The following is a 144,179-nucleotide window of genomic DNA, read 5'->3' as shown; positions in this document are numbered from 1 at the left end:
AGAGGACCCCTACCACGACTGAACCTCCCGGTGAAGCCCTGCTGCAGGTCTTAATCTTCATACTCCAAAGACAGGGAAGATCTGCAAGGAATCTTCTCCCCTTGAGCTGGTGGGAACAGCCAGTTTACCAAACTGCTCGCCAGGCCTCCCTTCTCTGGTTGAATTTACTGTACAGAGCTACAGTGAACCGGATAGCCAGGTTGAAAGGACCCTGCTTGTGTTTTAAGGAGTGCACCTTTTATTAGTTGCTTTGCTCTGCTGCTGGTTTCTTCCCTGGGCAGTGCAGGACCCTCCAGTCTTCCTACTTCGTGTCAGTCCGACAGCCACTTCAGGAACCGTGAGCCTGCAGGACCTGGCAGGAGCGTCCACCTCAAATCCGAGGGCTTGTCCTTCTCCATTCTTTAAGTTAAATTCTTTGCCGACCAACTTCGTCCTGAACTCTTGGCAATGACATAACCGCAAATTACCCTGGACTGTGTGATCTTGAGCAACATACTTTGACCCATTAACATTGGCCCAGTCCTATTGAATTGATTTCCTCACTGTAGTTCCTTTTTCTAGATTTCCCTGCCTATTACTTGTTGGTACTGCTACAGTTTTTGATAACTTTGTCTTTTCATCCCTTTTTGAATTACTGGAGTGCCATTTTGCTCACACTTCATTTTGAGCCTAACTTGTCCAGAATCTATTGGGTGTGGTGTAGCGTATTAAGAGTGTGATTTTTCAACTGCTTTACTTTAGTGAAATGCTTTACAAGTGATGTGTAAATTAATGTATATTCTTTTACTTTGAACCTTGAGTCAGTGTTTGTTTGAATCATAGTAATTGCTGTCCTTTGTGTAACTATTGATACTGCTCACTTACTGTTGAGATATGTCTGGCTGCTCAGCCATCGCTACCACTTTACTGTGTAGTACAGGCTTGTACCAAAGGTGAATTTGTACTGTCACTTGTAGTCCTAATGGTGTGTGGTGTTCCCAAAGGGTACTGCATATAATTCTGCCTAACACCTTCAAAACAAAATTGCAAATAAGAGGCTTAACCTTACTAAACTAGATACTTCTACAACCATCAAGAACATCTATATAAATCTATACATGAATTCAAACTCTCCCAAACTACCCAGGAACTCTCCCAAACTACCCGGGAAGTGAAAAATATTATCCTCTCACTTAAAGCCTCAAGATGACAGGGTGATATTTGCCCAGCACAAATTATCAAAGACGCTGCAAGAGAAATTGCACCATTTATCACTAAACTAATACATACCTTATTCCGCGCCTGCAATGTCCCCACAAACCTCAAGGATGTGTGGGTATTACCACTTCTGAAGAAAGCTTCAATGGAACCTTCCATGTCAACTAACTATAGGCCTATCACAACGCTCCTGTTTTACTCAAAATTATTGACAAACCGGCATATCTTTAAATCCAGCGATACCTCGAAATCAATAACCTCTTAGGATTGAGACAACCAGGCTTCAGACCACTTCATGGGACTGAAACAGCTCTAATAGTCTTGAAAATGCAAATTGACCTATTGAAAGATAACAGACAATGGGCCTCATTACAAGTCCAGTGGTAACCGAGGTGGTAAAACCGCCTGGTTACCCCCGGACTTGTATTACCATTCCGCCTCCATGATTCCCGGAATTACCGGGGCATTACAACCTCAGTTTTCCAGGAATCACGGTGGCGGAATGGTGTTAATCCCCATTCCCGTTGAGTCTTTGACTCAACGGGAATGGGGATCATGGAAACACCGGCAGCATCTCGTAATGCTGCTGGTGTTTCCTCGTCTGCCTGCAGGTGGGCGGTGTTAAACCCGCCAGGTCAGACCTCCCGCCTGCAGGAGTTGTGATCAGGCTGTCCGGAAACAACGGTGGCAAGGGTTTTACCGCCACCGTTATTTCCGGACCGCCTGATTTGTAATGAGGCCCAATGTGCCTTACTACTACTTCTAGACCTATAGGCTGCTTTCGATTTGGTAGACCATAGAGTGCTCTGCAAACATCTTTCCACTGCTGCTAACTTCTCCCAAGAAGCCACTAACTGGATACAATACTTTCTTAATAATAGGTCAATGAGGGTCTTCTTCCGGTCAGCTGCGGCTGACCCCTCTCTTATTAATTATTAACAGCGGCATACCAGAAGGTTTGTGTGTCTCAACGACCATGTATAACATATTCACTAAGCTTCTGTTCGATGACTTGGACCATCTGGGTGTCACATCCACAAACTATGCAGGCGACACCCAGATACTCCTACCCCTTTCGAGTGATGACGAGTCAGACCTGGCCTAGTCCATAAAATATGCTCAATCATTGAGGCCTGCTTGGCAGCCCATGGCCTATGCCTGAATGATGACAAAACCGAGATCTTGATTTTAGGAGCTTAAGCCAACCTTAACAAACTTGGCAGCCCATATACTACTTTCAATATTGATGGTATCAATATCAAAGTTTCAAAGGAAACCAAAACCTTAGGATTGTACTTCGACTCAGCACTACACTCGGGTAAACACGGTAATGCCATGGCCTCAGCAACTGCCTACACATGTAAGCTGATACATGCATCCAAACCTTTTCTATCTAACAGTAGTTGCACCACATTAGCAAGAGCTTTCATTCTATCCAAACTGAATTATTGTAACGCCCTCTATGCAGGAGACAATAAAAAGATTTTGAAAACACTCCAGACATTACAAAATAATGCCTTGAGAGCTACACTAAACATCCCAAGGAGACAACATATCTCTGAGATCAGAAGAATATTACGTGTATATTAATACATGCATTGTATAATGTCTGGAAAATTACACATATTAAGAGATGCATTCTATACTGTCTGTACATTTTCTGCTGAAATGTCCTCTCTTTTGCATATGTAACCTTCTGTAAGTAACTAAAAATCCTGCAAATGCCAACTTAATATTCTTGAAACCAAAATGTACTCACTGATCTACAAAGTAGCATAGCCTACTGCCCAATACCCACCAACAAATATGTTTTTATTTTCATTTAAAAAAAATATTTATTGAATTGGCTGAAACATTCAACCTTTCAACAATATACACAATTATTCACATCATAACTTATCACTCAAATTTTACACAGTCTTCATTAAAATATCCAAAAGAGTACAAAAAACAGATAATATTAAAAGAGAGAATGATAATTAACATTTGGTATGACAGTTCTTATGTTTAAAATTTACCTTTAAAAAACAACAAAATTCAAAACTTGTTTCCAGTTTTTGAATGATTATTTAATGCAAGAAATCAGTATAATCTTACATCTTGATCATTATTTCAGTCAATTTTGTTCTATTATTCACTTTCTCTTAAACATTTTCTAATTCATCAAGTGGTTCTTCACTTGCCAAATTTAGTTCCTGTATAAAGTTTGTCGTTGCATAACGCATCGATTTAGATCTAATGTGAAAGATGCTCTCCCATAGCATCTGTTGATTAGGGGTCGCGTATGCTTCAAAGTGTTTCCTGAAGTGGTTTATTCTAAGTGACATTAAACTCTGACACTCCACCATTAAGTGTCTCACTGTTTCTTCCATATTTTGCCAAAACCGACACATTTTATTTAATTGTTTTAACGGATACCACCTTGCCATAAAATCTCTGGTGTGACACTTATTGAGTCAAAGGTGCAATAATCCCACACAATGAAGAGGGCTGGGTGATTCTTTAAGATAAAGCTTTACTTCCACATATTGTTTAATAAGAAAAGGGTTATTTTTTAATTCTTTATATTTGTGGCATTGTTCTGTAGTCATAATCCAATCATTTTGCCACATTATAACCTTGGCCTTTGCTGGATTGTCAAGCAACAGTACCTCTGTTATATCTGCAAAGTGCATGGATTTCTGTATCTTCAATTTCCAGATATTGATATATAAGTCTTTGGAATTTTTAACATAGTTAGATAGAATGGACAGGGGTCCATTTTCTGCATTTTCTGCTATGCAGTTCCAGTTTAACATACACATTTTCCATTTATAATTTGTGTGGAGGGATATCAGACCCAACTCGTGTCTTAGTATAGCAACTGGAGTGCAGGAGGGAACCTTCAACATTCTCTTCCAATATTGACCTTCCATTCTGTCCCAAAAGCCATCTGACTTCCATTGTTTAGTTTCTGCACCATACAACAATGTTGGTATTGCTTTCTGTTTGTAGTAAAATAATAATAGGAATCACTGAGAATTTGCAATATCTGGCGTTGATGAAGCAAGCTTGTGACAATATTGTCTTCCATTTTAACACTAGACTTCTTCCATATGGTAAGTCTTTAGAGTGATTATTTACATTGACACCTGGATAAATATATGATGGAACAGTTTGTCTTATCTAGCTGCCATCTATTTGGTGAATTTCGTTGTTTTAGATTGCCAAATTGAATTATTTGTGTTTTCTTGGTGTTTATGATTAACATATTGGCACAACATATTTTTCCAGTGCTTCAAGCATATTGTGCAAACTCTTCAGAGGTTTTGAGATGAGAAAAAGATCATTAGCATTTAATAGCCATTTGACCGGAAATTAAAGAGGGCTGAAACAAGTATGCATACTTGCTTTAGACCCCGTGATGTCCATATACAATCGGACAACATACCATCTTGCCTCAATCTTATCTGAATGTCACGCTCACCTGATTCCCACGGAGGCGCAGGTCTGGCTTCGAGTGCTGATGCTTCTTCAATGGTGAAGCGAAGGACTCTGAAGATGGACAGGAAGGGCCCCTCTACTCTGGCTTTTCTGGCTCGCAGGATTATTCCCCTGTGCGTGAAAAGGGAGTTACCTACTGACGGAATAATGCTCAAGCCTCCCACTCCCTTCCAACCCTCCACGATACCCTTCCATGATTCCCCGTGAAGTCTCACCTTAGGGTCTGGAAGGATGAGTTCTCCATCCTGCTTCTGATGCAGGGGTGCGTTGAAACCCAGTTACTTCACTGGATTGAGGTTTGATGGGAGTTCAAAATAAGCTTGACTATTCAGGTGAGGCGCTGTAAGAGTTCTGTTGCAAGTTCAAAAGTTCAAGCTTAATAATAATGTTCATCGTCTTATTGCAGCAAGCGCTAATGCTTATGTCTTTTTCCCCTTAGGGGCCGGGGTTCGGAATGCCGAAGATATGGCGCCGACCCGAAGTGAAACGTGCAGTTCCAGTAAATGACAGGTAAGTTCTGGATGAGCGTTCAGATAATGTCTTTGCATTCGCTCATTCAATGTCTTTGTCTTTTTTCCCCATAGGGGCCGGGGTCCGGAATGCCAGGAAGCGGCAGGACCCGAAATGAAATGGGAATGACCCAACAGGTAAGTCTAGAAGGAAACTGAGCTTTTCCTATTTCCCTTCCTTCTCTCACCTTGTTTTCTTGTCTTTTCTCTCTAGGCTCTGGGAAGTGGGTGCGGATCCGGATGATCGCTGCTGAAGATGGAGGCGTCCAGGAAAGGTGAGTGAAATGCAGCGCTGCAGCGATCGAAGCGAAATGCTTTTAAAATGATGTCTTCCCTTTCAGGATCGTCGGTGTGATGTCTCTGTGATGCAGCTTTAGCAGGTAAGGTCTTCTTTCTCTCACCAATTCTCTCTCATCTCCCTTTGCAGGCGACCCAGGATGCTGACAGGCGTGGCTGAAATCCAGATGCAGGAGCTGACACGGTGAGCGTCCAGCTGCGAGGAGCAGAACAACGCCAAGCGTGAGTTGCTGATCGGGCGTAGTTTAAATAGCTTTGGAAGAAGTTCCAGGTATGTATCCTTCCACCGATCAGGTATGTATCCTTCCCCGACCACACCCAGGTGGAAAGTAGTCCCACAGGTAAAGTAGTTCCATTCAGGCCTCAAGAGGGCCTGGATGTAGCAGCATGGTCTGCCTCAGGTAAGTGCACATTAAAACACTTGAACACATGTCTAGCTTTATGAGCCTGGCGCCTAAGGCGCCAGGACAGGGGTCCAACATGAGCCTGGCGCCTAAGGCGCCAGGACTGTGTCCAAAGGGCCCCAGCTTGGGCCCGCTGGCACTTCCCTGGGGGGAATGATGCCTGCCTCTGGGGTTGCTGGGTTGGACCTGGCTCCTTGGAGGTAGGCATCATGACAGTACCCCCCCTCAAGGCCCCTCCCAAGGTTGTTCCCTCCAGGGGTTTTGGTTTGTTCGGAAATCTCCGGTGGAACCTTTGTATTAATCGAGGTGCGTGAACATGGTTACTAGGCTCCCACGATCTCTCCTGAGGTCCATATCCCTTCCACTCAACAAGATAGAAGAGTTTCGACCTTAACACCTTGGAGTCTAAAATGTCTTTAACTTCGAATTCCAATTCCCCTTCAATTTGAACTGGGTCTGGAGGCTTGGACAGTCGTGTCCCTGGTTGTACTGGCTTCAAAAGCGATGCATGAAAAACTGGATGAATACGCATGTTGGACGGTAAGTCCAGTTTAAAGGCCACGGGATTGATTATAGCCTTGATGGGATAAGGTCCTATGAATCTGGGATTGAAGGTTCGCGGGCCCTTGAGGGGTAAATGTTTCGTTGCTAGCCATGCCTGGTCTCCTACTTGGTAAGGAGGAGTTTTACTTCGGTGCAAATCAGCGTTTTCTTTATACTTTTTCTTGGCTTGCTGTAAATGAGTTGCAGCTTCTTTGAAGGCTCGGGTTATTGTGGAATGCAGATGATTTCCTGCGGGCATTTCCAGGGTCAGAGGTGGATCTAGGTCAGAGGTCCGAGGATGGTGACCATACAAAGTATAAAAAGGAGTTTGTCCGGTTCCAGAATGCACCGAATTGTTGTATGCATATTCTGCGATCCAAAGGATGTTTTTCCAATTTAACTCGGATTGGTGTAACAGGCACCGAAGATATTGCTTGAGAGTCTGATTGGTTCTCTCGGTTTGTCCGTCGGTCTGGGGGTGGTGGCTGGTGGATAACCGCACATCTATTTGTGCTAGTTGGCAACACATCTTCCAAAAATGGGAGATAAATTGACTTCCACGATCCGAGACTAATATGGATGGGAAACCATGTATGCAAACTATATTCTCCAGAAATTCCTTGGCCAAGGTGTAAGCTGAAGGCAAACCTTTTAAAGGGATAAAGTGGGCCATTTTGGAGAATAAATCCACAATTACAAGGATAGTGTTGTAACCAGCACAAGGAGGCAGATCAGTTATAAAGTCCATTGACAAGGTGTGCCATGGTGCCGGTGGAATATCCAAGGGTTGAAGTAGGCCGGCTGGCCTTTTCTTTTGACCCTTGTTTTGAGCACAAATTCCGCAAGACAAAACAAAAGACTTTATGTTTTTTCTCCAAGAAGGCCACCAGAAGTGGTGTTTGATTTTTTCCTCCGTTTTAGCGATACCAGGGTGTCCTTCCATTAATGATTCATGATGATGGGCAATAACAAGTTCTTGCAATTCTTTACTTGGCAGAAACAACCGCTCCTGGAAGTAGGGTAAATCATCCTTAACGGTGTAATGAGGACCCTTTTGACTCCATTCCAGTTAGGCTGAAGAGTCTAGAAGTTGTTTTACTTGCGTTTGGATGTCCTCAATAGTTTGCAATGAAGTTAGGCCTAAGATTCTTTGTTCAGGTCTGATTGGCACAGGTTATAAACTCGAATTGGGTTCTTCCATGCCAATCCGGGATAAGGCGTCCGCTTTACCATTCTTGCAGCCAGGGCGATAGGTAATTACAAAATCAAATTCCACAAAGAATAGAGCCCATCGGAGTTGTCGTGAAGATTGAGCTTTAGCCGTCTTTAAATACTGTAAATTTCTGTGGTCCGTAATTACGGTGATGGTGTGTCTTGCCCCGAGAAGGTAGTGACGCCAAGCCTTGAAAGCAGATTTAATAGCCAGTAACTCTTTGTCGGTAATTGCGTAGTTGATTTCAGGAGGAGAAAATTTCCTGGACCAATAGGCCACAGGGTGTAGTTGGTTAGTTTCTGGGTCTCTTTGCGACAGGATAGCTCCCATGGCCGAACTGGATGCGTCGGTTTCCACAATGTAAGGGAGATCTGGGTGTGGGTGCTTCAATACAGGTGCAGAGGTGAATTTGGTTTTCAGGTCCTGAAAGGCTTGTTCGGCCTCAAGAGTCCATTCAAAGCGTTTGTTTTTCTTTAGGAGAGCTGTGATGGGTTGGACTGTTCGGGAAAATTCTGGGATGAATCTTCGATAGAAATTGGCAAAGCCGAGCATGCTCTGAACTCCCTTCACCGAGCAAGGAGATGGCCATTTGAGGATGGCATCCACCTTTCGCGAGTCCATTCGGACTCCTTGAGGTGTCAGGATGAATCCGAGAAACTCAACTTCTGTGGTATGCAAAACGCATTTTTTGAGCTTTGCAAATAGTCTGTGCTGGCGCAATTTCTCAAGAACTGCCCTAACATGTTTTCTGTGATCGGATTCTGAAGAAGAGTACACCAGGATGTCGTCAATATAAACAATGACACAGACATTAATAAGTTCCCGAAGAACATCATTCATAAAGTACTGAAAGGCGGCAGGTGCATTGCACAACCCGAAGGGCATCACCTGATATTCGAAGAGCCCAAATTTGGTGCGGAATGCAGTCTTCCATTCGTTGCCTTCTGTTATACGCACCAGGTGATAAGCTCCTCGGAGATCTAACTTGGTGTACACACAAGCGTCTTTCACCTGGTCGATAAGCTCAGGGATCAGGGGCAGAGGATAACGATTCTTAATCGTTATTTGATTTAGGGCGCGATAGTCTATACATGTTCTAAGGTCGCCCTCTTTTTTCGGCACGAAGAACAGAGATGAGGAGACAGGAGACTTGGACGGGCGAATAAAACCATTGGCTAGGTACTGATCTAAATACTGACGCAAATGCAGGTTCTCAGGTTCCGTAAGAGCATAAATCCTACTACAAGGTAGTTGAGCATTGGGTACCAGATCGATTTGGCAATCATAAGACCGATGGGGAGGTAACGTGTTAGCCTGTTCCTTCTGAAAAACGTCTTGGAATTCTTGGTATTCTGACGGTAGCTGTACAGGGGTGGAAGTTGCTGAGGCTAGACCCATAGCTGGATTTCTTGGATAACAAGTTGGTTCACAATCAGGAAAACTTATCTTCTTTGCTCGCCAGTCAATTCTGGGATTATATGTTTCTAACCAAGGAATTCCAAGAATTACTTGAAATTGTGGGGTCTTGATCACATCAAACACGATTGCTTCCCGATGTCCATCCTGACCCACCAGTGTCACTTCAATAGTGGAATGCGTTACAGGCCCTGAGGCTATTTCGGTTCCATCTACTGTAGTAATGACATCTTGGGTTACTTTCGGGCAGAGAGGGAGCTTAATCCAGGAAGCCAATTCACGGTCTATGTAATTTCCAATAGCTCCACTGTCGATGTATGCTTTTATAGCATGCAACTGCTGAGGCTGTTTTGGGTCCACGAGCACCATTGGCATGACAAAATGCGAGGTCAAAGAGTTTGTTTTCAAGCTCGGCAAGCAGACCCCTAGGCTTCTCGGGCTAAGTCGTTTCCCGAATCAGGTGTCAATGAATCGTTATCAGTGGCTCCTACCACCTTCTTAGGTGGTTTAACTGGACAATTTCGAAGAAAGTGACCGGAAGTCCCGCAATACAGACAAAGTTGCATTTGCCGCCTTCTCTCTCGTTCCTTCTGCGTTAATGGTCCTTTAACACCGCCGATTTGCATAGGTTCGGATACGTCGGTACTCTTGGAGTTAGCGTGGGTTTTGATCGGTACTCGGGTTTCGTATTTGAACCGATCTGCTTTTCTATTTTGAAGTCTGTGATCAAGTTGAACCACCAAGTCTATGTAGTCTGCGCAGACCTGGGGTAGATTTACTATTTGAGCTAGAACATCCTTAAGCTCTCCGCGCAGGCCTCGATGAAACAATGTGATCCTTTTGTTTTCTGGCCATCCAGTTTCCACAACCACTATTAAAGGTGGCAACGTAGGACAGGAGATCCTGATTACCTTGTCGTAAGGATAGTAGTTCGTTATCAAGGGCCTGTCCTTGAGAGTGTCGAGCAAACAATCTTTCCATGCTGGCCCGGAAGCCCTGAAAATCCTGGAGAATGGGATCATCCTGATTTACCAATGGAATAGACCAATTGGCAGCACTGCCACTGAGGTAAGATAGTATAAAGGCTACCTTGGTCTGGTCGTTAGGGAAGGCCCCAGGTCTGCATAGAAAGTGTAAACGACATTGGTTCATAAAGACGGCATATTTCTTGGGATCCCCCGCAAAACGTTCAGGCCGGGCCAAAGGCATGTGTCCAGGTAGATTGATTTGTACCGGGTTATTCAAACCCATTGATGTGGAAGAACCTCCGGAATTAGGTAAAGGAGTGTGCCCTGCCTGGCCCTGCAATAACCTTTTGGCCAGGTCATCTGTTCTTTCCTTGGATAGGATCAGTTCTCTTTTGAGAGCGTTAGTCTCCTGGTGGGCTGAGTGCACTTCTGCCCGTAATTCCCCCAAAAGCTGGGCCAGCTGATCTGTCTCGGAAGTCTCCATAGCGCCCGGGTGGGAAATTGTGGGTAGGCTTCGCGTTCTGTCACGCTCACCTGATTCCCACGGAGGCGCAGGTCTGGCTTCGAGTGCTGATGCTTCTTCAATGGTGAAGCGCAGGACTCTGAAGATGGACAGGAAGGGCCCCAGGACTCTGAAGATGGACAGGAAGGGCCCCTCTACTCTGGCTTTTCTGGCTCGCAGGATTATTCCCCTGTGCGTGAAAAGGGAGTTACCTATTGACGGAATAATGCTCAAGCCTCCCACTCCCTTCCAACCCTTCACGATACCCTTCCACGATTCCCCGTGAAGTCTCACCTTAGGGTCTGGAAGGATGAGTTCTCCATCCTGCTTCTGATGCAGGGGCGCGTTGAAACCCAGTTACTTCACTGGATTGAGGTTTGATGGGAGTTCAAAATAAGCTTGACTATTCAGGTGAGGCCCTGTAAGAGTTCTGTTGCAAGTTCAAAAGTTCAAGCTTAATAATAATGTTCATTGTCTTATTGCAGCAAGCGCTAATGCTTATGTCTTTTTCCCCTTAGGGGCCGGGGTTCGGAATGCCGGAGATATGGCGCCGACCCGAAGTGAAACGTGCAGTTCCAGTAAATGACAGGTAAGTTCTGGATGAGCGTTCAGATAATGTCTTTGCATTCGCTCATTCAATGTCTTTGTCTTTTTTCCCCATAGGGGCCAGGGTCCGGAATGCCAGGAAGCGGCAGGACCCGAAATTAAATGGGAATGACCCAACAGGTAAGTCTAGAAGGAAACTGAGCTTTTCCTATTTCCCTTCCTTCTCTCACCTTGTTTTCTTGTCTTTTCTCTCTAGGCTCTGGGAAGTGGGTGCGGATCCGGATGATCGCTGCTGAAGATGGAGGCGCCCAGGAAAGGTGAGTGAAATGCAGCGCTGCAGCGATCGAAGCGAAATGCTTTTAAAATGATGTCTTCCCTTTCAGGATCGTCGGTGTGATGTCTCCGTGATGCAGCTTTAGCAGGTAAGGTCTTCTTTCTCTGACCAATTCTCTCTTATCTCCCTTTGCAGGCGACCCAGGATGCTGACAGGCGTGGCTGAAATCCAGATGCAGGAGCTGACACGGTGAGCGTCCAGCTGCGAGGAGCAGAACAACGCCAAGCGTGAGTTGCTGATCGGGCGTAGTTTAAATAGCTTTGGAAGAAGTTCCAGGTATGTATCCTTCCACCGATCAGGTATGTATCCTTCCCCGACCACACCCAGGTGGAAAGTAGTCCCACAGGTAAAGTAGTTCCATTCAGGCCTCAAGAGGGCCTGGATGTAGCAGCATGGTCTGCCTCAGGTAAGTGCACATTAAAACACTTGAACACATGTCTAGCTTTATGAGCCTGGCGCCTAAGGCGCCAGGACAGGGGTCCAACATGAGCCTGGCGCCTAAGGCGCCAGGACTGTGTCCAAAGGGCCCCAGCTTGGGCCCGCTGGCACTTCCCTGGGGGGAATGATGCCTGCCTCTGGGGTTGCTGGGTTGGACCTGGCTCCTTGGAGGTAGGCATCATGACAGTACCCCCCCTCAAGGCCCCTCCCAAGGTTGTTCCCTCCAGGGGTTTTGGTTTGTTCGGAAATCTCCGGTGGAACCTTTGTATTAATCGAGGTGCGTGAACATGGTTACTAGGCTCCCACGATCTCTCCTGAGGTCCATATCCCTTCCACTCAACAAGATAGAAGAGTTTCGACCTTAACACCTTGGAGTCTAAAATGTCTTTAACTTCGAATTCCAATTCCCCTTCAATTTGAACTGGGTCTGGAGGCTTGGACAGTCGTGTCCCTGGTTGTACTGGCTTCAAAAGCGATGCATGAAAAACTGGATGAATATGCATGTTGTACGGTAAATCCAGTTTAAAGGCCACGGGATTGATTATAGCCTTGATGGGATAAGGTCCTATGAATCTGGGATTGAAGGTTCGCGGGCCCTTGAGGGGTAAATGTTTCGTTGCTAGCCATGCCTGGTCTCCTACTTGGTAAGGAGGAGTTTTACTTCGGTGCAAATCAGCGTTTTCTTTATACTTTTTCTTGGCTTGCTGTAAATGAGTTACAGCTTCTTTGAAGGCTCGGGTTATTGTGGAATGCAGATGATTTACTGCGGGCATTTCCAGGGTCAGAGGTGGATCTAGGTCAGAGGTCCGAGGATGGTGACCATACAAAGTATAAAAAGGAGTTTGTCCGGTTCCAGAATGCACTGAATTGTTGTATGCATATTCTGCGATCCAAAGGATGTTTTTCCAATTTAACTCGGATTGGTGTAACAGGCACCGAAGATATTGCTCGAGAGTCTGATTGGTTCTCTCGGTTTGTCCGTCGGTCTGGGGGTGGTGGCTGGTGGATAACCGCACATCTATTTGTGCTAGTTGGCAACAGTTCTTCCAAAAATGGGAGATAAATTGACTTCCACGATCCAAGACTAATATGGATGGGAAACCATGTATGCGAACTATATTCTCCAGAAATTCCTTGGCCAAGGTGGAAGCTGAAGGCAAACCTTTTAAAGGGATAAAGTGGGCCATTTTGGAGAATAAATCCACAATTACAAGGATAGTGTTGTAACCAGCACAAGGAGGCAGATCAGTTATAAAGTCCATTGACAAGGTGTGCCATGGTGCCGGTGGAATATCCAAGGGTTGAAGTAGGCCGGCTGGCCTTTTCTTTTGACCCTTGTTTTGAGCACAAATTCCGCAAGACAAAACAAAATACTTTATGTCTTTTCTCCAAGAAGGCCACCAGAAGTGGTGTTTGATTTTTTCCTCCGTTTTAGCGATACCAGGGTGTCCTTCCATTAATGATTCATGATGATGGGCAATAACAAGTTCTTGCAATTCTTTACTTGGCAGAAACAACCGCTCCTGGAAGTAGGGTAAATCATCCTTAACGGTGTAATGAGGACCCTTTTGACTCCATTCCAGTTAGGCTGAAGAGTCTAGAAGTTGTTTTACTTGCGTTTGGATGTCCTCAATAGTTTGCAATGATGTTAGGCCTAAGATTCTTTGTTCAGGTCTGATTGGCACAGGTTATAAACTCGAATTGGGTTCTTCCATGCCAATCCGGGATAAGGCGTCCGCTTTACCATTCTTGCAGCCAGGGCGATAGGTAATTACAAAATCAAATTCCACAAAGAATAGAGCCCATCGGAGTTGTCGTGAAGATTGAGCTTTTGCCGTCTTTAAATACTGTAAATTTCTGTGGTCCGTAATTACGGTGATGGTGTGTCTTGCCCCGAGAAGGTAGTGACGCCAAGCCTTGAAAGCAGATTTAATAGCCAGTAACTCTTTGTCGGTAATTGCGTAGTTGATTTCAGGAGGAGAAAATTTCCTGGACCAATAGGCCACAGGGTGTAGTTGGTTAGTTTCTGGGTCTCTTTGCGACAGGACAGCTCCCATGGCCGAACTGGATGCGTCGGTTTCCACAATGTAAGGGAGATCTGGGTGTGGGTGCTTCAATACAGGTGCAGAGGTGAATTTGGTTTTCAGGTCCTGAAAGGCTTGTTCGGCCTCAAGAGTCCATTCAAAGCGTTTGTTTTTCTTTAGGAGAGCTGTGATGGGTTGGACTGTTCGGGAAAATTCCGGGATGAATCTTCGATAGAAATTGGCAAAGCCGAGCATGCTCTGAACTCCCTTCACCGAGCAAGGAGATGGCCATTTGAGGATGGCATCCACCTTTCGTGAGTCCATTCGGACTCCTTGAGGTGTCAGGATGAATCCGAGAAACTCAACTTCTGTGGTATGAAAAACGCATTTTTTGAGCTTTGCAAATAGTCTGTGCTGGCGCAATTTCTCAAGAACTGCCCTAACATGTTTTCTGTGATCGGATTCTGAAGAAGAGTACACCAGGATGTCGTCAATATAAACAATGACACAGACATTAATAAGTTCCCGAAGAACATCATTCATAAAGTACTGAAAGGCGGCAGGTGCATTGCACAACCCGAAGGACATCACCTGATATTCGAAGAGCCCAAATTTGGTGCGGAATGCAGTCTTCCATTCGTTGCCTTCTTTTATACGCACCAGGTGATAAGCTCCTCGGAGATCTAACTTGGTGTACACACAAGCGTCTTTCACCTGGTCGATAAGCTCAGGGATCAGGGGCAGAGGATAACGATTCTTAATCGTTATTTGATTTAGGGCGCGATAGTCTATACATGTTCTAAGGTCGCCCTCTTTTTTCGGCACAAAGAACAGAGCTGAGGAGACAGGAGACTTGGACGGGCGAATAAAACCATTGGCTAGGTACTGATCTAAATACTGACGCAAATGCAGGTTCTCAGGTTCCGTAAGAGCATAAATCCTACTACAAGGTAGTTGAGCATTGGGTACCAGATCGATTTGGCAATCATAAGACCGATGGGGAGGTAACGTGTTAGCCTGTTCCTTCTGAAAAACGTCTTGGAATTCTTGGTATTCTGACGGTAGCTGTACAGGGGTGGAAGTTGCTGAGGCTAGACCCATAGCTGGATTTCTTGGATAACAAGTTGGTTCACAATCAGGAAAACTTATCTTCTTTGCTCGCCAGTCAATTCTGGGATTATGTGTTTCTAACCAAGGAATTCCAAGAATTACTTGAAATTGTGGGGCCTTGATCACATCAAACACGTTTGCTTCCCGATGTCCATCCTGACCCACCAGTGTCACTTCAATAGTGGAATGCGTTACAGGCCCTGAGGCTATTTCGGTTCCATCTACTGTAGTAATGACATCTTGGGTTACTTTCGGGCGGAGAGGGAGCTTAATCCTGGAAGCCAATTCACGGTCTATGTAATTTCTAATAGCTCCACTGTCGATGTATGCTTTTATAGCATGCAACTGCTGAGGCTTTTTTGGGTCCACGAGCACCATTGGCATGACAAAATGCGAGGTCAAAGAGTTTGTTTTCAAGCTCGGCAAGCAGACCCCTACGCTTCTCGGGCTAAGTCGTTTCCCGAATCAGGTGTCAATGAATCGTTATCAGTGGCTCCTTACACCTTCTTAGGTGGTTTAACTGGACAATTTCGAAGAAAGTGACCGGAAGTCCCGCAATACAGACAAAGTTGCATTTGCCGCCTTCTCTCTCGTTCCTTCTGCGTTAATGGTCCTTTAACACCGCCGATTTGCATAGGTTCGGATACGTCGGTACTCTTGGAGTTAGCGTGGGTTTTGATCGGTACTCGGGTTTCGTACTTGAACCGATCTGCTTTTCTATTTTGAAGTCTGTGATCAAGTTGAACCACCAAGTCTATGTAGTCTGCGCAGACCTGGGGTAGATTTACTATTTGAGCTAGAACATCCTTAAGCTCTCCGCGCAGGCCTCGATGAAACAATGTGATCCTTTTGTTTTCTGGCCATCCAGTTTCCACAACCACTATTAAAGGTGGCAACGTAGGACAGGAGATCCTGATTACCTTGTCGTAAGGATAGTAGTTCGTTATCAAGGGCCTGTCCTTGAGAGTGTCGAGCAAACAATCTTTCCATGCTGGCCCGGAAGCCCTGAAAATCCTGGAGAATGGGATCATCCTGATTTACCAATGATATAGACCAATTGGCAGCACTGCCACTGAGGTAAGATAGTATAAAGGCTACCTTGGTCTGGTCGTTAGGGAAGGCCCCAGGTCTGCATAGAAAGTGTAAACGACATTGGTTCATAAAGACGGCATATTTCTTGGGATCCCCCGCAAAACGTTCAGGCCGGGCCAAAGGCATGTGTCCAGGTAGATTGATTTGTACCGGGTTAGTCAAACCCATTGATGTGGAAGAACCTCCGGAATTAGGTAAAGGAGTGTGCCCTGCCTGGGCCTGCAATAACCTTTTGGCCAGGTCATCTGTTCTTTCCTTGGATATGATCAGTTCTCTTTTGAGAGCGTTAGTCTCCTGGTGGGCTGAGTGCACTTCTGCCCGTAATTCCCCCAAAAGCTGGGCCAGCTGATCTGTCTCGGAAGTCTCTATAGCGCCCGGGTGGGAAATTGTGGGTAGGCTTCGCGTTCTGTCACGCTCACCTGATTCCCACGGAGGCGCAGGTCTGGCTTTGAGTGCTGATGCTTCTTCAATGGTGAAGCGCAGGACTCTGAAGATGGACAGGAAGGGCCCCAGGACTCTGAAGATGGACAGGAAGGGCCCCTCTACTCTGGCTTTTCTGGCTCGCAGGATTATTCCCCTGTGCGTGAAAAGGGAGTTACCTACTGACGGAATAATGCTCAAGCCTCCCACTCCCTTCCAACCCTTCACGATACCCTTCCACGATTCCCCGTGAAGTCTCATCTTAGGGTCTGGAAGGATGAGTTCTCCATCCTGCTTCTGATGCAGGGGCGCGTTGAAACCCAGTTACTTCACTGGATTGAGGTTTGATGGGAGTTCAAAATAAGCTTGACTATTCAGGTGAGGCGCTGTAAGAGTTCTGTTGCAAGTTCAAAAGTTCAAGCTTAATAATAATGTTCATTGTCTTATTGCAGCAAGCGCTAATGCTTATGTCTTTTTCCCCTTAGGGGCCGGGGTTCGGAATGCCGGAGATATGGCGCCGACCCGAAGTGAAACGTGCAGTTCCAGTAAATGACAGGTAAGTTCTGGATGAGCGTTCAGATAATGTCTTTGCATTCGCTCATTCAATGTCTTTGTCTTTTTTCCCCATAGGGGCCAGGGTCCGGAATGCCAGGAAGCGGCAGGACCCGAAATTAAATGGGAATGACCCAACAGGTAAGTCTAGAAGGAAACTGAGCTTTTCCTATTTCCCTTCCTTCTCTCACCTTGTTTTCTTGTCTTTTCTCTCTAGGCTCTGGGAAGTGGGTGCGGATCCGGATGATCGCTGCTGAAGATGGAGGCGCCCAGGAAAGGTGAGTGAAATGCAGCGCTGCAGCGATCGAAGCGAAATGCTTTTAAAATGATGTCTTCCCTTTCAGGATCGTCGGTGTGATGTCTCTGTGATGCAGCTTTAGCAGGTAAGGTCTTCTTTCTCTGACCAATTCTCTCTTATCTCCCTTTGCAGGCGACCCAGGATGCTGACAGGCGTGGCTGAAGTCCAGATGCAGGAGCTGACACGGTGAGCGCCCAGCTGCGAGGAGCAGAACAACGTGAAGCGTGAGTTGCTGATCGGGCGTGGTTTAAATAGCTTTGGAAGAAGTTCCAGGTATGTATCCTTCCACCGATCAGGTATGTATCCTTCCCCGACCACACCCAGGTGGAACGTAGTCCCACAGGTAAAGTAGTTCCATTCAGGCCTCAAGAGGGCCTGGATGTAGCAGCATGGTCTGCCTCAGGTAAGTGCACATTAAAACACTTGAACACATGTCTAGCTTTATGAGCCTGGCGCCTAAGGCGCCAGGACAGGGGTCCAACATGAGCCTGGCGCCTAAGGCGCCAGGACTTTGTCCAAAGGGCCCCAGCTTGGGCCCGCTGGCACTTCCCTGCGGGGAATGATGCCTGCCTCTGGGGTTGCTGGGTTGGACCTGGCTCCTTGGAGGTAGGCATCATGACACTGAATTTGTGTGTTCTGATGAAATTCGATCAACCATTTCAAAATATTTCAGGGACAGTTGTGTTCCACCAGTTTCCTGAACAAAAGTTCCCTTCGCACAGAATCAAACACGGTCCTAAAGTCTACAAACACTATGTAGAGTGGCTGCTTTTTTTGTTCTTCTGGTCTATAATGGAATTTAAGGTTAGACGATTAATACTAGTTCCTAGGCCAGCAATAAACCCAGTTTGGTATGGGTCTCGGAGATTTCTTGTCATTAACCACTGATTGAATTCTTTCAGGACCATCCCCACAAATTTTTTCCCTGGACAGTCTAGTAAGGCAATGGGCCTATATGAACACAGATCTTGTCTGTCCCCTTTTTTGAAGAGTGGGATAATTATTGATTGTTTCCATGATGTAGGGAGTTGGTCCATATGCATGATTTTGTTAAATATTTTTCTAAGATTGATGCCCATATATCTGGATGCATCTTGAACATGCTATTATTAAGGCCATCTGGCCCCGTAAACTTGCAAATGGCTTAACTTAGAAATGTAATGAATAAGATTGGCTCGATCAAAGTCTATTGTATGATTCCACTTTTCATTATTTATATTCAAGTTAAATACAGGAAAGGGCTCCTGATAAATTTTTTCATAGTATTCACTCCATGCTCTGAAATAGGATTCAATTGTGTCGAAGGTTGAGATTGAAAAGTGGCTTCATTCAACAATACCCATATGTCGGCCGTTGATTTTGTTGTCATGTGCCTTAGCATTTGCTCACTATCTTGTTGAAACTGGTGAGCTTTCCATTCATGTAACCAGTTCTTATATTTTGATTGTATGTGTTTAGTGTGAATTACTCTGCCCATTAGGGGCAGATGTTTTAAGTCACAGATGCTTTTTCTTAGAGCTCATTTTCTATCTTTTAATACCAGATCAAATACATGGATATTTTTATGACCACATTGTTGCATTTTAGATCTTATCTGCACAAACTTTTGCATAGGTGATATATAACAATTCCCTTGATTAGTAGCCAATGAGTCATCAAATTCACCCAGAATTACTTCTGACCATCTGAAACAATTTCTCCCGTTATTTGGTATGATTTGACCACTTTTCTTCACTTTTATGTTATTTCGGAGTTCCATGTCCATGTTAAATAAATCTGACTATGGTCACTACAAGCATTTGGTAGTATAATGAAGGAGTTCACCAGGTTTAAGAATTCATGATTTGTATGAATGTAATCAATTGTTGCCTTCAAGGGACCTCTACGCCATGTGGGCTGGAATGTCCCCTGCAACAGCTCCATTAAGCATTATAAATTGCCTTTCTTGCATTAGCTTGCTCCATCTTATTTCTTCTCATTTCCATTTCCACTTGTGGTGGAGGACAAGTGTATAATAAGGTCTCCTCTCCGCTATCTTTTTCTCTACCTATAGTGTCCCCCAGGGATCTACTTCTCTCCCTGGCTGTTCAACCAATACCTGGCACTCCTTGCCCATCGCATCACCGCTCTCTGCCCCATCTTTCAGTGCTATGCGGATGACATCCAGCTCATTTTCAGGCTACCCTCTGCCTCCTCCTCTCCTTCACTCATCTCTGACTGTCTGTCTGCTATCAAGGAGTGGTGTGCCACCAATGACCTCTGCTTTAATGCCAGTAAAACTGAGATTCTCCTCATCGGGACACCCACTCTCTCCTTCCCTGTAGCTCTCTGGCTGGCCTCTCTTGGCCCTCTTCCTGCTCCCACCTGTGAGGCTAAAAACCTCCGGGTCATCTTTGACTCCACACTCTTCTTCTCTCCTCACATGTCTGACGTTTCTAAGAAGTCACACTACCAGCTGCAGCTCCTCTGTGGTATTCTTCCTTTTCTCTCATTCCCCCGGAAGCTCACTGTCTTAAGAGCTCTGGTTCTCTCTAGGCTGGACTACTGCTACAGCCTCTTTCTAAATCTGCCTGCCTCTAATCTCTGCCCTCTGTAACTCATCCAAAACAGGACTGCGAGACTTGTTCTTGGCCTCAAGCCCAGGGATTGTATCTCTCCAGGACTGAAATCTCTGCATTGGGTCCCAGTGGCTGCTAGGATTAAGTTTAAAACCCTCTGCATTGTCTGCAAGGCCTTCTGGGGCTTGGGGCCTCAATACCTTCAACTCTCTCTTCCTAAGTATCTTACTTCTAGAGTTCTTTGCTCATCCGCCTCCAAATCCCTCAGGGTCAGTAACTTCTCCAAGCAACTAGTTGGTGGCAGATCTCTTTCATCTGCTGGGGCCTCCCTCTGGAACAGCCTACCCGCCTCTCTGAAACTTAAGGAGAACCATCTCTGGTGTTCCAGAAGCACTTCAAGACTGTCTTTTTTGCTTCTGCTTTCTCTCCTCCTCTCCCCTGCTGAAATCCTGGCTGACACTGTAACTGTACTGGTCACCTGGCTTCCCTCTGGTTGCTGGCCCAGGTCCCCTCCCCACCAGTTGCACACCTGCACTGCCCCCCTGGCAAACCTTGCACTTGGGGGGCTGTTTCTGTATCCCTACAGCCCCCTACCAGCACTTGACACCTGATGTCTGCACTTACCCTAGCCCTTGCCATCAGCTGGCTGCACTTCTTATTTATTGTTTATTGTTTTTATTTATTTTACTGTTTATATCTACTGCACTGCCCCTACCCTTCCCCTTGCATTCTTCCCCTTCTCCCCCGCACGTGCACGATCTCAATGTCACCTGGCGTAGTAAGATCGTTGTCTCTGTCTTCCCTCTGTTCCCCCTTCCTTGACTCGTTGCGCCTTGAAACACTTGTGTATAGGCGCGTTATAAATTCCATATCGTATCATATCATATCATATCTAGATATAAATGTTTTTGCAAAGTGTGGTGGGTTTTTGTCAAGCTGGGGCAACATTAGAGCGGGGTCCCAAATTATTATAAAGGCTTATAAATGTGGTGCCATTTGACGAATCTACACATAAGTTTGCAAAATGATTTTAGATCTAGATATAAATGTCTTTTCAAAGTTTGGTTGGATTTTGTCAAGAAGGGCCTAAATTAGAGGGGGGTCTCAACATTTTTAAATGGCTTATAACATTGTTGCCGTTTGACGAATGTGGATAAATGTGTTCAGAAAGATTATAGACCCAACCTTGAATGTTTGTGCAAAGTCTGAATGGATTTTGTCAAGTGCGGGCTAAGTTATATGACTATTGTATGCCTACATTTTGACACTTTTGAAAAAATAAAACATGGGCGGATTTCCAGCAAACTCGTGTAAGGAGCATTGGCAAGGACGTGAACGTATGTTTTTCAAATGTGTCCGTGTTTTTGGCAAGTGTCATAATAAAGGTACAAAAAATAGTGATATACCTTTGGTGATTGAGGTACTTCCTGTGGTCATGGGCAGTGGCTAGATTGTTCCGGGTCATGGCATAAAGTCTTGACCCAGACAATCTGGTGACTGGCCATGACCATGAGGGACGACGAATGGGGTTAAAGCGGCCATGTCCACAAGCAACATAGCTTGCGCCACCACTGTGCACTGCTAAGACTAACACTCAGAGAAACCTGAGATTCACACTAAACAACTTGTCAGCACATTGTTACTAAAGCTCGACACGTGTAGAAAGGTATATGGCAATATGAGGAACTAAGCAATGGAAGGATCTTCTATCCAACGTTGAACATTGAACCCAGCTGAAGAGGTCCAAAAGACTCTTGAGACCATCTCCCAATAACACAGTTTCTCATCCATTTCCTCTCACTCCCTCTGGACCCATTAACCCACCCCACACTTCGTCATCATTGTCTAGCACTTGACCCTCGCTGATTTGCACTGCCAGCCAAACACTACCCATATGTAAAGGTGTTAATCACAAACAATCTGAATCCCTCAACCCTGCAAATGGTTACCTGATCTTTCCATTCTCGCTTCTTGATTAATACATTTAAATGCATGACTTCCTATCTGCATGTGTTCTGCCAATCTGTTCATGTAATCCACCATGTAACTTTAAGCACTCTACCCAGTACATGGAATGATTATTTTCCCCCAGATGTTAACTAAAATGTATGCAAAAACATCTCAAGCAAGTTAGTTCATCCACTGCATTGTCGCCTACTTCTGCTTTCAATTTGTAATGTTTCTGTTGAACATGTTAAAGGCCATTCCCTTATTTTGGAGCCCTGTAAAACTACCAAAGATAATGCGATTGCCTGCATTCATTAGTACTAATCAAACCTTGCTTCCATTTCATGCGCTGGTGCACTGATATGGTGCTCACGGTTCAACATTCTTTGCTGAACACTACTAAAGATGGTCCAGTAATTATGTGCAGACAAGATGAGGGTCTGGCTGTTCCTCATTTCATTTCCTCCTGCCCCAGTTCCACCATCCGTACACGGCAGTGTAATCTTATCTGTGTGTTTGCTCTGACCAGTTACAAGAGAAAACTGTTGACGCACATAACTTTCTGGAGACAGCAACAGCAACAGCCACCCCCCTCTTATGGGGGCACTGCACCACAATGGTGCTCAAGTCAAACAGCCACTGTGCAGGGACACCACTTTCCAATGACCTGTTGGCATTGACTCTGCCATGATTAAATCGGAGTAAGGCAACACTTTCACTGCCCAGAATCTTCCCTTGTGGACTTTGCTGACCACCCAGGGACTACTCGTTGGCACTATTATGAGGGTGGCTGCTGACAAAAGAAAGGCATGCGTATATATTCATTTGTGGTAGGTGGTTTTAATAAACAGTTTATGTCTCTTACAACGTTCTTAGGGAAGAGTGTTGCACCAGTCCTGGTGCAACTGTATCCATTATATCCATTTGGTTCCTTTAACAGGAATGCCTCAAAGACCATGGATGCTTCCTGGTAGGATTGCCAGCTATTTCTGATGTTATGGAGTGGACCCAACACATGATGACCTTGCCTCAACACATGTATGACCGGCACCACTAGCAGAATTGAGCAGGGACTGTGTTGTAATGGTTGTCCAATCTTGTCCTATCCTGGTGGCCATTGGTGTATGCTGTTAAAATGTTTGTGAGTGTTATGATTGGCAGCTCAGGAAAATGTTGGGTGAGTGTTGTATCTGAATATTCCATGTGTGTCAGTTGGGGGCCTGAGCTGGTGATGTGAGAATGGCCGGTTGGTGTACTGCATGTCTACTTACCTGTATTATAGTCAAGAGTAACTGAAACTGTATACTTGTAAATATGTACAATAAAGACTCCTGGAATTAGATCAGAGGCTCCACAGCTGGTCTGTGTGTGAACCATTGAGCTCCCTACTTCCAACCACGACATTGATGACAAGGAAAAACAGAAATACACACTACCAGAGAGAAATGTGTTTTGCTTGTGTTTTGGGTGGCGTGTATGGTGAACGTGCAATGGTGTGTATGTTGTTGTATGCCTAGGGATGGTTGTAACGCAGTCTAGATTAGGTGCAGTGATGTGATGATCGATGTGAATCTGTTTCATGCGTTTTATATCTGGATGGGATATGCTGACAGGGTGATGAGTGGGAGAGATTGTGCAGTTTGAGTCTTGCGTGTGAAGGTGGAAGTTGGCAGATTGCCCACCCCTTCTTGTGTTGCTGCTCTACGATATGGATAGCACCAACCTCCCTGTGTGTTAGTGTGTGGACATTGGTGGTTTGGTTAGTCTGCCCAGGTGCTGCATCTGCAAGTAGAGATGTATCCTGGTCCAGTGATTTGACAATCCATGGTTGCCTCCCCTGTCATGTCTTCCCCACCTCTTGGTGTGTTGTTTGTTTTCCTGGGTGTTTCCCTTTGTGGATGGTTTGTGCCATGGCGTAGCGGGCCCTGCATATGGCCGTGGCAGTCCTGGATGCAAGGTGTTTGGTTGTGTTGGAGCAAGACTCTGACTGTGCATCTGAGAGTGTGGTGCAGAGTGTCTAAGATGTGCATGTTGCTCTTTGTGGTGTTTGACTTTGTGTACGGGGGTGGTATTGTAATGTATGTCCAGTCTTGTCCTGTCCTACTGGCCATTGATGTATGGTGGTACAACGTTTGTGAGTGTTATGATTGGTAGCTCAGGAAAATGTTGGGTGAGTGTTGTATCTGAATGTTCCACGTGTGTCAGATGGGGGCCTGAGCTGGTGATGTGAGGCTGGCCGGTGGGTGTACTTCATGTCTACTTACCTGTATTATAGCCAAGAGTAACTGAAACTGTATACTTGTAAAAATGTATAATAAAGACTCCTGGAAATACATCAAAGGCTCCACAGCTGGTCTGAGTTATGAACCATTGAGCTTCCTACTTCCAACCACAACATTGGTGACGAGGAAAAACAAAAAAACACACTACGAGAGAGAAATGTGTTATGCTTGTGTTTTGTATGGTGAGCCTGGTGAAGGTTCAGTCGTGTGTATGTAGTTGAATGCCTGGGGATGGTTGTAACGCAGTCTAGATTAGGTGTAGCGCTGCGGTGACTGCTGTGAAGTGAGTGTTTCATGTGGTTTATATCTGTTAGGCACAATTGTATGCAGTACCCTTTGGGAACACCACACACAATTAAGACTACAAGTGACAGTAAAAATTCACCTTTGGTACAAGCCTGCACTACACAGTAAAGTGGTAGCGATGGCTGAGCGGCAAGACTTATCTCAAGAGTAAGTGAGCAGTAACAATAGTTACACAAAAGACAGAAATTACTATGATTCAAACAAACACTGACTCAAGGTTTCTGAGTAAAAGAATATACATTAATTTACACATCAGTTGTAAAACATTTCACTAAAGTAAAGCAGTTGAAAAATCACACTCTTAATACACTACATCACACACAATAGATTCTGGACAAGTTGGGCTCAAAATGAAGTGTGAGCAGAATGGCACTCCAGTAATTCAAAAGACAAAGTTATCAAAAACAGTAGCAGCACCAACAAGTAATAGGCAGGGCAATCTAGAAAAAGGAACTACAGTGAGGAAATCAATTCAATAGGCCTCTGCCAATGTTAATGGGTCACAGTCTGTTGCTCAAGATCACACAGTTCAGGGTAGTTTGCAGTTAAGTCTTTGCCAAGAGTTCAGGACAAAGTTGGTTGGCAGAAGAGTTAGTTTAAAGAATGGAGTAGGACAAGCCATCTGATTTGCAAAAGGTTTCACACACTTTCACCGTGGCTGAACAAAACGGTCAACTGGATTTGAACAGTACCTTAAATGGGGAAGAAGGCTGTAGCTGAGGTGGACATTCCTGGCATGTCCTGCAGGCTCACGATTCCTGAAGCAACTGTCGGACTGACACGAAGTAGGAAGACTGGAGGGTACTGCACTGCTCAGGGAAGAAACCAGCAGCAGAGCAAAGCAACAAATAAAAGGTGTGCTCTTTAAAATGCAAGCAGGGTCAGTTCCTCTTGGCTATCCGGTTCACTGTAGCTCTGTTCAGCAAATTCGACCAGAGAAGGGAGACCTGGCGAGCAGTTTGGTAAACTGGTTGTTCCCACCAGCTCAAGGAGAGAAGATTCCTTGAAGATCTTCCCTGTTGTTGGAGTCTGTAGATTCAGATCTGCAGCAGGGCTTCACTGGGTGGTTTGTCATTGTAGGGGTCCTCTTTTGTCAGCTCCTCTTCGGTTCTTTTGTTCCAGTGGCGACTCTGCCTTTACAGCGCCAGAGACCGGCTTTTTATGCAGTTTTCCTCCATTCACACAGCCTGGCTGTCAATCACACAGCAGGGTGGCTGTCCCGCCGGGACAGTCACCACAACCAATCAGATCAGAGTGTGACATGTGTCTCCAAGGAGACCCTGTGCAGAGAGTCCTAAACCCCTCCCTCACATCCTGTCCCCACCAGACATACAGGCACCTAAGAAGGGCTTCTGTGTCGAAGCCTGCAAAAGGACGGTGAACAAATGAACCAAACCTGGTTTGGCGCACAGCGAAAAACACGAGACAGACTTTTACAAAAAGAAATGGCGAATAAACCCAGCCGGAACCGTATAAAAACGTATATGGTCTAGCGGGTTTAAGTTCGAGGCTACAAAGATAGCCTAAAACAATACCAGGACTATTTAAGATAACCACCGTAGGAAAAATAGGGTAGTTACCACTGCCACCAGCCAAGTCTTAATGAAAAGGGAGGGAAACAACGCTCCAAGAGAAACAGACAAAAAGAGGTAAGTAATAACCCTTTCCAGACCTCTATTTAAGATAGTTTGTACTGGGTCTGTGAGTTATAAAAGAGACTAATAAAGTCCATTGCAACTTTACATGTTCTGGGAGACAGTAGTCAGTCCCAGAAAATGGAGTCGGAGTTGGGAAGCCAACCCTGTGTCACTGCACTGAAAGTGGTGTGTAACACACAGTAAAAAGATGATGCCTATGGAGTAGGTGAGGCTCCACAGTCTATGAACACAAGAACATGTTAAACACACACATCAAAACACATGTAAAAGTGGGAGAAAAGGCTCACACTCTTACCAGGTGAAAAAAATAAATCCTAGAAATCCAGCAAAGCTGCTGAGGGACTCAGTAGGTAAGGGAAATAAGCCATTCTGGAGAATTCTCCCTAACAATCTGGATAGGATATGCTGACAGGGTGATGAGTAGAAGGAATTGTGCAGTTTGAGTCTTACAGTGTGATGATGGAAGATGGCAGATTGCACACCCCTTCTTGTGTTACTGCTATAGGATATGGATAGCACCACCCTCCCTGTGTTTTACTGTGTGGACGGTGGTGGTTTGGTTTGTCCGCCGAGGTGCTGCATCTGTGATTAGAGAGCTATTTCTGATGTTATGGAGTGGACCTAACACTTGATGACTTTGCCCCAACACATGTATGACCGGCACCAAAAGCAGAATTGAGCAGAAACTGTGTTGTAATGTTTGTACAGTCTTTGTCTGTACTGCTTCCCATTGATGCATGTTGGTAGAATGTTGGCGAGTGTTATGACTAGCAGCCCAGGAAAGTGTTGGGTGAATGTTATATCTGAATCTTCCATGTGTGTCAGTTGGGGGCCTGAGCTGGTGATGTGAGGATGGCTGGTTGGTTTACTGCATATCTACTTACCTGTATTATGGCGAAGAGTAATTGAAACTGTATACTTGTAAATATGCACAATAAAGACTCCTGGAATTACATCAGAAACTCCAAAGCTGGTCTATCTGTGAGCCGTTGAGCTTCCTACTTCCAACCACAACATTGGTGATGAGGAAAAACAGAAATACACACTATGAGATAGTGTTATGCTTGTGTTTTGTGTGGTGAGTGAGGTGAAGGTACAGTTGTGTGTATGTTGTTATATGCCTGGGGATGGTTGTAATGCAGTCTAGATTAGATACAGTGCTGCAATGACAGGTGTGAAGTGCGTGCTTCCATTTGGTTTATATCTGAATGGGATATGCTGACAGGGTGATGAGTGGAAGGGATTGTGCAGTTTGAGTCTTAGCATGTGATGGTGGAAGTTGGTAGACTACACACCCCTTCTTGTTTTGCTGCTCTAGGTTATGGATAGCACCACCCTCCCTGTGTGTTAGTGTGTGGACGTTGGTGGTTGGGTTTATTCCGCCCAGGTGCTGCATCCACAAGTAATTGCAATGAGTAGAGATGTGTCCTGGTTCGGTGATTTGGTAATCCATGGTTCCATCCCCTGTCATGTCTTACCCACCTCTTGGTGTGTTGTTTGCTTTCTTGGGTGTTTCCCTTTGTGGATGGTTTGTGCCAGGGTGTGGCTTGCACTGTATCTGGGCGTGGCAGTCCTGGATTGAATGTGTTTGGCTGTGTTGGAGCAAGACTGTGACTATGTATCTGAGTGTGTGGCGCGGAGTGACTGAGATGTGCATGTTGCTCTTTTTGGTGTTCGACTTTGTGTACCTAGGGGGATATTGTAATGCATGTCCAGTCTTGTCATGTCCCACTGCCATTGATGTATGCTGGCAGAATGTTTGTGAGGGTTATGATTGGCAGCTCAGGAGGATGTTGGGTGAGTGTTGTATCTGAATGTGACATGTGTGCCAGTTGGGGGACTGAGATGGTGATGTGAGGATAGCCGGTGTCTACTTACCTGTATTGTAGCCAAGAGTAACTGGAACTGTATAGTTGTAAATATGTACAATAAAGCCTCCTAAATTTCCATCAGAGGCTCCATAGCTGGTCTGGAACCATTGAGCGTCCTACCTCCAACCACAACAGACTGTTAATGCAAGCAATAGTAAACACTTTCCATTATGAGACAAGATATTGAATGGAAATTGTAACAGTCTTAAAATCTGGCTTTTGTGATCCAGTGATAAAAGAAACCATATAACAGGAAGTTATAATTTCCCACTACATTCCAGATAAAGGAAAAACATATTAAGGAAATAGTTGGGGCACATACAGAGCTACAAACAACTGTAAACTAACAGTATATTATTGCTAATTAATACAGTTCAGAGAGAATCCTGTCAATTCAAAGAGAAGCCAAGAATGAAAGGACGTGATACAATTACAGATCAAGCATTGCGAGGGATGGCAGGCAAGACTAACATTGTAATATTTCAATTTACACCATTATAATAAACCTTACACACCTATTTGTATGTTTCTCTCTTCCTTTATCTGAAAAATTCTCTATGCCCTACCAATTTATATCATCTAATGATGCGCGCAGTGGCAGAAGTGTGGTGCTTAAGTGTGGTGCTGTCTCGCTGGACCTCGCTGGACATTGCAGTATTTTGTTTTCTGAGTCACGCTACCTCAGCGAAGATACGATGGCGCCGTGTTTGGACACCTTGTGACTCTTTATCTATGCTCCCATTGGACAATATTGAGTGGTATAAACTTTTTCTCGAGTTGCTGCAATGAGAAATTCTTTGTGAAACTGTTGTTGTTGGGCGTGATTCAAGTAACTGAACGAGTATACTGATATTGATTTGAGACTGATTCCACTGTTTGTTTGCTACAGAGCCTCCTGATCCTCCCCCTTCCCCAGCATCCCTTATACTCAACGTGTTCACACATTGGTGCACTTGCAGTGGCAGACGTGCAGTGCTTAAGTGTGGTGCTGTCTTGGTGTCTAGCGTATGAGCACACAGCGGTAAACAGCACAAACATTTTGTGTGGTCTAGTCATCTTATAATTCTGGTGAGGTCTTGTTTACAACATAATCACTGTCTGTTTTCACAATGGTGTTTAAACGGTTTACCCTAAAGACTGGCATGCTGGCTATTATTCCAACACAGCAATTCTCAATAGATCACCTAAAAATGGCGGCAGCCAAAAATGACTGCCGACTGACAAAAATCATTCCCACACTAGCCAGTCGATTGAGTCCCAAACTGCAGCGTTCAGTGTCCATTACATCTGGCATCCGTGCTTACTACTCTAACGAGTCACCCTCTGCAGAACAGGTGCTTCCCCAAACAGGCCCGTTTACCAATGCTATCACCAGACCAAGTGAAGCCACAAATGCAAACGAGTGTCTGACTCCCGTAATCTTAGTAAAGGACCTAGAACCGATCCCGCCGGACCCCTCCAAAATACGCAATAGTGACCCATAGTCGACCGGCCCTAATAACCCAATCACTTTTGCTCCAACAGGAGAGATCACTGATACAACCCTTGAATCAGCCTACATAACAGGTGAATTGCAACCAACGGCCTGATTTATCCACCAATCCATCCAAGTCCACACTCGGTCATAGAACCCGTCTGGTGCTCAGCGGCAGCCCAACAAAAACTTCTTAAAGCCCACAAGCTTTTAACAATAGCAGGCAAGGTCGATGAGGATGCTATGGACTTTTTGGACACATCAAATAAATCCAGTCCCCCATACCCTGATATCTTATACATCTGCTCAAGTTCTGGTGATCTAATACAGCTACACGAAGATCACACTCAGAGTAATAAATCTACAAAGATCATGTAAACATTAGATCTGGGTCCCACACCCCAAGAGAGGCATCCAAGCATTCACCAGTCACCAGAAGCCCAGGACGGGACCCAAACCCACTTTGTAGATGAGTCACCTTCATTCATAGCTCTCACACCATGACGCACAAAATTTCAGGAGGCGGTACAGGACTCTGAATTTTTTATCCACAATCTAAGCGCTTCTCCTTTCCAGAAGCCCCAGCTCTCAATAATACCCTGAGCGCTATGAATACTGCTCTCTTAATAATAGCAAAACTATATGAAATTCTTGATGGTAAATGGTCCCATTAAAGAAAATTATTGGAGCAACTCTCCAAAGGTGGAGTTACTCCCGAGACACTTATTGACTCTAGTAAAAACCATTTGCCACCTGCTGTAGACTCGTGCAAAAATGCTCTTGGTCTACACAAGGAGCCAGAAACTATACAGACATTAGATGCTCGAACTCATCCAGTGCACAGCGTATCCCAACACATGAGTCGATTGACTTACAAATAGATTCAGGGGATTGTGGTGTAATTGTTGAGAATGCCTCCCATATGACTGGTGACCAACAATTGCTGAATGGTGTACACCAAAAATCTAACTCCTGTGAAGATGCCCCAATTACTGATGGTGTACATCAAAAATGTAAGTTTCCCAAGGACATCTCTACTGCCAATTTGACCTCTCCTACAATAACATATATCTTTAAGCTCTTTGAGCTAGTCTCCAACAACCCAGATCCCAAAACAGTCGTTTTCCAGTCCTCTAATGAAGAGCAAAAAAAAATCTGTGAAGCTGGGAAGAAAAGGCTGATGCACACAACGGGAGGTCAAATTGCGAGAATTCATTAAAATCATCACCAGGCTGGAGAAGCCCCAGAACATCATAGCTGTCAGGGCAATTCCCAGTGCTTCCAAGCCCAATATTTAGGTATTTATGACCTTTAAACCCTTAGAGGATCTGGTGGCATTAACCCGTAAAAAGAACCTCACCGGGATGTTCAGACGTAGACATTGTCCAGGCCGACACCAAGATTCTCCCAGTGAAAACAATCGATGTCAACAATGGAAAAGCAGTTGATGAAAAATATTGACCTCCGCAGCTCTTGGAGCAATTAAAGTACATCAAGCCCTGCCAAGCATTACTGAACTGAGAGAAGAGATCAGAGTCGCCATTAATGCTTACATGACCCAGGACCTACTTCCAAGACAGACCTCTGAGGTGCCTCAACTAGTGCCCCCCAAGACAGCTTCCTAACTTCATTCCGCTGATTTCCACTTGGGTCGTTGCACCAACCATGTGCGTCGATTCAGCATTTTCTCAGTCGATACATATGCCTGTACCACCTAGTGACCAAACGTTTCAAAAAGAATCTCAACAAACCAATTCCAATATAGCTTCATCTCTTCCTACTCAGTCCATTCCACAGACGATGAGCACTTCTTTTGCGCCTGCAGCGAAATTTCATCAGACAGTCCCACCAATAAAAGAATTAAGGGACATCAAAAAGATGTCAATTGATTCATACCTTCCAGAGATCCATGGTCGAAATCGATGTGATGATAACATTCAACACAGAGCCTTTCCCAATGTGAGCTTGCTATTAAAGGGCCAGTCCAAATTGATTAATTCAGGTGGATTACACCAAGGTGCCCATGTCGAATCAATACCTTCCTTTGAACATCAACAAAATCTGGTCAAAAGTCTTTATAATTGTAATCACATTGACAATGATATACTAACCAAACAATCAAATCATCACTGCTTAATTCTTAAATGCTGTGATTCACCATTCTCAAAACACGCTCTCAAGGGAGCGAGTATTCTGAACATTTGTAGTGAAGTTCCAACACTGGCAGCATTATCTACAACAGATATTAACCTAGTGGAATTTATCAACCTGGATGATCTATGCGAGGCAAGAATCTATGCGTGATCTAGCCTAGTAGTCAACATCTTGTGGCAGGCCAGAATGTCCTTATTTGATTTGGGCTTTATCCTGTTACAAGAAACAAACCCCAAAGTTAATAATAATGAGAGACCTCAGGTCAAGACATACAAGCCCAGCCAGAGTGAACCAACAAGGAGAACTGAAATCCCCCCAAATCATGCACTGATAGCACAATTACAAATTGGGAGTTGATAATAAGATGTATCTGTTGGCACTTTTAGTTTAGTCTCTTGGAACATAAGAGGCTATAAACACATCATCATCTCTGGGATCAGTGGCCTAGTGAATTATGATATCATTGCATTTCAGGAAACTTGGCTTACAGAGACACCTGTTTGGGCATCCCACACCATTTTTACAACACCAGCCAGGTGGGCTACTGCTGGCCGTTAATAAAGCCTCCACTTTTGCCAGCGTAAAACTTCCCTCCCCTTCACCCTACTTTCATGTCGCAAAACGGACCAGAGGTGCTTTAACAATTGCCATTATTAATATCTACTGGAGTAAACAGAATCTTAAAGCAGAATCATTGTTTGCACGCTAGATAGAATTTCTGTTCTGTGATTTTTCGACTTTACTTGAAACCATAAAGTCCCGTTCACAACATTTTTTCTTTGAATTTCATAGGTTTTTATTAGTCCAACATAACCATAACATCCCTTTAACAAAGTTTATTCATTGAATTTCATAGGTTTTTATTAGTGCAACTTAACCATAATGCCCTTTTAGCAAAGTTTTTTCAGTGACTTTCATAGGTTTTTACTACTGCATGCTATTTTCCTATAACTTACTAATATCATACTTACCCAATATAGCAATGTTTGTGTCCAATTTACAAAGCATCACCTTAAAACTCTGCCATTTCCCACCTTCTAGAATAATTTTCTAACACTTCCATACACTTTTTGTAACTATTTCAACTAGTTTTGCATCCGTAGACGTCTACGATCATCTGACTTCATAGCGGACCTTCCGGAGAGTGCCACATGACCATACACTGGTGCGCATAATGACATGTCAGAGAACCCGTCTGCACTTCACGATAAGATCTCTGCTTCGCGGACAGTTTAGAACTGCATTTTCTACTGATCTATGAACTTTCAACTTGAAAATTTCCCTTGCACCGCTCCAACAGCTAATCCTACTCATTAACCATTAACAATCTAGTACACAGTACATACTTTTAGCAAAACTGCTATTTATCTTAAAATGGCATCAGCTAATGCCATCCCTCCTCCCCAAGAGCCACCACCACTGCTGTAATCAAGGAGCATGAGAAACACTGCCCTCTACCTTAAAAATAACACATGTGCAACATTTTTCCTTATCCACCTACCCCTCCATATTAGTGTTTGGTTCATCTTCCCTCATTTCCCTCCTCACCTTTCGTTATCAGCTCTCCTGCCATAAAAATACATCCAAAAACAAGAAAAGACATATTCCTTTAGGAGATCACCTTTCACAGTTAAAAAATAGAAATAAAAAAAATATATAGACTCCATTTACTTTATATTTCTCAGTAAAGTGCATAGACTCAATAAGATTTTCTAGCATTTCCATTTGCATTTTGTGTTATGCTAATGGGAATATTGTGGTGTTCATCCATCGTTCCAGGGACTGGAATGTTAGATACTTGCCCAGCAGCCCAGGTTATCAGCCCAAGCGAAGCGAGGGTGGATAACAAGGTCTCTGGACAATTATCCCCCCATTCCAGCCCCTGAAATGGGGGATGAAGGCCATTAGCACCCGAGGTTCCCAAAGCGGGAACCCAGGGTGCTAAAAAAAGAGGATTTTTCTTCCTACACCGGGATGCCTGTGGCATCCCTGTTTAGGAAGGAAAATCCTTTTCCAAGATGGCCACCATGGAAAGGGAAGGCGATGGTTCCATATAGGGCCCCTCTTCGTTTTCCATGGCAGCCTGCAGAAGGCAAAAAGAGAACCCTATGACCATATTACCACAAGCACATTTTTCTTCCCTTTCAGATCTATCCTAATTTCAAATAACTTTACCACAAAGCCAGTCCCAGGTGGACATGGCCACTTTAATCCTATGTTTTGTCCCTTGTGGTAATGGCCAGTAGCCAGATTGTCCGGATCATGACCTTATTCCATGATCTGGACAATCTGGCCACTGCCCATGGTCACAGGCTACCCCACAGTCGCTAAAGGTATACTGCTATTTATTGTAGCTACATTACGACACTTGTAAAATAATAAAACACTGGCACATTTGCAAAACCATGCTTGTAGGTCCTTGCCAATGCTTCTTACGCAAGTTTGCTGTAAATTCACCCATGTTTTATTTTTTCAAAAGTGTCAAATGTATGCACATATAATCGTCATATAACCTAGTCCCCACTTGAAAAAATCCATTCAGACTTTACGAAAACATCTATATCTAGATGTATAATCTTTTTGCAAACTTTTGTGTATATTTATTAAATGGCACCAGATTTAAAAGCCTTTACATTATTTTGGGACCCCCCTCTAATTTTGCCCTCTCTTCACAAAATCCCACAAAATTTTGCAAAAACATTCAAATCTAAATATATGATCAGTTTCCCAAATTAAGTGTAGATTCGTCAAATGGCACCTCATTTATAGGCCTTTACATTATTTTGGGACCCCCCCTCTAATTTTTCCCCCTCACAACAGAATCCCACCAGAGTTTGGGTACTCACCCAGAATTAGGTCAGAAATATTCATGCACAATTTCATGCAGTTCCATTAAGTAGCGCCAAAGTTATAAGCCATCCAATAACTGTATTTCACCAATCCTGTAATGCTGAGGTGTCCGCAAACTTTTCAGGACTGTTCGTGAACATCCAAACTGTTTGCGGACTTTTGTGTCAAAAAACAGCAATTGTTTTTGCTTCTTGCAGTCATATCCCATCCCATCCTCATCACCTCTCACCTCCCCAGAGATTATTTTATAAGTTTGACAAGTGCAATGTTGTGTTTTTTAATATGTTTTTACTGCGATGTCCGCGGACACCGGCCACTGTCCAAGAATCCAAGATGGCGGGCGTTTCCAAAAATATGACGCACTTCACGCTCTTCACCATCCAATCAGCGAACAGGTTGCATGTCCGTGGACATGACGCAAGCCGATTAGCCAATCGGTGTCCTGTCCGCGGAGCGAACAGGAAAGTGTGTCTGCGGAGCGGACATAGATATCACACATTTTTTGTGACCTACTTTTTGGTAGTTTTAAAAAAAACGACTGGACGGATTTTCACCAAAAATAGAAAAGCCAATTTTGGGAAAATCCGTCCAGCGGTTTGGGATGTAGGCGTGAGCAAAGTTTTTTCCCCATTCAGTCTATGGAGAAAAAAAGAAATGTTAGAACGCCCCTATAACTTTGCCCTCCCTGGACCAAACCTCACCAAACTTTGCAAAAAAATTCAGAGTGACCCATATTAGTGAGGATTCATCCAGGGAGAGCGGAGTTATAATCCTCCCAAACCGCTGGATGGATTTTCACCAAATTTTTAACAAGAGCAGCGGCTTTGTCCCGAAAGAGTGCTTTTGCAAATTTGGTGAAAGTTCGTCCAGTAGTTTTTTTTTAAATGACCAAAAAGTAGGTCACAGAAAATTAGTGATATCTATGTTCGGTCCGCGGACACACTTCCCTGTTTGCTCCGCGGACAGTGTCCTGATTGGCTAATCGGCTTGCGTCATGTCCACGGACATGCAGCGTGTTCGGTGATTGGATGGTGAAGAGCGTGAATTGCGTCAGATTTTTGGAAACGCCCGCCATCTTGGATTTGCGGATATCCGTGGATAGCACAGTGAAACTTGGTGGAACAATACTATTTAGTAAAGTGTGTTGGCGTGTAAGACTGTTTGGGGAGGGTGGGGGAGTAAGAGATGGGTTAAATGTTGTATTTATTTAGGTGGCAGCACCCCTGTTGTGTTCGTTCTGACTGCGGACAACATGGGTGTCCTGAAATGTTCATAAATAAACAAAATGGGGGTGTCCTGAGGACACTACGCCTGTACGTATGGTTTGTAGGCAAGTGGAAAGCGTTCTAAGAACACATGAAGTGTCCTGGGATGTTCGAAAATAAACACAATGGGGGTGTCCTGAGGACACTATACCTGTTTGTGCTGTTCGTAGGCAAGTTGAAACTGTTCTAAGAACACATCAGGTGTCCTGGGATGTTCGTCAATAAAGAAAATGGGGGTGTCCTGAGGAGGCTATGCCTGTCCATATTGTTCGTAGGCAAGTTGAAATTGTTCTAAGAACATATCATGTGTCCTAGGATCTTCGTAAATAAATGAAATGGGTGTGTTCTGAGGACTGTAGACCTGTCCGTATTGTTCACAAGCAAGCTGAAAGTGTCCTAAGAACACAAGTGGTCTCCTGAAATGTTCGTAAATAAACAAAATGGGTGTGTCCTGAGGACGCTATGACTGTCCGTATTGTTCGCAGGCAAGTTGAAACTGTTCTAAGAATAGAGGCGGTGTCCTGAAATGTTCGTAAATAAACGAAATGGGGGTGTCCTGAGGACGCTGTCTGTATTGTCCGTAGGCAAGTTGAAATTGTTCTAAGAACATGTGTCCTGGGATGTTCGTAAATAAACAAAATGGGGGTGTCCTGAGGACGCTATACCTGTCCGTACTGTTCGTAGGCATGTTGAAATTGTTCTAAGAACACATCAAGTGTCTTGGGATGTTCGTAAATAAACAAAATGGGGGTGTTCTGAGGACGCTAGACCTGTCCGTATTGTTCGCAAGCAAGCTGAAACTGTCCTAAGAACACACGCGGTGTCCTGAAATGTTTGTAAATAAACAAAATGGGTGTGTCCTGAGGATGCTATGCCTGTCCGTATTGTTCGCAGGCAAGTTGAAACTGTTCTAAGAACACACGCGGTGTCCTGAAATGTTCGTAAATAAATGAAATGGGGGTGTCCTGAGGACACTGTCCGTATTGTCCTCCGTAGGCAAGTTGAAATTGTTCTAAGAACACATCATGTGTCCTGGGATGTTCGTAAATAAACAAAATGGGGGTGTCCTGAGGACGCTATACCTGTCCGTACTGTTCGTAGGCAAGTTGAAACTGATCTAAGAACACATCAAGTGTCCTGGGATGTTCGTCAATAAACAAAATGGGGGTGTCCTGAGGGTGCTATGCCTGTCTGTATTGTTCGTAGGCAAGTTGAAATTGTTCTAAGAACACATCAAGTGCCCTGGGATATTCGTAAATAAACAAAATGAGGGTGTTCTGAGGACACTAGACCTGTCCGTATTGTTTGCAAGCAAGCTGAAACTGTCCTAAAAACACACGCAGTGTCCTAAAATGTTCGTAAATAAACAAAATGGGTGTGTCCTGAGGACGCTATGCCTGTCCGTATTGTTCGCAGGCAAGTTGAAACTGTTCTAAGAACACACGCAGTGTTCTGAAATGTTCATAAATAAATGAAATGGGGTGTCCTGAGGACGCTATACCTGTCCGTACTGTTCGTAGGCAAGTTAAAACTGTTCTAAGAACACTCATAATGTTCGAGGACATTAAAAGTGCCCATATGGCATAGTTAAAATGTTTGACTCTATGGGTGTGATATGCTGCGGTGGTTGTGGCCAGGGCATAGAGTCTTGGGTGCATGGCCATACGGCCATACGGCCATGCACCCAAGACTCTATGCCCTGGCCACAACCACCGCAGCATATCACACCCATAGTGGCTTATAACTTTGGGACACAAGAACACATTTATAAGCAACAAAGTTATAAGCCAGTATGATTGTGATGTGCTGTGGTGGTTGTGGGCATGGCCTAGAGTCTTGGGTGCATGGACAAGACCAAATTTATAAGCACCAAAGTTATAAGCTACTATGAGTATGATATGCTGTGGTGGTTGTGGCCAGGGCCTAGAGTCTTGGGTGCATGGCAAAGACCAAATTTATAAGCACTGAAGTTATAAGTCACTATGGGTATGATTTGCTGCGATGGTTGTACTTATTATAATACACTTACTGTTTGGGTTAGTAACCGGAGTACATATATTCCTTGTTAATTTCTGTGATAAAAGAAAAGATCATGTTAGTATTGGTATTTTGTAATGACTTATAACATTGAATGATCAACATTATTTTTTTGATCCTCATATTTAGTAGATTACAAACCAGTGTACTGTGCAATTTGCTCAGTTTCTGTGTTTGTTGCTAAATCATTGGGTCTGTAGAAAAAAAAAAATCCATATTGGATTAAAAAAAAACTTTTTTTGTTATGCTACAGTCTATTTGGTTGTTTGTTTTCAGTGTTCACTTGTTGTTTCTGGCTAATGTTCTATATGTTGGCTTGTTGCAGATTTTTGGAGCAGTTAGATACCTGCTGGCATATTGTAACTGTCTATATTGTGTTATAATGAAGTGGTATTGATTTATCTGTTTGGATATTGTAAAATCGTGGGGCAGTTAGATACCAGTTGGAGTATTCTGTCTATTTTTTGTTATAATCTAGTGGTATTGATTTATCTGTTTGGTTATTGAAAATCTTGGGGCAGTTAGATACCAGTTGGTGTATTCTAACTGTTTATTGTTTGATATAATTCAGTGGTATTCATTTATCTGTTTAGTTGTTGTAGAATCTTGGGGCAGTTAGATAGCTGTTGGCATATTCTAACAGTTTATAGTTTTTTAATAGAGGTTTTGTTAATGTTTAAGTACAGATTAGTTAATACATTTTGGTTTTAAGAAGATTAAATAAGCGATTGTAAGATTTGCTGGTAATATCTGCTTTAGAGTAATGGTACTATCATTACATTCGAACCATCCACATTTCTTTTTATATATGCAGTATAGTGACCTGCATTGGTTGTGGCTCCTGTGTGGTAGATTATACCTATTGTTGTGAAGGTTTTCTTACCAAGTGATACTTGACCATGTGTGAATCCAGTCAGCTTGCAGTTGTTTCAGGTACCATCTGCATTGTAACGTAGAAGCATTAGTATTACATATTTACTATGTGTTTGTATTAGTAAGGTGGAGAAATTATCCGAATTGCAGGTAGTACCTAATCTACCATGGTATGCATTTTGTACAAGTTGCTGAAATGGAACGGATTCACAATTAGGTATGGATACATATATGAAGCACTCATTACAGATTTGTTCTTGTGTCACATTGTTGCAGATAGTGCATGCATGTTTCCACATGTATGAAATCTGGAAGATTTCATTTATAGGTATGTTTTTGTTTTCCAGTACTTGTAGTAGGTACATTAAAAGTACTTGTGGATCTTCCTGTGAGTTTATAGTGAATTTCACCATTCCAGCACAGTAGTCCAATTGTTGTCTTATTCCATGAACACTATACGTGTTGTCAGGATTGTTTGTTGCTTTTCTATGAAGTAATAACATTTGCAAACACAATTGGTCTGTACTGTGTAAGTAAATGTTGTCAACAGTTGGTGGTAATTGAAATAGAATATTAATTGCTACAGTTATATTTGAAAGTTTAAATGGACCAGGTAGTTCTGTATCTGAGTGTTTTTTTGGAGTTTGTCTTCCTTCTTTGAAGAAGTACCTGGTTTACTTTCCCTAATAGGTTCTTTTTTGCTTGTGGTACTTGATGAAGTATTAGTTTCCTTTACTCTCTTTGGAGGATTTGCAGTGACATCCTGTTGCATTTCTGTTTGATTTAGTTTTCTTTTACAACGTTTTACTTTTTGTGGAACAGGATATGTTTTTAGAAGGGGGGTGTATAGTGAACAAAGTCTATTGTATTCTAAAATGCAAGGAATATCAGCGTTTACTTTACTTGCATTAAAGTTGATTAAAATTGACCGCCAAGTGTACGTAAGCGTGATAGTGCTACGTAGCTCATGCCTTCTTTAAAGACTGGGTTACCAATATCTATCAATGCTTTCTCTAGGGTAAGACCTTGTGATTTATGAATGGTAACTGCGTATGCAAGAGTTAGAGAAAATTGTTCTCTGCGTACATACATGTCTTTGAAGAGAAGGAATCGAGCTGTTGAGCGTCCCATACGTTTCACTTCTGAAAGTTTGTCAAAGAGAATATTGACAAACTGAATGTTGTTTTAACGTGGGTATGTTTGAAAGCCAACAACTGTACCCAGTGCTCCATTAACTAGTCCTTGATCCATGTCAAGGTTACGTTAAAGCATTATTCTACAATTTAAGGATAATTTTACTATTTTTTCCAATCCAGCTGTGTTGGAGATTGAATTTTCTAAACTATTTAGTCTTGTTGTGGCTTGCTCACACATGGGTAGTGTCATACCATGTACGTCTAGTTTGTCTGTGGCGCTAATTTCAATTATTGGTTGCATTTCTTTTTTTAACATTGTTTCATTAAATTTGAAACAGCTTGCAAGAGTTGGCGTTAAGGCCATACAATTGACATTTTTGTGCACTAATTGTTCCATAACATCCATAGCACATGCATTATCACCATAAAGTGCATGAATGTGCCGGGTTTTCAATATTGCTTGTGCTTCTTGAGATAGTATACCAACTCTAATACTTTTTAAGATGTTGGCATAAGTGAGATCTGCAGATTGCCGCATGTTTTTTGTTAATTCTATGTATTGGAAATGTTGCCAAAGGTTGACATTTCCTATGCTGCCAACAGTTTTACGGCAGAGTTTGTGTCCTAAGTTTTTAAAAATAGGCTCAACTTTCACTGGTGTGAATTGAAGAAGATCTCCGAAAACAATAATGTGTTTTCCTCCAAAGAGCTCTTCGTAGTTTGTTTTGAGTACTTCTTGTAATCTGAGGTGAATCAAAGCCAACATTAGGTTGGAGACCATGCTCACTTCATCTATTAGTAGCATTTTCATTTGTTTTAATACTCTGCGTAGTTCCATTGCAGCTTCTGTAGAAAGTTTGTAATAGTCTAATTTGTTTTGGTGTTCTACTGGCAGGAGTAGTAATCGGTGTAAAATGACACTGCCTATGTTGTAGGCAGCTAAACCTGTGGGGGCAGTGACAACAGCTGACAGTTTGTTGTTTGTCAATTGTTGAAGGAATTTGCTGATGATTTTGATTAAGAATGTTTTGCTAGAACCAGCTTCACCACTGACGAACAGGAGTATAGGTTTGTAATTTTGGCAGGTGCATTCTTTATTTTCATGTTGTACACCATGTGCAATTTATTTTGTTACTTCTTGAAAAATGCTACGCTGCTCATTGTTTAGTTTTGTTTGTAGTATAATTAAGTCTTCTTTATCTTCATACTGGAACATGGTGTTTTCTACTTCCGTCATAGCTAATTCCTCCTCATTTGCTATTAGTGGTTGTCCCAGTGGTTCTTGGCTTCCTGTTACAGAAGGTTGACTACTGTCAGGAGTGTCCTTATCTAGTCGGGCCTGGTGTTCTTCTTCGTGTTGCTGCTCATTGTGCAACATTGTTTTGCAGTGTGTAAAGTTTACATCAGTTATAGTGCTTTCATTTGCTTTGAAAGCATCTTCGTAGGAGTCAAAGTTATCTAGTATTTCTTCTTCTTTTCTCCATGGTTTAAAGAGTTGTAGCAGGGACATGTAATATAGTTCTTTATGTTGAGGAGTCTTTAATGACGATTTGATATGATTAATTAAATTTGGTTTGGCAAGTTTTACTAAGCTGCCTTCACAATTTGTCACTCTGTATCTACCTTTTTTTCATCAGGTTTTATATTATTTTTGTATGTGAAGTTTTGGGCTATGTTGTATAAACACATGGTTTCCAAAGTGGTACTTCTGTTTGGGTAGTATGTGTCCAGCAAATTGTTTTTCAAAATGTCTTGGCTATTGTTACTATGTCGTCGTATGATTTCAGAACTCTTTTTCTAGATTTTCGCAGGGCCAAGACCTAGCCATACTATATTTTCAGATCTTCCATACAAAGCAGTACCGGTTAAACAATCTGCTGCTTCATAGGAGCCACATTCTCTATGCGACAGCATTTTTATGCCCAAGCTGTATAATTTCTGAGACAGTATTTTGTCTGATGACAGGTCATTCCAGAGGTCTTGAAGCTCTGTTTTTTCTGCTTTGGTTAAGTATGCTGTAACTTATCGTGCAACTGCAGTGGAATAGTCTGCAATGTACTGCACATCTATGTTTGCATTCCATAAGCCGGACTACGGTATAACTGAACATTTTTACATCGGACATATGCGTTGATCGCTTCGATATTCTAAAGAGCATTATGGAGGTAGCATATTTTAGATAATGCAGAGACTGGCTTCCTGCCGTACCATAGGATTACAGCATTGACTGTTTTTCCGACCTTTGGATACTGCACTCACTGACATAGTACAGAGTCCTCCCGTGGATGAGACACAGCCTAGGACCTGGTCACTGGCTTTGCACATGCCTGAGAGGTGCACACTTGGGAGTTCTCAATCGCGCATGCGCAGTTCAATTTATACATGAGATGCTACTAGCATATGGACACGGGGTCCTGTGCCCGCCTGTTCCTTAATACGCAGGTGCGGGAGAGCAGACATTTTCTCCGTACACAGCACGCCGGCATTACCTAGATTTCTCCTGTTTACATCCTCGAATTAAACAGAACTTTAATTAAACAGAACTAATCAGAACTTACCTTCCACCACCTGCACATGCAGGTGGTTCACTTGTGTGTTTGTCTACTTAGACATGGAGATACGTTTTATGCGTGACTAGTTTCACGGGTGAGTAGTTGCCAGCCCCCACACGTCGGCACACATTGCGCATGCTCGTGAAAGCGCCTTTACAGTTTACAGCCTTTACAGTTTAGAGTCCGGAGAGGTGATTTTCACTCTCACGCCGGATGCCAGGAGAATCGTGTGCTACTCCTAACACGTTAAAATAGGTAAGAGATGATAATGAAGCTGAGTCACACGACTGCATGACGAACACGGGTTGAAATCCGCACATGATTAACAGTGGCAGTGTTCACTTACCCTTTAAAACCAGAAGGACGATGGTGTATGTCCTTTGTTGCTTCGATTTTCTGGTACCTTCACTAAATATCTCACCTATTCTAGTGCAAGTGATGATATTGACCATTACATATTGGGTAAACATACATTTTTTTCCCCCTAACCCATCTGGGATGTGGTGATGGTGCATTTTTTGAGGCGTAGAGAGTACATGTGGGTAGACCCCTAGGTCTGGTATATTTAACTTTAAATAGTATATATATTTAATATATACTGATTTTGATTAATGGCCACTTTTCCGTTAGAAGCAATCGCTCCTGTATGGACCATAGTTAGGAGTGACATCTCGGCACCCTCCTGGATACAGATGCAGTGACTCCTTTTAACAGCAGGCTCTGCTATTAAGTCTGGGATTAATGATCCCTCCAACAGAAATCTATGAGGTGGATTATCAGCACTTAAACAGTTACCGAATGAATAGATGAGTTTTCAATATAACCCTAATGGTGGGTTCTTTTCCGTATTCTGCCTTAGGCTTTAAATGCATGAAAGCACACATGTTCTGGAACCAATGGTATCATCTGCCATGAAGATGGACTGATTGCTAGTCCGAAACACGTTGGCAACAAATTAAACACATAGACTTGGTACTATTTGGGATCGATAAAAAACAGTTTTTTGTACTTACACTGATGGACTGATAGACAGTGTCTTCGAGACAGTATGTCCCCACGCCAATAATCAGCCATAGAAAAAGCAAGCTGCATTGTGATTCATGTGAGATCACAAGAAATTGTTGTTTCTTTTTTTGAATTTCAACAGAGTACCGTTTTTGGCAATATAAATGGTGTAATGGATGTGCTACACAAATTCTAAGTTAATTTTGTCTTAATGCATCTGTCACATTTTTTTTTTGTTTAATGCTGTTTTTGATATCTAAAAATAATAGTAAAAAGGTTGTTTTCCTTTTTAAGCCTATGCTTCTTTTTTAATTTCTTGGTTGAGTATATTGAAAGTACACATTGGATGTTGGATTTTGAAACATGCAAATTAGACAACCTACGTCAATCACTTATTAAATTAATAGACAGGTTTTTTTTCTCCCATTGGAGTGCACTGTGGGCAGACAGGTAGCAATACATGTCTCTTTCTCTCTTCTGCATTCCATAAGAGGGCAATGATTGCATTGTAATCATTGATATATTTTTCTTCTTCTGTTCTTTTTATGCAACATGTATTTTTAGGTGATTTACCTTTAACACTATCTCTAACTGAAGACATGAAGTTGTTCACTTGACCTGTTTTTGTAACTGGTCTAGGGAAACCAAAGCGGCATTTGGTGTAGTATTTTCCTTTGTTTTTGTATTTGCGACAACAACATTTGCCACATTTGTGTCTTTAAAATTGTAAAATGTGTGCATGAAGATCACTATTTGTTGCTTCCGATGGAATTTCAAAAGTGACATATTTTTCGATAAACCGTAACAAAGTGGCATCATTGTCTTGACCAAATGTAGGAGCATTTTTAATCCATAAAAGCATGTGGATATGTGGTGCTCCTCTGGCTTGGTATTCTTTTCTCCAAAAAAAGTATTGCACTTCTCCGAGGGGAGGAACAGTTTTATTACAAATAAAGTGTAGCATAGCAATGAAGCGATGATGAAAATATCTTGAAACATTAACAGGATCTAGAAAACAAAGTTCTCCAGGCGTTAGTATATCTATGTTTGTTTTGTTTTTGTTTGATATGCGTAGGAAATCATGTAAATCTTCCCATGCATATTCTGCACAACTTAATGTAACAAACCCAGTGGGTGGGCCAAGGTTTCTTATCATACAACCATGACGTTGGAACCAGTACTCTTTAGTACCACGCATGTTTGCTAATAGATTTGTAATACTTAAAAAATACTTAAAACCTCATCTTTTTCTTGCAGTTTTTGTAATAATTGTTTAGCTGACATAGTTGGAAAGTGGGTTCCTGATTTTAATTTGTGTGCAACTCTGTAACATAGAGTTGCTAGTTCACTTTCAGAGAGTAGGTGAAATATGTATTCCACATTTTGTCTAAATCTGGAATCTTCAGCATATATCCGTAATGAGCGGTATTCTGATGCTGTTATTTGAATAGGTCTATCATCGTACCTTCCTCCTTTTCCAGTAGGAAAGAGTAGGGGAAAAGCACGTGCTTTTAATCTTTTTTCCCATATGCTGATTGGTGATCCTTTTGTTTGTCGCATTTGGTACATTTCTAGTGCATCTTCTACGGTGTCATTAGAGTGCAATGGATGAATTGTACAATGGTCTAAAGTATTGGATACTGTAGCAGGATCTAGAAGCTCAAATTGAGCAGTTTCTGTTGACTCTTGAATTATTTCAGTGGTTTACTTCAAGTTTTCCTCAATATTAATTTCTTTATAGTATTCATTATTGTCTTTTATATATTGCAAGGCTTGTCTTACTTCATGTAAGTCTACCAGTTGTTGCCAAATTTTTTTATCTTTTGTAGGTACACCATTTACTAAGATAATTAAAGATAGCTCCATTGGACGTTGCATTGCCAGAGTGTGCACATTTTGTTTTAGATCTAATGATAAATACACTACTTTGCCACAAATGCCTTTCACCAATTCAGAGGGAGGTCATTTTGCTGTTTTTGGTTGAAGGCGTATTATTGCTTGAAAGGGGTGCACTGTTTGAATTATGATGCTCTCATATAAATTGGGTTGTTGTAGCGGTTTTGGTAGTGGGAATAATTCAAAATTATTTGTGATGGCACGTGAAGGAGTTTGGTTGTTGTCAAGTTTTATGGTGCAGTAACTGCAAAGTATTAAGGGGTCAGTTATTTGCTTTCTGCTATTAGGTAGAGAGCTAATTCAAATCATTTAGAATCTTCATTGTCTTCTATTTTGTTTGTTAGGTCTCCAGTTTTGTGTTACTTTTATAAAAAGTTCTGTGGCAACATACACACAGATGGTTTGGTTCTTCAGCAGATTACTTTTAAATTTCAGTATTTCTTTTTTGTATGTGTGTAGTAGAAGGTTGCCATGCGTAGAATTGGTGCTAATTTGTTGTAAAGCTATTGCATTTTGTAAGTGGCTTTCACTTCCAAAATATTTTTCCTAGATATAGTAGATTTCTTCAAGGAGGTCTTTTTCTGTACTATGTTCCATATTTTGCAGTAGTTTAATTTTGATTTTGTCTTTGCCTTTCACATACTGATTGAGGAATTGGCGTAATGACTTGAAAGATTTTTTGGGAATGTTACACATTGACGTGCATGGCCATTTCTATTCTAGACGTTCTGGTTCAGTTGAATTGAGAGGTAATTCTAACTTTTCTGGGGATATTTTTGTAAGCAGTATTTCTTGTTCCATTATGGTATTATTAACTTTTTCATAACCTCATCCACTGCTATGTATGGCAATTGTATTTGTTTGCTTTTGTTTGTGTGCTTCTTCATTAAAATATGCTTCTGTGCTTGTGGTGTGACTCCGCTCACCTCCACAGATATTTAAGAAGTTATTTTTGTTGACATTTCATTTATTGAGAAGTCTTTTTTGTAATTTAGTCATTCGTTTTGTTATTGGTTTAATTTTCTTTAGCACTAAAATAAATAACTTTCTTTTGAGAAGGATTGCACTCTCTATCAAAGCTTCTAAGATTAATTTCCTACGGTAGGTTTTAAGGGTTGTGCATGATTTCTCTCCTGTTTTTATAAGATTTTCAAGGACTCTGTGACGGAACATTTTTGCTAAAATAATTATTTTGGAATGCTTACTTGGCACTATAGTTAGGACATACTTTACTCTGCAATTTGTGGTTACTGCTATATTATCCCTCATGGTCATGACTTCATCCTCATTCCTGCACTAGCACTTTACTCCTATGTCCTATTTTTACATATAGCTGGTTTGCAACTACCACACCTATTTGTTGCATCATCTGGTTCCGGTTGTCAGTATCCACATTTCTTCTGTGCACACCTCATACGGCTTTTTTATTGCCCCATATAGGCTTCATGTTTTTAATATCGTATTACTGCCATCTTTGTCACCAAGTAATTTCTAATATGGGGTACTGTTTTATCTTTACTGTGTACATGTATAACTGAAATTCAGGGATTTTTTAGCTATCTTCTGTGTCATATTTGACCTTTTTGATGACTGTGTATATTTATTTGTACATACGGTATTCTGTTATATTTGTTGATTTCAACATTATACGGATGTATTTATTTATTTTTATTGCCGTTTTGTTACATAACTGCAGAATCACATGTGCACTATGCACTGAGTTTATGGCTTTGTCCCCTAACTCATATTTACTGAAGTGGTGTTTCTGTTCCTTTACTCATTCATGTACCTGACCCCCTTCCATCATGGCCGTTCACATTTCCATCCACAGCCATGGCCCACTGAGTTGACTGACAGAGTAATAGGACTGCTCTTACTGTGTGTGTTTCTACCAGTGAACCCTTTCTCCCCTTACGTGATCAAGTGCTCAGTGTAGCGCGAAATGCGTTGCTTTACAGGTCATGCACCATGGCGTCCTGCCTCTATTTGTTTGTGTGTTGCTGCTTTCTGTACTGAAATTTTTTTTGTACAATTTATTTACCTTTTTTTGAAAACATTAAAAACATCCATATTTACAAACACAGTGTTTCTCTGCGTTTGTCCGTGACCTTGGAGCTTGCCAATAGTGCCAGGCCCGCGGGAGTGCGGTTCACCTTCTCCTCCTTTTGTCGGATATATATATAATTGTGTTTTTTCATGGGTGTGCTTGAATGTCCACACCAAAAGAATAAAGGAGGTTTTTTTCAAATGAATGACTGCGTGGCGTACCTTTCTTGAAAAGCGAGATGGAGGAGTGCCGCTGTGAACTGCTGTTCTACAGTTCGTTTTTTGCTTTGGATATATATATATATGTATTCAAGAAAAAACAATAACCTGATCCGTGAAGGACCCAGGAAAAAGAAGTCGGGATGCATTCCCAAGAACAGCAGAGAAAACCGGAATGACTCTCTGAAAAGAGGCAGGAACACCAAAGCAAGCCCAGACTGACAAATCCTTTTACTCTTTATAAGTTAGCATGGCAAGGTAAAAGAAGAAATGACGCGTTTCGCAGTGCACACACCGCTTGATCACGTTAGAAGTGCAAACATAGTGAAGGTGACTTTAAAAAGCTCATCAGACTTTATCACCTTGACTCCTGATAGAGTGTCTCTGTTTGAAGCTAAGTACTTCTTTAAATCCTCAATGGCAGACATCTTTACACATGCAATGAACAGCATAATTCCCGAAAGCTAATAAGCATGTTCAAAACACACTGCTTTGCATTTAAACAGTTTGCATTTTCACAGACAATGTGGAAAGTTTGTATAGCAGAATTGCTTAGAGAAGTATATATGCTTAGTGCAAAACGTTTCCCATAGTAAGTTGCCACTTTATGTTTAGCGGGCATTAACTATCCATGCATGCCATAGATGCCAGCGTAGTAATGTATCACTGGTTATTTCCAAGTATATGTGCAAAAAACAACGCTGTACTGTGCCAATAATTAATTCACTCAAGCATGGCCTTAGTTTATATACACATAGCACAGTGGCTGGCTGCGCTTGTGTGGAAGTGTCCAAGGACTGAGGAAAGCATTAATTAATAACGTGCATCGGGCCAGTACACATCTACTTTGTAAACAATCTGACTTGTGCAAATATGCGAAGCAGCATCTAACTGGAATTAATTACTTCCAGTTAAATATTTCCAAATCGATAAAGTGCTTAGTGCCTGTAAACTTTAATTGTAAACATTATGACTTGTGCAAATCAGCAAAAAAGTAATAGCTTTGTTCATATGATGCTAAAAGAAGAACCAATACTGCGAAGACTGATATATTCAATAGTATGATCCTACATTCGTCTCTAGTCTACTAGAATCTCACATACATATATATAGGCTGATTCATGGAATTAATGTGCGCCGAAAAAACGGCGCACGCGTGCGAAAACATGCGATTCGCAGTGAAATAGCGAAAATCGCAGTGCAAGTGAGATTATCGCATAGAAAACATCGCACATCAATTCATGGAAGTCCGTGCACGTGCAAAATGTGGGATGTGCGCTGAAAAAGTGCGCGGCGCATGCTGGCGCACGCTGGTGCACAGGTCATCGAACGCTGTGCGATAAGGCCACAGCGAATTCGCACATAGCGCGGCACACATAACAAAAGTAGGCGTAACACGGGGCGTCACACGCAGAATGGGGAACAACTCGTGAAAATGTGGGCGTCACGGTGGAAGTACAGGAGGCAAGTGCGCAGAACGCCCACACGCTCGCCTACAACACGTATTCATGGAATCGAATAGGGAAAAACAGCGCACGGCCAAAGACGCACACAGGCCCATACATGTCCGCCACACGAAAGCAGGCGGTAGCGTCCCTGCGCAGGAAAAAAATGTGCACCAAAGTTCTACACGCGCGAGAAGGCCCACACGCGATCGGGCCTGGGGGAGCGTGTGCGTGTATCTCAGAGGTGCGCGAGAAGTTTCACATGCGATCGGGCCTGGGGGAGCGTGTGCGTGTATTTCAGGGGTGTGCGAGAAGTTCCACACGCGATTGGCCTGGGCGCGTGTATTTCAGGGGTGCGCGCGGAGTTTCACACGCGATTGACCTGGGCGCGTGTATTTCAGGGGTACGCGAGAAGTTTCACACGCGATTGGCCTGGGCGCGTGTATTTCAGAGGTGCACAAGAAGTTTCACACGCGATTGGCCTGGGCGCGTGTATTTCAGGGGCTCGCGGGTGGTTTTACACGCGATCGGGCCTGGGGGAGCGGGGTACGTGTATTTCAGGGGCTTGCGGGTGGTTTTACACGCGATCGGGCCTGGGGGAGCAGGGTACCACTCACCATCTGCCTTGCGTTTAGAAGAACACGTAGCCAACACCCACCCGCTGTGAAGTAATAGCGTGTGAACCCCAACGTCTGCAAAACACTCGCACCGCACCCCACGAAAAGCAACACCCGTGCGCGATAAGTCACAGACACGCATATGCGCTAAGGGCCTTTGGTCCAATGGAATCGCGTATGCGTGCTGACGTGCTTACGCGCTAAGGGCCTTTCCTCGATTGACACGCTGACGTTCAGAATTTTCACGTGCCAAATCACTCCGTATCAAGCTGGCCACGCGTAAGCACACGGAAGACCACGCTCCTGCCCAAAAAGCCGAATTACTGCCCCCCAGAGCCCCGAGCAGCCTCCCACGAGCCATCTGCTGCTACCTGCCTGGGATACCATCGCTCCACAGCCCAGCCCCAGGACCCAGTTGCCCACTCACGCCTGCCTCGGGGGTCGCCATGTTGGGGCAAACACCATCCGAGACCACTGGCGACCCCAGCCAGAGGGGCAGAGGGCCACCAGCTTCAGTCAGAAGGAAGTTGGTGTCCTGGTGGAGCTTGTCCTGGGGCATTATGATGCCCTCTTCGGATCACCATGCGCCGACAAGGAAGGACGGGACAGGATCTGGGACGACTTTGTGGTTGCCATCAACGCGGAGGGGGTGGCAACCCGCAACATCAAGCAAGTCAAGAAGCACTGGGAGGACTTCAGGTCCAGGACCCTCATAAAGGCCAGGCGCCTCGTGGAGGCGGGCCGGGGCAGCATGAGTACCATCCAGCTGAGGGTCCTGGAACGCGTACGCCCAGCGCTCCATGCCCAGATCCTTGAGAGGCAGACCCGTCTGGAGTCGAGCGGTAAGTGGCCAAGCATTGCTGTGTGAGACAGGGCATGTTGCAGCGTGCTGGTTGTCTGATACTTGCCTGTATGTGTGACATAGGCCATGTACGCGTGTGTGTGTGCAGGGACATCATGGTCATGCATGTGAGACCAGTAATGTGTGAAGCACACGGTTGGTGTATGTGTTTAAATGTAACATGGGGAGCCCTATGCGGAATGGACACATGAGAGCATGCCAGTCTCTGTTCCTGGACATGGGTGTGGGTGAGGAATGGGTGCTGATGCCATGTACATTTATGGTGTCCATGTCTGTGTTTCTGACCTGCGTGTCTGTGACTTGTGGATGCCATGGATGCATGACACATGTCTGTGACAATGTTCAGATTCACTGATGCAGCCTAGTTATCCTTGCATCCACTGTGTCTGGGGTGTACGAGTCCAGATGGATGAAAGTATGTTGAAGTGTGTGCATGTGATAGGCAAGACCCATGATGCATGTGAGTCCAAAAGCAACATTGTATACTTCAAGAGTCCCTTGGACATGTTTGCTTATGTCCATAGCATGTGCCGTGCCTGTTACTGCATGTGTTCTGCCTGCACTGACCCATGTGTTGTGGAGGGACATGATGGAAGTGATCTTTGACAGTGCCACTCATCTGCTATTGCTTCCTGTCTAGGGGACCATTGTACAGTACCCTGATGCTTGTGTTCTATGTCTCCCTCTACACAGCGCAAAGTGAAGAAGAGGGTGGAGACGGCGCTGTGGAGCTAAGCGGCGGGGATGCGCCCACGGCTGCAGCGGAAGGGGTGGGTGAGCCCCCACAGGGGTTTGCAATGGCGGAAGACGGTGTGGAGCTATCCAGGTTGGTGGTTTCCACAGAGGAGGAGGAGGCCGCTACTGAGCCGCACATGTGGCCTGGTGGGGGCATCCCTGCTGGTGCAAGTGGTGCAGTCCAGGGGCAGGGGCAGGAGGCAGCACAGGTCGCCGTGGAGGTGCCTGTGCATGTCACTGTCCCTGACACACCACCATGCACCAGCAGGGATGCCCCATCCCAGGCCCGTCCGCAGGTAGGGGGGATGTCCATGTCATCTGACTCCCCTCCACCTGCGGACGAGGGGACCCCTGGCCGTATGGAGAAGGTCCTGATTGGTGTCGCGTTGCGCACGGCTGTCATTCGTGATGAGGTGCGTGCTTCCCGGGGGGAAGCACGCACGTCATCATGAAGAGCACCGTGCCAACGTGGCCCAGTTGGGAGCGGTCATGGTCGCGGGTCTCGTACATGTGTCGGGCACTCTGGCGACCCTCTCCTCCTCTGTGGAGGCTATGCGCCAGTCGTACTCCATGCCGTCTTCCGGCGCAGATGCCACCAGGGCCCCCTGTGCACCTGCCCCGACCAATGCAGCCACCTTGATGGGGATCCCATCCCTGCCACAGTCGGGAGTTGGAGGTCCAGCAGGGGTGGACACACCAGCAACTGGACCCCAGCAGATGGAGGATGTGACGGCATCATCGAGCAGGGCACGTGCACAACGGCGTCGGTGGTTTCCATCAGCCTGGATGCCGTCGTGCTGGCACAGGCAGTTGCGTCGGAGGCAGCGGCAGGCTCGACGTGGGAGGCATCATGGCTCGGGGCCATCAACATCAGGGGTGCAGGCATCGGCCGGAGGGCAGGACAACCCTGGAATGGGAGTGGCTTCCGTGTGGGAGCGGCTGGGCCAGCAGATAGGTGCGGAGCGGCAGCGGGCAGAGGAGGAACGGCTCACAATGGTCAGGGCGGGGAACTCCATGCGGAGGGCGCTGAGGGGGGCTGAGTGCCTCGAGGGTCTTTGCAGGGAGTTGGAGCTGGACACTGCATTATCCCTGCGGAACCTCGGGGCCAGGGAACATGCCCGCCTCCAAGCCATTGAACAGGAGTTCTCGCGCACCTCTGAAATACACGCGCCCAGGCCAATCGCGTGTGGAACTTCTCGCGCACCCCTGAAATACACGCACACGCTCCCCCAGGCCCGATCGCGTGTGGAACTTCTTGCGCACCTCTGAAATACACGTGCCCAGGCCAATCGCGTGTGGAACTTCTCGCGCACCTTTGGAATACAAGCGCCCAGGCCAATCGCGTGTGGAACTTCTCGCGCACCTCTGAAATACACGCGCCCAGGCCAATCGCGTGTGGAACTTCTCGCGCACCTCTGAAATACACGTGCCCAGGCCAATCGCGTGTGGAACTTCTCGCTCACCCCTGAAATACACGCACACGCTCCCCCAGGCCCGATCGCATGTGGAACTTCTCACGCACCTCTGAAATACACACGCCCAGGCCAATCGCGTATGGAACTTCTCGGGCACCCCTGAAATACACGCACCCAGGCCAATCGCGTGTGGAACTTCTTGCGCACCTCTGAAATACACGTGCCCAGGCCAATCGCGTGTGAAACTTCTCGCGCACCCCTGAAATACACGCACACGCTCCCCCAGGCCTGATCGCGTGTGGAATTTCTCGCGCACCTCTGAAATACACGCGCCCAGGCCAATCGCGTGTGGAACTTCTCGCGCACCCCTGAAATACACGCACACGCTCCCCCAGGCCCGATCGAATGTGGAACTTCTCACGCACCTCTGAAATACACGCGCCCAGGCCAATCGCGTGTGGAACTTCTCGTGCACCCCTGAAATACACGCACCCAGGCCAATCGCGTGTGGAACTTCTCGCGCACCTCTGGAATACACGCGCCCAGGCCAATCGCGTGTGGAACTTCTCGCGCACCTCTGAAATACACGCGCCCAGGCCAATCGCGCGTGGAACTTCTCGCGCACCTCTGAAATACACGCACACGCTCCCCCAGGCCCGATCGCATGTGGAACCACTCGCGCACCCCTGAAATACACGCGCACAGGCCAATCATGTATGAAACTTCTCGCGCACCTCTGAAATACACGCGCCGAGGCCAATCGCGTGTGGAACTTCTCACGTACCTCTGAAATACACGCGCCCATGCCAATCGCGTGTGGAACTTCTCGCGCACCTCTGAAATACACGCACACACTCCCCCAGGCCTGATCGCGTGTGGAACTTCTCGCACACCCCTGAAATACACGCGCACAGGCCAATCGCGTGTGAAACATCTCGCGCACCTTTGGAATACATGCGCCCAGGCCAATCGCGTGTGGAACTTCTCGCGCACCTCTGAAATACACGCGCCCAGGCCAATCGCGTGTGGAACTTCTTCTCGCGCACCACTGAAATACACGCGCCCAGGCCAATCGCGTGTGGAACTTCTCGCGCACCCCTGAAATACACGCACACGCTCCCCCAGGCCCGATCGCATGTGGAACTTCTCGCGCACCTCTGAAATACACGCACCCAGGCCAATCGCATATGGAACTTCTTGCGCACCCCTGAAATACATGCGCCTTGGCCAATCGCGTGTGGAACTTCTCGCGCACCTCTGAAATACACGCGCCCAGGCCAATCGTGTGTGAAACTTCTCGCACACCCCTGAAATACACGCACATGCTCCCCCAGGCCCGATCGCGTGTGGAACTTCTCACGCATCTCTGAAATACACGCGCCCAGGCCAATCGTGTGTGGAACTTCTTGCACACCCCTGAAATACACGCACACGCTCCCCCAGGCCCGATCGCATGTGGAACTTCTTGCGCACCTCTGAAATACATGCGCCCAGGCCAATCGTGTGTGGAACTTCTCGCGCACCTCTGAAATACACGCGCCCAGGCCAACCGCGTGTGGAACTTCTCGCGCACCCCTGAAATACACGCACACGCTCCCCCAGGCCCGATCGCATGTGGAACTTCTCGCGCACCTCTGAAATACACGCGCCCAGGCCAATCACGTGTGGAACTTCTCGCGCACCCCTGAAATACAGGCGCCCAGGTCAATCGCGTGTGGAACTTCTCACGCACCTCTGGAATACACGCGCCCAGGCCAATCGCGTGTGGAACTTCTCGCGCACTTCTGAAATACACGCGCCCAGGCCAATCACGTGTGGAACTTCTCGCGCACCCCTGAAATACATGCATACGCTCCCCCAGGCCCGATCGCATGTGGAACTTCTCGCGCACCTCTGAAATACACGTGCCCAGGCCAATCGCGTGTGGAACTTCTCGCGCACCCCTGAAATACACGCGCCCAGGCCAATCGCGTGTGGAACTTCTCGCGCACCCCTGAAATACACGCACACGCTCCCCCAGGCCCGATCGCGTGTGGAACTTCTCGCGCACCTCTGAAATACACGCACCCAGCCCGTTCGCGTGTGAAACTTCTCGCGTACCTCTGAAATACACGCACACGCTGCCCCAGGCCAGATCGCGTGTGAGACTTCTCGCGCATGCGTATTCCCAAAACCCGTAATGCACGTTCCCCGCTTTGCGTTTGCTGTTTGCCAGTCCGGTAAACTGGTACAGGGTTGGCACAGCCCTTTTGTGATGGTTTTGCAATCTTGATGGCTTTTCCTTGCGCGAGGGCGTTCTTGGGGGCATAACTGGCGCTGCTGCAGGGTCGCTGCGCCACTCTGCCCCACTTCTGCTTTTGGAGGCGAGACACCATGAATACGCTGTGCGCCGAAATTGATTTTATCGCACGCGGCTGGCGCAGACATTCGCACGGGCACGCTGTGCGCCAGCCGCGTGCGACACTTTTGTGTGGAATTCCATGAATCGGCATGTTAATCTCTGCAGTATTGGGCCTCGTGTTAGTCCTTAAAAAATTCAAATATATACCTATAGCAACTTGCTAAAAGTGAACAGCACTGTAACATGGCGTTAATATCTAAGAGAGACCCTGCCAATGTTAAGGAGTCTAAAAGGGTAATCATTAAAAGGGAGGAGACTGATGTAAATATCCCAATGTGTTTTAGCCTTTGTGCACTCCCAGAGGAACACAATTATATTATAAAATACAACAGAAAAGAATATTTCTCAAATTCTAAAAAGCTATACTAAATAATATCCTACAATATAATATGACAAATGTCAATATAAGATAATCACTATAAACCAACCTGAGGTGTAAACCATGAAGGTATCCCATGTGCATAAACAGTGAAAGCTCAAGCAAACCCACAGACCTAAAGAAACCTATATGACCAAAGGCAATTGGAAACTTAACCATAAAAAGGGAAAAAAGGAGACAAGAGAATAATAGAATAATGGAAAAACCAGACAATGCACCAATAGAATATCGCAACAAAAGCTTCAAGCAGAGTTCATATATAAAACCAAGCATTAGGCAATACTTTAAACAAAATTGGCAGAATGGAACCAAAATAAGGGTGAGAAATGGAAGACAATAAAATGCATCTCATAGTGGCAAAGAACATCTATGTTATAAAAATGATCATGTTAATGAACTTGTCCATCATTTTTAAGTCCCTAACAAAGTGTAGAGATCTTCATCTAAATTATGACCTCTTCTTTTTTTTCGTTTCTAGATCAAGGATGCATATAGTTTCCAATTGTCTAAGTGCCAATTCTCTATTCCCACCCCTTGGATGTTTGGCTATTGTGTAAATGCCAAAAAATGTAAAGCCACCCAGCTTTCCATTGTGTACTTCTTTAAAATGCACAGCCATGGGGTAAGTTGGATCCACATCCTCAATGGCCCGGATATGCTGGAGCATGCGCAGCTTTAATCTTCCTATGGTGCTCCTAACATACCACTTGTCACAGGGACAAACGAGCATGTAAACCACGTACCCGGTGTCACAAGTGATTTGTGATTTTATAGAAATGCTCTTCGCCAAAATGGGGTGTTCATAATTGGAGACATCTTTGGCATACTGGCAGGCTATGCATTTCCTGCACTTGTAAAAGCCTGCGGTTGGTGAGTGGAGCCAAGTTAGGCCAGTGGATAGTGTCAAAGAGCTCATAAATCTGGAGACTAGATTATCTTTTAGGGAGGTAGAACGTCGGAATGTGATATTCATCCTGTCTCCCAAGATTCCTCCCAAATGTTCATACAGCTGTAAAGAATGCCAATGTTTCCGCATGATTTGCTGTATATGCTGGGAAGTCTTGCCCTAAGTGAGGATGAGTCGAGTCTCACTATTACATATATCTGGTGGTGGCAAAACCTTAGTTAATAAAAGTGAGGAGCGATCTTGGTCCCTAGCTTTATGATAAGCTCATTCAAGTATTCTTTTTCAATATCCACGCTGTTTGAATTTCCAGGCCATGCGTGCACACTCTGCATCAAATGTCTCCATGCGAATGATGCGAATGAATTCGCCATATGGTATGCTCCATTTGAGGGCGGTGGGATGATTGATTTTGGTGTGTAGCGGTATATTCGAACTTGTTGGCTTCTATATATATGTGTGTGTGTGTGTGTGTGTATATATATATATATATATATATATATATATATATATATATATTTATTTAAGAAAGCACACTTATCTGTTGGCTATGCAACACCAAATGGTCGCCTTTAGTGTGTCCCCGCGCAGGCACCTGGATGCTATAAGTAGACAAAAAAGCAAAAAAATGTTCTGTAGCCTCTTTGGCTGACAGGGACAGAAAAACAGTCCAAGAGCGGCATTAGCAAACAGGTTGGCACCACACACCTGTGGGAGAATCGAGGAGAGCATCCAGGGGCAAGGGCCAACTCCTCTGGGGTCATGTCAGGACCTACAGGCTGCCATCAACCTTGTCCAATATTGTGGTGCCCCTATCTTGCTCCTCAAATGAAGCAACACGTCTGTACTAGTGCTCTGCCCCCTCATAATATACATTTATATATTCTTTACAACTGGTGCCTGCATCCATGCATGCAGGGTGACTGGGAACAAATAAGATAGCCTGTATGTCACAAAATGAATGAGCGAAAGAAGAATCCCAAAGTCACCAGGGAACATGTGTGCTCCGGGTCGCCCACCCGCTTCCTCTGGTGCCCATCACAGCCCCAAGACACAAAGAGGAGAGCACTGATGACCCCGCTCATGCATTACAACCAGCACTGACATGTTGAAGTGTGTTCAAGTGTGCAAAAAGAAAAAGGAGTCCCTGCCAAGGAAAAGAAAAGATAAAAAGAAGGACTCCCCTGCCTCTTCAATCTTAGTGGAGAGTGAGATAAAAGATAATGACATGCCACCATGTGCCCAAGACCTCTCCCATGCACTGGTACTCTGCATATGTGAGAAGAAAAGAAGAGTTCTATTTCTTCTGCCCCATACTTGGCTCCTGCTGATGGTCTATGCTCTGATGCTAAGAGAAAATAAATAGTGGGCTGTGTCTTTTCTACCCCAGGGACCTCACAGGAGAGAGCTGGGTGTACGACAAGCCCAATGGCCCAATAAGTGATTCAGCATTATAGAGGAAAAAATAACAAAAAGACTGTTTCCCTTTTTGACACTCATACACTGGATGGGGGCCAGTCAAAAGTACAGCTCTTTGGGAAATATTCCTCCCAGCCCCTGATGAGCTCAAGGGTTGCAGGCCACCTGACACTCACAAAGAGAAGAGTCTGTCTGACTTCCTTCATGCTCCTGCCCACTGCAGTGAAGGAAATCCATCAACAGCTCTGCCATCAACACTACTAGGACGGAACTGTGTGTACCCAGGAAGGTGAGAGAAGAGAATAAAATAAATAATATGCCTGCACTGTGACAAATTGACTTCAGGAGTACAAGGATGAGTAGAGGCTAAAATGCCTACTCAGCACTCATACTTCATAAATAGAGCAACCACATTTATAAAGGTAACACAGACGCAGTTAAGAGATATATATCCCTTGCCTTTTGTGGTAACGTGGGCAGAGGGAAGGCTATACTCTTAAGAGAGGTGTGAAGGTGAACCATTAGCATCCCAAACAGTGAAGTAGAAAATTACAAATGAAAACAATGTCCAAACAAGGTTCTATAACAATATATACATTTTTTTTAATGGTATGTTTGGTAATCCAAACTTTTCATTATATTGGTCTTTCAAAGAATCGCTCGGATAATTGCCATGGGATGATGTCCTTTTTTTGTTTATCGTATTCTTTTCGATCTCGATCCAAAATTTGATGGCCTTTAGAATTAGATGTTTGTCATTGCCTTTTAGTAGTTGGTTCCAGCGTTCTTTTCTTGTCATCTGTTTTTTTTTTCATATTCTGAAGAATTCCTTGAATAGATTTCTTTTTTCTTGTAGAGCTGGGCAAATCATAATGATATGGAACAATGTCCCTTTGGTTCCCTCATTCTGGCAGAAACGGCAGTCAGCGGATTTAAATTCTGTCTGTTGAGTGATACTCAGATAGTCTTGAGTTGGTAGGATGTTTAATCGAACCTTAAGAAGAGATCTCGGGTATGTCAATCTGCAAAAAAGGTCAAGTATGGAGGAAGTTCATGTAGGGCTCTTATGTCTATTTCGCATACTTGGTGGTGTTTATAGTTAGTCTGGTCTTCGAGGGTTTTTATCCAGTCGTTCCTTTGTAGTGTTAGTTTTGCATGTTGTGGCCTGTTTATTAACATTTCTTTGGTAATGCCCTTGGCGTCCATTTGAGACTTGATCTACATTTTTATAAAAAAACACAATGCACAAAAATAAATAACTAGAAAAACACTGCCGCAAACTCAGTTCTGAGTAAAGAACACAGAAGGAGAAAAGATAGCAAGCTGCAGAACATCAAGTAATGAATCCAGGGTGAAAGGCAAGTAATAACTACATTCTTCTTTAAAATGATATGTTCTTGGCTGCAAAAGGGATAAAAGTAACCTATAAGGCCCATAACTGGACAGGGGTAGGAGGGGCCGTGTTTCAGTCAATATTAACTTTTTGCAGTTCTTGGTGGTCTGACACAGCCAAACCAGAATTCTTGGCACTGTGCAAGATGTGGGGTGCATGTACAGGCCCTAAACAGAAATCCCTGTCACCTGAAAAGCTGCATTGAACATTGCCACCATGGCACATGTGTGGCAAGCATTTGAACACCTTTCACCAAGAACGGCCCTGCCTTTGCTTTTATCCCATCTGAATGACAAAAAGTTAAACATTGCACATAAAATGGCTTTGCGTGTGATGTTATTCCATCTCGATGCCAAAAAGTGCTCTGCGTTGCTTCCATTCCATTTGAATGACAAAAAGTTATGCATTTCACCAAAAATGCCTCTGCGTTGCTCTGATTTTATCTCATTGACAAGAGGTATGCATTACATCCAAAAATGACTTTGTTTGACTTTTAATTTTCATGAGGGCCAAGAAATTCAACACTCCACTAGAAACGGCTTTGTTTCACTTTCATGCGAACCACAGAACGTTACACACGGCAAAAGAAAAATGCCTTTCAAACACCACAGGAAAAAGACAGCATTGCTTCAGGGAAATCCGTGTGGGGGGGGAAGGTTTACTAAAACAAGGTACATTATTTTTTCACCCACAAGACATAAATTGCATTTGAAGTGGCCCGCAACTCAGGACAAACTAGTTTGGCCTAAAGCAGGAAACTTCACAAGGAAATGCCCCGCTCTCAATGAAAGTCGCACCTACCAGTGAACCACTACATAGTAACATGGGATGTGATTAAGTGTGACATAATTCCCTGCTCTGCCAGACTTTAAGGCAAGGGATCAGGGAGGACAAAGACATCGAAGTGTGGATGGAGCATGACTAGGAGGGGTGAGCCCTTCTTGCATCCCCTACTAACGATGAACTGACAAACTTCAAAGAATATTGTAAAAATCTCTGGTTGCAAGCTGACCAGGAAGACAGTGGGCTGTGGGGGATTATGCGCCTCTCCCACAGAGGAGGACAGATCCTTTCAATTGACATTTGAAGATTGATTTCAATTTAGGCATTTTTTGCAGCACTCAGAATAAGAAATCTTTTGATTTTATGTTATTTCTCAATACAATTTCCAGGCAGATTTTTAGAGAGTAAGTGCATGTTCCTAGGACTTTGTGGACTGAAATGGCGAGTCAAATCGAGTTTCTAGCTGATTTCAAATGGGGACAAATATGACAGTTGGTGGAAAGATGGAGATGGACATTATGAATATGCTTGATCATTTTCAGAGTTAGAATTGTTATACATTGTGTGAAAAATACAAAAATGTGCCAAAGGGCCATGCTACATCGTATGGATTTGGCAATCAATGTATCTAATTTCCCATGACCAGACACAACTGTATATTTTGTTCACATGGCCGGGGGAATATAAGTATGAAGTTATGAGGCATAACTCAGTTTTGATAAAAAGTTGACCTGAGAACAAAGAACTGTAATAAATGCCAAACAGACAGATGGTGCTCTCTCTCCCCTGGAACCAATGATGTCAGGGGCTGGGGAGAGAAATGATAGTCTGTCCTATCCCAGGGTAGGAGTAATTTTAGAGTACTCCCTGTACATTGTAAAGTGAATGATGTCATTTGGGCTATATAAGGGGGGACTGTACTTGACAAAGGGACAAAACAGACCCACACAAAAGAATCTGGGGAGACAGGGGAAGGAGGACGGAGAGGAGGCAGCTGAACCATCCCAAGGAGAGTGCAGAGACCAGACCCATTGACTAGCAGTCCAGAGTGTCCTGAGATCCAGCTGGCTGTCCAGAATCCTATGCAGGAGAGTGCAGTGACCAGATCCCTTGCCCTAGTTGTCAAGAGTGTCCTGAGATCCAGCTGGCTTTCCAGAATCCCAAACTAAGGGTTATTTATTTATTTATTAAATTTACATAGCGCGCAAACAGCCCAGGGGAATTGAGGTGGTGTTACTTGCAAGAGCTTAGTTACAGGTTTACAGAAGTGGTAGCAGTGGTAGGGCACATTGCAAATCAGTACAAAGCTACAGATCAGGACATGATTCAGTACATGATAATTTTTATGTGAAGAGGATGGCTTACTTTGTAAGTAGCAGCTAAATCCATTGAAAATCCCATGAAACATCCTATTGAAATCCAATTGAAAATCCCATTAAAAAGTCCTAAATTGCTAGTATAATTCATTCGCCTTCCCATAGAAGAATCTGGATTAGCCTGTGTATGTTAGCGTATTCCTTTGATAAATCTCTCAGTTGTCTCTATAAATCCTTATCATTATTTTGAAGTAAATGAATGAATTCCCCATTGAAATTCACGGTAAGAATTGGTTAAAATTTGAAATTATCCCACTTATCCCTAGTGTCTTTCTTTAATAACTATAGTCATTAAAGCATAGCCGCAATAGAATTCATCTCTGGGTGACTGAAAACCGAATTTACCCGTGTATTATGTGCATTACCCCACAAACTCCTAATTTGCATCAGCCCTATTAAAAAATCCAAACCTTAGTCCCATTGAGAGCAACACCGTTTGTCTAGAATCCTATCTGTTATGTACCTCTGTCCTTGTGTTTGATAACCAATTTCCGATTTTGAAAGCTATACCCCTTCCCTAGTTACCTGCCATTGGAAATCCTGTGTTAAACACATTTCCATTTGCTGTTTGTATTTTTCATTTTGCATTTGCATTCTCCCAAAATCGATTGTTCCTTTTCTTTCCACATTGCTCTGGTTTTCTGATTAATATCCTATAAGCTACCCTATCTCCTCATTTGTAGCAACACACATTTCCTTTCATTCTTTCCCATTGCAGTTGCGAGTAGCTGTGTGAATAATAATCAAAGTCCAATTCTACTGTTTTGCTCCAAAAACAGGTGTTCACTTTCTTGTCTGGCTTCACATCTTGGGGTGGTGGGCTTTATTCTAAATCCGATTTTCGCTTTCTATTCTTACTCTGTGCCACTGCCTTCCATCCAAAGGAATTAAGTTAGCTAATGTTTGGTGGTTAGTGTTGCAGGGGGGAGTGCTAAATGTTGGTGCTATAATCTCATTAAAAAACTGTTCTTTATCCTGTATTTTCCATTAAAGATCTGTGTAAACTGTGATAGGATATCTGAACCAATTGTTCTGTAGGAATCATTGCATTTGTGTGCCAAACATTGGAGGCTGCTGTATTTTTAGTATTTTCCTTTTTCATTAAATAATAAATTAATACATGTCTTATTGATGGGCACCGGCCTGGATCCTAGTCCATTGTGAAATGGGGTGTTTGTGAAGGTTGGGTGCGAGATGGGTAGGAGGCCTACTCAGAAAGAATCGTAGTATATTAAAGATAAAAAGTGTTTTTAGTGTGCCCTACATTTATTGTCGGGAGCGTGGCGTGTTATAAAACCGTGACAAAGAGATTTGAAGATCGGGAGAGTGCAAAAATCAGCAGCAGAAGGTCCTGGTGGATCAAATGTGGCAAATGGTTCTTGAAATATTGCTCCAAAAGTTCAACTCAACTGAGAAAACACTAGGATCCCAGCTGTCTTGGCTCTCAGGATGCCGTGAGTCCAGATCCAGGGTCTCCGGGACAAGATGAGTCCTTTACTTATGCTCTTAAACATGGGCAAGTCTGGCACACAACTGGAGGGTTCATTGAACATGATGAGTTCCTGGGTATCACTGTGGCTGGCAGCAAGTTAGGTGCTTCCCCAGCAGCAGGTTAATCCTCGGGCTGCTGTGAGTTCCACTCCAGGGATTCAGGGACAAGATGGGTCCTTGTTTCTGGGCTCTGGAACACAGGGGATGCTGGCTCACAACTGTAGGAGTACTTCAACATGGTAATGTAGGAGGTACCACTCTGGCTGGCAGCGGGGCAAGTCTTGTATCAGCAGCAATTTCACCTCCAATGGTCCCTGGGGATGATTAGGGATAGAGTTTGCCTCTGCCTTGGACCATCTGTCTTCACCTCACAACTGTAAGACTCTGGAAAGGACTGCCTTCCAACAGGGTCCAATCAAATCTTCAAGGGTTGAAGTCCAAAAGATGATTGAAGAACGTGGTGGGAAACCACTACTTTTAAAGGCAAAATCCCCAAGGTGATTGGACTTTAACGCTAGCCTGCTTTATGGATTCGATCCCTGTTCTAGGAACAAGTGCACCTTAACTTCTGACTTTACATCCAAAGGGCTTTGTGCTAAATAAAGTGGAGGTGGCAGGAAGGAAAAATAGAGACAGAGAGAAACATGATGCTGGAACCTTCCTCCAATAACAAGAAACTCTCTCTGTGTACACTAACCCCATCCGTTGCCTTCTCAATAGTATTAAAGATCTTTATATATGCAACACCCTTGTGTGAAGCTTAGACGTTTGTGAATAGATGTGCCCTTTGATTCCTGTTCCCAGGCCAGCTTCCTGTGGAGAGGCCATCTCTCTTGGGGGGTGGGTGGGGGGGTTACCTGATCTCACAAAAGAAGAAATAGAGGAAATCCCCTAGAGCTACATTCTGGCCAGTATTTGCAAGTTCCTGCTGCCTGGGGAGAATACACATAATCCTTTCACAGGTGATCTAGGATCACAGGGTTGACACGTGTGATATCAAATTGGTTTGGCTTGAATAATTGTGGGAGATGCTGGCCAGTATACCTTAAACTCAGGTATGGCTTATATTTACAGTTTATCTTGCCACCAGGACACCAATTTTATAGTTATGTAGTTTTGGAAACAGGGGTGCATATCTTAAATGTGCCCCTGCATTGCAGAGATGTGGCTGTCACTTCAGCTTCTAAGAGGGCATCTGTGAACTCTGAACATGCACTGTGCCACTGGTAGAGCAGGTGCTGCAGATCAGGTTAGTGAGGCAGCTGGTCACAGCTGGTGATGGTCAATACGTTTTTGGCATGGAGTTTATGAAAGGAGAATCTGATTAGCAGATTACCCTTTCTGAGATGGAATTACTTGCATAGTTTCATATAATTTGTAAAAATCTGAAAAACATATGGCTTCTACATTCTTGCCAAATGGCATTCAGTTATACACACTCCCTACGCCTCAAGATCTGCAACCAGACTGACATGGGGTGATTTCTCACCTGCATGCCTCTGGCCAAAGTCTGAAGACAGAGAGAGAAGTGAGGAATCCCTCTTTGTTTTCTACTACAAAGGTAAGTCAGCATGTTTTTTTCTTTTGGTGGGTGAGGAATTAGACCACATTTTTTCCAGGAGAAAGATAGACTTCCCAAAGCACGGCATTTATAGGTTCAGTAGGAGGAACATGAAAAGCAGGGGTGAGCCTTAATTCTGTGTAAAAAGAACTAAAGGTGATGCTCTCACAGGTTTCCATTGCTGCATTTATTAACTGCAATGTGTAGTGCAGGGTTTGAAATTGAGGGACGATATTTAGCACCTGCTTGTCACATAGACGAGCCCAGTTAGCTTGACAGCAACAGCTACCACGAGCTACGCTTGGGCCCCCAGGGCAACTTATGCTAAACAAACGCACCTAAGTGAAATTAACTAAGTGCGTTCAGGACACTCTATAAACACACTTTAGGACACATTTATACAAAGTTTATAAAGCATGAGGGGGTCATAAATAATTCACAACATTTGCAGATCACTATTTACTAGCCCCTCGTTCCACAGTGGTAGTTTCTGGTCACTACTTTATGCTGGATACCCAGGAGTCACTTTTAGCTTTTGCGTATCCAATATTATTTGTATTTTTGTATTGTATTTTTTTTATTGTGCTATGTGCGTTATGGAAGGTCAGCAGACTGTTGTCCATTCTGTGGAAAGAGATGCATCAAAATAAGAGTTATGCACCTATGTCTCTGCTTCCATTTGGAAGCAATCCATAAAACACCCTCTAAAGGGAGTTCAAAACTATTTCATGTGTTATCATTTTATATTGCCATTTTATTTGTGTTATGATTCACTGTATTTTGCATGTTGGCCACTTGACTTTTTTTTTATTTCACAGGAGGATTCTGGAGTTTGTACCAACCCTAAGCATAGGTGGAGACACTATCACATGTACTCTTACTTTATCGCTGGTGCATTTTTTCAGATTCAGGAACAGCATACACAGTGTACTCCTGATTATATTAAGGATTCAGTACGCTCCTCTGTAGAGTGGTGTAGTCCATCTCCTGTACCTTTGTTTTTGCAGATCACTTTTATACATTTTTACCCTTACGGTTGGAGCCTTATTGCAGTTTTTCTAAAGGTTCCCAGCACCTTTGCCCCATCTTTAACTGGATACACACTAGGATCATACATTAGTAAAGAGGCTCTAAATTTAAGGTGTTGATTGAGATCTGGAGCACTCGACATCCACTCAGCGTGCAGAATCACTTCCACACCACATCTATCTTGTAGCAAGATGTTGTACTCCTCCCAGACCAAAGAAATACCATATCTTGGGCAAGGGCTGTGTTTGGTGGGGGATGTCCTGATTTATGGCACAATAGATGAAATCTTAACACTTACTGGGCCCTTTTACAGGTTACATTAAGAGCCCTGATCAGATCCCAGAAAAGGATAAGTGCTACCTAGTCTGCTATGCCATAGAATTTGAGGGCAAGAAACTGGCCACACAATCCGTGGAAGGACCACATAGACATCTACACTGTCTGCCTGCTAACCACCCGGCCAGTTTTACCAACACCACAACCACAATCTCACACCTCTTCAATCAATTAATAGTCACTAAATGGGAGAAGCTGTGAAGACCTTGACGACAAGCTACCCATCACCACTCTTGAACCGGGAGAAACAACCCAGCCCTTTAAGACAAGGTAACAATACTTTGAGATGGATGGGGATGCAGAAGATACTCAAACATCAATAATCAAACAACTCAGAAAGTTGGCAAAAGGTTGACTGTTTTATTAACAATTATCTAAAACAGGGAGTACAACGGACATCAGCAGAAGTCTCACAGCATGGTCTAAATGATTTTCATAAAAAACTTTACTTTTATAACAAAGAATTGTCATAGCTGATGTTAACCTATGTATTTGCTAATGTCATCCTATGTGGCAAAAGTCAAAAACGTAGTGGTAACTGTGATAGGCTTAAGGGGCACATCTAAGTATATGTTCCATACTAGTCTACGACAGTTATAGGCTCTCCAATGTCAGGTCAGGAAAATAAGCCCTTCTCTCAAACAGGTCACTATGAACGTCACTAAATACATGACGTCCCATTGGTTACACAAACATTAGGACCTTAATCACGCGGCCCCCTATAATTGGTTGGCACTCTAAACCGTCAGTATTTTTCCATCCACATTAGCAGCACACAGACTGGACTTCCAGGTGCTGGTGAGCTTGTCATAACCATAGCTTCTCACCTTTTAGCATGTCCTATTTCATCACCCCAGTGGTCTGCACGTCAATTAAGCCTTTGCACTTGGCCTTGGAAATGTTCCTTGCTCTGGAGAATACAGGGGAATACAAGAGATCTGTGGTTCATCATGTTTGTCCAGCGTCATCCCTTCACGTGGCTGAAGACCACAAATTTGAGCTCTAGTGCATTTAAAATACAATTATTTAATGAACCTCTGATGTCTTCCTTGTTTTTGTCCATATCTTCTGAACAGGAGTTTCGTTCTTTCACACAATTTTAACTAATATTTGAACATCCCAGTTGGACATGACCCTGGCTTCTTGGGGCTCATCCAGCCTCACCTTTCTGAGAGTCACTTCTGTAATTCAATTTATTTTCTTAACTTTGTTACACTGGAAAGTCCTTCGTTTTCTGGTCCAGCTCTGGTTGAAACATCCACGCTTTACTTACTTCTATATATGTATACGTTGGCGCATGCTGCAATCTATTCACTACATAGCTAGCCTTAAGAATACTTTGTCTGCTTGCGTTTCTTTGCATCTGTAATTGTGTAAAATAACAAGACATCTTCATCGTTTCTGTAGCATAAGACTCTTCATCTCGAGCCTGAGATGTCACTTATCTTTGATACCTTATTTAATATCTACATGCTCTTGTCTCTGTATCTCTTCTATGCACGTCAGTCATGCTTCCTGTGATGTCACCAAACTGCTCTTTCATTCATTTGTCCTGTTTCTTTGGGAATGTCATTCAAATGGCCATCATACCGTTCTATATGCAGGTATAGCTTTCTCAATGGGAACCTTGCTTCCAAGATTCTATTTGGTATTGGTATTCTCACTGGTACCGCACGTGTTTCACACTCTGGTTCCCAACATATAGGCAACATGGGCAAGATGATTGGAGTGGGGGCAATTGGCTCCTTCGCTACATTATGATCATAGCCCATGCATTAAAAAAACTATTGCATTATGCAAGAATTAGTGAACCACAAACATGAGACAGATCTGGCTTCTACAAGTTAGTGAACGGCAGTCATGAAAGTTATTGCTTTAGCTTCTTCGATCAGGACATTTCAGGGGTAAACAGTAATAATTAAACAGCAGTTTGCTCTTACCACAAACACATGATACCGAGCCACACCATAGGCTAGTAACACCCAAGCACCATTACTGGAATCATAAAAAGTTACACGTAGAGCAAGCACATTTATGTGAGGCTAACACAGATAGCAAGGACAAGTCCCAGACTACAGGACGACTTGCACAGTCTGCACATGTCAGATACATGAAACCCTAAGGAACACATATTAGTCATTAGGAACTAGACCTACTGATGTAAAATGTCATCAATGATGCATGCATACTGTTAGGAAAATCAGGACAACATCATGTTCTTGATGCCATGAAGAAAGCCGTAAGGCAGCATATCAACAGAAAACTGATTGCTCTATGCATTGTAAGTTCCCAAAGATGTGGTTCAGAAGCAAACACATGTTTTGAATACATGAGACAAGGAGAAGATAGTAGACACCCAGCAAAGCTCAATTGAAACAAGTGGGGCATCACCTTGAATTGAACACCTTGATACATGGAAGACAGTTGTGACGAATACATTGCCACACAAGTCAGTGTGGGTACAGCCTAGTGTGGCCATCTTTGGATATGCAACATTGGGCAGGCAAGGAGAATCTATTCAATCGCAAAAAACATATCTGAAATGTGAAGCCACATCATTGGGTTACAGCTGCATGAATACACGTATCTGCAAGTGGTAGTTGTCAGGACAGAAAGTAATCATGAGCACTACCACTACCAGGGTGACATGGTACTGTGTCTATTGTTACCTGTTTGGCAGCTGCTCTGGCCTGGCCATTCATTGTATAATGCCATTATATTTTCCAGTAGACACGCTCAGTGGCACTGCTTTTCAGGTTGACATGTGAGTCCAATAAATGGCATGTATCACCTTTGGGAAATGGGCCTGGACAGACAGGTCTACTCTCATTTGCAGGGGCTCTACCAATGTGTGTGGCTAATGTACATGCTCCTACAGGTGTGTTCTCACGCCAGGTGAGATTGCAATTTCCGACACTCCTCCAAACATTCCAGCTGTTGACTGGTAGAGCACCAGGGAGAGGAAAAGCAATGATAGCCATACATGTTTATTTGTAGGAGGAATCGTGACTGTGTTGTGCCCCTCCTTCATAGAGGACCCATCTAATATATCAACTTCTGAAGAATTTATTTGAAGAACTGGAACTTCCTGATTGTCATTGGCCTTCATTCGGAGTGAAACGGTCTGGAAATAATGTGGCGGTAACAAGGTTACCGGCACCGTTTCCAGGTCTGCTGACTTGGAGTCTGTCGGTAAGGTCTGTGAAGTATTGGCAAGCCTCACCTGCCGGTAGTTCGGCCCCCTACCGGCAGGGATATCACTGAACTACCAGCCCCGTTAATAATCTATGGTACGCCATGGGAATGGGAACTTACCCTTCTGCCACTGTCTGTAATTTTGGGTGGCGGAAATGGTAAGCCGAGGTTGCTGGTAAGCCACTGATACTACCAGCGGCCTACCGGCAACCTCATAATGGGGGCCATTATCATCCAATAACGTGACTCCTGACCTCTACCCTCATCTTCCTCCTCATCATTTCTTATCCCGTTGTTCTTGCTCTTCTGCACCGTGTGTCTGCACCACAGTTGCACTAATGCTGTGTGGCGCAGCATGCATTCACTGTTTTGGGGATACATTTCTACAATCATATTTTGAATACATATTTTGACAAAGTAGCTGGGAAAAAAACGGGTTCCTGTCACGAGCTGTCCGTATGACATTATCATTTGTGATGATTCACTGATTTAAGATGAACCAAACGATTGATTCATACGTTAAAGATCTTTATTAAAGTAATCATTCTAACTTAAACATAGCTGTATTTTCATTGGTGTTTTGTATACGGGTTTAATACACCAGTACAAGTAAAAAAAAAAAACATAACGGTTATAATAGCAGCTTCGGGGATCACGACCAGTGTGTGGATCGCATATTTTGAATATGCCCCTGATAGTGCAAGTCTTCAAAGGGCTATTTGTTCTACCAACCTCATCTTTTTATAATCATTGAAACACTATATGTGAGCGTTTTGTTCCAACTTATTGTAATACAACTGAGACCATTGTTTGGTGGTATTCATTCCCCATCGGCGCCTAAACATAGCATGCTGCAATCACCGGGTATTGTCTCAGCTGTTATTATTACGTATGTCATGAGAGAAAGGATACAGTCTCTTAGCAGATAAATAATAAGACATTGTTGTTTGGCTGCATTTACTAGCGATCAACGTTGCTAACAGAGCCCTGCTAGTGCAACGACCCCAAGCTCTGCCCCTTCCAGGAAGTGCGGGGATAGAAAGGACTTCCATCCACCCTTGTGTCGTTAAGGGCGAGTTTTTCTTTACCTTGCTGTTTGGCTGTTTGGTGCTTTGATGTGACCCAGACCCTGCTTCCGCCAGATTTTACAACTGTATATCGCAATGGACGAACTTGACGACTAAGAAGTCAAAAGTAAGCGGTTTTATATCCGGTTCCATCAGAACAGCAGCCCTATATTACCAACACAGAAGTGCTTGTAAGCACTCCAATTGCAAAACCGGGGACTGCAGGGTGGGACGTTCGTCTCACCCTTTGGCCCGGGTCTTTCAGAGAAAACCGAAATCACTGCGTGCTAAAACAACCGCAGCACCACCACTGAAGTTGCTGCCCTGAGCGTCAAAACTTAAAACCCAGGGATTGCAGAGTGCGATTTTCCATCCCACCCTTTGTCCCTAGTCTCTTTTATAAAGGAGCCTCTCTTACCTGTGAGGTTTACTGCCTGGGAGTCCTTTATTTCCAGATAGAGTTAGAAAACTGCCTGGAAACTGTGCAAGCTTGCCCACAGAACAGAATGAGCCACAAGAAGAGCAGCGCTAAAGTGAAAGACCCTTCCCTAGTGCAGAAGCTTACAGGTCCAAAGACCTGTCACAGAGGGAAAACTAATCTAGGTTTACACAAAATTGTACTAGACATTAAGATACAAGCATCTATTATGCAAGCCTTGTCCAAACAGCCTATCATGCCCTGCGGTCTCCCCAAAGGAAAGCTTCGACTCACGGCACTTGAACAACTCGATGATCCAAGCAACCAATGTAACTGTGCACAGCACAACGATTTCAGTCTTCGACATTACTCAGATCAGAGTAAATGAAAGTATGGAGTTGACTGTGGACCTGAATCTTCATGTACCAGGAACCACAGACTCGATAAACTGTAATAATACACAGCCTCACCGTGCTGACCTTCCCTCAGTCATCCACTCCCAGAGTCCACCCCATGTCCCAGCTTTACCTCATGATCCCCCATCTGGAGTCGGCAGCACTGGAGCGCGACTTGGCCTTGATGCCACGGAGAGAGGGACAAACGGGGGTCTCTCCACGGCCTGGGGGGGCTCCAGTCTGGGGCGGATGACAGCCGGTCCACCATGGGTGAAGTTACCTGATGGGCAGGAAGACATCACCCTCTGTGACTTGGCTGCCGGTCCTATGTCACTCGCAGTGGAGCGGATCGATGCGGTTCATGACTCTAGCGCCGAACGCACGATGAACGAACAAAAAAGGATTTCAAACAGATGGCACCCTCAGATGAGCCTATGCAGTCACTGCAGCTGCCGTGAAAATGGCAGACCAACGAAAAATAAACCAAACACAAGACTCAAATGTGGAGCAACCATCTGGGGTAGAGCTTTTGTCTAGTAGCCTACCTCGAAGAAATTCACAAGAAAAAACACCACAGGAAATAAAACCACTATTCATAAATGAACCATGTCCTAAGGAAACAAAAGAAAACACAATAAAAAGGAAAGAGAAAGCATTTCGTGCAAGGGGGCTTTGGCTCCAACTGCAGTAAAAGAGGAAAATCAAAGCACGGCAGTCCTATTAAACAGAACATCAAATGCCTAATAGACCAGCACGCCTATCCGTAGACATGACGGAACTAAACTCACTGATGAGTCCCCATGAAGTGCGGGGCCAGCGAGAGGTTTGCTCTAAATAGATGAAACAGCAAATAATATGTCATAATTCCACCCCGACATTCAAACAGGAGAAACACAATTCCTTTTTTCATTGGAAAGACAAAACAATGGAACTTCAGAAGAAAACTAACGATCAGAAAGAAGAAGGGAATTCACAGGTGAAGAACAAATATACATACCATGCAGAGAATTTCACAAACGAACAAGCAATACCAGAGGAAGACCCTGTGTTGACCCGAATTCCAACAACAATGATGGAATTACAGAATCTCCTGATTACTGCCACCTCGCAATGATTAATTCCATATTTAAAACTTCACAAGGTGAATGTTGAAGCCATTAAAGACCAGGCGACACTCATCGCCCTGATGCATACTAAACAGAGTCATATTGAAAATGTCATCATGCAAATACAACAGCGTTTAGACATAGAGTCCGAGACCAGTCGTACATGGCAAAATAGACTGGCTGAAATTGCAAGCACAGATTGCATGGAAAGAATGCAAGCAACAGCTGCTTTGATGTCACTCATGAAAGAGATGACAAAATAACAACTAAGCTGACTGAATCACCTGGCATGGAAAAAGACCCTATGCATTCTGAACAACCAACATCATCGATACAGCTAGAGAATGCGAACTCTGTGACTGTCACTCAGACTCAACCAACAGGATTATTTACAACCACACAACCAATGATACCAAAAGATCCACAGTCCTTTGAACTATTCACGAAACAGAATGGAAAAACCATAAAAAGAAAGGCCATCAATGAAAATAAGCCAAAGAAATGCCAAAATGGATCGCGGGCGTTTCTACGAAACCTGACGACATCTCAGGCTCTGCCGGGGCTACTAGCGGCTCAATCCACTACCCAAAAATCCAGAGAGAAAAATAGCCTGCATAACAATCAGGAGAAAGGATGACAGATCATGTGCCCCATTTACATCAAGACTCTCAGCAAGAAGCAACAGCACAACAAGCAGAACTATTAGATTCATCAACGTACTCAGTCGAATCAAGCCCTGAAGATCTAGGTCAAATCCAAGAACAGAACGTCAAAGACATGATCCTCCTGGATCAATATCCAAATGTCGCAAATAATTCTGAACATCAAGTAGTGCTTACCTGCGACGAGATATCGGACAATGAGCTGGCAAGCAACCACAGCCTGGAAACAACAACATTAACCAATAGAACGGAGGCAACAAAACAAAAGAATCCTGTGTCAAGAGACTGACAAAACAAAATGACGTAAAATGGGTTGCGGCCTATAACCAAAGAAGAGAGGAATTTTGCCTACCCGCAGCTGAAAACCCCAACATTTGTGGATCCATTAACACTACAGGAGAAGATTGTGATAACACTAACATATCTACGGCCCAGAAATGTCTTGCTTATTTTAAATCGAACCAACGTTCTACACCTAAGTGGAGCTATCCCAGATCTGAAGCATATACGAACCAAGGATATAAAGCTGGTTAAATTCTTGGACGATTATGCTCTTAACAAAGTAGAAATAGAATTAAAAAACTACGCAACGATGAACGAATTCCTAAAAACAGCTGACCAACTGGAATGTATTGGATTTGAATGCAGTAAGAAGAGGGTCGATGAGCAGAAGACATGAGGAAAGGCTCCCTCAACGAAAATGGCTAATCAACGGCCTATTAGGCGATACTCGCCAAGACGTGCACAGACAACGACTCAACAAGAAATGATGAGTCGCAACTCACAATAGTGTCATACAGAGCACAGGATGCACATTATCATAAACAGGAGAACTTGACGAACAGATTCATCCATAGAGAATATTCTTTCCAACACAATGAAAGATACAGCCTAACCTTGGTGTCCTCAAAGCAGCTAGAGGAGGAGAGCAACAAACACCTAACATTGACCTCACGGAACACAAGAGGACATAGACATCTTTTTTTATCAATCGAATTTAAAATTCCAGCAATCCAATATAATTTGTTTACAAGAGACATGGCTGTCTCAGGCAGCCACATGTGAAGGATGTGAACTAATCCTGCCGTAGTACAACAGAAAGGAAGACCATCTTCGGGACAGATAATATTGTTAAGAATAAACTCCACCTGGTCTACAGTTGCAACCTGAACCCATGGATACAATACTTAGTACTTCAGAACTCTAATTTGCAAAACCAAGGCAAAGCTCAACCCAATCAGGCTTTGAGGATAGCTGTATTCAACATGTATTGGAACCCTGTTTCTGTTAAAGAGTTGCAATACAACGACATATTTTTAACAGAACTAGATGATATTGTATCCAAGTGAAGTGCCATCGACATAATCATATGTGGAGACCTTAACATCCATATTTTCGACAAAATGGGTAACCGGAGAGGTAAACACAACCTTGTGCAGCAAGCCAAAATATGGATCAAAGAAATGAGCACAAGGAACCTTTCTCTCGTTGGAAATTTCCAGAACTCAAACAAACAAATAATTCCCATACGGACCCAAGGAAAATCCAAGGCAATATTGGATTATATTTATGTTTCAACGAATATCCTGAAGACACTTGTAAAAACAGAAAAAGTTATGTAATATGAACAGTGACCATCACATGATTTCTATTACATGGTCAGAACAAGGCCGATACAGGAACACACAAAATCTGCCACCAATGGAACTGAATGGCAAAGCTTCCAGACTCAGATCTAACAGATCTAATTAAGACATACCAAACATCAGATAAAGAAGATGTGGACAAGTTAAACTACGAATGGCTGTTTGACCCATATTATCATCAAATACAAGTGTTAAATAACCAAACCAAGAAACACAATCACTGTTATGACCTATTAATCAGGAGGAAAAAAACAGAGCTCGAGAAACTATGTAGACTCCTTAATAAGCAAAAAACCCAGGAAACTGGGGATGCAATCAAATCAGCCAAAAAGACTTATTGCATTTGGCTATAGGCACACAAAAGTACGATGTTACAAAAGGATTCAGAAAAAATGTTGTTGTGCCATAACAAGTGGAACACCGTAGATCTTTGGAGTCTCGTAAATCCAAAACATACAAAACAGCATTTGATAATTCAAAAGGTTACAGAAGCACACTGGCTGGAGTATTTCACTGATCTATATAGCAGGAGACAAACTCCAGAGACCACAGACGCTCCGGCTATGCATACCTAGCAAGTTATAAGATCCAAAGAACAAATTAAGCAAGTAATCATGAAGCTTAATACTTCTTGTGCACCAGGGCCCGATGGCCTATCAAACGAAAAAATAAAGGAATCACCCGAGACATGGGCAGAAATTATGTTACAGATTCTAAATTTGATTAAACCAACTGAACCAATTACCTTCGACATGGAAACGGGCGGTTTTAATACCAATATTCAAACAGGGAGACCAAGAGAATCCGGCAATCTATCGGCCAATTGCTCTATTAGATCCTCTAATTTGATTTAACCAACTGAACCAAATACCTTCAACATGGAGACGGGCAGTTTTAATACTAATATTCAAACAGGAAGACAAAGAGAATCCGGCAATCTATCGGCCAATTGCTCTATTAGATTCTCTAGGGAAAATATTTGCAATCTTCCTATTGCGAGATCTAACAGAGTGGGCCACCCAAGAAAAAAAGTTTGCCCCCCGACAAACAGGTTTTGTCCACTCGTTGGGAACAAACATCAACCTCTTCCTCCTGAATCTTGTAAAACACGAAGCCAAGGCCACCAGTCAACAGGTCTGGATGGCTTTCGTTGATCTACACCTGGCCTTCGATTCTGTTAAATGCTCCCTGCTCTGGAACAAGCTTGAAAAATGGAAATGTCCGGCGCATATATTACAGCCAATAAAACTACTCTATTCATCAACTAAGATACGAGTAAGGCTAACCAATGATGGTGTATTAACAGCATACATAGAGACATGGAACGGCCTTAAGCAAGGCTGCCCGCAGGCAGTGATGCTTTTCAATCTGTCCAAAGCTGATCTACAAAGTGAAATGATGTTAGAACTATTAAACCCGCCATGTATAAATTCAACAAGGTTCCCTCTGATGCTATACGCGGATGATATAATTTTGCTTGATTAGACACCGCGAGGCTTACAGCAAAATTTTGATGCGTTTGGAGAATATATGGAAAAAAATGAGTTAAAAACAAAAATCATGGCCATTATGAAACCAAAACAGGAGGAAAGAAAGCCGGTGTTAAGTATAAGTGGATGCCCCATTGATGTAGTTGAATCGTACAAATATCTGGGAATCACTATCAGCCATGCAATGGATGAAACAGAATGGGAGCTGCAATTAAGAAAGTAAGTTATGGCCCTGGCGAGGCAAGACTACGTCCTCCATGAAAAGTACGGAAAATGTTCATACATCCGTATCATTGCATTTTACAGGAGTAAGGTCATCCCGTTCCTGACCTACGGAAGCAAAACATTGATAAAACTGCCGGAGAAAATTTGGCCGGTCCTCAAAGCATTATTCTGGAGAAGAATAATGAGGCGGCCACAATCTTTTCCAGTAGCACGGATTCGCTTCGAGCTAGCTTTGCAATCCCTCAAGTCAGTTGTAACATGAACAAAAATAGATTTATTCCGGAAGATAACTGGCGAAGAAAAAGTTACTGCTCTCGAGATATTCAGAAGCAAGACCGACACCATTGGTGCGAGAGTACTGACACAATAGAGACAACAGATGTCAGATATCCTTGCTAAAGAAGACATAGCAACTAATACGCTACGACTGAGACCATAAAATGCTACAAAAAAGATCATGTATAATGACTGGATAACTACCATCGAACACAAAAATCGATATAAAGATAGCCTTGTATCGGAAACATAAACAAGAGCTATCAACGAACTTCCACCATACCTGATACTATTTCCAGACAAAAGAATAAGAGCGTTGTTCATGAAATTTCACCTAAATATTCTCCCAACTAGAGAGACAGAGACTAGTGAGAATAAAGCAACAAGACTCAAGCGACCATTTCTGCAGGATATGCAAAAACCATGATGCGATAGAGACCCTGAAAGCAGGACGGAGAGCACATTATCCAAGAAAACAAGGTGAGCTGTGGATCAAAGGAAAGGGTTGGACCCTGGGGAAGAAGGGGTTCAAGCACACAGAGACAATAGGGAGTTAAACTCTACCAATCCTGTGTTTCAGCCCCAGTCTCCAGTCGAATAGCCTCCAGGGAAGGGTTCAAGGTCATAAGAGGTCAGAACAGGCTGAGTGACGTCCCCGTGGATACCAGGTGAGCATTACACCTTTGGAGCTGAAGAGCCTGGAAATGGATCTGCCAATCATAAACCAGCCACAATTGTAATGCCTCGTATTTGTATTTATTTATTATTTATATAGTGTTTTAATCCAAGGTGCTTTAAATAGCAAATTTATAAAAACAGTACAACATTAAGCAAATGAAGTTGACATTAGATGGACGGAATCAGCCTTGAGAGGTCAGATGTAATTTCAATGCTTTGCAGACTAGAGAATAAGAGGTGATAGAATGTATAGAAAGAGGAAGAAAATTCCAGTGCAGGGGAGCAAGGTGTGCATGTGTACGAAAACGTGATTGTGCATAGGGTGGAGCTAAAACTGTCAGTTTAAACCGAGTATTAGAACAAAGAGAGCAAGAAGGAGTATAGAATGAAACCAGTGAAAAAATTTGAACAGGAGTAAGATCATAGAGCGATTAGAATTTATTTCAAACAAAGAATATGTTATTTAAGCTGTGCATGAAAAGGAAGCCATCCCAGAGTATGGAGAACAGATGAAATTGATTAATGTGGAGTCAATCGAAAAGGTACCCGAAAAGCAGCAACAAAGACAGAATTTAAAGGAACAAGTTGAGATGAAGGGAGACCAAAGAGTGCAGTAGAGCAGTAAAACAGACGTGAAAAGATTAGGAAAGATATGAGTAATTTAGTTGCATCAAAAGTTAGAAAGGAACACACTTTTTTAATATTAAATAAATGATAATGGCAGGCTCGAGAGGAAATGGAAATATGATGTTTAAATGATGAAGCAGAGTCAAAATAGAGTACCAGATTGTGGTCCGTAGATACAAAGAAAAGTTGAGAAGGAGGAGGAAATTAAACAAAAGGAGGAGGAAAAGGACAGGGGATAGTAATTGAGGGAAAAAAGAGTAACTCCATTTTTGTAGTATTAGGTGTAAGGACATCCATGATTTAATGGCTGTTAAACATGAAGAAAGCTGAGTGTGAACATCCATGGAGAAAGAAGAGAAGGACAGAAAAAGCTGGGTATCGTCAGCGTATACATTGTGAGATAGACCAAAAGAAGAAAAGGAGAGGTGTAAAGAGAAAAAAGAAAAGGCCCTAAAACCAACCCTTGTGGAACATCGTGAGCAAGTAGTAATCAGAAGTGGTTCCACCCCAAGAGACAGAAAACGTCAGTTGTGATAGATTTAAGCCAAGAAAGAACAGAACCAGAGAAACCAAAAGATAGCAAAAGTTGCTGATTGACAGTATCAAACGCAGCAGAAAGATCTAATAAAATGAGAATAGAAGAGTGTTTAGAGTGGCGATTTCTAAGTAGTGAGTTTAGAACAGAGAGAAGAGCAGTTTCAGTAGAGTGCATACGGTGAAAACGAGGAAGAATAACATTAATAGAAACAAATGAGCAGACTTGAAGATAGGCAAGGCAGTCAAATATTTTAGATAAATAGGGAAGAAGAGAAATAAGCTGAAAGTTAGTGATGAGTAGGATCAGCCGAAGGGTTCTTCAGAATAGGAATGATGGAGGCATGTTCAAAAGAAGTAGGACAAGTTAAGCTTGAAAGACAAACATTAAAGAAAGAAGTGAGATACAATTTTAGAGAGGGGTAGACTTTAGAGATAAGAGCTGATGGAATAGGATCTATGGGTGTAGCAGTAGGATGGGCACGATCCATCAAAAGAGAGATACCTGTATCTGTGATAGTAGAAAAATGAGAGAAAGAAACAGTCATAGGGGAGGTTGGTGGATAGACTAGGAGAAACATATGGAGAAGAGTCAATAGCAAGACGAAGAGATGTCACCTTGGAAGAGAAATCACAAAAGTTGACAAACATACTGTGTCAGATGGGTGTTTGAAGCAACATCTTATAATACAGTTATACTGTACTTGGCACAGTAATGCAATATGTCTGCCATTCTTGATGTGCATGAGCCATTTACAAATAACTCATTATTTCTGCAAAAGCAGTTCAAAAGTAACAAGGAGACGAACATGACAAATAGACTGATTACTCATACTACAACTTATCTGATTGTGTATAGGAAACATGTATTTATGGTCCCAAAACGAGAAGTGTCCTTGGAAAGTAATTTCCACTACTTTCAAGATCCAGCTGTACAGCCGTAACACTTTAATGCTTGCAATGCTAAATTACACGACTATGCAATAACTAAGGCCTTTGAAGGCACCTCTGTTATTCTTAACAAAAAAAGTTACATCTTCACGAACACTAGCTCCCCAACCTGTCTTCATTTTAATTATATAATACAGACCTAATGGAGGGAGTATATGTTTTGATGTATTTGATAAAGTAGTAAATACTGCTAAATTTCCACCATCATAGCAGGATTATTCAACCAGACCAATTTTTATACCTGGACCCTAAATCAGTTTCAATTCTTAGTGGAATTAATTAAGGGTTATGAATAGGTCCCTTGTTGGACCCTGGGAATGGGCAGGAAGGTGGTCGTAGGATGTGGGTGCCACCTGAAGTTTGTATATGCTGTACCCATAGGAGGTAAATAGGGGAATCCTAGACCTACCCATTCTGCTTTCTCAAGGTGAGTTAGGAACTTGTCACATTATTTTAACTTGGCATACAATTAAAGTATATAAGTTGACTTCCCTCTAACAACTGGCAGGTAGCTCTACCTTTCCTTTCCTGATTCCAGAGTGCGTGTCCCCTCCAGTCACCAAACGTCTGTTGGCTAGGATAAAAATATAGGCCTAACCCTTTAAGTGATCAAAGCAGCACAGTTCAGAAATTAATAGACATTTGGGGTCATTATATGTTTCCTGGTATCCCATTGGAAATAGACCTACCATTACTAGCATCTGATATCCCAGTATTGCTAGGATATTACAGGTGCCGGCAATGGTGTTGCTGGTATTTCCAGAATACTGGCTGTTTTTTGCCTGTGTGGTCCTGATTTACCTCCAGCTCTTGGATGGACGTAAGTCAGAAAACCCCCACCGGCAAACCTATAGTTTGGCGTTTCGGGAAAAGTGGTGGTCACAGAATTACTGCCTCTTTTTCCACACCACCAAATTTATAATGACCACCATTGTAAGGAATTAAGATTATCCTCAGCTTTGATAATGAGTTCAAGTATGATTGCTAATGTGAATGTTTTTCTCTGGCAGTGGTTCTGGAGAATCCTGCAGCCACAGAGGGTTTGTATTTCTTCTGTAGCAGAACCAGCAAAAACAAACAAACAAACACTTCATTCATACTGGCACAGTCTGTGAGATTGTTTCTGATACTGTTGAAAAATGAAAAATAAAGGAAGGATTTTCCAGCATGGTCCAAGGGGTCATGCAGCTACATGCAATAACTCTTATTATCTGATTATTACAACTAACGATGCACACAATGTAACTTTTCCAGCAACAAAAGGTTTCCAGAGTAGACATCTTTTGGGGGATGCCTCACAATGTACATACCTACAAACCAAAGGCTACTGAAAACAACCAGGCACATTCACTAGACCATCCTTGGGGAGAGGAGGGCAGCTCTCACATCTTCAGTCACAGCGTAGAATCCAAAAGGCTGACTACCTTAAAAAAAACATTAGGCCACGCATGTATTTGACCCTTATTACATGTGCCAAATCAAAACCAAGCCAACTCACACCATCCTGATGCAGCAAATGTTCCTTGACTTCAGTTTAAGGGAGGGGGAATCAGCGTATTAGGGTAGCCTTTAGGGGCAGCCAGCTTGAGAAGAGCTGGAGAGAAGTGTTTGAAGGAGAGTGGCAAGTTGGTTGAGAAGACAGCATGTTGGAGGATGACACTAGGGGCTCTGAGGAAGTGGTTGTGATGTAGGAGGAGCTACACCATCTAAGAGGACAATGTTTGTTGGAAGAGGGTTAACATCTGTGAAGGACTTTCCTAGACGGAAGGTTCACAGTGCAGGGAAACCTCCACCCAGAGCTAGTTGGAGAAGAAAAATACCAGCTAGATAAGGAGATACTGAAGAGGGAAGTGAACACCGGGGATTCCCTTGTCCTTAGTACATCAGCAAGTTCCAGAGAGAATTACTGGTACAGTGCATAACAAAGTTGTGGGCAGAGTAATGAGTTAAGGAAACATCGCCATGGGGACGGCAGCCTATGTTAGACTGACTCAATTGAGGGTGGCCACTTGAACAAAGCCTCAATAGCAGAGATGAAGGTAGAGGCTTGACCAACAGCCTCTCTGCCCTGCTCTGTCCCAGAAGCCCAGTAGGTTTTTTTTCTCCAGAGATTTAGCAGCTGTGTGAACTGTTTGGAATAAACTTTATTGGTTTATATGTTCCTCTACCACCCACCGAAGGTCCAGATGTAGGAACCACTGGACACTTGAAATGTGAGAACAAAGATCAGAGTTCTCAATGGATTTCTGACCAGGCTCAGAAAGGAGCCAAACAGAGACACTTGCAAGGGACTTCTCTCATCATTATTGAAGTGAAAGTGGGGCAGAAGTGGTCTGCAGTGGTGTGTGGCTGGAGCTTACCTTTTGTCTGTGACTTACTTCTCTGTTGGTGCGGCACTAGGAAGGCAGAGATTACATTCAGCGGAATTTGGCTGATACAAACAAATACTTAGATGCCGCTCAGAACGTGACATGGAAATGGGGCACAAGTGGTCTGTAGTGGCGTGTGCCTGGAGCATACCTTTTCTCTGTGGCTTACTTCTCTGTTGGTACAGCACAGTAGAGACAGAGATTACATTCAGTGGAATTTGGCCGTTAGAAACAAAAACTTAGACGCTGCACGGACCGCATTGCAGAGGTGGGACAGAAGCGTTCTTCGTGCTCCGCTGTGAGTTCTTGGAAATCTTCTAGTAAGTGAATAATATATATTAGTGATCCTCGTGTGACCGAAATAGTTACATTGAGTCTAGAGTTCACCACAATAACTAAATACATCTTGAGAAATACTACAGCAGCAGCCACTATCAATGATACATCAATAATTTTAGGTGCAATGGTCGAAAGTACTAAACCCCCCCTGCAGTAGAATTTGTGGGGGGAGGGTTTGGCAAATGGCCGCTCAGTAGCATTTGCAATGCCCAAACAAAAACAAATCAAGATAAGGGAATTTTGCAAGTCAAACCAACAGGTGATAATAATAATACCATAGGTCAAGTCATCTGGTTAAATGAAGGCTGCTGCAAATCCAATAAATGCTGATCGTCTTGCTCAATCAGACACTACTACTCCTGATGAAAAAATGTATATGCCTCTGTCAGGAGTTATGTGACAAACCCACCCTCTAGGATCAAGCTTTACTCCACAACCATCCGATACAATAAAAAGAAGCATTAAATCTATTAAGCTTCATTTACCTACCAGATACACCCCGAAATGGATTTCATGACTCCTATTAATGGTCATCAAGGGATTGAAGTATCGTAAACCTTCAATATTAACTCCCTGGGACCATTGTCGATATCAGCTTTGCATTTGGTTTTGGAGTCATTATTATGATGATATGGTAATATAAAAGACACCATTTCTAAATCTGCTGAACATATAAATATTAAAAGAAAACACAGGAAGTCTTCTAGTGAATTCCTGCATTCTTTGTCGGCGATTCACAAAGTTATTAGTCTTAACAGTCAAATATATCTTCGGCCAATGGAGGAAGATGTTGAATCACCTGAATAATCAGTGGTAAAGGTATGGAAAGGCAAAAGGAAGAATAAGAAGTTTGAGCAATGGAGGCAGGGAAAAATTATAAATGTTCTTATTCCGAACAATGAATAAGAGCAGTTGCCATGTGCAAACTGCATGAACGATTCTGCAGATAATGTTTCTGTTCAATTTTCATTTAGGGACATTTCTTGCTTAACCGATTTAGAGGCACATTCTGAATTTCCAACAAACATTAATTGTGATATGCCTCTGAATTTGATAACCTTGGAAAGAGGACCACTGTATTTGGACCAATCTAGTAAACTGTTTCAAGAATCAACAATGGAAGATTGGATTTTTGATTAGCAAATTGTATGTCATGAGAACCTTATCCAAATCAATGGTTCCCTTCCTTTGAATAGATCAAAATTATTGCATATCTTTTCAAGGATTTCAGCTTTACAACCTCTCCATTCCCAAAAAATTGATTTGGTAGAAATCCCAGAGTCTGGTAAAGATAAGTTAGTTGCCCATTGTTACTCACACCATGGAGCCATACTTGTGTGGGAACAAGCAGATGTTATTAGATATCTGGGCTTTGATGTTGTGAAGTTTAAACATCAGGGACATCTTTCCTTGTTCTTAAAATATCCTGATCCACAACATGCTGTGAACCAACAGGATCACTTATTGGCTACTCATTTTACTGATGGATAGTCCTTTCATAGGGAAGTACATTTGAAAGATTATTTGTTAATAAATAGCAAAAATACTGCAACTGTTTGGTGTTCGTTGTTAGAGGCCGTCTGTTGTTCCGGGTACCAAACAGAGGGATATTTAGTGGAAGACCTTTGAAATTATGTCTTGGAATAGTTGTGGCAACATTACAGAGTTGGAAAATAGCTATTAATAAACATTTAGGGATATGACATTTAATGTATTCAGGAAACTATGCTTATGTCCTCTTTAGTGTTAAATGGGTATCAGCTGTTTTTGGAAGAAGAAGAAGAAGAAGAAGAAGAAGAAGAAGAAGAAGAAGAAGAAGAAGAAGAAGAAGAAGAAGAAGAAGAAGAAGAAGAAGAAGAAGAAGAAGAAGAAGAAGAAGAAGAAGAAGAAGAAGAGAATATGTGAACACCCTCAAGGTGGGCTGCTTATTTCCATTGACCTAGTATTGACGACTTGTGTCCATTTAGTACATGTGACCTTTACTGGAATGCTGTCTATCAGTATCGGATGCAAGAATCCCCAGCTGCAATTCCTTTTGATTAAATTCAACTGGAGTCAATATAAAAGCCTACTCTGTGAAGTTCAGCCATGTGAATGGTAATTGAGATGTGGCTGGGGAATGGCCATCACAATGATATAATGATTTGTGGTACTTTTAATTCATGTTGTACAATGTGTATAACAAGTGCTAGGAATGAAGTACTGTAGGTGAGTACTGAACCATCAAGTGGGAATATCAGGGGGAAGGCTTGGAGAGATTCTTTTGCAATTTGATACATCTCTCTACTCCTTCTAAACCACATTGCATGGAAGAGAGGTTTGCACAGCTTGTGGACCGATCATGCTTTTCTCCCACCTTCATTGGCTTCATATGGTTGTGAGCTGACTATAGTTGAATAACGTGTCAGATGAAACAATTGAATAAAAAATGCTGAATGCGAATTCACTGCACATTCGCCATGGGGAGAAAAAATGAAAAACAATGTTACACAGGGGAAGTTGGGATGCGGGGTGTCCCCATGTCCATTGTTCGACATTATGGGTTTCGACTGTTGTAGGGGTGTCCCCCAAATCCATGAGATTGATAGCGGGGCAACACAGTAGTGGGATGGACTGACACTGCAGGTATTGATTGTAGTCAGCGGTACAAACACAGAAGTGTGCCACAGAAAAAGGTAAGTAGACGTGAAGGGGGAAAGCAGGGGAAGGGAGTGAGGGGCTAGGGGGGTGCAGGATGCTGGAAAAAGGGATCTTTGTGATCACTGCATATCACAATTTGCAACATTTTCAGATTCTGTATTTCGTGGAGCTCAGTAATCACGCAGATCTGTTGATGGACATGTGAGTGACTATCTACTGCTTTTGATTGTTTCGTCTATATTTTAAAAATTATTTTTCCTGTTCCTGGCTAGCCTTCCTGGATGTATCCAAGACTCATAACACTGCAAAATGGAATCAAAGCCTGATAACAAAATGTATACAGAAGATCAACAGGCTCTGTTATAGTAATTGGGAGGTTTCACATTGAATATGATAAATGAAACTTCTAATATATGTATCTAGAAGGTGGTTGGAAAGGGTACTCATTACTGCGATGCCAGGGTCGCAAATGTGAAAAAATTGAAAAATCGCTCATTCCCAGTTTGTCTGCCCAATCTCTGGATTTGGATGACTATGTAACTTCAACAAAAAAAGAGTGTGTCAAACGTATAGGAATTACAATAAAAGTCTCAAACATTGACTTATTTACACAAAAGGCCAGAGTGAGTTCCAAACATCTGGAATAGCTTGGTAGCACAGGCTACCTTGACAAAGGACAGTGGCCATCAGGGGACCCCCATGCGTAAAAGTCTATGGATGCACCAGGGGCCACCGATAAGGAATGCAAGTACTTACCAACCCTCGGCACACTCCAGAACAAACATTGTCAGTCAAGTCCAGTTTGTTTGCAGGTTAGGATCCTGCAGTTGCGCGTCTCTGCTGTTTTCGGGGGCTGAGTTCCGAGACCTCAGTCTGTGGCGGGACAGTGGCAATTTCTCTGCTTCTGATGAAGGGATCGGGCAAGTTCCACTGCAGTTCGTCTTAGGGTTCAGCAGAAAGGTACACACAAAGTTCATCACCACAGCAGGGCGACACGGTGACTGCGTATGCTCGGGTTCAGACGGACTCTCCTAATTCCAGACTTAGTAATGCTAGGAGAACAAAACTCAGTAAAAGAGTGCCTTCTACCCAGCACTTACAGTCTTCAAAGGCTCAAGTCAAAACTGGAGACGCCGGCGTTCCAGGGCAAAGGTCCCGTACGAGCTTGTCAGTTCACTGGGTGGTGCAGCAACACTTCAGAACAGGCTCATTTGCAGGTTAAGCAGGAGGTGCAGAAAGTAGTTGGTCCCTACTCCAACATGTCTAAGCACCCCTGCAGGCCTTCTGTGATCAAAGTGAGACAGGGGCTTCGACGGAACAACAGCAGGGTCAGGGTGCCAAACCTTCCAGTCAGTCACCAGCGGTTACACAGATCTGATTCAGCTGTCCAGGATACTTGGCTCCTTTACTAAGTTTGGTGTGAACTCAGAGGATCAACCTGGAATGGGTGTAAGGGGCCTTCTTTTATCCAAAATCTCCTTTGTACCAAAACGAAGATAAACCAATAAGAGATCTGCTCAATCAAGGGCCATGGTGATCCCAGTCATCCCAGCACACAAGACATCCTGCCACACAAACACACACAAGGCATGCAGAAGCCTGCAAAAGCTTCGGTTTTCACGGGGTTCTACATGACCAAATAAGGAATTTCTCGACCTGGGGAAGGCAAAGGGACAAAATGGCCAAAGGACAGAACAAAGGACCTTGTGGCATGGCTGCCACTGTACTGGTCCAAACGTGGTAAACACGGTTTGGACCATAGAATAGAGTAAACAATGCTTTAAAAGTAACTGCTGCCACCAGCTCTGTCCTGGATACACTTGTAAATTTACCAAAAGTCTTTCGAGGGTGTCTAGGGCCTGAAAAATGAAAATGTGAACCCAGTGCACTGTACTGTAAGGTACATTCTGCAATGATAAAATGTTACTAAGAAATAGCAACAACGTGAAAAACTAAGGGAAACAAAAGGCCTCATTATAACTCGCCCGGTATGGAAACAACGGTGGCGATAAACCAGCAAGATGGTGCCGGTGTTTCCATGATCCCCATCCCCATTGATCCTATAGGACTCAATGGGAATGGGGATTTACATCATTCCGCCTCCGGAATTCCCAGGACACCGGGGTTGTAATGCCCCGGTAATTCCGGGAGTCAATGGTAATACGAGTCCGGCGGTAACCAGGCGTTTTTACCACCTCGGTTACTGCCGGACTCGTAATGAGGCCCAAAGTCTCCCCATTACTGACAGTCAGAAGGGCATGTCAGTTTCCCCATAACAAAATGAGCAAAAGCCCAGCGTAGTGCAGCAGAAGGCTGGGTTCCACTGGCAAAAGTCAGGCTAGGATGGTCAGACAAAAGCAAAAAGTTGGGGGATTCACAATTTGTGGCAAAATTACCCATATATGAAAATCTTTCCTATCAGCTCTCTTTTAGCATCAAAAACAACTTATCAAAGTGCGTGTCGGCAACAGACATGATAACAGGGACAACATGTTCATTGTGGCCGGTATGTTTTGGTATAACCTGTTCCATGATCCTACCTATAATCGATTCATAACCCACAGTAATGAAGTTGCAAAACAAAGCAGGCCTCTCATTGCCTCTCAACTCCTCGGCAAACTCCAAATAATCACTTAACTGAGTTTGTAGTGTTACCAGGCTAGCTTCATATACTTTAATAGCATCCAGATAATTCTATTGCTTCTCTCACTCAGCAACAAGGGTAGGCCACAATCATATTGAAAGGAAGGAATGTCGAGCTTAATCGTGATAAACAGAGGAAAATGGCACTCTCATCTCTAGGGATAATCAATAAATCAGCCTACCATAAGAGGGATGAAGATAAGAATCCACAGTCTAGTGTGCTGGAAGGACTGGCGATTATTCTTGTATAGTTGCCATGGTGATCAGATTTGCATCTCCCATTCATCATATAAATATCTAATGGGCACAATAGCTGCGACCAGGCCTTGCCTCTTTTATCAGTGACAGTGTGCCAAAGCTTCGACATGGATAGAGCTCCAATATCAAATTCATTAGGTGGAATTTAAGAATTAAAGTTCCCCATTAGCAAAACTTGACAGGAAGAGCAATGACTAGTTATAAGAGATCCTACTAAATTACTAATATAGGCGGAGTGTTTAGTCCCAGGAGGGTCATATATGTTAATGATGATACACCGCAAAAGGCCACTGCCAGTTGTGTCACAAGTTAGGAGGCCTGTTAATATGGGCTCAGAGGTGACATTCAAATTAATCAAAGAGCAAACCCATTAGCACTCCTCTGCTGGGTCAGCCAGCAAGACCTTTAGTTGCACACCTTTGAATAGTGACCCTGCCCTCTAGAATGATTTCAACAGTGATCCAAGTTTCTTGGAGAGTTTTAATAGTAAAAATGAGTGACATTGTTAAAAAGACCATCCTTCATGGTCAAGGGTGAAAATCCCTTGGTGTTCCAAGAAAACAACTTGAGACCATTGTTAGGAGTGCTCATCATAGTTACACAGCAAGAAGGAAGATAACCATGTCCAATCTTCCCTGCTCGAGTCTTGTTTAGTGTTAGGGAAAATATTTAATTACACATCCCTTTTGCCCTTAATATCAGTAGCAATCGGTATGGACTGGAGCGGCGTAGATGCCCTAACCAACCATGCGGGCCCACCTCGCCAGGTATCGTTCTTTCTTAATAGAAGTGAGTTTAGGGCCGTTTAGGAACGTACATACAAGGGATGGGTTCACAGAATAACTCTGAGTCCAAATAACCAAACCAACTCAGGAATATGCCAAACATACTGTTTTATTAATAATTATCTAGGACTGGGAGTTACAATGAACGTCAATGGACGTTCCCACAATTTTCTCTCAGCATTCTTTTCACAAAACATAGACTTTATACTAAAAATACATCAGAGGTAATGTCATACTATGTGACAAATAATAGAAAACCTACTAGGGATTGCGATAGGCTTAAGGGGAACATCTAAGTATACATTACATAGGACCTAGGATTGGGATTGACTGCTCACTGTTAGGTGGACAATACATGCCTACCCCTAAAACATGTAATCTTTAAAACCACACTGTTTTCAATTGGTCTTGAAATGATCAGGTCCTTCGTTATACGGACCACTACAATTGGTAGGCATGCTTGTGCCATGTCTTGAACATTCGGTTCACTTAACAGCACATAAACCCAGACCCAGTTGCAAGGAGGTGGGCCTGACTCTTTCTCCCCGCCCAATTGGCCCAACAACTCTCATCACTCAAACCTTCTTCCATCAAGATTGTCGGCCTTGCAAAGTATCCTTGTCTCTAAGAATGCATGGATTGCGAGCATCATTTTTCAAGGACTCCAAGTTCAACACTATTTTCATCCTTGCCTCACGTGACAGGAGATCGCAATTTGGTCCCTTTTGCAGGTTTTCAAATGCCTTAAATGAATAAAACTCAGCACTCTTGATGTTCTTTCATTGCACCTTAATAAGAGATGATTCATCCTTCACACGTTCACTCCTTTCAAGAATAGATAACCAACCTTGGCTGTTTCACTTTTGATACCAGGCCAAACAGTATCGCCCTGAAGTTCCACGATTTCAGCTTATTATTTATGCAACATAATTCTCGCCTTCACTCTTCATGGGGCCTGGCTTACTAAATTCATGACACCGATGTCAAGCTCATGTACAATGGCGGCTCCGCCTGCCTTCTTTTCACTACATATAGCCAGCTTGTATGATGTCTTAATCTATCTTGTATTTCAGTGTCTACATACTTATTGAACAGTTTATTCTCTGCAGGACTTAATGCATGTGTAATCTTCTTTTTTGTATTTAAAAGTTCACTTGGCCCTTTACTTCGTCATTAGTTTCTGTAAGACAACATGCATCCTCTTTAGTCAATATCCTGGGTTTTGTTGGGACTTGCACATGTCTCGTGTGACGTCACTAGCTTTTCTACTTGCTCTTTTTCATATTCCTTCAGGGAGTTCCTCCCTCAGATTGTCATCTCTTCAGGGATATATTCAATAGGGTTGTCTCAATGGGTATCTTCTTTTGAATAAACTCTGCAGTATTGGCACAACTGCTGGTGTCAGACATTACATGATCTCAAACTTCCAACATGTAGGGGGGCGGGATTTCCTGCAGAGGCATGTAACTGCTCTCTACATGGAGGAGTCCTCACCTTTTCAATTGTTTCCAAATCCAGGTATTTTCTCTTGAAGAAGTGTTCCTTTAGTGTCCATATCGTCATCACCCCCCTGAGGATGCCAGTTGATTTGACATGTTCATCTATACTCCAGGTCATGTAGTTGCATTGTCCATTCGGAGTACAATAGACCCATTGTCCCACATACTTCTTATGATTCTTTGGACACAGGAACTTGGTTCCTTCAGGTGCTACGATACTGACATCCATATATATTATGAGAGCTTTATTAGTCAGTTCCTTGGTCCAAGTCTGGATTCAACATCCATCATTATCTTCATTCCTACCACCTTCTTTGCTGTTTTCTTACATTGGGCAATCGCTATCCTAATTACGCAGAATCTGAACATCACCAGCAATGATATAACTTCAAGGATTTTAAATATATTTGCCAACCACATGCGGAATCCATGAAAACAGAGAGGCAAACCAATTGCCATCTTCCATGTCATTTGTATCATCTTCCATTTTGTTGTGCAGGTCTGTCAACAACGTTTTGGCCTCTCTCAAGGCCATATTTTCTTCATCATGAGAAGGTATGAACGTGCAACATGATGGCACGATTTAGGCGCAAACTCGTCCTTCCATCGTTGTGATCATATATAGGACATATCTGTTTTGGAGGGTCATTAGTAGTATGGCCCTCAGTTCTTCCTTAGTAGCATTGCATCCCTTTATGGTAGCATTGATTGTCTGCAGAAGCTTCCAACTGGTGATCTGTAGCCACTTAGTGTTCGCTACTGTTTGGATCCCAGGCATTAATATAGTAATACATATTGTGTCAGTCTTACTGAACAGCTAGTGTTCATCAGGAATAGAGTCATATGATGTTATTGATTTGGCTGAGAAATAATGTTCTTTTTCTTGTCCGACAGAGAAGTTCAAGTGATCTTCTTATTCAGGTTGCTTTGAGGAATCACTAATGCTGGATCATGAATGAGCACCAAAGAACATATTCTGCCCCAATCCTTGGGCAACCTTACATAACCTCTAGATCCACAATCCCAATATCGGCCCATGAGGACGGATGTCCCTTCTCCCATCATGGGAACGTCAATTGTGGTTTTACATTCTTTGTTATATCATACAAGCACAGTGACACATTAGCCAATGGGATTACAACTACTGGGCCTGATTTATCTTTCTACCTAGTTTGGCGTGTTTAGGCCATGACTTTAAACAGGCATCATTCACCCTTTGCACTTCATGTATATTTTCAGTTTTTAGCAGGTGATATGCACAGGACATCATTCCTTCTTTCCATCCTTTCTTGAATTTCACTCATCCATAGATCAAACATTGAGTTTGTTCCCAGCATCCAGGTGATCCAGCTATTTCTGTCACATCAGGGCAGTTATTTCTCTTCATTTCTTCAATGATGACCTCACAGTTGCCCAGGTTCCTTGAAATTGTCCTTTTTTTTAAAGAAAGAAGATCAAATAAAAATGTATGATTTTGATATTGAGGAATTGTGTATCTTTGTAATGTGCTGACCCATCTGTTAATATGATTTACTGATAGCTATTCACTAAGGGATTAAAGAGAGGGGTAGTCGGTCTGTTTTTCCTAAGTGTGCTTAAAAAGTCTCCCAATAGTACAGATAGTACAGAATCGACCACCTGAAAAAAAAAATAGGAAGTACCCAATCTATATAACCCCGTTTGTTGGGATAGACCGGTCAAATGAGGAGTTTTTTTTTAAGAGTGGCCGGACCCAGGCCTCCTTCAAGTTAGTAGGGACGTTACATGATAGAAATTAGGCATTCATTAGTTTGTCAATGAAGGGAGCCAGGTCTCTGGCTGCTTCTTTGATAATCCGGGCTGGGAAAATATTGCCCTGACACATACATGGTTTAAGCGAGGCATCAATATTTACCACCACTTGGGTAGTCACTTGTGCAAATTTATAGCGCGGAAAGGGTCTCAGGATTTTATCTCAAACTTTTTGGTGGGAACTTGTTGTAGGCAGGTTCGAATTTCTTTCTGATATTTTTCTTCGGAGAAGGGAGATTTTGTTGGAGAGTGCATTCTGGAAGTTGGTGCACCATACCTAATTCTAAGTACATGTGTCCAAAGGAGGAATAGGGTCTTCCAATTATCTGAGGATTATAAAGAGTTCCTTGCTATTTGAGCTAGCTTTATTGATCTCGTCATTGTAAGTCTCTAGTTTAGTTAGTAGTATTTCAGCTTTATATTTTGCAGAGATTTTCAGCAAGTTACAGTTGTTCTCCTTAGTCTGGAGGTATTTCCACTGGACTTCCATTTTCCTTTTTTTCTGCCCTCAAGGCTTTTAGTTGAGGTGTAAACCAGGAGTTCAAGTGGGCTCTAGGTTTACTCTTATGCATTTTGAGCGGGGCAATGATATCTAAGGCTTGTGTGATAGTGGAATTATTATTTAAATCCACTAAGGTAGCTGGGTCAGAAGTAGCCGGCAACGGGTTTAAGATCAGGAGCAGATGTGGCATTAACCTGTCTACTGTGATGATTCGTTTGTTCCTAGTGAGGAGTGGAGGAGCTATTAGATTTGTTTTGATGGGCGGTGTACTTCCTTTATAGTGAAGGATACTAAGTAATGGTTTAATAATGTTACTGGCATCACTGGCTTTCCATTGCTGTCCTGTCCCCATAATGCTTCTGTGGGGGGTAAAGAACAACCCCTTCATTTCCATAATTCTTGCTCTTCCTGTGGTACCCTTCCATGAATCTCTATTAGTTGGGTTATTGACAACTTATAAAGAGAATCCCCTCTCCTGCTAAAGAATTCTCTTTCACCCTGGTACATCATCATAAAATTTGACATAATTAGCACAGTCATGCACATGATCGCCTTCTTCTACTATTTCAGCTATAAATATGTCAGGGTTCACTATTTTACATTTTACGATCTTAATTATTACCTCATAAGCTGAAGCTCTTTGGGATATCAATGTGCCCTTGGGCTTCTCTAAAATAGCAAATACAGCATGCTCAACAAAAAAGCCCATAACAATACTTGTGAACTTCTCGATCACGAACGCGGCAGCTGCCAAAGATTGTTCACAACAAAGTGTCCTCTCATAACTTTGTCTAAAATTTCCTGTAATATGGAAAAGGTTTGCACCCTAATGTGGTTCAGTGTGTAAGAACTGCTGTCATGGCTCTCCCAATTGTGTGTGAAAACAAATAGAATTCCTCAGCATAATTGTGAATTCCTAAAACAGGGGCTGTACAAATTGCTTTTTCCAATTCCTAAAATCTTTCTGTCATGATGCCCGCTCCCGGGGAGCCGGTTCAAGCCCTGTGTCCCCAGAAGCGGACATCCAGTCCCCAAGGAAGTACCCAGCAACCCCATATAGGGGCCCTTTGGACAGTGTCCTGGCGCCTATGGCGCCAGGCTCATAAAAGAAATCAGTCCTGGCGCCATAGGCGCCAGGCTCATTATGGGAGTGCTTGGGTGCACTTACCTGATGCAGACCATGCTGCAGAATCCCGGCCCCCTTGAGGCCTGAAAGGAACTACTTTACCTGTGGGACTAATTTACCATCCGGGCGTGGTCGGGGAAGGATACATACCTGATTGGAGGAAGGATACATACCTGGAACTTCTTCCAAGGCTATTTAAACCCCACCCGAACAGCCACACGTGCTTCGTGTTGTTCTGCATCTAGCAGCTGGACGCTCACCGTGTCTGCTCCTGCATCCTGACTTCTGCCACGCCTGCCAGCATCCTGCATCACCTGCAAAAGAAGAGAAGAAGAGAACAGAAGAAGGAAAAGTCCTTACCTGCTAAATCCGCATCCCGGAGACATCTCGCCGACAATCCTGAAAAGGAAGACTTTTATTTAAAAGCTCATCGCGTCGATCGCTGCAGCACCGCATTCCATTCACCTTCACAGGGTGCCTCCATGTTCAGCAGCGATCATCTGGATTCGCAGTCACGCCCCAGCGCCTAGGGAGAAAAAGACCAGAACAAAAGGTGAGAGAGAGAAGGGAATAAGGAAAGCTAAATCTCCATGTTAAGACTTACCTTTTGATTCATTCCCTCTTCATTTCGGGTCAGCGCCGCATCCTGGCATTTCCGGACCCCGGCCCCTAAGGGGAAAAAGAGACATCAGCGTTAATGAGCGAATGAAAGGACATTACCAAAAAACGCTCATTAAAGACTTACCTGATTTCTACAAGGATTTCACCTCTCATCTCGGGTCGGTGCCTGTTCCCCGGCATTCCGTACCCCGGCCCCTATGGGGAAAAAGACACTAGCATTAGTACATTAATGCATAGACACAAGGGGAATCTCTTATCAAAAAACTTACCTGGAAACCAAGCAAGTTTGGTTCTCACCAATCTGAAAATCCAGTGAAGTAACTGGATACCAACGTGCCCCTGCATCAGAAGCAGGATGGAGAGCTCGTCCTTCCAGAACCGCTAGTGAGACGCCACAAGGAATCACAGAAGGGTTTCGAGGAGGGTGAGAGGGGAAGTGCGAGGCCGATTGCATTACCCCGCAGACAGTTAATCCCCTATTTTCGCCTACAGAAGGATACTTCTGCGAGCCAGACAAGTCAGATTTGGGGGCCTGGTCCTGTCCGTCTTCCGAACCCTGCGCATCACCTTAGAAGAGGTCACAGCAGCGCGAACCAGGCCATCGCCTCCGTGGGAGTCAGGTGAGCGTAACACCTTCCTCCATTTCTTCAGTCCATTCTATTTTTATTTTACCCACTCATGCTTTCTTTAATGATTGCAGAAGTGGTCTTGTGTTTGTGCTATAATCAAACACACAGGCTCTAACATAGTTGCAGAAACCCAAAAACTGTTTGCATCTGCCTCAATGTGTTTGGTTTTGAGGTGTTCATAATCTCCTCAGCTCTTGTAGGTGTTACTTTCTTTCCTTCATGCAAAATCAACTGACCTATATATAACACCTCTTCTTGATAGTATTGTTACTTCTCCTTGTTACTTTATAAACTTCTCCTTGTCTACTTCATATCCCTTGTCTGCTAGAATAGTCATCAACTGAACAGAATCCTGGCTGCACTGATCTTCTGTGGTGCTACAAATCAAGATGTCTTCTACGTATTGTATCACTGCACTTTGAGATCAATATTGCCTAAATCCATCTGTAGGACTTTGTTAAAGATAGATGGGGATTCACAGTACCATTGATGTAATCAAGTATGTTTTAGTCTTTTTTGGTGAAATGTAAATAAAGTCAAGTCTCAAGAGTCCTTGTGCAATGGGATTGAGAAAAACTCATGTTTCAAATTGATCCTGTGAAATACCGAGCTTCCACGAGAATACTGCACAATATAATTTCCGTATTAGGAACTAGAGGAAACTCTGCTTCTTCAATTTGGTTAATCAGTCTCATGTCTTGTATAAATATCCAGGGCTCTCCTTTAGATTTTTTAATCAGACACACCGCAGTATTACACAATGATTCTGATGGTATCAGAATTCCATGATTCATCAGTGCTGAAATAGTCTGAAATATACCATCAGATTCTCCAGAAATGGAGTACTGTTTTGCTTCAGGTAAAATCGCTACTGGCTTATGCTTTATTTTAACCTCTCCTATCCCTGTCAATATACCTTATATAGTCCATAAGGCACTTGACACCTTTTCCAAGTATTCCTGAAAAAATGCTGGTCTTTGCTGCATTATCGCCATTTGCTGTGGGACATCCCTTTTCTCTATCCTTATCCAGTATGTAATGCTCATAAAGAACACCTCTTAGTCATCTGGTCGGTCCTCCCTAAACATATTGGGGGTCATTGCAAGGTGGGCAGTAAGGGATACCTGGCACTGGTAAGGAGACCGGTGCTGGTAATCCCTTACCGCCCTACTACACGGTCCCTTAGCGGGTCCCACCAGGAACGGCTGGTATGACCATGACCGTTAAGGGACCAGGGCGCTAATAACGGGCTTGCAAGTCGCGAGGTCGTTATAAGAGCTCTCCCCATTCCCATTGAGCCTGGAGGGCTGAAATGGGAATGGGGAATGGCATTTTCATTGGGGACTTACCGGTCCCGCAAAGGTCGGACTACACCGGTAAGTCCCCATTGAACTATACTGGTGCCAGACCCGTTAATGGTGGCAATCATGGCGCAAATAGCACCATGACTACCACCAACCTCAGAATGAGGGCCATTGTCATTGGGTATGTGAATCAATCTATAGCCTTCCTCAAGAGCTAGCACTGTTCTCCATGGTCTATACTCATTGTCTGTCCCTTCAAGCATTGTCATTTCCTTTCGTAGTATGGCTGCGTGCAGTTCAATAGGAATAGTCTGTCCACCTTCCTCATCCAAAGGTATTTGCAGTCTGAACAGAAACTCATCAGGTATTCTCACAATCTTTCCCGCCAGGCCAGGTAGCCATGTCAATAAAATGCTTGCTCCATATAGGAACATTTCTATATCTACCAGAATGCCTTGCAGAGCCACTTGCCCTGTGAACGCCAATATAAACTCGGCCACATTTAAATAGCGTATTCCTGGAGTCTAGCACACTATTCCTAGATTAGTAAATGAAATCACCATATTAAATTTCCTCATTAAATCTCTTCCTAGATTATCAACCAGTGTCTGTCTTGAATATAACAGAGGAACACACATGTCACTTTCTCCTATAGAGACTGGTAATGTATCAGTAAAAGGAACTCGACTTGTAGCACGGGAGAACCCTTGAGTTGTTCATGCAATACCTGACACTGGATATTTTCCCTCTCGTATATACGAATGAGTTGCTCCAGTTTCTACAAGAAAAGAAAAGGATTTTATTGCTATCGTCACATCAACCCTTGGTTCCTCTTGGGGGTCTGGTATCAACGATAGTACTGAACATATGACATCACCCTGTGAGCTGTCCCATTGTGGATACAGGCTCATCCCCGTCCCTGTGAAAGGTTTCCCTCATACCATAGTGTCACCTGCTATTCTGGGCATTAATACGTGTCCTGTGTTTGCATACTTTTGTGTCTGCACAGGGGCTTGTTGTGACTGCCCTGGTGGTGGATTAATTTGCACTCTTTCTTGCTGTTGTACCTGCCGAACTCGTGGTGCTTGTATCTGATAAGATGTCTGATCTTGGGCAAAACCTTCTATGGTCTGTGTACTATATGGTGGAGGATAGGTTGTCCCATCTCTTGAAAACTGTCAATTCTGTACATTCCCTTGGCTCCCACATAACCGCTATATATCTTGTCATTCCACAATTACAACATACTGGAGGATTTCTCCTATTGGTTATATCCTCATTGACTACTCTGGTTTTCATTCTTTGTACCTTGAAACCCACCTTCATTATTTTGAAATCCACCTCTTCCTCCTCTGTAGCACATACGTCTGTCTTGTGGTGTAAACCCATATCCACCTTGCTCCATTAGGTGCAGATTATTCACCTGTGATGCACCCATGGCTTCCTGCATTCCCAATCCTTCTCTGTTTGTCAATACCACCCCTTCTATGGCAGATTTTGAATATTTTTTCGAACTAACTTGGGTTCCTCGATTTTCCTATTCTCATCTTTCTTCTTATTTTTCTCTTGTAATAACCGACAATGGCGCGCTATCATCAATTGTATCTCAGCCCGTGGCTTTGCATCCATCCCTACTTGCTTTATCATCTGTCTCTGTACTGGTTTAGGCAATCCCTGAATAAAATGTGGTAAAATAATGTCACTGTCTTTTCCCATGGCTCGCAAGTTTCAAGCTGCCATTTTTCCTGAATATCTTGAATGTACACAATAGTATGTTCATCTTCCTTCATCTTACATGTCGTAATTGCACCCCATATCTGATGTGTCAGGATTCTGTACCCTGAGTGTCCTCCAAACATCCGCTCTAAAATAATTAAACGGCACTCCATCTTGGGCTTGAATATCCCGCTCTCCTCCATATGTCATCAGCCCTCTCTCCAAGAAAGGCTGCCAGGAGACATTTTATGTCCCGTATGGCCAGCGTATTTCCTCCTGTCATTTTTGCTCATTTGTATATCTATTTACCAGGGAGCATGCATCTTAAGTTATCCTTTCCTTGTCCAACTGTGGCCATGGAATATGTTGCGGTCTTGCTCCCCCTTTTTCTAACTGTGTGAATCCTGTCGCATAGTCAGATCCCACTATTAATCTTTCCATGGCAGGGATAAACTTCCCTGTCTGTCTCCTTGTGGATAATGACCTAAACCTGCTCACATATGGCGGTGACTTTCCCTTCTTGGGGACGCTCAGGATATGCTATATGATCTGGTGTTCTTTCTTCAAGTTGTTCCAGATCAGACCATCTTACTTCCTTATCTAGTTACGGTCTTCCTTCACAGGCACACACACTACAACCTTCAGCCCCAACAGTGGACTCTCTTTCCTCGTCTGACATGTTTAGTCCCCAAATAGTGTCACTATCATCCCCTTCAATCTTATCCAAGTTCAGTCTGCTCAAAGATATTGCTCGATGTTCATTACTGAACAGGTTTTCATCCTCAATTTATGATTGAGGTACTGGGGTTCGAGCACTATTCCCTCAAGTTCCATACTTGTTACCTCGTCTTAACTGTTGATAGACTTTATCGATCCTTTCTCCAATGCTTTCTGCATCAAATCTGTCTTCTCCTAGTACTACTTTAGATATGTCTGGCGTTACTTCATTTATTGGAAGAATCTCTTCCACTCTCTCTCATCGTATTTCTGTGCTCAGCCTAATTTGGTCTTTGCAAATGAGACTGCCATCGAGATCTTGCTGTCTCCTTTTCCGTTCGATTTCTTTGTCTACTTCTTTTTGCTTTCTCGCATCCTTTCTAACTCTTACTTCTTCTCTTATCTCCTCTTCTTCCCTTCATCTCTTTAATCTTGTATCTCTTAATCTTTGTAATTCTTCATTTTCTCTTTCTTTCCTTTCTATCATTTTCTTCTATCGCTCTCTGTCTATTGTCATACTTTCTTTGTTTGTCTGCCTGTTCATCTTTTTTCTCTTTCTCCTCCTAATTTATCTGCTCTCGCCGCTCCCTATTTTCCCCTCTCTTTCAATCTCTTCTCTTGTTCCTTATCTTTTCTTTCTTGTTCGTCTTTATCTTCTCTTTGCCTAACTTTCTTGATACTTTTCCCATCTATTTTGAGTAATATTTATCCTCCCATCCATTCGTTCTGCATGAGTGCTATCTCATCAGCCTCATCCTTCTTTCCTTTCCATCTCTTAATCTCCCTGCCTATCTCTGTTGATAATGTTGACCGCTCACTCATGTCTTCCTTGCCTTGTATTATCTTATAAATCTTGTGCTTTCTTTTATTCTACTCTGTATTATTGTCACTACTGTAAGTGGGGGGTACATATATTGGATTACTATACCATTTTGCTGCTTTCAACTTCTAAAGGATACACCCCCTGTTTCTTCTGTAGTAACACCCTTTGCTTCTGGTGAGGTAAGTGGAGCTGAGGGCTGAATGCCTTCCATTTTATGCTGACTAAGCATCCACTTCTCAGGTGGCCGATCTTCTCTTTCCTCTTGGTACATTTTCCAGAGTTCCAAAATTGCTAATCTAATTTCTTCCCTGTGTATGCCGCGTGCAAGTATGTGGTAATGTGCTCTAATACTGCTTTTGACAATGATCCCCCTTATGGCCACGACATGAACATTTTATCTGCCGTGCCTTTTACCCATTCCACACTGTACTGTTTTAACTTGGGCAAATGCTTTGGCAGTGTTTTGCACAGGTGCATGAGAGGAGCATCCCCCATAATGACAAGTCTCAATTGACTGTCAATACTTACCAGACTTATTAAATAATATTTACAGCTTGGCTTAAATCACCACTTTTCAACCTTTTTTTTTTAAACAGCAAATATGAGCAAGCACCATCAATCGCTGCCAATACTCTTATTTCAATGCCCTGTCTATACTTTTGATTGGCATATCTATTCACTTGATTGGTGCCAATAACTTTACTATTCTTAATCACTTTTGATCCTCAACTCTTTTCCACAATTCCACCGCTCTCCGATAGTTTACTCAACAAACAACATTCAGACTAGTCCAACATTACATATTTATAAACACTGTGATCACCTTATCTCTCGCCTTTATTTATACCCTATACAGGTTTTCAAACATCACCTTAGGTAATCCTGATTACGCGTTATATATTTCACTCTACTCCCATTGGAATTTGAGATGTCTCTTTCTAATTCCTTGAGTCAGGTCTTCAAGGCACTATCTGTTAGGTTCACAATATTTCCCATTACTCAAAATGTATAACAATCCCGTCCGCTTATTTGCCATTCCCCTTAGTCTACTAACCATTAATTAATTGACTCGATGCCTTCGGTATTAACTCTTCCTCCAATCCGACCACTTCGCCTTCCATCCACAAAACGCCTGTGAAAAGCGGTCAGGGATTTCGTCAAAGATGGACGTGCCCACAGTCTCAGTTCTTCTTGCAAGTTTACTTCTATTACCCGCTCTCCACAGGAAAACCTGCAATCTTCCAGCTAATGGCAAAGGATGCCCAATCATCCGAAATACTAGAGACAAACTAGTTTGAATCTTTTTGAATCATCTGTACTGCTACCACGTGTGCTTAGGGTCCAAATAACCAAACCAACTCAAGAAGATGGCAAAGATACTGTTTTATTAACAATTATCTAAAAGAGGGAGTTACAACGAACATCAATGTATGTTAGCTCAATTTTCTCTCAACAATTATTTCCCAAAACATAGACTATATACTAAAAATACATCTCGTGTGACTTCACTAGCTTCTCTTTTTTCTGTTTTTCATATTCCTTCAGGGAGTTCCTCCCTCAGATTGTCGTCTCTTTGGTGATACATTCGATAGGGTTGTCTCAATGGGTATCTTCTTTAAAATATAAGCTGCAGTATAGGCACAAATCCTGGTGTCAAACATGGCACAATCTCAGACTTCCAACATATAGGAGGTAGGGGGGCGGGATTTCCTGCAGAGGCATGTAACTGCTCCTCTACAGAAGCAAAAGCAAAACTACATGAATATGCCAATCTATAAAAATCAATCTCAGGCTTTGGAACAAAATTAAATGTAGAAATGAACATATATAGCAGTGAAATCAGTAGTGTCTGGGATTTCAACCATTTTGATATAATTAGATGAGATAACAAGTAGTTTCAGGAATGTAATTGCAAAGGTCGAGGAAGGAAGAACGATTAAGCGTAATAGTATCAGGCCTATGAAATAGACCTTGTATCTTTATTGTTCTGGATTGAGAGATGCTAATCCCCTCCCAATAGGAACTACACTTGTCCTTTTAAAATTAAAATCTAGGGGGAAACGATGAGAGACAAATTGCTCACTTCAACAGCCATTGTGTACGGTTGGGCGCTCGATGTTGGGAGCAACATTGGTATGTTAGGTTGTGCCTTTTTAACACATATATTAACAGAAGCCACTGCAGAAGTGGCATTTGTACTTCCTGAAGGGACCAGGAGAAGGCCAGATTTCTGTTTTGTGTTTCACCACGGATCTTACATTGAGTAATCTGCAGTGCAGTGTAGATGTTTTTCCTTGTTGTTTGTTGCCTATCCTTTCATGAGTCCTAGCCTGGGTGATGTCTGTTGGGTTTTTGTTTCTTAGGATGCTCTCTTGGCTGAGGCTGTTGTTTGCTGAGGCTGTGGTTGGGTGTTCTGTCTCTTCGTTGAGGAGTTTGATTAAGTTGATATAAGGGTGTAAAGTCTGGAGTCGGCATCTGTACTTCTACCCTCTATATGGTAGGGTAAGGACACAGAATACCCTAGCATGGATCTCAATTTGCTCAATGGATGAGCTGCCAGGCTTAAGCTTTGAAGAGATGATGCAGGCTAGTTTCTTAAGTACTGTGAATACCAAAAGACCCCACAAAAGAATGTCCACACACTATGTTAGGTGATAACACAGCTTCTTTATATAAAATAAAGTTGCTACCCAAAAATATATATACATATAAATAATAACACTTGGTACTTGGAAATACTTATTCAAAGAATGGAAAATATATATACTCTATGTGGTACCACACAATACTTAAATTCAATAAGAGATGCACTAACAGTTTTAAATAGGCATGCACATTCTTAAGTGAGGTGTATCAGCATAGAATAGGAAATAAAGGTAGGTTTGTTGTGAACAGTGGCACAATACTTTCTTTAGACTAGATATACAATTATGTGGGAAGATCCCCGCGGACGTGGGCAACCTATAGAGGACAAGTTAGGGAGTAACTCATCTTGTCTTTTACAACCCAGCCCAATAATGTAGCTTCTTCTTTCTTTAAAAATTTCTACCACCCCCCAAAGTACCTGAATGACAACACGAGAACAGGATCCAAGAAGACTTTTGGACACCTGGATGACTCCTGAGGCTAGAAGGTGCTCTTCCTCGTCAAAGTACCTTTGGTGCTTTGGCAGGCGAAATGGCAGAGTTTCTCGGTTTCACTTGTTGATTCCCTTGAGGATGGACCCCGCCTGAAACAAGGAGCCACCCTAGTGGGTCCAAGAAGAAAAATGGAACCAAAGTCTTTTTGAAGTGCAGCAGTTTTACTCTTTGCGGTGCTCTCCTTTGGTTAACGATTTCTCTGACTGTAGAAGTCCTGTGAATATGAAACTTTCTGTGGGCTCCTTAAAGGCTTGGCAGATGTGAGTAAGAACCCTGTGACCCTTCAATGACATCTGGTGGTGCCATTTGCATAGGTCAATTTTGTTGTCAGTTTTTGGAATATCGCTGTTTTCCGATGTTCAATTCTTTGGTGCTGCAGCCACTGCAAGGAGCTCAGGATGGCACCCGGTGACCTGAACTTGACCACTGCACCCTCACCAAGTCTGGACTCTCGGGATGCCTTTGTTTGCTTCTGGCGGTGTGAAACTCACCGACTGACCTTCCTCTGCACTCAGCGACTATGGACTCTCTCCAGTGGGAAAAAGAAGTCAGTGATGATGGCAAGGATGCCACTTGAAAGGTTATTTGGCAGTTTGGAACTTTTGCTGCTCTGGGTGTCCAACAGCACTATGCCAGGGTACCCCACCTTCTGGGAGGTAGACAGCAATGGCTTCCATCGGTCATTAAACACACCTCCCGACCCTGGGTGACACCAGTGAAGTTCTTTGACTCAAGATATCTGGGCACTCCTCTTCATGACTTTGAAGACCTTTTCTCCAGACAGAAGGCACAGGACTGGGTTCCAGGATACTACGATGAAGAGTAGCAGTTTGCACAAGGGTCCCTCATAGCTCCTGAAGAGGTCTCCTTCACAAGTCCTCTCTGGATCAGTCCTCAGAAGAACACAGCAGCTTTTGGATTTCAGAAATTGCAGCAACATACTTCTCGTCCAGCTGGGATTTAAGGAACTGCTTCTTCTTGCTAAGCTTCAACTTCAGCTTCTGAACCAATTGTTAGTTGAGAGGTCCACAGATGACCAAATATGTTCCCCATTCACTCTGGCTGAGCCAGGCACAGTCAGCCAACCACACAGAAGGGCATGCATGAAGGCAGGCAGCCAATCAGGCCCACAGGCATTCAGGCCATTCACTCCCCCCAAACACCCATAACAAAAAATGTAAATTAGGGTAAGTACCCAGCCTTTCAGCACACTACATTGCGTTCATGTCAGTTTCAGTCAGGGCTGTCTCATTCAATATGTCACACGCACAGAAACCAGACACCAACAACAGAGAATGTGAGATGACTGCTAACTCCATTCACACAGGTCCCACCGATAAGATGTACCCAGAACACATAACCCCTGGAAAGGCTCCAGTGATTTTTATAGGAGGCAGCCCAAGAGCAACTCAGGAGGAAGGGAACAGAGACAGGGCTTCCCGGGACTTTAGGCAACAAGGTAAAAAGCAATTGAAACCAAGAGGCCACAGTGGCCATCTTGCCTTTGTGTAGGAATAAATTGATTCCTATGGCAGGACCTGGGTACCACAAAATGCAAGACACAAAGGTGGCCAAAAACAGACATACGGGGTACAAGGGTTTACCCCCACCCATGGGTGCCATAAGGGTATCCCATGGGTGTTGTTCACCAAAAGATAAAATGAAGAGCTGCCCTAGCGAGGTCCAGCTGGAGCTCAGTGGCAGAAAACATAGCGAAATCACACACAGCGAGGTGGCAGGGCAAGGACTGGAGGCCCTGTCCCTTGATAAGGCATTTCCAGCATCAGAAAGGGTTTCTTAGTTTTGGTTCATACAGGTTGGTTGGTTGTTTGTATATGTGGGCTTTTGCCCAGTATTTGATTATGTAGGAGGTGCGGATGGATGTGGATTAAAGTTTGCCCCTGAATCTTATTGGGATCTTACTAAAGGTGTTTTCCGAGTTGCTGTGTTTAGAAGGACTTGGTTTCTTTGGGTTCTTGCTAGTAGGTTGTTTGTCAGTTGTTTGCTTTCCATTGAGTTGGAGTGCTAGGTGGAGAATTAGCATGAGATATAGTCTGTGTTTGCTCTTTTTTTTTTGGTCGTCTCCTTACTCCATTTAGTTGTGCCCCCGCAGGGTTTCTGGGTGTTGTGAATTCTGGTGGGTAGTTTCCGTTCAGTTGGGCTGTGGTTTCCTTCCTGTTTCTGTTTTCCTTTCTTGTTTCTTTGTCTTTCTTGTATCAAGGCATGTTGGTGGTTGGTGTTTATTGATTTTGGGTTGGGTTAGCAATGTATTGCCGGGATGTGTGCCCTCCTGGATGTGTTTATTACTTAGAGTAAGAGATGGGACCTTCTACTATGGAGTTTATTGTTGCAATATATTCTAGTGAGTGCCCGCTTGGGTCAGTTATTTACTGGTCTCCAGTTAGAATGCTGTATTTCAACACTTTCCTGATTTCCTTTTAAATTGTTATGGTCCGATGTGCATGCTATCTAGAGTGCTCCTATTTGTTGTGCTGTGTCTCTGTTTAAGGTTTGAGTTAGAGGTTAAAGTATGTATTTGTTTGTGGTGAATGAGTCTCAGTTTCAAAGTTGTGTAGGGCCTGTGGTTTCCTGTCTTTTGGTTTTAGTCACAGTATGGTGTTTGCAGTTGCAAAACCATTTCTTGGTGGTTGTGTTTCCTTCATTGTGTTTCTTTAGTTATGGTTCTTGAGACTTCTTCTGTCGATAAGTGACCTGGATATGGTTTGCTCTACTGAAGGCTAGGTTTTCCTTGTGTTGAAGAGGGCCTTGAGTTGTAGTAGTTTGCCCATCGGTTTGGTTTTCCTTATGTGCTCCTTTATGTTATCCTCTCTGCGATGACCTGGTTTTATCTGATATGATTGTGTCTATGTCTCTGTTGGAGGACTTGATACCTCTTCTGTTGATAAGTGACTTGGATTGGTTTTTATTCTTCTGGTGATTTTGCTCTACCCTTTTGAGGTTTTGTATAGTTCTCTGCTTTACAGTGGTGAAGGCCTCTCTTTGGTGGTTGGACTTTGTGGTTGGATCGGGTTCATAATGGTGAAGTCCTCCCTGGGGTGGCCCCATACTCCTTCATAGTGGCAGAGGCCTCTTGGTGGTGGTTGGGTTTTGTGCAAATATCAGGTCCGCTGTGGTGGCCGATTACTAGGGTTGCAAGATGTGGGCAGCCTTTTGTCCGAGTCGTGCTGTGGGGGAATGCAAAATGCAGTGTAACTGGGTGCAGCAAAGATAGGTAAAAGTCAGGTCTGATATCATGGTTGTGGACCAAAGTGTGATGTGGGAGGAATGCAGTATTATCTAGACTCATAATGCAGCCTCACCTCTATGGCAGAAGAGCCTTACATGTGTGTTTCTGCAGGCGGTTGGTTACCAGTGTGATTTGTGGGGATTGGTGCCTGGCAAGCTCCTGACTGATGAAGAGTCTCAGGTGTTATCTGGGTTCAGCGTAGTCTAACTCCAGAGTGCGGAGAGATTTAAAGTGGGGGTCATGATAATCGGTACCTGGGCTCTACTTTGTGCTGACTTGGAGACCCCACAAAATGTGGAGTAGTGGCAATCTCAATGTCCAGGTTCAGAGCGCTGTGAGATTTGAGTCAAGGCGACCAATGTAAATAGTTTCATAGAGAAGCAAACTTCTGAGTGTCACAAGATTTAAACAGTGGTAGGAACCCACCAATTGGAAAACCACTGAGTGCAGCAAGATTGCAAAACAGTGGCACGGATTAAAAGTGTCAAATCCTCAGAGTGCAACAAGATTTAGAGTAGTCACAAAGTGTAACTTCTGGGAGCGGCAGGTTTAAACAGTTGGAGCCCTCCGATGTGCCAGGAAACAACAGTAGCTAGACCTCTTAGCATGGTAGGATTTAGGAGTGAGATCGACAGCGACTCAAGCACTACAAGCAGCAGGATTTATATTGTTTCAGCCCTCCTTTATGGCAGGAATCCAGAGCAGCTGAACCTCTGAGATCAGCAAGATTTAAGCAGTGGCAGGGATCAACAGTAGCTAAGCCGCTGAGCACATCAACATTTAAGCAGTGGCAGGGATCAACAATAGCTAAACTAAGCCTCTGAATGCAGCAATATATAAAGTGATCACTATGTGAAACTCCTGTAACTTCTGAAAGCAGAAAGATTTAAGACAGTGGCAGGAATAAACCCAGTCGTAAACGTCTGAGCGCAACAAGATATAAACAGTGACGGGGATCAACAACAGTTAAACCTCTTTGTGTACCAAGGTCTAAGGCAATCACAATGCATAACTTCTAAATACAGGTGGATTTAAACAATGGCAGGAATCAACTGAGTAGCAGAACCCTCAGGCGCAGTAGTATTTGAACAGTGGTTGGGGTTAACAGCAGCTAAACCTGTCAGTGCATCAATCTTTCAAAAGTGGGGGGCCCGTCTATGTGTCAGGAAATCAGCAGTATGTAAGCCTCTGGGGGCAGCAAGATTTGAACAGTGGTAGGATTCAACACAGTAACAAATCCCCTGGGTGCCGCAATACAGTTTAAGGGACTGATTCATGGAACAAATGTGTGCCGAAAATCTTGGTGCAAGCCGGCACAAGCGTGAAAAAGCAAGCGCACGCGCACATGTGCCATTCATGGAAGGGCCTGTGCGTGTTTACTGCGGGATGTTCGCTAAATACGAGCATGGCGTGCACAGGCGCACACGTCACAGCAACATCCCGACCGCTCTGCGTGGTGCGCACACCGAAAGCGCCCAACGTCAACGCACACACCAAGAAGGGGGGGGGCACGTGGCGTAACATACAGAATGGGGAACAACGCATGAAAAAGAAGGTGTAACTGGGGAAGTATTGTAGGGAAATACGCGGAACGCCCACACGCACGCGAACAACATGTATTCATGGAATCGAATACGGGCAACCCGTGCACGCTAAAAGACGCGCAGAGGCATCAACACGTTCGCCACACGAAGGCAGGCTGAAGCGTCCCCGTGCGCTGTATAAAAGTACGCGCAACAACAAACATGCATATACAGATACGATGAATGCCCCATTTGTCGCAGCACTGATCATGGGACACCGCAGGAGGAGGAGAATAGCCAAGCCCTGCATTTTTTTGCCCCAGACCAGCCTTTTTGGGATGCCTGATGACCAGGTCTATGGCAGGTATAGGTTTCCACCTCGTATCAGCCTAGACTTGGTCAGGGAGTGGGAAGATGACCTTACATCACCCACCCTGCGCTCCCAAGCATTGAGCCCCTTAGAGAAGGTGCTCAATGTCCTGAATTTTTTGGCCACTGGGTCATTTCAGCGGACAACTGCCATAGTGGGGGTGTCTCACAAGCCACGCAGTCAAGCTGCCTACACCAGGTGTTGGTAATCATGACTGCGTGCCCCTCAGTCCGCAAAGCACATATACATGCCCAGAACACCTGCAGAAAGGCAGGCCGTGGTCCAGGACTTCCACAGGGTGGCACACTTCCCCAAAGTGCTTGGTGCCATAGATTGCACCCATGTGGCCCTACGTCCACCTACGGCCACTGAGCATCGAAACCGCAAGCACTGGCATTCCATCAACGTGCAGGTTGTATGCGATGCAAAGGGAATCATCACCTCTGTCTATGCAAACTACCCTGACTCAACCCATGACAGTTTCATATACAGAATGTCCGCCCTGAGCCGGGCCCTGGAAGCTGGGAAGCATGGCAACACATGGCTCCTAGGTGAGTACAAATGCCTGTGCACATGCATGCATGTCACACACAGACAAATACACAAACCCAACTAATCACAACCATTATCACCTCCCCAGGGGACAGTACATACCCTCTGAGCACCCACATGATGACATCAATCCAGAACCCCACCACACCACCCCAGGTAAGATACAACGCTGCCCATATTGCAACCTGGGCCATAGTGGAGCGCACATTCGGAGTGCTCAAGTCACGCTTCCGCTCCCTTGACCGCTCTGGCAGCCAGCTACTATATGCACCCCCAGTAGTGTGCAGGATCATTGTGGCAGCATGTGTCCTGGACAATGTAGCAACACGGCGGAACGTACAAGTGGACATGGTGGTGTCCCCACATCCCCAACCACATACACAGGCACTGGCCATGGGAGGGGAAAGGGCACGTGGCGAGGCAGCCCGGACCTAGCTTGTGGCCACATTTTTCACCTAAACTCCCACCCCTGCGGAGTTTACACAGGCCTGGCACATACCAGGTGACAATCGATGATGACAAAGAGACAGTCAACTGTCACAACCTTACCACCCTGAGAATGTTGCCACGGAAGTGCTACATTGTGTGCATCTCTAGCTACTTAAACATAACCAATCCTGTGTGACCAAAAGGAACACATGCAAGATGTGTATCACACCACCGCCTGCAAAACAGGCCATGACAATCACTGGTATGTCACCCAAATCCTCCAACCCACATCACCCATTTCTGCCACACCATGACATGCAACAGAAAAAGCCCAACACATGACCAGTTACATAAGAAGTGACATGTGATAAATGGGAAGTGGCCCGACACAATGAGGCCTGAAATGAAATCAGATGAAATGACTGACCAACAACCTCCCACACATACCAAGTCATACACAAATGCTTTCCACCAGTGTTAGCATGTACAAAAGACTGAATGCTAGTTCACATGCACATTGGTCAAGGCAAAATGGCTACTCCCTAACCCGTGTGCTTAGTGTGTGTCTCCTGCAACACACTGCTCAGCACACAGCACAGTGAGCAGCCATTGTGTTGGGGATACACCGTGAGCATCACAGCAAAAAGACAAACAAAATAAACAAAATAAACAACCTATTGATGCATGTACACGATCCCCAAATGGCAATTGATCATGTGCTGCAGGAACACAGCGTGCCCGAGAAGGCAATCTGTGTGCACCTGTGGGCATGGAAGGCTGGTTGTACGTGTGGTGAAACATTGTGTAACTGTGTGTGTCAGTAGAGACATGCACTCAATATATGAATGTGAAATCAAGTGACCCTCAGTGTCCTGTGTCCTGTACACATCACATGCAAACATTGCCCATGTGTACACCCCAGCATGTCAAACCACAACAATCCCCTGACACCTGAAAAGTAAATACAACACAGGAACAGCCATTGACCAGCAGAACACATCATGTAGATAGTACCCCACAATGACATTGTCAGAGAGTGCCCAAACACTGTAGCCCAGGCTTACTGTCCAACAACAAAATGCCCTCCCTCATTTACACATTACCATGACCTTTTGAACAACTGTGTCTGGGGTATGTAGCCTTCTCCCTTTTAGCCTATTTGGCTACAGGATCCCCCTACCCCTTGGTTTTCATGTTTCCACCTTGCGTGTAAATAGGGTCCAACCCCCTCAGAAGCCTCCTTGACTGGTAAAAATACCAAATCGCAGAGAACTCCAAGGAGCCAAACCCCCAAACCAGGTAAAAAGCCTCTAGGCACCAAAAAACCCTGGACGTGTCTCCAGTAGATTGCTAGAAGTGGCAAAAAAAGTCCAGGCAAATGTACAAGTAAATGATAGAACTACCAAGGTAGCACAGTTCAACAATGGTTCAACAGGATGGGTACCTTTTTCAGGACACAATATACAATGAGGATGCAAAAACCGATGGGTAGTGTCACTGCAATGGTCACCAGGTGCAGGAGTGGCACGAACGAACCACCCCCTTGTGGTCTGCAAGGTACAACGTACACAGGTCCCTGAGACCCTGGCAGGGAAAGAGGGTCAGGGATCCATTGTTTGGACAGGCATTGGTATTCAGGATAACCGGAAAGAGGGGCAGGACAGGGGAGTTGGATTGGCAAGGGAAAGTAGGCAAAATACAAAATACAACTATTGACAATAACACATACTCAATCAGAGAAACCATGTTCTACATGCACATTGTACTAAATGAGTCAAATGCAAGACAAAGAGAGAATTATCTCTGGGGTGAGTGCTGGCCTCCTGCCTGCGCACTCTTAGGTCCGGTAACAGGATCAGTTAATTGCTGCATAGAGAGCGTGAGTTACTAATCTGTGTTTGTTTACACACACAACACCATTCATGCCCCAAAGTAAGTGACTTCTCCACAAACAAACACTCTTGTCTGCTGCTATGTACATATACGTTAGCTTGCCCCCGTGGTGGTTCATACACTGTCAATGCAGTGAGGAAGGCGCACGTAGGCGCGCGGTAAATGGAAGACCAATGCGTCAAGAATCACACATGATAGAATGGTCCCTGGGTGAGTTGCTAGATGCGTATAGCGAGGTGCGACCTCAGTACAAGTCGTGTTCTGGAAGCCGTGGATTTCAATAGGTAGTGCACATGTCAATTTGCACATGCAAATGATATGCACTGCACATGAGTCTGTGCCTCGCTGGGTGTCCTGTGCGCTGTATTAGTTTCTGGCTAGGAACGCTACTGCACTAATAACTCAGCTTCTTTGGATCAGGGGGGACCGGAGGAAATGGGTGACGGCCCCTGAGTGTGCCCCTGACAACTCAATGCATTTTAGCTGTACTGTGCGCTTCTACAATAATGCCTGGCCCAGCACTGGTGCTACTTAGCATGCATGTGCAAGTGGCCTGGTGGAAGGTTGGCTGCTGTGTGGCCCCATGTGCTGCTCACCTTGCTTGGAGCTCCTGGAAACACGTCTGCTTCTGTCGGACGACTGAGCACAAGCCCCCTGCTTCTGCTTACTCACACATGCACACGTCTGCACCACCAAACGTGGCCAGGTTTCAGTAGTACTTGGCCCTGTGTCTGCTGGCAAAGGTAGTCTGGAGGCTCATTTTCCTGCAGAAAGCGCATGATAGATATTAATAATGCTGGAAAGTTCCCTGTGTGTGTCTTCATGCTGGTTGTCACTGGGCCATGTTAGAGACCTACATCAGTACTCCTCCCACCATCAGTGTGACTTTGACAGGCAAAGGGTGCAGGCTACTGTCTACAGCATGAAGTGCATCAAGCACATATACATGCAAGAAAATAACATACATTACAATCCACATCAATTAATGGACACATCAATCATGTACTCATCCAAATTGATTACAGACATGCCGTTGATAAAAGCCACTCAATCCCCACTAGGGGTGTTAACACAAGTAGTACAGCAGCAGACAGGCCACTGATATGACGTAAATCCAAAGCCCTTGTGTAAATGGTTGTTAGACCGAACCACCCTTGCAAGCCCATGGATAAGGGAAGCAGGAGTGGCCTATGTGAGTCAGGACCCCAAGCTGCAAACACATACACGAGACAAGCTTGAAGGGCCCAGTGGGAACCAGTAGATGCTTTCAAAAGCCACAAAGCACCACACCGTCACATGAATGCACAATAGGCAAGCAATTTTAAACACTATTAACTAATTAAAGTAACTATAAAAAAACTATATTTCCTAATTAAATTGACTATCAACAACCATCAAAAATGGCCACATACGACCATGGGGGGGAGGCACCCAGGAGGGGGGAGGTACAGGGTGCACCTCAACACCCACATGCGATGATGTTGAGACAGAAAAAAACCCTCCATTGGCTAAACGCCTGCACAGCCCGACCTGTGTGGGAGATAACTCTTCGTCCTCATCACCCTCTGACTGAAAAGGTTGACGTGGGACAGTACCCTGACCACGCCTAGGTGCAGCTTGCCCCTCGTCGGCAGAAAGTCTGCGGGACAGGTGAGCCTGGTTCTGTGCGGCAATGACACGTAGGTCAGCATGTAGAATCTTGCGTGATACACGTGCTTCCGCTTGCAAGGTAACACGTGTAACACAGAGTTCTTCCTGCATGGCCTGGTTGGACAACTGGTACAGCTCCCGGCAAGCACGTAGCTCAGCCAAGATGGTATTCTCTAGCTGGTCCAACCTCTCCTCTGACAGCCTCATCTGGGACATCAAGAGCACAGCCAGAGTAGATTTGAGGGATTCATAGTCAACCCTCATGGCCTCCATGTGTTCCTCTGTGTCAGCAGCAATTGCTTAACGCAAAGACACCATTTTAGCCCGGTGTGCCCTGTCTGAGGCCGCCATGGCCAGCCTGAGCGAGCGGGCCGTGGACTCTGCCACCCGCTGCTGGAGATCTACCTGCCTAGCAGGGGGTAGCACGGATTGGGCCACACGTTCCATGCTCTCAGCGATGTTATCAATTGCTGCCCCCTGGTGTTCTGAATTGGCAACCATGGCTTGCTCCCACTCAGTATACCCCAGTGGTGCGCGGCCACCGCATTGCTGGGTTTCATACCTGTGGGGCCCAAGGAGCCGACGTCCTTGTTGGGTTGGCACCGCCCACGGCTGCAGGACTACATTCCTCCATTGACGTGATGCCCCAGGCACATCAGCAACTGGAGTGGAGGGTGACCCTGCATCCCGATCCACCACAGGAAGAGGTCCCACCACCGACTGGCCCCTCAGTGCAGGTGTCGCGGACAGAGGAGCGTCCACATCAGAATCACTCAACCCTGACGAATGGACCCGATGCACATCCAACTCGACATTGTTGTCAGAGTGATCATCCGAGCTAGACCCATTGCCAGCCCTAGACAAGATGGTCTGTAACACAAGTGGCTTCTCATGGCCTACCACCCCATGTCCACCACTTGTGCTGGGTTGCTGGTGTGATAGCTACCCTGTGTCTGGCATGACAACACCATCCTCTGGCTCCATTGTGTCATCATCTGAAAAGTGGAGAAAAGATAAACATTAGTACACATGTCAGAAGCACATAACACACACACACACACATAAACATCACATTGACAGCCAACACATGAAGCAGACATGTCACACACAAATGAGAACCTGGCATGCATCCAGTGGCCTTGATATGCAAACACATCCCAAAAGCAGAAATGGATGTGTCTAAATAGCAAAGCCTACACAAGTACAAAATGTAGTATATGAACTCCATCAGACACCACCTCTGTCAGGCACATGTCACAGGCAGAAAAGACAGATGGCAACTAAGAGATGCAACACACCATAAGCATTTCTGAACTGCAAATTGACCACTGCTGCAAGTGAATCCAAACACACAATGACACAGGTACAATGCATGTAGACATGCATCACTAAAGCATCATCATCAATATAGCTATATCCATCTGCAGCTCGGCCCGTACCGGGTGGCATGGGCCATGTAGATATAGTGAATGTCCCAAGCAAAGCAAGGGCCTGCAACCAGGCATGAGGGACCATAATGCCCAGTACCGTTTGAGCTGCAGGACATGAGGTCTCCACAACACCCCTCAGGACCGGATTGAGCACATTGGGCTAAGAATGTGCCCAATTACATCATTCGTTGTGGAAATCTCCACGACCAGGACCCAGCATAGTAGCTAAGTGGGCCTGGGCATACACATACTGCACAACAGTGAACCTTTGGGATCATGCCAGTTCCACATGTGGAAGACACATGTGTAAATGGACACTTTCACAAACACATAAGTGAGTAATCGCAATGCTGCAGCACACAATGTTGAAGCTGCTTGCATATGTACATGTGAAAGCATTCAAAAACACCCATTTCCCCATACACCTGTATTGTGAACGTGACCAGCATCCAATACACCAAAGCAATCAGCTATAACACTGCTTGCTTTGATGTATGTGGAAGTGCACACATACACACGTGAAGAATGCTCCACAGTCATTACAACCCGATTGGCAGGCTACATCTAATCAGTGCCATATGCCAGTTGGTATAGGCCGCACATTGATCAATCAACTCATTTAAACAACCACTAGGGAGTTCCAATACTGAGTACATGTGCCACAGGATGCACCTGTGCCCGTAGCATGTATGACAGAGAAGGGATGAAAACCTGTCCATACATGCCAGGTGACTTTGACATTTCATCAGTGAGTAGGCATGTAGAAGTGTATAGCACGGCTCATAAGTGGGTTGAGGCAGTGCAGGACATGTGCACATTAGCCACTATCTACATAAACAAGTACATTATGTTGTCTAACAATAAACGTGAAGGCAGCGCAAGGGCAAGTTCAGCCATCACGTGCAATGTGCATGCAATGGGTTGCATGGCTGCAAGCAAACCACCCACCACCCCTAAGTGAAAATGCACGGAGGCATTGCATGGCAGCGAAGGGTGACCAGAGACCTGTGTATTGGCAGACAGTGTTGACTAGCGTCAATTGCATCATCTGAGTCAACTGACAACACAGCAGATGATGATGGGACAGAAAACAGGACACATGATGAACCCTCAGTAGTACACCCATGTGTGCAGAAGCCACTACATCAGTTGAACAGAGTCAGTGGGCCTGAAACAGGGTGAGACCTGTTCCCCACACAGACTGTGACACCCTAAATCTGTGTGTGTTGCTGGACTGAGCCAGAGTGGGCATGGAATGGATGATCAAATGCCATGAAATGTAGGTCATCCTGGACACGTACTACAATTATAATCCTGTTAAGGACATATAGGGGCATGCATGGAATGCACATTGAGCATGAATGGGCACTCATGTCCCTGCGGAGCATCTGCCATCTGCACAGTCCAAGTGAGACACCCTGCATCAAGGACAGAGGATGTACCCCACTGCATGTGTCTGGCAGGTTGGCTGGGGGAAGTTTGCATGTAAACAGGAGCCTTAAACAGGCCATTGCAGTACGCCAACATGATGCACACCAGTGCCATGGTGAAATTGTGGTGCAGGGGGGGTGGAGGGGCAAGGGAGCATGCCTACGTGGAGTACCCGCATGCAAGCAGAAGACACATGCATGTCAGTCATGCAATGACATAGTGCCAGTGCTGAGAGGAAAGACACCCCAGGATACATTCAGAAGGGCCAGTGCACTGGAACATGGACCGGTGGGGCAGCCGGGTGAGTAGCATGTGAGTAGGGTGCAAGTGTGGTCATGAGGATAGTCCCTTTCTGCTCTACATGTCCAGCATCCTGCACATCAGGCACGCATCAGTGAAGCATTGCAAGACTTGCACATGGGAACCATGTACACATGACATGGAGTGTCAGTCAAGCACAACACATCACACAAGAAAGCCACACATGGCCTCAACAAACATGCAACAAAACTCACTGGACGGGGCATCAAAGTCCAGCATCTCTCCCACTCATTCAACCATTCCTGCTGGTATGAACTCTGCAGTGACTGACTCATGCAAAGTGAGGTCTTCCTCCTCAGGTGGTGGCCCACTGCGAGTCACCAGAGTCATGTAATTAGAGGCATGCTTCGCCTTAGTACTGCGTTTGAGGTCATCCCAATGTTTTTTGCACTCTTGAGCTGTGCGCACCTCATGGCCGAATGCACTCACACGATCCGCAACTTGCTTCCAGTGGGACATAAGATGGGCAGTTGTAGTTTGACAATTCGGCCCCACTAGCATATCACACTTGTGGTCCCGCACGTAGTCCACAAGGAAGTCCAGTTCCTGCATGCAGATAGACTTCTTCCTCGACGTGCCGGAGGCGGGAGCTGTGTCTGGGGTCCCAGCCTCTACTGCAGGTGCAACCTTCCTCCTCTTGGACAGTGGTCCGGAGCCTGGATGGCAAATGCCACCATGATCAGAATGGGCTGTGGCGCTGGTGGGTTGAACCGAGGGAGTGGCAGGTGGAACGAGGACGGAAGCCCTGACTTGCTTCAGTGGCTGATGGGTGCCCTGGAATGGATCCTGCGCAGCAATATCCACTGTGCCAGGGTCATTGACCGTGACTGTCCTGGATGGTAGACTGACAGCTGGGGTGGTGTCGGCTGCATCTCCCAATGCACTTGCCAACACCCGGCTAGTCGGGGCACCAGATGACATTACTGCCCCAGGGACACGTGCCTAGGTCAGGGCAGCCCTGTGTGCACCTATGGTGTGCCTCCTGACCTCCTGGAAATCATACAGGGACTCTTCAGGTGCCAATGCATCCTATACTGGCAGACCCTGAGCCTGGGTGGTGGTGTACACAGCTGCACCTGCAGCTACCACTCCCCTTGGGCCCATAGCAGTCAATGAAACGGACTGCCGGGTCACATGGGCACCAGTGCCAGATGCAAGAACTGCATCTCCCGGAGCTGCATGAGGACAGTCCCCGTCTGCTCTACATGTCCAGCATACTGCACAGCAGGCAAGCATCAGTGAAGCATTGCAAGACTTGCACATGGGAACCATGTACACATGACATGGATTCGCAGTCAAGCACAACACATCACACAAGCAAACCACACATGGCCTCGACAAACATGCAACAACACTCACTGGACGGGGCAGCAAGTCCAGCATCTCTCCCACTCCTTCGACCATTCCTGCTGGTATGAACTCCGCAGTGACTGACTCGTGCAAAGTGAGGTCTTCCTCCTCAGGTGGTGGCCCACTGCGAGTCACCAGAGTCATGTTGTAATTCGAGGCATGCTTCGCCTTAGTACTGCATTTGAGGTCATCCCAACGCTTTTTGCACTCTTGAGCTGTGCGCACCTCATGGCAGAATGCACTCACACAATCCACAACTTGCTTTCAGTGGGACATAAGATGGGCAGCCGTAGTTTGACAATTCGGCCCCACTAGCATATCACGGTTGTGGTCCCGCACGTAGTCCACAAGGAAGTCCAGTTCCTGCATGCAGATAGGCTTCTTCCTCGACGTGCCGGATGCTCGGAGCTGCGTCTGGGGTCCCAGCCTCTACTGCAGGTGCAACCTTCCTCCTCTTGGACAGTGGTCCAGAGCCTGGTTTAGTTTAGTTTAGTTTATTATTTGTATAGCGCCGCCTGGCCCTAGGGCATCCAGCCTGGCTGGCAAATGCCACCATGATCAGTATGGGCTGTGGTGCTGGTGGGTTGAACCGAGGGAGTGGCAGGTGGAACGAGGACGGAAGCCCTGAATTGCGGCAGTGGCTGATGGGGGCCCTGGAATGGACCCTGCGCAGCAACATCCGCTGTGCCAGGGTCATTGACCAGGACTGTCCTGGATGGTAGACTCACAGCCGGGGTGGTGTCGGCTGCATCTCCCAATGCACTTGTCAGCACCCGGCTGTTCGGGGCACCAGATGACATTACTGCCCCATGGACACGTGCCTAGGTCAGGGCAGCCCTGCGTCCACCTACGGTGTGCCTCCTGACCTCCTGGAAGTCTTCCAAGGTCTCTTCAGGTGCCAGCGCAGCCTGCGCTGGCAGACCCTAAGCCTGGGTGGTGGTGTACACAGCTGCACCTGCAGCTACCACTCCCCTTGGGCCTGTGGCAGTCGATGAAACGGGTCACATGGGCGCCAGTGCCAGATGCAAGAACTGCATCTCCCGGAGCCGCAGGGGGTGGTGGCATGACTGCACCAACACGTGGCACAACATAGTGCTGAATTGGCGCACCCCTGCCTCTTCCCCCTCTGCAGCCACCCTGGACACCCTGGAGTCCCCCTACTCCCTGGTCACCCCAGCCACATCCCTGACCACGCCCACCATGTGGAGTACACCCAGCTGAGGTGCCCCTCACCTTTCGTGGCCTCCCAGCCATGGCACAGGTGTAGTAGTGCCAGCACAGATGTAGTATTGCCAATGGGAGGTGTACACGAAAATTGTCCTGGGCAATTGGGTCAAAGGGGGTGGAATACAAGATGTTAACAGCACCCCTGCACCTGCAAGGCTGTATGTGACCCCGGTGATAAAGTGACGAGTCACGCAACGCTCAGGCACACAAAAACTGCAGTTAAACTGTGCACACAACCCCCCGTGTGTGTAATTAACCTCCTGCGGTACGCAGTGGCACCCAGGGGCATGAAAAACACGTAAGTGTTGGACACGCAGGCTACTATGACCTCAAAAACAGGTACGCGATACACAGGGGCACCAGCAGTGGGAAAAAAAGCATGCGCGACTCACCGTCAGACTAGCGTGATAATGAAAAACACGCGTAGCCAATACCCCCGCCAAAAGAAGATATACGTCCTTGATCCGCTATGAAGTTCTGACACAAAGTAGCAACACACATGTCAGTCCCCATGAAAGGCATGTACAGTGAACTGCTGGCCCCGCTCACCTTTAACCCGTGCCGAGGGAAACACCCGTGTGCATGACTTCACTTACGCGCTTAGGCCCTTTCCTCGGATTACACACATTCACACGCAGGCGTGCTGTTTTCTCACGTGCTGAATCTCTATGCACCCGTGATGAGGGGAACGCCAGCGCATGTTACGTCACATACGCGCTTATGAGCTAAGGGCCTTTCCTCGAATTACACGCTGACGTGCAGTTTTTTCACGTGCCTATTCACTCCTTATCAAGCTGGCCACGCGACAACACACGGAAGACCACGCTCCTGCCCAGAAGGCTGAATTACTGCGCCCCCAGAACCCCGAGCAGCCTCCCATGAGCCATCTGCTGCTGCCTGCCTGCCTGCTGCCACCGTGCCCTGCCATTTGGTGCCTGCACATCTGCCATCTCCAGGGGTCCAGTTGCTGTGACCACCCCTGCTGGAAGAGAGGACTCCCGATTGGTATTCCATCGCTCCACAGCCCAGCCTCAGGACCCAGTTGCCCACCCACAGCTGCCTCAGAGGGTTGCCATGTCCGACCCAACACCATCTGGCACCAGTGGCAACCCCCCAGCTGAGAGGCAGAGGGCTGCCAGCTTCACTTCCAATGAAGTTGGCATCCTGGTGGAGCAAGTCCTGGGTCATTATGATGCCATCTTCACACCATTGCGCGCCAACAATGAAGGACGGATGGGGATCTGGACGGACATAGTAGTTGCCATCAAGGCGGAGGGGGTGGCACCCCACGACATCAAACACGTCCTGAAGCTCCGGGAGGACTACAAGTCCAGGACCCTCAATAAGGCCCGGTGCCTCTTAGACGCTGCGGATGCAGTGGGGTGCCGGAGCCAGCTTACCAACCAGCATATGAGGGTCCAGTGCTTCACCACCAGATCCTCAGGATGTAGGCCCCTCGGGAGTCGAGGGGTAAGTGGCCATGCATTGCTGTGTGAAACAGGGCATGTTGCAGTGTGCTGGTAGTTAGCTACTTGCCTGTATGTGTGACATGGGCCATGTATGGATGTGTGTGCAGGGACATGATGGTGCTGCATGTGAGTCCAGTCATGAATGAACCACATGGATGGTGTATGTTTTACAATGCAACATGTGGAGCAGAATGCGGAATGCACACATTAATGCATGCCTGTCTCTTTTCTTGGACATGGTTGGGGTGTTAGAGAATGGTGCTGCTGTCATGGACATGTATGGTGTACATGTCTGTGTGTCTGACTAGCGTGTGTGTGACTTGTAAACACCATGGATGCATGACACATGTCCGTGACGATGTGTTGATTCACTGATGCAGCCTAGTCATCCTTGTTTACACTGTGTCTGGGGTGTACGATGCCAGATGCATGAAACTACAGTGATGTGTGTACATGTGATCAGTATGACCCATGATGCATGTGAGTTTCAACCCACCATTGTATGTTTCAACAGTTCCTTTGAAATGGATGCAAATGTTCATTGCATGTGCCATGCCTGTTTCTGCATGTGTGTTGTCTGCACTGATCCATGCATTGTGGAGGGACATGATGGAAGTGACGTTTGACAGTGCCACTCATGTGCTATTGCTTCCTGTCTAGGGGACTTTTGTACAGTACCCTGATGCTTTTGTTCTATGTCTCCCTCTACACAGCAGCGAGTGAAGAAGAGGGCGGAGACGGCGCTGTGGAGCAAAGCGGCGGGGATGCCTCCACTAGCCGGCGACGCAAATCCCTATCACCTTCCCAGGAATTACCATCATCCGGGAGCGAGGGGACTGGTGCCGCATCTGCCACTACGGCTGCAGCAGAAGGGGCGGGTGAGCCCCCACAGGGGCTTGGGATGGCAGAAGACGGTGTGGAGCCATCCAGGTTGGTGGTGCGCACTTAGGAGGAGGAGGCCGCTACTGAGCCGCACATGGGGCCTGGTGGGAGTGGTACCACTGGTGCAAGTGGTGCAATCCAGGGGCAGGAGGCAGCACTGGTCGCCGTGGAGGGGCCTGTGCATGTCACTGTCCCTGACACTGTGACTGCACCACCATGCACCAGCAGGGATGACCCATCCCAGGCCCGTCCGCAGGTAGGGGGGAGGTCCACGTCACCTGGCACTCCTCTACTTGCGGACGAGGGGACCCGTGACCGTATGGAGTCCATCCTGATTGGTGTCGCGTTGCGCACGTGTGACATTCGTGATGACATGTGTGCTTCCTGGGGGGACCACGCACGTCATCACGAAGAGCTGTGTGCCAACGTGGCCCAGTTGGGAGGGACCATGGTCGGGGGTTTCCTACATGTGTCGGGCACTCTGGCGGCCCTCTCCTGCTCTGTGCAGACTATGCGCCAGTCGTTATCCATGCCGTCTTCTGGCCCAGATGCCACCAGGGGCCCCTGTGGACCTGCCCCGACCAATGCAGCCAGCTCGGTGGAGATCCCATCCCTGCCACAGTCAGGAGTCGGAGGTCCAGCAGGGGTGGACACCCCAGCAACTGGACCCCAGCAGATGGAGAATGTGCCGGCATCATCGGGCAGGGCACGTGCTTGGCATTGACGGTGCCGGTGGATTCCATCAGCCCGGATGCCGTCGTGCTGGCAGAGGCAGTTGCGTCGGAGGCAGCGGCATGCTCAGCGTGGGAGGCATCATGGCTCGGGGCCATCAACATCAGAGGGGCAGGCAACTGCCAGAGGGCAGGAGGACCCTGGAATGGGAGTGTCTTCCGTGTGGCAGCGGTTGGGCCAGCGGATAGATGCAGAGCGGCGGCGGGCAGAGGAGGCATGGTTCACTATGGTCAGGGCAGAGAACTCCATGTGCAGGGCATTTACATGTGTTTTCGCTAGCGCGAGAGGGGTACGTGTATTCTGAGGGGTGTGTCCTTGGTGATTTTAATATTAGGTATCAAGCTCCTCAAGCTCCAGTGTTGGGCCATTTCTTTGACTCATTATTGGATCTTGGTCTTAATCAATTGGTACATGAGCCTACCCACTTGTTAGGTGGCATTCTAGACCTTTACAGTACACTCTAGTGTTCTGGTCTCACCTGCCAGGCAATATTTATGGTCAGAACACTGTCCGATAGCCTTTCCCGTACAAAGTTCAGTACCTTTAAGTCATCCTTGCCAAGTGATCATCTTATAATGCAACTGGCATTGGGTAGATTCTGGCCAAATGCTGGCATTGATTAATGATATATACATATTGCCCTTGTAGTGGTTGTATCAGGCCTATCTCAGATGTTACGCGATGTGGAGGACCAGGTGGACCGTTTGAAGTTTACCCACCCACGTACATGTCCATCCTAACCATGGTACTCTGAAGAGCTCAAGGGATCTCATTTGAAACTGAGAAAGGCCAAACATAAGTGGCACCTGCAATATGGTTCCACAGAAAAGTTGTTTTTTGGTAGACTTTCTAGGAGCTATCATAGTACTATTTGCCTTGCTAAGTAGGTTGTTTTTACTCAGAAATTAGGGACAGCCCTGAACCAATCCAGGGAATTATTTGTAGTGGTTAAATCATTCTCCTCCACTGCGTGTTTGATGCCTACTATGATTCCTACTCAGTCCTTGTGTGATTCACTGACTGATTTCCTTTCCAATAAAATTGTAGATATATGCAAGCATATTCAGCAGAACTGTCAAATTGCCATTAATTCCACTATGGCTGAAGCAGAGCTGGGGGCTCCTTATTCGTGGTCTATTTTTCCAGAGATTTGCACTGAGGCAGTGTCTAGGGCAGTTTGCCAACTTAAGTCCACTGCTCCATTAGACCCTGTTCTTCTCTGTTTTCTTAAGGATACCATGCTTGGCATGATCCCCAGGGTTACTAAAGCAATGAATCTCTCCTGTTAGTCGGGCTGCATCCCTGGGGCGTAAGCAAGCTATTGCTGTCCTTCTTCTTAAAAAGCAGTCACTTGATGCCTGTGTTTTGGCTAATTGCCATCCTATCTCTCTTCTCCCTTTCTTTATGACATTATTGGAAGTTCTGGTGTCTCTTTTTTGGAATTTTCTTTTCTTGACCATGTGGAATTGAGAGTCTCCTGGTGTCTGTAGTTAATGACATGGACAGGCTGGTTGACTGTGGTGGAGTGGGTGCCTGATATTATTAGATCTTTCTGTGGCTTTCAAAATTGTCGACCACTCCATCCTGCTCTCCCGCCTGGCCTCGTTAGGCATTTCTGGTCTTCTCCTGGCCTGGTTTACATCCTTCCTGACTTTCTATTCTCACTTTTCTGTCGTTTTCACACTTGCTCTCTTGTGGTGTCTCCCAAGACAGCCTTTAGTTGGTATCATCCACTCCCATGGCTTCAGGTGTTATTCCTATGCCTATGACACCCAGATTCTGGTCTGTTTAGATCTTGACCGGGCTGAGGCGTTGTCTCGCTTGTGTGAATGCCTGGTGGTGGCTGTGAGGGACTGAATGAAAAACAACTTGCTCCAGCTTATCAGGGATAAGTTGTAGGTTCAGGTTGGGTGTTCATCTCTTGATTCAGTTCATTGGACTTCTTCTTTTTGGCCATCTGCATTGGGTGACTCTCCTATTCCGGTGATGGTTGTCAAGAAGCTGGGAGTTTATCTTTCTTCCTCGCTTTCAATGACCCCCCAGGTGAGTGCTGTCTGTAAAACAGGTAATTTATTGCTTAAGGTGCTGCATAAGGTTTTACATTCTTACCTATTCACTTGCACCCTGCGGTAGTCGCCTCGTTAGTTACAAGTCACCTAGACTACTGTAATGCCTTGTTGCTAGCCAAACCTATTTGTGTTATACATCGGTTGCAGCTTCTGCAGAACCTGCCGCTTGTGTTGCCACCTCTACCGCTTATGGCTCCCATATTAGCCCTACACTAAGATATCTCCACTGGCTCCCGGTGGCCAAAAGGATTATATTTTAATCTCTTTGTTTGGTCCACCAGACATACTGTGAACAAGGGGTGGATTATCTTCAAGACAAGTTCTTGCCATACATTCCGGGACGGACTCTCTGCTCTGGCAATGCTTGTCTCATTGTTATCCCTAAATTCCACCTTTACAGCGTTGGGGGCCAGGCCTTCTCTGTAGCTGCCAGTAAATTGTAGAAGGATCTCCTTGTAATCCTTAGACATACTGAGAATCATCTGCAATTCCAGCGCTTGTTGAAAACTCTGCTATTTTAGCTCTGGTGTGGCCCAGTAGGCAGTTTAAAATCTTAGCGCCAAGATGCCCTGTGGGTGGACGTGCATGGTATAAATTCGACTACCATAACACAACAAACATTAGCAATCAAAAAACATTAATTGGCCTAATTGACAAACACCTGTTTCACACAAGGTGGTCTTGGTATTTCCATAGTATGTGCTTCCTCTGGGTCTTCTTCAAATTGATGAGATATATCTCATTAACTTAATTCCTCAGTATTATGTTGCAAATTTGGTTTGGCCAGTATTTTGTGCAAATCCCTTTTTAAGTAATTTTTTTCAGAGAAATTCCTCTATGTGATTCATTTGTATAAATTCAGTGTAGGCTTCTATTTTAATTGTGATGCATTCAATGCCCTAGGAGTTCCGTTTTTGTCTCTTCTTAATCAGTGCGGTACAATTGCTGCGTGTCTCTGGTACTTCCTGTGCTTAGTTCTAGGTTATGTGGCAAAGTCTTATACAAGGTGAATTCTTATATCATCTGTGATGAAATGACCACTGCTATGCTAGAGTATTGTGATGAGTAAAGCCAAACCATCTACTTAGAATCACACTACTATAAACTACCAGTTATCCCAATTATAAAGGTGCAACAGGCATGTCAAGATCTATCCCCACTTTGCCTTTTAGTCTGGTAATGTGGGCCTAGAGCATATATGAGGGATGTGTGTGAATGTGATAACAGGAACCACCCAAACAGCAATAGTACAAATGTTCCCAATAAAATGAATGTCCAAACAAGGTTCTAGAAATATATATATATATATATATATATATATATATATATGTATATATATATATATATATATATATATATATATATATTCAGTAAAAAAACTTTGTTAAAGGGACGTTATGGACATAAAACTGGAAAACCCCTGAAATTCGTAAGTTATGGTAAGCAATACCACATTTTTTTCACTGAATTTCATAGGTTTTTAGTAGCACAACGTAACCATAATATCCCTGACTTTAAATACATGTAACATAGAACATAGTGAACCCCCAGTTGGGATTTTGATGTCTGCGGACTGTACGTATGTCCGCGGACAACACCAACACTACCCAAAAACTCAGGGGGTATCTTGAATTGTTATATTGTGCAGGCATTTCTAAAGTACAATATATTGTAAATGATAGAGAAAACTAAACTGCACAAATGAGAATCAGACATATTATGTGTTTTATCTGGAAGTTTACGTTTTATTCTTTATATTTTTCTCCTTTTTGTTTCTTTGCTCTTTTGAACAATGTTGTTTGATAATAACATTTTTTTTTCGTTCTAAATCGAAGTGTAACAATGTAAAATGTAATATTATTCTGTTTTGTTTTTTATGTCCTTATTGCCTGCTTTTCCATTCCTTTTATTCAATGTAATGAAAATAATTATTTGTTAATGTTTTCATGAATTTATATAAATGTATTGAAACGTTGATTTATCAATTATGCCAAAAAAATATATATATTGTGCCATATGAACAGTGCACAAGTTCAAAAACCAGCACACAAACACATTATATGTAGTAATAAATAAGAAATAGAACCTATATATCTAACACATCAACAATCCATTTAAATACCATATTTATTAAATGGAATATACCAAAATAAAATAAAATAAAAAGCCTTCAACATAATTACCTCACAGAAACTGCACAACTAGGAGCAACAGATCTACAGACCAGTAAGAACACAACTTATCAGAAGCTAGCAAGTGCACTTTATTTTTCTTATATATTTCTAAAATGTCTGTATTAGATACAATAAAACTAATATATTTTTTTTTTCACAGAAATGTCCAGTACTTTGGAGTGGCTTGAGGAGAATTTCCCACGTGAGGAAATGTCTGAAGATAGTGACACTAATGGTAGTCACTTCTCTATATAACTAAATTAATAAGCATTACTTTATGTACACTTAACATATATATATATATATATATATATTTTTTTTTTTAACAGACCTTACAAACAATGAAAATAGTACACCAAGAGATACATTGGATAAGACTCTCCAGTGCAGGGAAGAAAAAAATGACATTCTCATGGCAGATTTCAACCATTTTAAGAACTTTATAGAGGACCACATAAAAGGACAAATTAAATATCATTGTCCCACATGTAACTGACCCCCTCTCCATATCCCAGTCAATTATCCCCAAAACCTCTCCACGAACAAAGACGTTTTGATGAGACTTCCATCCCTTCATCTCCTCCTATCCATCCTCTTGAAACCCCCAATTCCCCTGTGTTTGTATCAGTTTCTGCTTCCCCTTCTCTTTCATAAATTGTACATCTATATATAATAAAACAAAAATATTATGTGTCTTAATTCAGTTCTTTTTTCGTTTTTAAAAATAAAAGTCAGTTAAGGTGTCCGCGGACAGTGCAGGTGTCCGGAATGTCTGCAATTAACCAAAATGGGGGTGTCCTTAGGACACTATACCTGTCTGTATGTTTTTCAGGCAAGTTGAAACTGTTCTAAGAACGCAATCGGTGTCTGGGATGTCTGTAAAACCCATAATGGAGGTGTTCTAAGGACACTATACCTGTCCGTGCGGTTCGCAGGCAAGTTGAAACTGTTCTAAGAACACAATCAGTGTCCGGGTTGTCCGTAAAACCCAAAATGGAGATGTCCTAAGGACACTATGGCCCTCATTACGACCTTGGCGGAGGACCATGGTGCTATTAGCACCATGGTCCATGGCGCTAAGGTTGCAATTCCGCCATGGTGGTTGGCGGACTTACCGCCCCATTCCGACCTTGACGGGGCGGTAAGTCCCCAATCCCCATTTACCCTTCCCCATTCCCATTTTTGCCCCATAGGGCATAATGGGAGTGGGGAAGGCGTTAATTACGCCACCGTAAATTACGGTGGCGTAATTAACTCCATGGTCCCTTAGCGCCATGGATTTTAACACCTGCTAAAAGCAGGTGTTAAATCCGCCATGGCGCTAAGGGACCTCGTACTCAGGCGGTAAGGGTCGGCGCTGTTTACGCTGGCGTAAACCCCTTACCGCCTGGGTCGTAATGAGGCCCTATACCTGTCCGTACTGTTCGCAGGCAAGTTGAAACTATTCTAAGAACACACTCTGTGTCCAGGATGTCCGTGAAACCCAAAATGGAGGTGTCCTAAGGACACTATACCTGTCCGTACTGTTCGCAGGCAAGTTGAAACTGTTCTATGAACACAATCGGTGTCTGGGGTGTCCGTAAAACCCAAAATGGCGGTGTCCTAAGGACACTATACCTGTCCGTACTGCCTAAAGAACATCTGCGCACCACACCCATAACTTTTACGAACATCGCGCCTGTCCGTAACTGTTCACCTCACTTGTGTCGCACTTTTCATTAATTTCAGGATCCGAACACTGTCCATAGAACACCCGCGCACATGCGCACAACCATTCCCGTGCATTTGATGTCCTGCGGACAGCAATTCCCTTCGGAGACATGTTTGCGACGCAATCATGTGACTGCACACACGCTGATCATGTGTTCTGATTTGCGGACACTGTGCGGGTCCCCGAACATATTTAAAGTGCATTTTCAGGCTATCTAGAGTATTTTAAAGTAAACATTCACCATGCATGTCCCAGACAATCACCCTGATTCTCTAAATACGTTTTGGTACTTTTTGAGCCATTTTGGGATGTTCGATCAGTCCACAGACAGCGCGAATGTCCGTGGAGCGCCCACACGCACCCCTATAAAAGGCCACTCCCCAGAGCACATCCTCATTGTGCTTTTGGATATTTGACAAAGCATTGTCTACTTTGGCTAGTATTTTGCTGCCAATCTTCAGATTTTTCTGAAACCTGATGGCATCCATGGCTCCTCTACTGCCACCTGATGCTACATCTGCCTCAGCACCACCCCCACCCCCTCCACCACCACCACCTCCCCAAGGGTCTGAAGAGAGGAACAGGCGTGAGGATGCAGAGGAGGATGAAGAGGATGACGAAGATGAGGTAGTGGAAGTCCCTACTACCAGCACTCGGTTATTTACCATTCATGGTAACTGTTACGCTCACCTGATTCCCACGGGGGCGTCGATCTGGACTGGCCCGCTGTTGCTTCCACCAAAGTAACACGTAGAGCCGAGATGACAGACTGGACCGACCCACTGAGCTTCGTTTGTTGGACTCGTACGAATATCTTTCTGCAATGGAGAAAGGGAATTAACCTCCCGTAATCTGAGCGTTAACCAGCCTTCCCACTCCCCTTGTCTGCCCACTGCACACTCCTGAAGTTCCCTCTTAATCTCACCTGAAGATTTGGAAAGATGAGCTCTCCATCCTGCGTCGAGCGTAGGGGCGCGTAGACGACCAGTTAGTTCACTGGCGTGGAGGAATTGGTGAGTTCCAGTATTGACTCTGGGGGTCATTATGACCCAGACGGTAAGCACGCCAACTTTACCACCATGGTGTAAACTATGTTTACACCATGGTGGATGGCGGATTTACCGCTCCATCCCATTTTACCCTTCCCCATTCCCATTTTTGCCCCATAGGGCATAATGGGATTGGGGAAGGCGCTAATTACGCCACCGTAAATTACGGTGGCGTAATTAGCACCAAGGCGGTTTAGCGCCATGGATTTTAACGGCTGCTAAAAGCAGCCGTTAAAATCGGAATCAGGCGTTAAGGGTTAACGACGGCGTTAACCCTTAACGCCTGAGTTGTAATGAGGCCCTCTAAGTCCAATTGTTCGTAAGAGTTCAAAAGTCTGATCTTCACTCTGCCAGATTCCTTGCAGGTTGCGGATTTAAACCACCCGAAGAGTTCCAAGTGGCAATTGGTAAGATCCTGGTAAGTCTATTGTGGTTCTCCCCTTTGGGGCCGGGGTACAGCGATGATGCAGAATTAACTGCGCCGACCCGAAATGAGGTGAGTTCCCCCCTGTGGTAAATCAGGTAAGTCTTTGGGGTTAGGTTGTAGTGTCCTTGTTTTTTTCCCCTTAGGGGCCGGGGTGCAGCGGTGATGCGGAATTGACTGCGCCGACCCGAGATGAGGTGAGTACCCCCCTGTGGTAATCAGGTAAGTCTTTGGGGGTGGTTTGTATTGCCCTTGCTCACATATCTGTTCTTGTCTTCCCCAGGTGTTGAAGAATGGCCTGGAGATGCTGGATTCGCGAAAGAGTAAAGGAATGCAGCCTCGGTAGGTGAGTTCAGCGCGGCTCTGCGAGGTGCGTGGCAATGCACCTGAGAAGGCTTCTCTCTTCCAGATCGACGATGTGCTGGATCACGGATTCAGGTAAGGGTTTTGTTCTGACCTCTTCTCTTTCTCCTTTTCTTATTCCAGGTGTTCCAGGACTGAAGCGGGCGTGGCTGAAGACTGGAGCTGCTGAAGACACGGTGAGCGTTACGCTGCAGCAAGCAGAATAACGCGAAGCACGTGTGGCTGTCCGGGTGTGGCTTAAATAGCCTTGGAAGAAGTCCCAGGTAAGTATTCTTCCACAGCCCCACCCTAGAGGAAAGGAGTCCCTGAGGTAAAGTAGTCCCTTTAAGCCTCATTGGCTTGTGGCTTCATGCAGCATGGTCTGCATCAGGTAGGTATGCAGCATGGTCTGCAGCAGGTAAGATTTATGTAATGAGCCTGACTTTATTCTCTGTAGCCAAAGAGCCCCTAACTGGGGTTTTTGGGCATGCTTCAAGTGGCATGATGCCTGCTTCCGGGGTTGCTGGGCCTGGTCTGGCTTTTCGGGGGCAGGCATCGTGACAGTAACGCACCCAAGGCGCGTGCAAACAAAGTCACCTGCAAAAAGTGCAAAATGGTGCTGAGTCGTGGGAGGCTTGGTTCGTACAGCTTTGGTGCGACTACTATGAAGCGACATCTAAGGTCGTTCCACGGTGGGGCTGTTCGCAAGGTTGTACCCTGCGAGCAGCGTAGTAGGTTGAGTTCCTCTACATCATCCTCCGTTTCCGCTCCTCTCACCACAAGAGACACTCCTGTGGGAGAGCGCTCTGTCCAGCTGCCTCACAGGCCATTTACAATGCTGATGACCATTACATTTCGAGGGTCACAGTTTTGTGTATGTACTGCGACGCAGTACTCTGCAGGGGGAAAGACTTCGAGGTGCTTTCGAGACTACCTCTCAGAGCACGAGAAGACCTGACCACTACCTAAGTAAGGCCCACCATACATCTACCTCTCACCACCTGCCCTTTCTTATCCCCGTGGTTGGTGTCCCCCCCTTTCCCTCCTTTCCCCTCCTCTCCTAGTGTGCCGTGTATAAAAAAAAAAAAAGTTAAACAAAAAAAATAAAAATAAAGGCTCTTTTCAGAGCGCCTTTCACAGTCATAAAATAGAAATGGCAAATTAATTGAGCAGGCTCCTATGCATTTTTGTCCGTGAACAGTTCCCGAACATCAAAAATGTTGGGGTGCTGCCCTATCGAAATCATTGCACTTTTCTCTGGGAGTAAGTGGTGGCTCTGAAAAGAGCCTTTTGGTGGTGTTTTTTTTGTATTTGAAAAACATGAAATAATCAACACCTACTGCAAAAAAGATGGCTGCAATTGCACAAAAGGACACAATGAATTTTGTACATTTCTCAGAAAAATCTGATTACCAGCATGAGTAAGATGGACTCCATCTCTACGAAAAATGTATGTGTTATGAAACATGATATTTTCATTGTGAAAAGAGGACATGCCAACATCTCTTAGAAAGGCACAAGCAGTCTTATTGACATTGTGCCTCACTTTCTCCATTTGTGGACCAAATGAAGAAGAACGCAGCCACATTTGTCTCTGCACAATACGAGAAAATATTACTTGGGAATTTGGAAACATGTCCATGCTCTATCTGTAAACTAGCACAGAAAGGTAGCAAGTCTAGCCACTTCATTCCATGCACTCCATGCCAGTGCACTTCCACATGAGGGAATCCAAGATCTGCAGCTACTCCACGGTGTTGTGCATTCACCTCCAACCAATGTATCCATGAGTTTCCCAAAATCCACACAATCTGTTTTCTGAAACACAAAGCCATAGCTAACTGTTCTTCTCTCAGGAAAAAATACTTTCTGACAAACTCTCTCCTTAAAGAACACACCCACAAAACTTTACTAACCAATCAATTACTCTGCTCACTCTCATTTACATGCCGCTCCTCCCCAAAATCCCTGTATGTAATACGCGTTGTCTGTGGACTACACTGCATGTCCGCGGACATATCATACATTGGACAGTCCTTCTACCATTTCCACTTCACTCTCTGTGTATTCCCTCATTGGATACAGCTAGCCAGTCACACAGCCATCCACCAATCACATCCACAAACTGTACATCTAACTGCATCATCAGAGTTCAGCACTTCAAATGTACTGTTGATCACTCTGAGTACAAGTCTCATATCATTGGAAAGCACCTACAACAAAAACTGGTCTACAAGTCTCCAAGATTTCTACTTGCAGCTGCATGCATATCCACATGCATGAATACAAACTACAGGTATGCATATTTTCTGCACAGTACATCAGTACATGTACAACTCTAATACATGCATATAAACAGAATAACTGCCACTTAAGCGGTATTACCTATAAAATGAACTTACTGTCATGTTTCCCATCTGATATAATCAACTGTCACTTCCAAACCAGTCTACTATCTATTTTTTTTTTACACACACACCTATCTAAAAAATTATAATATTAGAAGATGGGAGAAATAACAATGTAATAGTGGAAAAACACCAGTAAAAGGTCATGCATCTTCATACACTCACACACATACACACTATAATTGAAAAGCTCCCAGCTACAATAACTCCAATACCTGTAAATCACTCGTTCCTACTGGCAAAGGAGGAAGGTACGATGATAGACCCACTCAGATAACAGCATCAGAATACCGCTCGTTACGAATGTATTCTGAAGATCCCAGATTTAGACAAAATGTGGAATACATATTCCACCTACTGTTTTTAAGTGAACTAACAACTCTATGTTACGGAGTTTCACACACATTAAAATCAGGAACCCACTTTCAAAATATGTCAGCTATGCAATTACTACAAAAAGTGCAAGAAAATATGAAGTTTTACAATCAAGCATTACAAATCTGTTAGCAAACATGCGTGGTACGAAAGAGTACTGGTTCCGATGTCACAAAGATGTACGTTGAATGGTAAGAAACCTTTGCTCACTAACTTGGTTTGTTACATTAAGTTGTGCAGAATATGCATGGGAAGATCTACATGATTTCCTACGCATACCAAACAAAAACAAAACAAACATAGATATACTAACAGCTGGAGAACTTTGCTCTCTAGATCCTGTTAATGTTTCAAGATATTTCCATCACCGCTTCATTGCTATGTTACACTTTATCCGTAATAGAACTGTTCCTCCCCTCGGAGAAGTGCAACTCTTCTTTTGGAGAAAAGAATACTAAGCCAGAGGAGCACCACATATCCACATGCTTTTATGGATTAAAGATGCTCCTAAATTTGGTCAAGACAGTGATACCACTGTGTTACAGTTTATCGAAAAATATGTCACTTGTGAAATTCCATCAAAAGCAACAAATAGTGATCTTCATGCACAAATTGTACAATTTCAAACACACAAATGTGGCAAATATTGTCATCGCAAATACAAAAACAAATGGAAATACTACACCAAATGCCGTTTTGGTTTCCGTAGACTGGTTACAGAAACAGGTGAAGTGAACAACTTCATGTCTTCAGTTAGACATTGTGTTAAAGGTAAATCACCTAAAAATACATATTACATAAAAAGAACAGAAGAAGCAAAATATATCAATGATTACAATGCAATCATTGCCCTATTGTGGAATGCAAACATAGATGTGCAATACATTGCAGACAATTCCACTGCAGTTGCACAATGATATGTTACAGCCTACTTAGCAAAAGCAGAAAAAAACAGAGCTTCAAGACCTCTGGAATGACCTGTCATCAGACAAAACACTGTCTCAGAAATTGTACAGCTTGGGCATACAAATGCTCTACGATAGAGTATGTGGCTTCTATGAACCTGCAGATTGTTTAACCGGTACTGCTTTGTATGGAAAATCTGAAAATATAGTATGGCTAAGTGTTGGTCCTACTAAATCAAGAAAAAGAGTTCTCAAATCATACGACGACATAGAAACAGTAGCCAAAAATGATCCAAACAGCCAAGACATTTTTAAAAACAATTTAATAGACACATACTACCCAAACAGAAGTACCACTTTGGAAACCATGTGTCTATACCGCATAGCTCAAAACTTCACTCCTGACAGTAGTCTACCTTCTGTAACAGGAAGCCAAGAACCACTGGGACAGCCACTAATAGCAAATGAGGCAGAATTAGCTATGACAGAAGTAGAAAACACCATGTGTCATTATGAAGATACAGAAGACTTAAGTACACTAAAATCAAAACTAAACAATGAGCAGCGCAGCAGAGTGTTAAAACAAATGAACATGTACTAATAGATGAAGTGAGCATGGTCTCCAACTTAATGTTGGCTTTGATTCACCATTAAAAGAAGTACTTAAAACAAACTATGAAGAGCTCTTTGCAGGAAAACACATTATTGTTTATGGAGCTCTTCTTCAATTGACACTAGTGAAAGGTAAACCAATTTTTAAAACCTTAGGAATGAACTCTGCCGGATAACTATTGGTAGCATAGGAAATGTCAACCTTTGGCAACATTTCCAATACAGAGTATTAACAGAAAACATGTGACAGTCTACAGACCTCACCTACGCCAACATTTTTAAAAGTATTAAAGTTGGTGTACTATCTCAAGAAGCACAAGCAATATTAAAAACCTGGCACATCTATGCACATCTATGCACTTTATGGGCATAACTCATGTGCTGCTGATGCTATGGAACAATTAGCACACAATAATATCAATTGTATGGCCTTAATGCCAACTCTTGTAAGCGGTTCCAAATTCAATGAAACAATGTTGAAAAAAGAAATGCAACCAATAATTGAAATTTCCGCAACAGACAAACTGGACATACATGGTATGACACTACCCATGTGTGAACAAGCCACAACTTGACTAAATACCTAAGAAAATTCTAACTCCAACACAGCTGGTTTGGAAAAAATATTAAAATTATCCTTAAACTATAGAGTAATGTTTAAACGTAACCTTGACGTGGAGCAAAGACTAGTTAATGGAGCACTGGGTACAGTTGTTGGCTTTCAAAAATACCCACGTGACAATAACATTCAGTTTGTCAATATACTCTTTGACAAACTAACTTTCAGAAATAAAAAGGATAGGCCACTCAACAGCTCGATTCCTTCTCTTCAAAGACATGTATGTACACAAAGAACAATTTTCTCTAACTCTAGCATACGCAATCACCATTCATAAATCACAAGGTCTTACCATAGACAAAGCATTGATAGATATTGGTAAGACAGTCTTTAAAGAAGGCATGTGCTACGTAGCACTATCACACTTACGTAAACTTGATGGTCTATTTCTAATCAACTTTGATGCAAATAAAGTAAACGCTGATATTCCTTGCATTTTAGAATACAATAGACTACGTTCTCTATACACCAACCATCTAAAAACATATCCTGTTCCACAAAAAAGAAAACGTTGTAAAAGAAAAATAATTCAAACAGAAATGCAACAGGATTCATCTGCAAATCCTCCAAAGAGACAAAAGAAACAAATACTTTATCAATGACCACAACCAAAGAAGAACCTATTACTCAAAGTAACTCAGGTACTTCTTCAAAGAAACAACACACACTCCGAAAAAATTACTTGAACATAGACCTAGCTGGTCCATTCAAATTTTCAGATATAACTGGCTTAAGTTGCTACGCAAATGTAGCAATGAATATTCTATTTCAATTACCACCAATTGTTGAGAACATTTACTTACACAGTACAGACCAATTGTGTTTGCAAATGTTAGTACTTCATATAAACGCAACAAACAATCCTGACAGCATGTATGGTGTTCATGGAATAAGACAAGAATTAGAGTACTGTGCTGGAATGATGAAATTCACTATAAACTCACAAGAAGATCCACAAGAATTTCTAATGTACTTACTACAAGTACTGGAAAACAAAAACATACCTATAAATAAAATCTTCCAGATTTCATACATGTGGAAACATATATGCACTCTCTGCAACAATGTGACACAGGAACAAATCCCTAATGAACGCTTCGTGTATGTATCCATACCAAATTGTGAATCTGTTCCATTTCAGCAACTTGTACAAAATGCAAACCATGGTAGATTATGTACTACCTGCAATTCAGATAATCGCTCCACCATACTAATACAAACACATAGTAAATACATAATACTAATGCTTCTACGTTACAATGCTGATGGTACCAAAAACAACTGCAAGCTGACTGGATTCACACATGGCCAAGTATCACTTGGTAAGAAAACCTTCACAACAATAGGTATAATCTACCACGCAGAAGCCACAACCAATGCAGGTCACTACACTGTATATATTAAAAAGAAATGCGGTTGGTTTGAATGTAATAATAGTGCCATAATTCTAAATCAGAGATTACCAGCAAATCTTACAAACACTTCTTTAATCTTCTTAAAACCAACATTGTATAACTAATCTGTACTTAAAAATTAACAAAACTTCAATTAAAAAACTATAAACTGTTAGAATACGTCAACAGATATCTAACTGCCCCAAGATTCTATAACAACCAAACAGATACATAAATACCACTAAATTATAACAAGAAACAAACAATTAGAATACGCCAACAGGTTTCTAACTGCTCCAAAAATATGTAACAACCCAACAGATAGAACATTAGCAAGAAACAACAAGTGAACTCTGAAAACAAACAAACAAATAGACTGTAGCATAACAAAAAAAGAGATTTTTTAATCCAACATGGATTTTTTTCCCCACAGACCCAATGATTAGAAAAACAAACACAGTAAGTGAGCAAATAGTACAGTACACTGGTTTGTAATCTACTAAATATGAGGGTCAACATGAATAAACAATGTCTATTATTCAATGCTATAACTCACTACAAGGTACCAATACTAACATGATCTTTTCTTTTAACACAGAAATTGACAAACAATATATGTACTGTAGTTACCAACCCAAACAGTAAGTATACTACAATAAGTATAACTCATAAATACTGCTCCATAACACAACCACCACAGCATATCACACCCATGAAAGCTTATAACTTTGGTACTTATAACTTTGGTCTTGCGTAGACTCTGGCCACAACCACCACATACACCCAAGACTCTAGGCCCTGACCACAACCACCACATGCACCTAAGACTCTAGGCCCTCACCACAACCACCATATGCACCCAAGACTCTAGGCCTTCCCACAACCACCCCATCATATCACACCCATGTTTGATTCAATGGGTGTGATCTTTGGCCATGCACCCAAGATTCTAGGCCCTGGCCACAACCACCGCAGCATGTCACACCCATAGATCACACCCATAGAATCAAACATTTTAACCATGCTATATAGCCTTTTTAATGTCCGCGGACACCATCCGTGTTCTTAGAACAGTTTCAACTTGCCTACGAACAGTACGGACAAGTACAGTATCCTTAGAACACCTCCATATTTATTTTTTTTATGGTCAACCCGAATACCATGTGTGTTCTTAGAACAGTTTCAACTTGCCTACGAACAGTACGGACAGGTACACTTCCATATTTGTTTTTTTTACGTTCAACCTGGACACCATGTGTGTTCTTAGAACAGTTTCAACTTGCCTGTGAACAGTACGGACAGGTATAGTGTCCTTAGGACATATCCATTTTCATTTAATTACAGACACCCCAGACACCATGTATGTTCGTAGAACAGTATCACCTTGCCTGTGAACAGTCCGGACAGGTATAGTGTCCTTAGGACATCCCCATATGCATCGATTATGGACATCGAGGTCAGCGTGGCTGTCCGCGGACAAAACGAACACAACAGCGGTGCCTAACATCTAAATAGATGTAATATTTGAACCATCTATTACCCCCCACCACCCCCAAACAGTCTTACAGACCAACACACTTGCCAAAATTGTATTTCACCACCATTTGTCACTGTGCTGTCCGCGGACGTCTGCGGATACAAGATGGCGGGCGTTTCCAAAAATCTGACGCATGCTACAATCTCTACCATCCAATCGGTGAACTCGCCGCATGTCCGCGGACATGACGTAAGTCGATTAGCCAATGAGGACACCATCCGCGGAGGGAACAGGGAAGTGTGTCCACGGACCAGACATAGATATCACTATTTTTCTTTTACCTACTTTTGTTTGTGAGGAGGCTGCAATGAATGATGCTGGTGCAATGAGGTGTAGAACCAGTGCAAAGGATGCAAGCATCATTCTCAAGATTAACAACACTGTCAAAGGCAGGACTGAAAAATCCTGTGTGTTTCGAAGACTTCAAATACATTCTAATACGTTCTAGGAGAGCTTGAAATTGCAGAAAAATGTGTCACAGCTGCACACAGAGAATCATACTATGGCCTTTAAGATAAGGTGAGTCCTTCTTACGCTTCACTCTCAATCCAGAGGGATTGGCTGCCACCTGGAGGGGTTTCCTCAAATCCAGCGAGGTGACTGATTCCAGTGAAACTGGCAAAGTTCAGGCCTTCATCTACTGCAGTTCACCCCTATGTTCCCTGGGGCTGGTTATAGGACAGAACTCTGCTCTGTGTTGGATGCACCTGTCTTCACCTCTATGCAGAGGGCTTTGGAATGAACTGCACTCCCAACAGGTTTCCAGATATGTCTTGATCTTGGTTTCCACGAAAGAAACAAAAAATAATTGTGTAACCCCTGGATTTTAAAGGGAAAAGGGATTAGAGATTGGACTACTCACATCAGGATCCTGTGCCATTTTACCTTTTTTTCTGAGACGAGTGATTACAATTGTAATTTACAATTATAAAAAAAGGTTTGCATTTTCTTCAGCGGCGCATTGAACTATTGTAATGGCTACTGGGAGTTGTAGTGCTTTAATAAGCATATCCAATAATGCTGCGTGTGGCTCTGGAGTGCTGTACATTGTGAGGTAGCCCCTCCTTTTCCAACATGCTAGCCCTGCGTGCACTGTTGATGTCCCATATATGGAGTCACTGTACACCGTGTTTCTTGAGTGCATCAATACGCGCTACCAATTCTGCTGCTTGTGCCAAAAAGTGAGACGGTAGTCTTGCACTTGCTACAACCTAAAATTCCCCATTGGCTCTGTGCCGAACCACACCTGAACCTCAATGTCTTTCCCCATCAGTTTGATACATTTTTGAAGACCCATCAATGAAAAGTGTCTCCCTCGGCTAGCGCATTCTCCTTCACTTTTGGAATATCATTGTAGAACTCTTCATAATTAGAGCAATCATGCACATGCTCACCCTCACCACAGGCTTGGCTACAAACGCGGCAGGGTTCACATAGAACACCCCATCACAATACTAGTAGACTTCTCTATCACAAACGGGGCTGCTGCAAGGAAAGTGCCCTCTCATGACTGGATTTAAAATTCCACTGTAATATGCCAGGGGTTTATATCGCAATTTAGTCCTCTGTGTTAGTACCGATGTCATGACTGTCCCATTTGTATGTGAAAACAGGGAGAATGCCTCAATATAGTTGAGAATTCGCATAACTGGAGCTGTGCAAATTGCTTTCTTTAGTTCGTCAAACCCTCCATCCATTTCCTCTGTCCATTCTATTTTTTCCTTATTCACTTGTGCTTTCTTCAAAGCCTGCAAAAGGGGTCTTGTGTATGAACTATAATCAAATACCCATGCTGGAACATAGTTGCGTAATCCCAAAAACTGCTGCATTTGTTTTATCGTGTGCGGTTTTCCTTTTTTCATAATCACCTCAGCTCTTTCCAGTGTGACTTTCTTCCCCTCATGTGAGATTAACTGAACTATATACAACAGCTCTTCTTGACAATATTACAACTTCTCTTTGTCCACTGTATATACCTTGTCTGCTAGAATAGTCATTAACTGAATCGAATCTTGCCAGAACTCATCTTCTGTCAAACCAAAACATCATCTACGTACTGCAGCACAACACATTGCAAAACAATGTTGCTAAGGTCCATCTGCAGGACCCTGTTCTATTAAAAATCAATGGAGATTTACAGTACCCATGGGGCAACCGGGTGCTCTTCAGCTTAGTCTGATGAAACGTAAATGATGTAAAGTCTTGGGAGTCTTTATGCAATGGGATTTAAAAAACACATTTTTAAAGGCAATCACCATGAAATATCGTGCCTCTGCTGGGATACTACATACAATTGTGGCCGGATTTGGAACTAAAGGAAACTCTGCCTCTACAATCTGGTTACATGGTCTCATGTCCTGGATAAATCTCCATGAACCCTTCCCTTATGATTTCTTCACAGGATACACAGCAGTATTACACAGTGACTCTGACATCACTAAAATACCTTGTTCCATCAAAGCTGATATAGTCTTAAAAATACCCTCATCCACCTCTCAAGACATTGGGTACTGTCTTGATCGAGGTAACATTGCTCCTGGCTACATCTTAATCTTGACCTCCCCTATTCCCTTCAATAGGCCTATGTCATAGGAGCCTGTATTCCATAAAGAGTTTGGCACTTTTTCCAAACCTTCATCAAAAAATGATGCCCGCTGTTGCACTATCACCATTCCCTGTGGGATTTGCCTTTTCTCTATTCTGATCCAATATGTGCTACTCATCTTGAATATCATTTCATCATCTAATGGATCATCTCTAAACATGTCCTTATCTGTGACGTCAGTCAATCTGTACCCCTCCCAAATGGCGATCAGTATTCTCCATGGCCTGCCCTCGTCATCTGTTCCTTCGAGCATGGCCAATTCCCCCGCACTATGGCTGCATTCAACTTTAGGGGAACAGTCTTTCCCCGCTCTTTGGCCAGAACAAAAACTCATTAGGTAGTCTCATAATCGTTCTCTAAGCCATGTCAACAAAAATCTTACCCCATAAAGAAAGACTTCTGGCTCTAATGGCATCCCTCACAGAGCCATTTGCCCTGTATATGCCAATATAAATGTGCCCACATTAATATAATGTATCCCTGGAGTAGAACACACTATGCCTTCATCAGTGAAGGAAATTATCATATTTAGCTATATCATTAAATCTTGGCCCAGAATATTAACCAGTGTCTGCCGTGAATACAATAATGGAACAGACATGTCACACTCTCCTATGGAGACTGGTAATTCATCAGTAAAAGGAACTATGCTTGTAGCTCCAGAGAAACATTGCGCCTTCATGGCATTTCCCAACATTGGATATTTGTCCTCTTGTATACATGAACGAGTGGCCCCAGTGTTTACTAAAAAAGAAATAGATTTGCCTCCTATGTTCTCATCAACCCTTGGTTCCTCTTGGGGGTCTGGTGTCACTGATAGTACTGAACACATCAAGTACGCCCTGTGAGCTGTCCTATTGTGGGTACATGCTTATCCCCATACCTGTAAAAGGACTTCCTCCCACCACTGTGACCCCCCCTACTCTAGTGTCAATAACTGTCCCATGTTTGCATTCTGCTGTATCTGCATGGGTGCGTGCTGTGACTGCCCTCGCAACGGATTCAATGGTGCTTGCTGTGGTTGCAATGCATGTTGAATTTGCGGCGCTTGTGCTTGCTACGCTGTCTGATCTTGGGCAAACCCATCCCTACCTTGTGAGCTATATGATGGTGGATTAGCTGTTCCCCCTCTTGTGAATTGCCCAATCTGTACATGCCCTTGGCTTCCACATGTTTGTGCTATGTGTCCTGTCATTCCACATGTCCAACATACAAGAGGAGCTCTTCTAACTTGCCCCCCTTGATTAAACCCTCCTTGTATATTCTGATTATCATTCTGCATATTCTGAAAAATACCTTGATTATTTTGAAAACTGGCCCTTCCTCTATAACCCATTCCTCTGCCTCGCGGTATAAACCCATTCCCTCCTTGATCCATTTGGTGTTGATTATTCACCTGTGATGCACCCACTGCTTGCTGCATTCCCAAGCCTTCTCTGCTTGTCAGTACTGGGCCATCTATGGTGTACTTCGATAATTTCTTCTGAACTAAGTTCCTCAGGTTTTCGATCATCTTCCTTCTTCTTATTTGTCTCTTGTAACAGCTGACAGTGATGCACTATAGTGAACTGTATTTATACCCATGTCTTCACTTCCATTCTGACTAATTTCTTGAGCTGTCTCTGTACTTGCACCTGTAATCCCTGACACAAAATGTGGTAAAATACTGGCACTGATTTCTCCCACAACTCCCTCATTTCCAAAGTCCTGCATTCCTGAATACTTTCAATATAAGCAATCAGATCTGCGTCATCTTTCATCTTACATGCCATAATTGAACCCATATCTGATGTATCAGGATACTGCACCCTGAGAGCTCTCCAGACATCTGCACTGCAATTATTAAATGGCACTCCATCATGCGCTGTGTTCTGTGCCGTGACACTTGAGTAACCTGCTTTCGCCCAAATGTCATCAGCCCTTTCCCCACAAATGGCTGCTAGGAGACCCTTAATGTAACCTATGGCTAGATAAATTCCTCCTGTCATCTTCTCTAGCTCTTAATTCCATTTTCCCTCGCCCGCCTTTAAACTGGGAAGCTTACATCTTAAATTATCCTTATCCATTTGTGGCCAGGGGATAAACTGCAGTGTGGCCCCTCCTTTCTCCACTAAAGGGAACTGCATAAACCCAAATCCACAATTGGCTCCCATTGTCTGCCTATCCATAGTGAAGACAATGGTTCCTGATCGCCTTCTACCTGGCAATGAGCGGAGTCTGTTCACATATGATGATGTCTTGTCCTTCTCGCTATGCAATCATCCTTTAGGGTGTGCCGGATATGCCATAGGATCTGACGTCCTATCTTTAGGCTGCTCTCGATCACACCATCTCACTTCCTTGTCTGTCTGCAGACATCCCTCAGGACCGCATGCACTTTCTCCCTCCTCCTCATAGTAGGTGTTTCTCCCTTCATCTGACATATCTAGTCCCCATCTCCCTTATTCAAAGTCTGCCTATCTAAGGATATGGCTCTGAGCTCGAGACTGAATGGGTATCTTTCCTCACTTCATGATTGAAGAACCAGGGACTGCTCTCCCTTCCCTCGGCTCCCCAATGTGTTGCTTTCCCTTAAATCTTGATAGGCTTTATCGATCCTATCTCTGATGCTTTCTATGTTAAAATATTCCTCTAGGGTTATCTGAGATGGTCCTGACATTGCTCCCTGCGATGGGAGGAACTTCTCTATACGGCTCCATGATATTACTGGAATGGATTCCATTAACACTTTCTGAATGCAATCAATGGTGCATTGCCTTTGTCCTCTTTTTTTCTCAATTTCTTTGTCTAATTTACTTTGCTTTCGTGCTTCCCGTCTAACCCTTTCTTCTTCTTGTCTTTTCTCTTCCCTTCTTTCATTCTCTCTAGGCTCTTCTTCTTCTCTTCATCTTTGCATTCTTTTATCCCTTCATTTATGTGCTTCCTCCTCTTGTCTCTTCTTTTCTTGCCTATCTTGTTCTTCGATTGCTCTCTGTCTGTTGTCATACTTTCTTTGCTCCTCTGCCTTTCTTCCTTTCTCTGCTGTTCTTCGTGACACATCTGTTCTCATTTCTGCCAGCTCTTTCATTTGTGCTCATCTTCTTTCAATCTTTTCTCTCCTGTTCGACTTGATCTTCCCTTTGTCTAACTTCCCCGATATTGTTCCCATCGAGCTTGAGCAATATATGTCCACCCATACATTTGTTCTATACGAGCATTACCTCGTCTGCATTATCTGTTTCTCCTTTTCGTCTCTTAATCTCTCTTTCTATATCTGAGGACATATTTGGTCATCCATGTTTCTCCCCCTCATCTTGTGAGACCTTAAAGATATCCTCCTTTCCTTTAGTCTTTTCTGGACTATCGTCACTTTGTAGGCAGGTGGTTCATATATTGGATTACTATATCCTTTAGCCGCTTTTAGTTCACTTAACGGATACAATCCTTAATCTTTTGTACTATTGCCATTTACTTCGGGTGACGTAAGGGGAGCAGAAGGCACAGCGCCTTTCTCCCTACACTGAATAAGCATTCAATCCTCAGGAGGCGCATCTTCCCGCTCTTCCTGGTACATTTTCCAAAGTTCCAAACTAGCTAACCTCTTTTCCAATGTTTTCCCTGTGTACACAGTGTGCAAGTATGTGGCCATGTGTTGCAAAACCGCTTTTGACAGCGATCCTTCTTGTGGACATGGCATGAACATCTTGTCTGCTGTACCCTTTACTCACTCCATCTATACTGTTTAAGTTTAGGTGCATGCTTTGGCTGCGTCTTGCACAAATGCATCAGTGGAGTTACATCCCCCATTGTGACAAGTCTCAATTGACTGTCAATATTTACCATTAGTTACACAGATACGTTTCAGAAAAAGAACAAATATGAGCGCACTCCAACCTCACCGTTCAAAGCTTCTACTTCTCAATTATCTCATCCTATCTGTTTCAGTCAGCACTGACAATGACTAAAAGATAGGTAACAACTTTTATCTCTTCTTTAACCTCACAGATTTACTCTTGTCGCTCTTTGACGTCTCTTTTCAATTACAAAATACCCAAATAGACAAACTAGTTGACTCCTCACAAAAACACCAGAGTACTCCTTTTTACCTAGCCACTAATATACCCCAATTGGAGTTTGAGTCATTCCCTATCATAAAACCTGTTTATGTGCCGCCTAATTATCCCATTGGGATGTCGAAATGACTCCTTCTAGACCTGCCTTGAGGTAGGAAACTGGGCTCTACGGAGCGCTCCTTCTTCAAACACTTCTCGTAATACACTAAACAAACCCTCCATTATTTGTATACTTTACCACAATCCCATTGTATCTTCTCAAACAGATAACCAGTTTCTTAGAGGCCCAACTCTTGACACTGGGCCAGACAAGCCTTCTCGAATCTTCCTTCACCGTCAGCTGTTTTCTGCTACAGCGCCACACTTTCAGCCCTTCTATTCATGGGGTCCCAGTTTGCTAAAATGCGTTGTGGAACATCCAGATTATATACACCCTTATATATATATTGGTGGCACCGCCTACAGTCTATTAATTATGTATAGCCAACCTTATGATTATTTAGTCTACTTGCGTTTCAGCATCTGTACAATTATCGAAATGGCTTGCATTTTCTTCAGTGCTCTCTGCATGTGCAATCTTCAATTTGCTCACAAAATGTTACTTGACTCTACTTCGTCATTAGGATCTACAAGGTTTATATACTCTCTTCACTGGCATCTCTTCTGGGTGTGTCATTTCTGCTTCACCAGTATTCTCTTTCTATAGTCTTCACACTTCTTCTGGAACTTCCTTCAGAAGACTGTCATTTCTTTGCGGATACATCATATACGGTTTTCTCAATGGATACCTGGTTTTCAAGGTATAGGTACCATCACTGGCGTTGCGCATTTCTCAATTTCCGGATTGCAACATATAGGCAAATTGGGTGGGGGGACTTCCGGTAGAGGCACTTGGCTCCTCCTCTACAATTGGGAGGAGCCAGGAAACCCTGAGACTCGATTTTGGGAGAAACACAACCACCTAATTTTCCAGGGTGGGACCAGCAGGGATTCAGGGAGAAAGGTGATAAACCAATTAAAGTCTTTCTCTTGAAGTGGGTATCCGAGACTCATGACATCATGTGACATCTGGAAGCAGGGACCGGTGTCTTGGAAAATCCTAAAGTGAGATTGTGGGGGAGACACACTCGCTACAGTGAAGTGGACACATGCCATTAGATGAAACTTGGGATTCGGATTGGACGTAGACTAGAATCCCTGAGATAACCTTTTTGTAGAGACACATTCACCTGGGTCTGCTGGGAAGCGGCTAAAGAGATTCACAGAAGAGGGTGACACACCAGTCAGTGAGCAACAAAACATATGAATAGCATTTCAGCACACCAATGAGCCTCATCAGGGGAGATAGTTTGCTTGTGGTCATTTCAGATAGGAGATCTATGGTGCTACATGTTTTTTTTATATTTTATTAATTTATTTACAAAGCATGCACTATGAACTGTAACATTCACAATATTGATGATGCAATGATTACACTTAATTGTTATTGAATAGCTATATGCACAATTGTGTGATGTTAAAAATGTATTTGCTCTTGAATATACATATACATATGCATTTAAACTTGTGTTGTGGGGAACCTCAGTTGTCTTTTTATATGACCC

The sequence above is a fragment of the Ambystoma mexicanum genome, chromosome 6q (genome assembly GCF_040938575.1).
Source record: "Ambystoma mexicanum isolate Mex_15411 chromosome 6q, UKY_AmexF1_1, whole genome shotgun sequence".
Lineage (NCBI taxonomy): Eukaryota > Metazoa > Chordata > Amphibia > Caudata > Ambystomatidae > Ambystoma > Ambystoma mexicanum.
The sequence above is the reverse complement of the archived record's forward strand: the minus strand, read 5'-3'. Positions refer to the sequence as shown.